We start from the raw sequence: 125,086 nt of genomic DNA, 5'->3' as shown, positions 1-125,086 counted from the left end.
GGCTGCAGATGTTGCACCGCCAATATGCGGTATGAATTTGGGTCGTCGGGAATCGCAGCCACCGCCGTAGCACAACACCGTGTTCCCGGCTGCTAGCTCCACAGGTCAGAGAGCACGTCACGTGACCAGGTACCGCCTCGGACGTACGTTTCGTTGGATGAACGTCTTCAGGGGGCGTGCCTGGTCACTAGAGCATGATGGTATACAGGTCATTCTCAAAAAATTAGCATATTGTGATAAAGTTCATTATTTTCTGTAATGTACTGATAAACATTAGACTTTCATATATTTTAGATTCATTACACACAACTGAAGTAGTTCAAGCCTTTTTATTGTTTTAATATTGATGATTTTGGCATAAAGCTCATGAAAACCCAAAATTCCTATCTCAAAAAATTAGCATATCATGAAAAGGTTCTCTAAACGAGCTCTTAACCTAATCATCTGAATCAACTAATTAACTCTAAACACCTGCAAAAGATTCCTGAGGCTTTTAAAAACTCCCAGCCTGGTTCATTACTCCAAACCGCAATCATGGGTAAGACTGACGACCTGACTGCTGTCCAGAAGGCCATCATTGACACCCTCAAGCAAGAGGGTAAGACACAGAAAGACATTTATGAACGAATAGGCTGTTCCCAGAGTGCTGTATCAAGGCACCTCAGTGGGAAGTCTGTGGGAAGGAAAAAGTGTGGCAGAAAACGCTGCACAACGAGAAGAGGTGACCGGACCCTGAGGAAGATTGTGGAGAAGGACCGATTCCAGACCTTGGGGGACCTGCGGAAGCAGTGGACTGAGTCTGGAGTAGAAACATCCAGAGCCACCGTGTACAGGCGTGTGCAGGAAATGGGCTACAGGTGCCGCATTCCCTAGGTCAAGCCACTTTTGAACCAGAAACAGCGGCAGAAGCGCCTGACCTGGGCTACAGAGAAGCAACACTGGACTGTTGCTCAGTGGTCCAAAGTACTTTTTTCGGATGAAAGCAAATTTTGCATGTCATTGACATAATCAAGGTGCCAGAGTCTGGAGAAAGACTGGGGAGAGGGAAATGCCAAAATGCCTGAAGTCCAGTGTCAAGTACCCACAGTCAGTGATGGTCTGGGGTGCCATGTCAGCTGCTGGTGTTGGTCCACTGTGTTTTATCAAGGGCCGGGTGAAAGCAGCTAGCTATCAGGAGATTTTGGAGCACTTCATGCTTCCATCTGCTGAAAAGCTTTATGGAGATGAAGATTTCATTTTTCAGCACGACCTGGCACCTGCTCACAGTGCCAAAACCACTGGTTTACTGACCATGGTATTACTGTGCTCAATTGGCCTGCCAACTCTCCTGACCTGAACCCCATAGAGAATCTGTGGGATATTGGGAAGAGAAAGTTGAGAGACGCAAGACCCAGCACTCTGGATGAGCTTAAGGCCGCTACCGAAGCATCCTGGGCCTCCATAACACCTCAGCAGTGCCACAGGCTGATTGCCTCCATGCCACGCCGCATTGAAGCAGTCATTTCTGCAAAAGGATTCCCGACCAAGTATTGAGTGCATAACTGAACATAATTATTTGAAGGTTGACTTTTTTTTATTAAAAACACTTTTCTTTTATTGGTCGGATGAAATATGCTAATTTTTTGAGATAGGAATTTTGGGTTTTCATGAGCTGTATGCCAAAATCATCAATATTAAAACAATATAAAGGCTTGAACTACTTCAGTTGTGTGTAATGAATCTAAAATATATGAAAGTCTAATGTTTATCAGTACATTACAGAAAATAATGAACTTTATCACAATATGCTAATTTTTTGAGAATGACCTGTATGTAGTCATCAAAGACTATTCATTGGTCCGTATGGGGAAAACTAATTAAAAAGCAGCCTCAGAGCCGTTTGAGCTTCAAAACTCAACCGCTAATCAGAGCATAGCAGAGAACCACTTAATTAGAAAAAACAATTTAAAAACATATTTAAACATAATCTTTAAAAACCGCTGACAGAGTGCACATGAACACATCAAAGAAACATAATGCTGCCCTTGCGTCCCTCCGGACGTGCATTTATCCCTTGAAGACTGCTGCTGATGCTGAGTGCTAGGCTCCACCTCCATGCTGACACAATCCTCCTCCTCCTCATGCTCTTCCTGTGTGATAGGAAGGCAAGCAGGAACACTGTCTGGATAAAGGGGGCCTTGAGAGGTAAGGAAGTCCTCCTCTTCATCCCTCTGTTCTGCCTCAAGGGCCATGTCCATTATTCCACGCAGCGCGTGCTCCAACAGGTGAATAAGAGGGGCAGTGTCACTGATGCATGCATTGTCACTGCTCACCATCCTCATGGCCTCTTCAAATGGTGAGAGGACAGTGCATGCATCCCTGATCATGGCCCACTGGCGTGGGGAAAAAACGAAGCTCCCCTGACCCTGTCCTGCTTCCTTATTGGCACAAATACTCATTGATGGCCCTCTGCTGCGTGTTCAGCCGCTGCAGCATGGCCAATGTAGAGTTTCACCTGGTGGGCATGTCACAGATTAGGCGGTTCTTGGGCAGGTTGTATTCCTTTTGGAGGTCTGCCAGCCAAGCACTGGCATTATATGACCATCGGAAATGCACACAGAGTTTCCTGGCCTGCTTCAGGACATCCTGTAAGCCTGGGTACCTGCACAAGAACCGCTGCACCACCAAGTTAAGGACATGAGCAAAACAGGGCACATGGGTCAGTTGTCCCTGTCGCAGGGCAGAGAGGAGGTTGGTGCCATTGTCGCTAAACCACCATTCCTGGCTTAAGCTGGCATGGTGTCAACCACCTCTGAGCCTGCCCCTGCAGAGCTGACAGAACCTCTGGCCCAGTGTGGCTCCTGTCCCCCAAGCACACCAGCTCAAGCACTGCATGGCATCTCTTTGCCTGCGTACCTGCGTAGTCCCTTAAACCCCTACAGGGGAACTGCTGGTTCTGAGGACACATCAGCACAGGAAGAGGCCACAGAGGAAGAAGAAGAGGAGGGGGTGGAGGAGAGAGGTGTGTCACAACCAGTAGTAGCATTTTGGAGGCATGGTGGCAGAACCTCCAACAACGTCCCTGTCCATGCCTGCTGGACCATGAGTCAGCGGTAATATGCACCTTACCACTTGTAACGGCTACCCACTGGTGTGAGGGTCTCAGCCGTTGGAGACGTCCTTTTCCCTGGCATGCTGCGATATGCAGGTACCGCCGGTATATCCCATCGAACGCCCTTTCAAGAAACGAGACAGGCTACGTTTGCAGAGTCAAGCAGGACTAACTTTTAATGCCACATTTTTCTTCCTTATATCTGGTTACAAACTGTACAGAAACAAATGACACTCCCCCCCCCCCAGGGGGGACTTCAATACACACACTTTGAAACAATGACACTCCCTTGAGCCAATCAGTCGCTAGCTGTTTTGGCTCCTTAGCTTGATCAGACAATAGAATTCAATTAACCTTTAAAACAATTATCACTCACACATAATCCCCATCAGCCTACACCTCACAGGGGGGCTGTTACCTACATAAGAGAGAGTTCTCATTAGCTATGCGAAGGGTACATTAGCATTCAGCAATGAAAGAGACTTGTCCAATTAACCCTTTGAGCTCAGAATACAATGTGGTACATCCAATTGTGACAAGCCATGCAGTTCCTTGTAGTCCTCCCTGCATGACGATTATAACTGTCCCGGCAGCATGCATATGTCCGTTACACTACTCCCCTTTTGTGGAACACTCTGGCAGACCCGGATTGATCTTTTTCGGATCAACTTGGGGATGTCCGGTCTGCTGTTAGGGTAAAAGTTCCGTTTGCCTGGACAGTCCGTCGGCATTCCCATTGGCTTACCAGGTCGGTAGCTGATGGTGACGGTGAATAATGGAATTCAGTTCTGGAACAGTCACTTGCTTTGCTCTCTCAATGGCTCCCAAAACCTGTTGCTGATGCTCTTGGGACAGATACGGCACCACCTATCCAGGTGGTGCCGTATCTGTCCCAAGAGCATCAGCAACAGGTTTCCTTTCCATTTAATCTTTTGACAATTTCCGCCTGTTTGTGCATTTCAATGTTCAAGCCACGGGACATTTCATAATACATGACATAGTGTCGTTGCATCTCTGATTTCTCACTGGCCAACTTGTCACATTCCCATTTTAGACTGTGATATTGTGCTGAATCTACAGTACATGTCGGGGAAGGTAGTCTTACCCGGTTCTCAGCAGCAAGCGGGTTGATTCCAGCAACGCGGGTGGTCACGGGACAAGCAGCAGCAGGTGTGGGTAAATAAGCCGAAGTCAGAGGGCCAATGTCGTTGCCCAGCACCACCTCGGCAGGTAGGTTGTCCATGATACCAACTGTGGTCTTTCCTGACCCGGCTCCCCAGTCTAAGTGCACCCGGGTGGTGGGTACGCGAAATACAGCACCCCCTGCGACCCGGACGGCAACTGTGCGAGTGGACACGTTCTCTGGCTTTACCAGATGTTTTTGAATCAGAGTGATAGTAGTCCCGGAATCTCTTAGGCCTTGTGCTACTTGTCCATTCACTCGTACCTCCTGACGGTGATGCTGACGGTTATCCGGAGAGGCCGCTTGTATTGGGTCTGCCTCATACCAAATTCCCAGACATTCCTCAGGGCCCCCCTCGGTCTCCAGGCAGTGGGCCGCAGAGGGACGTGATGGAGTGACCTCTGTGTTGGGTGTTGTGCGTCTCCAGTTGTTATTTGTAGCTCTCAAAGGGCAATAACGAGCAATATGTCCCATGTCGCTGCAGTGATGGCACGTCACCCTAGGCGAATCCCGGGGGTAGTTGCTAGGCCCCTGAGGACGTGGTGGGACTGGAGCCCGAAACTCTGGGCGTGGGGTGACGGTTGGAGTACGCGGTTCTACCTTCTGAGCCAGCCGCATAGTACCCTGGCTTACTTTCCTTGTCTCCGCGTACTCATCTGCTAGCCGAGCCGCCTCGTTTAAGTTAGCGGGACGGCGATCTCGTACCCAGTCTTGTATGTCTGCGGCCAGGTCTTGGAAAAAATGTTCCATTAGGAACAGCTGCAATACTTCCTCCCCGGTGTTGGCCTTGCACCCTTGGACCCAAAGGGATGCCACCCTTTGTAACTGGTTGGCCCATTCCATGTGGGAGTCCACAGCCATCTTCTTGGACTCCCGGAAGCGCCGGCGGTAGGCTTCTGGCGTTACGGCATATCGGGTTAGCAGCGCCTTTTTAACTTGCTGATATTGTAAAATATCCTCTGGAGCGAGAGCCCGAAAGGCTTCTGTGATACATTTGCCTATATGTCTCAGTTTACTGCTCCCTGCTTGCCCTGTGTGTTAGAGGTAGAAAGGAATTTCATGTGTGATTCATTCCTCTGACCGGTTATTGACGTGCTAATGTCCCCTCACTATTCTAAAGGTTAATTGATCTATTGTGTTGTGTGAGGAAGATCTGTGTTTACCCTTAAAAGATGAGTATTGTATCATCAGGCTAAATGATTAGAGAAGTAGTATGTTAATTATTCTGATTGCTTCAGTGTATTAATTAACTCCCCTGATGTCTTTATCTAAAGAAACGTGTCTGCATGGTCGGCTCCGACTTGTCTCCTATAATCTGTATGGGAAACCCCACTGTGTGAGGGGGGCGTTCCTAACAGGCTGTAACCACATATAAGCTGAGTTTTTGTGTCAATAAAGTGTCTTGGTTCCAGCATCCAGTCTTGACTCATGTGTGGGGGATCCTGTGATGTTCTTGTATGGAGAGGAGGGAATGCTTGACGGGGATATCATACCGATACCGTCACAAATGGTTGGTAGCGGTGGGATTTTCCCTTCTACTCTCCTTTACACCCGGATTCCAAGCAGACACTGGAAGAACTACTGGAAGTTCGTGGAAGGATTGCTAGCAACAAAACCAAGCGGGTCATCATAGCAGAATCAATGGAGCTAGACCAGGAGGACGGGATTGCAGCAACGCCAGCAGTACAAGAGATGGGGACACCAGTGATTCAGGAGGAGGAATCGCCAGCCAACAAGCTAATGAGAGAGAATCTAGCGTGGTTCGGCCCGAACCCAACGCCGGATGTGGTGCTGAAAGTGATGGACCTGTTAGTAAACGCAGAACTACAGTTAAAACTGGCAGCAGTCCGACCAGCAGCCGCACCTTCTCCAAACAGTGAGTACAGCACAGCAGACGCAAGGAAGATTCCGTTTAGCGCTTTTAAAGCTTTTGATGAAAAGGACTGTGAGATTGATAACTTCCTGGCGGATTTTGAGCGACAATGTAACCTACACCGAATAGCTAGAAGAGAGTGGGTCGCAATATTGTCAGGCAAACTGTCAGGCAAAGCTTCTGATGCTTTCCGGACCGTGCCAGATCAGGATATCCATAGCTACGCCCGGGTTAAAGAAGTGCTCCTGGCTCGTTATGCAGTAACCCCAGAGTCCCACCGACAGAAGTTCAGGGACTCACGCAAAACCACGAAAGACTCTTATGCGGAATGGGCATGCCAGTTGTCCCGGTCGGCCTCTAACTGGGCTAACAGCAGCCAGGCCACCACCGCAGAGGACATTTTGCAACTAATGCTCCTGGAGCAATTTTACAATCACATCCAGACGGACGTCAAGGATTGGGTGAGAGATCGCAGGCCCATGACTCTACCAGAGGCCGCGAAGTTGGCGGATGAATATGCGGATACTCGCAAGACAAACCAGGTCACACCACGGGTACAACCCCCACAACCAACGGCGCCCTCACACCCACCAGCCGCTAGATACCAACCGCCTAACAGACCGATGACATATAGCCCTCGCTACCCACGCCAGGAGGACAACGAACAACGCTGCTTCCGGTGCAAACAGTTGGGTCACTTCAAGCAGAATTGCCCCATGAATGACAACACCAGGTCAAATTGGTCTCAACCTGGGTACCGCCCACCAGCAGCAGCCCATTGTGTAGACTCGGCTTGGGATCCCCAGGAGCTGGGTCAGGAAGAACCATTGGGCACCCCTTACGAAGCCCTCATGGTACAATCTGTTATTACGGACAACAGGGAACACCATTGTCAGCTGGTCATGGGCGACAGCCATGAGCCGGAGGGGCCTTGGAGGGAGCTGGGCAGAAAGAGGCACCGCCAGCTACCCTCCAAGAAGAAGAGGTCCTGGAAGTCATATAACCAGCGGACCTGGGAGGAGAAGAAGCGACTGGAGGAGATGGAATCGCAGCGGGCGCCCCAGATGCGGGCCGAGATGTTCGCCAAGGGCCCACCGGTGGCCCCTTACACCACCACCCAGTTCCTGATGATGAAGGACCACGTGGAAAGCCTGCAGGACATGAGCAAGCAGGATCTGATCCGTGAGTACATAGAGCTGGAGGAGTGCATAAGCCGCATGGAGGAGGAGAACAACCACCTGAGGTCACAGCGGGCTGACCCCCCCAGGCTCCATGAACTGGAGATGGAGCTGGAGAAGCTCAAAGAGGAGAACCGGCGGCTGCGGAGGGAGCAGGGGGTGGCTGACCTTATGGGGCTCTGAGTCCCCTCTCTTCCCCCCCCCCGGACTCTGAGCACCAGTGCTACAGCACTTCAACAAATATAACTTTTTCTTTTTATGAATCTCCTGTGATCGTCACTTCAGAGCCATAACCTGCCCCCTCCCATAGCGGGACACCTAGACGGCGGCGCACAGACCCATTCGCTGTCTTCACACTGACTTCTGGTGACTTTGCAGATCGCACAAAGACTTGGGGACTGACCGGCGTGTGATCTGACGACCCGGTGACATACCTGAGTCTGAAGCAGTTGCCAAGGGAGGTCAGTCATGCCAAACGGAGTTAACCTCGGACTAAAAGCTCTGAACCCGTCAACCCTACTGGACCAGGGAAGGTCCAACCGGATTTGCCGGAGCAGGGAGCAAAAGGGGGGCCATTGTGATACATTTGCCTATATGTCTCAGTTTACTGCTCCCTGCTTGCCCTGTGTGTTAGAGGTAGAAAGGAATTTCATGTGTGATTCATTCCTCTGACCGGTTATTGACGTGCTAATGTCCCCTCACTATTCTAAAGGTTAATTGATCTATTGTGTTGTGTGAGGAAGATCTGTGTTTACCCTTAAAAGATGAGTATTGTATCATCAGGCTAAATGATTAGAGAAGTAGTATGTTAATTATTCTGATTGCTTCAGTGTATTAATTAACTCCCCTGATGTCTTTATCTAAAGAAACGTGTCTGCATGGTCGGCTCTGACTTGTCTCCTATAATCTGTATGGGAAACCCCACTGTGTGAGGGGGGCGTTCCTAACAGGCTGTAACCACATATAAGCTGAGTTTTTGTGTCAATAAAGTGTCTTGGTTCCAGCATCCAGTCTTGACTCATGTGTGGGGGATCCTGTGATGTTCTTGTATGGAGAGGAGGGAATGCTTGACGGGGATATCATACCGATACCGTCACAGCTTCATTGGCTTTGCCCGACAATTTCCCCGACAAAATAGTGACCCATTGGTCTGGTGGTACCTGGTGTAGTGAGCACTGCCTCTCAAAGTCCGCCAAATATCCATCTATTTCCTCCTCACTTTCTACAAAAGCTTTAAATGCAGTGAACGGTATTTTCTGTAGCAGCAGGTGGGGGGGTAGGAACTGCAGGTGTAATGGGCTGTCTCGCTCTTACCAGTTCCAGTTCTTGTCCCCTCCGTTGGAGACGTCCTTTTCCCTGGCAAGCTGCGATATGCAGGTACCGCCGGTATATCCCATCGAACGCCCTTTCAAGAAACGAGACGGGCTACGTTTGCAGAGTCAAGCAGGACTAACTTTTAATGCCACATTTTTCTTCCTTATATCTGGTTACAAACTGTACAGAAACAAATGACCCCCCCCCCCAGGGGGGACTTCAATACACACACTTTGAAACAATGACACTCCCTTGAGCCAATCAGTCGCTAGCCGTTTTGGCTCCTTAGCTTGATCAGACAATAGAATTCAATTAACCTTTAAAACAATTATCACTCACACATAATCCCCATCAGCCTACACCTCACAGGGGGGCTGTTACCTACATAAGAGAGAGTTCTCATTAGCTATGCGAAGGGTACATTAGCATTCAGCAATGAAAGAGACTTGTCCAATTAACCCTTTGAGCTCAGAATACAATGTGGTACATCCAATTGTGACAAGCCATGCAGTTCCTTATAGTCCTCCCTGCATGACGATTATAACTGTCCCGGCAGCATGCATATGTCCGTTACACCACTGACCGCCCTGTCCAGCGAGGCATGGACATTGCCTTCCACATGCCGGTAGAGAGAAAAAGTGGTGTTTGGGAACTTGCCACTGAGGTACTGCACATTCCACAAACTCAGGGAAGGGGGCAGAATCTACCAATGGAAAAGGCAGCAGTTGAAGTGCTAGCAATTTAGCTAAGCTAGCATTCAACCTCTGGGCATGTGCATGGCTGGGAGAGAACTTCTTTCGGTGCTGCAGCAGCTGGGGAAGGGAAATTTGCCTGGTACAATCTGACGTTGGTGTACCGATAGTTGATTGCCCGCAAGTACTTGGCTGTGACACACCTAATTCTACACCTTCAGTCCTATCAGTGCAGGCTTCAGAGAGGACTGAGGGTATAGTGGGGTAGGAGATCCCAGCTGATGAGGATCAAGGAGAGGTCCGCTTTGTGCTTTGGTGTGGGTCTTTGAGGTACGCTTGCCAACAAACTGCATGGTAGGTCAACATATGTCTGGTCAAGCATGTGGTGCCAAAGCGGGGGATGTTTTGGCCACACGAGATACGCTTGCGACATATGTTGCAAATAGCAGTGGTGCGATCTGATACACTCGTCTCAAAAAAAGGCCCACACCAAAGAACTTTTGGAGTAACGCGTTGTGATGCAGTCGGTGTGCTGCCCTTAAGCTGCCCCTGGAGGGCATCCTGCCTCGTTGGAGATGTGCCTCCTCCACCTCTTCCTCTCTCCTATCAGGCACCCACGTGGAATGAGTGACCTCATCATCCCCTCCCTCCTCATCACTGTAGAAAACCTGGCAGTATGCTGCAGCTGGGGGAACATGACTACCGGATTGCTGTCCTTCTTGGGCACCCCCTCTCTCTGGGCTCACGTTACTGCCTTCCTCTAGCTAGGTACCATCATCGGAGCCTTCAAAACGCTGCGCATCCTCCTGAAGCATGTATCCAACACTGTGGGCAAACAGTTCGGGGGACTCCTCAGGAGGACATGGTGGGGCTAGGGAAGGAGTGACTGATGCCATTAAGCAGAGGGAAGAGGCTGCGTTGGCAGCTGCTTTGCCAGACAAAGTACCCTGAGCCTGGGTGAGAGGATGAGGAGGATGAGGATGGCTTGGTCATCCACTCTACCAAGTCTTCGGCATGTTGCGGCTAGACATGTGCACTGCTGAATTTTATTTTTTTTTCGTTTCTTTCATTCGTTTTTTTGCTTTTTTCGTAAATTCAGGAAATTCGGAATTCCAAATTTCCGAATTCCCGAAAAAGCAAAAAACTAATAAAACGAAAACAAAAAAAATCACATTTTTCAAATTTCCTGAATTTCCGAAAAAAGCAAAAAAAAAACGAATGAAACGAAAACAAAAAAAAATAATTTTCGAAAATTCGGAAATTCTAAAAATTCGGAAATTTCCCATTTTCGAATCTCGAATTTTCAAATGTTTTACTCTTCAAATTTTGTTTCGTTCGTTTTTTTGCTTTTTTTGGAAATTCGGGAAATTTTGAATTCCAAATTTCCGATTTCCGAATTTTCGAATTTCCGAAAAAGCAAAAAACGAATAAAACGAAAACAAAAAAAACAAATTTCTCACATTTCCTGAATTTCCGAAAAAAGCAAAAAAAAACGAATAAAAAGAAAACAAAAAAAAATTATTTTAGAAAATTCGGAAATTAAAAAAATTCGGAAATTCCCCATTTTTGAATCTCGAATTTTCAAATTTTTTACTCTTCAAATGTTGTTTCATTCGTTTTTTTGCTTTTTTTCGAAAGTCGGGAAATTCAAAAAAATTGATTTTTCATTGTTTTTCGTTTTTCGTAAATTCAGAAAATTCGAAAAAAATATGTTTCCGTTTTATTCGTATTTTTGCTTTTTTCATAAATTCGGTAAATTCGTAAATTAGAAAATTCGGAATTCCGAATTTTCGAAAAAGCAAAAAAATGAATAAAACAATAAAAAACAAAACGAAACGAAAAATTGCGCACACTCATGGAATGGCGCCAAACTTCGGTACTTAAAAATCTCCAAAGGCAATGCTTTGAACATTTTTACAGGTTACCAGTTTAGATTTACAGAGGAGATCTAGTGCTAGAATTGTTGCTGGCACTCTAATGCACACGGAGATACCTCTAATGCACACGGAGATACCTCACATCACTTACGTGTGCGTTCGCTTCTGCGTGCAAGCTACCGGGGACAGGGGCGTTTTTAATTTTTTTTATTAATTCTTTTATTTTTTACACTTTTATTCCTATTACAAGGAATGTAAACATCCCTTGTAATAGGAAATGCGTGCGACAGGTCCTCTTTATGGAGAGATGCGGGGTCAATAAGACCCCGCATCTTTCCTCCAGGCTGGAAAGCATGAGATCGGTAAAAAAAATTCACTGATCTCATGATTAGTGTTGCTTACTAGCCGCAATCGCGGCTTTGTTTACTTACGGGTACCCGGGCGTGACATCATCACATCGCGCCCGGGCCTCCGACGGTCATAGAGATGACTGGTGACCATCTGGTCACCAGTCATCTCTATGCTTCCTGCCTGCGCCGGACTGGCTTTGGCCAATTATGGCTCTCCGTTTTTTGCATGCTGTGATTGGCAGCAATGCACTGTGATGCCGCAGTGAATTATGGGCCGTGACACACCACTCGAATTTGGCGCGAATGGCCCGTAACATTTCATATTTTGATGAACGGTCGAACATACGATGTTCGAGTCGAACATGAGTACGACTCGAACATGAAGCTCATCCCTAGTGGGGATGTGCCCGATAGGTAGTAGTAAGAAAAGAGTAATATAAGTAATATATCTCCAATTCAATGACCTGGGGGCAGAGAAAGTTTACTGCACCTAGAAATGTGTAAGATAGAAAAGGGTAGATATATATGGGTGGATTGCTATTATGGGTAAATATATGGGTAGATTGCTATCTAACACCATATCCGGATAGTTACCATGCAAAGCGGTATATAGGATGTCATGAATGCCTACCTTAAAAGGAGCGTTACTTGTATAGGAGCTACAAAATATTTTGAAAATGGTATAGCCCTGGAACCTTCAGATGTGGCTTAGAACGTGCTTAACGGTAAATAACTACCATCTATGAAATTTCATAATTTAGTTTTAGCTAATTAAAGGTGAGGGGGGGGTGGGGAATAGGAGAGGAAAGGAAAGGAAGTAAATGTTTTTCACTTAATGTCTAAAATAGGTTGCTGCACCAATACATGCTGAGGATCGACAGATTCCCCTCCCACTATAATTTTTTTAACCACTTGCTGACCGTAATAGGTTTATATACGCTGTGTTTTGCATGTGGTTTACCAGTAATATGGCTATATAAAATATTAGCCATAATCCCGGTATGGTTTTTTTTGCAGGCAGCAGCTGGCTTTCTCATGAAAGATACTCTTTGATTGTCTCTATGGCCTTGGAGGACCAGAGCGACATCCTGACGTCACTTCCAGTCCAGGGTGGAAGTATCATTTTTTTTTTTTAAAGAGGACCTGTCATTCTCATTTCTATTACAAGGCATAATTACATTCCTTGTAATAGGAAGAAATGTGATCAAAGTAATAATAATAAATAAGGAAAAAAATAATAATTAAACGGCCCCATCCCTCCCTGCTCGTGGGTAGAAGCAAACGCATGCGTAAATCGCGCATGCATGTGTAAACGGTGTTTGCACCACATATGTGATGTATCGCCGTGAATCTTAGAGTAAGAGCAATAATTCTAGTGCTAGACCTCCTCTGTAACGCTAAACAGGCAACCTGGTGTTTAAAATGTTGCCTATGGAGATTTTTAAGTACCATAGTTTGTCGCCATTCCACGAGTGTACTCAATTTTAAAATGTGACAGGTTAGGTATCTGCTTACTCGGCGTAAGATCATCTTTAGCAATTCACAAAAGAAAATATTGTGTTTTGTTTTGTTTTTGTTTGTTTTTGTGACAGAAAAAAATTGAAAGAATCGCAATTTTATTCCCTAGGGTCTCTGCTAAAAAAATGTATAATGTTTGGGGGGTTCCAAGTTATTTTCTAACACAAATACTGATTTAAACTTGTAAACAAGAATTGCCAGAAAAAGCCTGGCCGGCAAATTGTTAATCTCACTCTTTTCTTCTTTCTGTATTACTTTCTTGTTATCTAAGATAATGAACATACCTGTCTAATCGTCTATTCTATGTTGATTTCGGTATCTGAACCTACATGTCTAATGTTACGATTGTTCCATCTCATCTATAATTGTATTTTGACATGTAATATATAAACATATGAAAATATGAAAGATCTTTATATTTTACATTATTATTTATTATTTTAATTTATTTTCACAATTATTATTTTTTTATTATTTAAATTATTGTATTTTGTTTTATTTCATTGACATTTTTTGATTCATCTTTTAATTTCACATTTTATATTTAGGGATTTATTAGGTTAGTACATCACATCAAATTAATTATTCCCGTGTATTTACACACATAGTCCATAATCACCAGGCATCATTGGCAATGCATAGTGTCCCAATTAGGAAGAAGGGGTTAATAGATTTAAAAATGAGGGGGAGTGGCCAAGATGGCGCTGTGAGTGAACGTCTGTACGGAGAGCTCCGCCGGTATCCTGTGTTTTTTCCCTCTCCCCCGCTCACGATCGGCCTTTCCTGGTAGACGGAGGGCACCTACATGAGCCGCCACTCAGCCTGGTCATCACGGGGTTGGGGTAAGAAGCTCCACTTTCCCCCTGTGCCTGTTGAGGTGCCGCCGGCCTGTGCTAGCCGCCTGGAGACCCGCATGCACGCCTGTTCTAACATGGCGTCTCAGACAGAGCAGGAGGATCTGCCTCCCCTTTCCAGCCTGGCCTGTCTGTTGTTCTTGCGGCTATTGTGATCTGCCAAGCCTTCATTACCACCCTGACCACCAAGGTTGATGCGGTGCAGATCGACGTGGGTCTAATCAGGCAGGACATGGACAAGATCCGTTCTAGATTGTGCACTGCTGAGCAGCGTTTGGGACACGTGGAGGATACTGTGGAGAACCATGGCGCTGACCTCCGCACCCTCCATACAAAGATCAGATTTAAAAATGAAGACACATTCGGGATGGTGCTTCCTGATTGTCTCTTCTATAGTGTAGCAATTGATTGAAAGGAGAGGAGTGTTACCCGTCCCCGGGAAGTTTATTTAAGAGATTGAATTGCAAGAGGGCTTCCTACTTTTGAAAACGTTGCCCCTTGATGACAAAACGCGTCAAGCTGTCACTCTCGTGCGTCACTTCCGGCCCAGAGAGTGGAATGCATACCAGGAAGTAGGTAGCTTCCATTTCTTCACACAGGCCGTTTTTCCATTTACTTTTTACCTGCATAATAAAGCTCCTAAAGAGCCCCTGGGACCGCAACAGGAAGGAGTTCTGGACCTGAAGTCACGAGAGCATACAAGGGAAAGTGGAATAGATCCCTCTAAATAGGTCCTACAAGCCCAGTTGACTTTTCTTGCTATAAAGCAAGGGATTTACCAACATCTGGTGAGTGTGAAGTGATTATACTATTGCACATGATGGAAACACAAGGAATACACTGGCAACAAGGCAAGAAGCACTTTACTTTGCATAAAAGGACTTTTTGTTTGCACTATGTCACTTTTTTAGTATTGATGGACAGATCTAAATATTGTTTGACATCACCAATATAGTAATGTTTGTAGTTTTCACTACAACATTTTTAGTATAATCAATTAGTTTATGCATAAGAAAGCATTGCCTGATATTTATTCATAATTATCTTATTCGTTTGAGATAATTAATGCAGAGAATGCACTTTAATGGTTCCCTCTGTTTAAAGTGAAATTTTAATCAGAAAATTAAGTCCTGATAGATCACTTCAGGCTGTCTCACCCTGCTCTGTACATACTCAATTGTTCTCTATTCTCAGCACTGTGCCTAAAATCAGAACCTCTAGAGGCTGATCAACTGACAGCTTTAATATTTATTGTTGCTGAAGGGGGAAGAAAGCAACAGGAATGACACAGACAGTGCTGAAGGAACACAAATCAGAGAGAAAAGCAGAGGGAGGGAGATGCCTGGACGAACTCTGCTGCCAGGGAGACGCAAACGAGTAAAGCCTGTACACACGGGCCGGATGTCGGGAATTAAAAAAAATAAATAGAAATCACCAACATTCAGCCCGTTTGTATGTCAGCCAGTCCCTCAACAATGTGGAATGTTAGTTGTTCTGTTGCTAAAGAACATTGATTGTTGTCAAACTGTTATGGGTAAAGTTCCACTTTAATCAATTAATGTATGAAAATAAAATGTTCCTCAGTAGAGTGTAAGTAGAGGGATGCTTTCCACTAATGCCATTAATTTAGTAAGATTGTACCGTGGAACAGGGGCATACTGATTTTAATAACATTGTAGAAATTTTTGTAATATAATTCAGAGATTAGTGACAATTTTTCCTTCTTGTGCCTGTACACATGGGCCTGTACACATGGAGTCACAGGTAAGCAACCAACAATGCCAGTAATTTGCCATTATTATCTCCTTTCTTGAATACACTTTTCACTCATTTTTTAGCAATGTCTTAAAGGCCTAGTCACACACTGGCATGAAACAATGCCATTCTAATATCTGGAGAAATTATGAATTCTCTGTCAAGGCTCCTCCGTGCTGCAAGACATGTCCCTGCAGCCTTTACTTCCCTATTCTGTCAGTCTAAGGTCCTCTGACTTCATCAAGACTGATGCAGGGACCATAGCCCTTCACTGGATTTGAGTATGCCAAGGGACAGTCCAGAGTTGAAGCATGGGGGATCGCTGTCTTCCTGAGGACGAAACGATTGGGTAAGTAAAATTGCTTTTACTGTCCTGTAGGGTAAAGGAAAAGAGTACAGCCTGAATGATAGGTAGAATTTTTTGATTTTCTGGAATTGATGTTTAATTTTTCTTTTGAACTTAGTGTTCCTTTAAATCAGGGTTGCTCAACCTGTGGCCCATGGGCCATGTGTGGCCCTCAGAGTTCACTGATGTGGCCCTTGACCTCAAACCAGGGAAACGCATGCCCATGCTTTGGGATGGTGGGTCAGCTAGCCAAGATCACGATCAAAGGGTTGCCAACATGCATCAGAGTGCAAAGAGCCTGTGCCAGCAGTGGAAAAAGCAGGCGGCGGCCAAGGGACCAGACGGCAAATAAGCCAATGCTTTTTCTGTAGCGCCAGCTCTTGTTCCAGGCAAAGTAATACCAAGTTTACTTAGCCTGAGACCTTTCTAGCAGCCTGGAGAGCGATGCCAGGAGAACCTGGAAGAGGAAAAGGTCAGTGTATTAAATATCAAATACACTGCACTTTTGCAATGGGCATATTAGCGCTCATAAAAAAGGGTTATTAGGCTGCTTTCACACGGCAGTGCAGTGCACCTGCAGCTTTCCTGTGGGTTAGCTGCACTGAGCTTCTAGACTTCTATTATATCCTGCAGATTTGGTGTGCTTTCAGAAAGTGTAACAAGATATAATAAAAGTCTATGACAAATTGCAGCTAACCCATAGGAAGGCCCACAGGTGCACTACGCTGCACCCACAGTGCAGGTAATCTGCAGAGCATAGAGTGAAAGCAACCATATGGGGGGCTCAGGACAGTAAGGACTTGTTTACTTGGGGGCGGTAAAAACCCCATAGTTCATTGTGGCCCGTGACTGGTTACTAAATCACTTAAAGTGTTAAAGTCTTAAAGTTCCAGCCAATATTTATGTTTATTAAAAGTCAGCAGCTACAAAAAGTGTAACTGCTGGCTTTTAATAAACAGACACTTACCTGCTCCAGCGTTCCAGCTCCGCTCCTCTCCCCCCCTCCCCGGCCGGTGTCTCCATTGTCACTGTCGGCACGCGGCCGTGACAGCTTTCGGCTTCACGGCCGGGCACCCACTGCGCATGCGCGAGCGGCACTGCGCATGCGCGCGCGGCGCGGCCCGGCGCTGTGCTGTTTGATTGGACAGGCGATCGCCTAGGACCTGTCACGTGTCCTAGGCGATCGCCTACAGGGAGGGGCTGCCAAAAGGCGATTAAGCTTAATCGCCTTTGCAGCCCCTCGGCGGAAGGAGGAAGTGGGACAGGAAGTCCCCTTCTCCTGAAGCCCCCACTCCCCCCCCCAAAAAAAATTACATGCCAAATGTGGCATGTAAGGGGGTGAGGAGTGGGATAAGCGGAAGTTCCATTTTTGGGTGGAACTCCGCTTTAAATGCTTGCTCTTCAAATGGTTTGAAACCCCTACTTTAAATAGTTTGCAACTCTAAAATACACTTGGTCTTTTCTTTAGACTTTCAAAGACAACAATAGACCAGAATACTAACTTCTACTAACCTGTTTCTTCACAGTTGTTACCGATGACGGACAGTATTTGGCTGTTTTCCCCTAGGAAAATGTGACCATTAATTTTCACTGAGTGGAGAGAAGTTACTTGCTTTTCTTTCCATACAGTACATCTACTTGACCTTGACTGGTGCACTGCTAGAGTCCTAGCTCATTACCCCTTAACTAACACCACCTTACATACTCCTTAATCTAAATTAACAACACAACACCTTCTGGATTAAATGGCCACTAAAGGCCCCTTTATTAATTCCAAAAGGTAACATAAAATAAACTATAAAATAACTTTTTTAATAAATATATATAATCCTTTAAATAAATATATATATATTTAAACATAACAACTTTTTATTAACCCAAATAACTTTTTCCAAATGTTACGTAAGAGGTTCCTGAGAGAAGGTAAACAAGGCTATGTCATGGGCTGACACAATCTCCAAAGTATTCTGGCCTCCAGCCGTGTTCCTACCAGCTCCGAGACTTGATCGATTCCTTCACTGTTCAGCCCGATTGACCACTAGCCCACTTAACCCGATAGGGAAGGTGCACTGCCCAACCCGAGAACAGGCCCCAAACCCTACCAACAATCTTTGATATATACCACCAATATATATCTACCCACCACCAACCAACCCACAGGAACCCCATACCCCTGCCAATACCACCTGAAACGAAAAAAGACACATTAAAAACACATACTCATACCAGACAGACTTCCACTAGGGAGGGAGGGAGGGAGGGAAAAACAATCTGTGTGTTACCCCTTCCTGTCCTTGGCGCCAAATGCTTAGCTCCGCCCCCTTTGCACTTATAGAGAGCTGCCTCCTGTAGCCAGCCCCACCCCCTTAACAAATGCTGACCCACCTCACATCTTCTTCCTGTAGCAACCTCCTCAGCGTTCCCCCAGTCATGCGGCCCCTCTGCCTAGGTTCCCTTTACGCTGGGGCATTCTTTAGCAGTCTGAAGCACAACGTTTTTAAAGGTAATGTGTAGTGATTTAGCCAAGGAAGAAAAGTTAATGTGAGACGTCAAAACATTTTTTATTTTTCTTCATCTTCACAAATCAGCTTCATAGCGTGCAAGGCAATTGACTTGCACGTGTTATTTTTTTACTCACTGAATCAGGCACATACTTATCACCATATGCAATGCGGAAAGGCAGTGAACAGATAAGTCCATCTACCACAGACCATTTGTGTTGATAGGCTACAGGGACCATTTACACTTTTCCGTGTGAATGCATTGGAGTAACATACGCATGCATTGCGCATGCTTACATAAGTTACATATGTTTGCATGTTGCTGCCCCATGGTTTTGAATGGCATTCCAAATAATGCACTAACTCAATGCACATGCATTGCACCACAGCACACAGTAACGCACTACTATGTATCCATGTACATTCATTCATACTGCATATACTGTAACATGCTTACATCAATGAACCACAATAGAGAAGTCTGAGTGGGCCCTAAATCAAAGCTTATATGCAGGAAATCAAGTAGATGTACCAGGTTTAAATAAATTAAAGCCCTTGAGACTGCTGAAATCCAAAAATGTGACCCAAATATAAAAATGATTAATAAAAATTGTGTGGATTGAAGGAGAGTGTCTATGGCAAACAGCCTTGGGAATGAAGACTGCTTTTCTCTATTAATCTTCAACTTATATCATGTTTTTTCTTGGATAAGGATGTGTTTGCAACTTAAAAGGAGGAGCTTAAAGTGGTATTAAACCCAAAAGCAAACAATTATTATATTGCAGCTTACCATTTTTTAGCTGTAATGGCTGTATTAATTTTCTTTTTTAGGCTTTCTTTCTTCTACAACTGTGTTTTCATCTGGCAATCCAGCCAGTAAGTCTGTTGTTTTTACAGCAGAATGTATCAGTTACATACATGAAGCAAACCATTTAACACTAGCAGAACAGTGTTCTGCCATTTTTCTGCATAGGCTAAGTGACTATGCACGAAAACATAGGAACTGGGGTGCAGAAAAATGTCAGCAGGTGCTCTGGACTGATGTGTCCAAATTTTTAAATAATTGGCTGTAGTAAATGAGGGTTTGTTTTTTTCAAAGTGCTGGAGGTACAATAATGAGTGCCTGCAAGAAACAGTGTAGCAGGGTGGCGGTTGCTTGCAAGTTTGTGGATAAATTTCTGCAAATGCAGTTGAAGACTTGGTCAGGAATGCTGTGCTCAATGCTAAAGAATACAGGCAGGACAACAACCCCAATCATTCAGCCATGACATTCAGCCAATTAGGAACTATCTTCAGTGTAAAGAAAAACAAGGAGTCCTGGAAGGTGATGGTTTGGCTCCCTCAGAGTCCTGATCCCAACATCATTAGAAATGTCTGGGTCTACATAAAGAGACAGAGAAGGATCTGAGGCAGCCTACGTTCATAGAAGATCTGTGGTTAGTTCTCCAAGATGTTTGGAACAACCCACTTACTGAGTTCCTTCAAAAACTGTGTGCAAGTGTACCTTGAAAGATTGATGCTATTTTGAAGACAAAGGGTGATTTTGATTTGATTTGGAAATTTCTTCTCTTCATTTACTTTTCATTTTGTTAATCGATTAAAATAAACTATTACCACTTCTATAATTTACAGCATTTTTTCACACCTGCCTAGGAATTTTGAACAGGTGTGTGTGTGTTGTCCTGCCCCTTGGTTGGTTACTCCTGCCTATTTCTTGAAAAAGTTTTTAGAGAATAGTGTAGGAGGGTCAATCAACATTTATTTACTCTCAGCCAATCCATGGAAGGGACACCCAGAAGGTAGCTGAGAGAAAAAATAAATGTTTGAGAGACTTGCTCAGAGTGTTTTTGGATGAAGACTGTTAGGTAGATTCACAAAGAGTTAGGCCGGCTTATCTCCAGATAGGCGGCGTAGGTGTAGATATGCGCCGGCGCGCTTTTGCTCCGTACCCACAGAACAAGATAAGCCTGAAAATAGGCTTTTTCCGACCGATGCAACTTTTCTAAGCCGGGCGCATATTTAGGCGCGACGCATCTTCCGCTTGCATTGATTTCCTATTTAAATATGCAAATTACGTAGATACGGCGATTCGCGAATGAAAGTGCGCCAGACTTAGGCTAAGCCCGGTGCAATCAAGTGTTACATCAGGCCTAAAGTTATTCCACCAAAAAGGTGGAATAACTTTGCACCAGGACACAGGTCAGCTGGAGAGCAGCTACAGCAGCAGCGTTACGGACTAGCTGAGCAAGCCGAGCACCCACACTTGCAGGACAATACAGATCTGTGTGCCAACATGCCAGGGGCAGGCGTGCTCCTAGCACTACTAATGGGTCCACGGACTCGTAGGAGGGAAGGGGAGCGGATCAACCGAACGCGCATGAACGTCTTTGCCATGGGGGAAGCAGAGGTGTATCGCATCTACAGATTCAGCCGTGAAGCCATCCTGGATTTAACCAGAACCCTGCAGGATGACCTCACCAGCCCAACACACCGCAGTGCAGCCACTGATCAAGGTATTAGCAACACTGCATTTCCTGGCCAGTGGATCTTTTCAGCGAACAAGTGAAAATTTGGCTGGGATGTCACAAACCAGCAGGAGCAGATGTGTGCACCAGGTTGTCCCCGCAATCCTCAGATGCATGTCCCACCACATTGTCAGACCCACCCAGCAGCATCTGCAGCAGAAGGCAATGGAGGATTTCTATAGAATTGACAGATTCCCACGCACCGTGGGGGCCATTGATTGCACACATGTGGCACTACGGCCCCCCCGTGAGACAGAGCACATATACCGCAATAGGAAGCATTGGCATTCAATCAATGTACAGGTGATAGCAGATGCCAAATGCCTCATATGGCACGTCCGTGCCAAACACCCAGGATCCAGCCATGACAGCTTCATATACCGTCAAAGCGACATCCCAACAGATTTTGAACAGAACATGTATGGGGACAACTGGCTGGTTGGTGAGTGACATGGGTGTCAGGTATGACTGACCCCCCCCATGATGCAGACATCATGAGGGGCACATGCACGACTAACATCCTCCTGTCTTTTCCCTTCCAGGTGACTCTGCATATGCACTTGGACCCCATCTCCTGACTCCATACCGGACTCCCCAAACCCCAGGAGAGCAAAGATACAATGAAGCACATGCACGTACCCGTGGAGTGGTGGAACGCACCTTTGGCCTCCTGAAGTCCCGTTTCCGATGCCAGGGGTACCCTGTTGTATGCCCCAAACTTTATGTGCCAGATCATCGGTGCATGTTGCATGCTGCACAACTACCAAGTGAGAAAGGGCCCGGAGATTGACATACGTGATGACCTGACCCCCCAACCAGACGTTCCCCCCCTAACCGAGGGTACCCCGTCTGCTGTGGGAGCCGCAATCAGAAGACGCCTCACAGAAGACATATTTACACGTTAAAAACACACATTAATCATGTCACAATGAGAATGCACGCATGCACACCACTGTGGTCCCTAGCACAGACACATCTCATCCTCATCTAATTGGATTAGACCCAAGGGCACCGGACGGGACTTGGGAGCAGCAACGCCATGCCAAGGCTCCAATTATGTCACTGTACATTCATACACCTTTCACACGGCAGAGGGTGACACCCCTTTGCCAGCAGGAGTGACACCCCCCCCCCCCATTCACACACCAGTCACACTGAAGCAGCACTCCTCACCGTGTGCTGGAAGAAATAACTCAAAAAACTCATCACCTGAGTAAAACAAAAAAACACTCATCACCTGAGCAAAGAACAAAAATAATAAACTCATCACCTGAGTAAAAAAAAAAAAACACTCATCACCTAAACAAAGAAAACTAAAAAACACTCATCACCTGAGCAAAGGGAAACCAAAAAAAAAAGGCTTTAATTTAGCCTTTCTTTGGCTGCGCCTTGTGGCAGATGATTGGCTCCTCAGCTGCCTGGGCGGAGCCTGGGGTGGTGGGGGGGTGGGAGATCGGGCGGTGGCACATCTGCAGGTGACGGCTGCCTGGCTTCCAAGGCAGCGGCGATCCTGGTGAGGACCAGGTTGGTCTGGGCCTGCATCCTCAATTGCCTTGTGAGGTTGGCCCTCTCACTCCGCTGCCTCCGTCTCCCCTCCTCCTGTATGGCAGAGGTATTTTGATTTACTGCCTCACAAAGGCAATCCACCTTGGTGGCCAGGTCGACCATACAGGTGGCTACAGCAGAGCTGTTACAGCTCAATTCCTGCACAGCCTCCCTCAAATGTCCAGAATCCTGTGAGATCTTCCTCATATGCCCAGCAATATCCCCCATATGCTGGATGTTGGGGGACCCACACACTTGTCACATGTTCCCTTCCCCCACCCACACATGTTACACACCAGATAGGAAATATAAAACACACTTACCTGTCCTCAAGACATCTTCCCGGGAATCAAACCCCTCAATGCCCTCCACCTGCTCCCTGTGCAGACACCGGGCGATCCTCTCCTCCTCTGGGGTCAGCTCGACAGCACAGGGTGGGCCAGTGCCAGTCCGGTGCTTCCGAATTTTGGCAACCTTCTCCCGCACCCGAAGCCGCATGTCATTGACTTTTTTTTAAATATGTTTTCCAAGGCGGGGGACATTGCCAAGGGCATTGACCCTGGTGGCAATGGTGTCATATATCTCCTGCCTCCTGGCACGGGTGGTATTCCGGCTGGAAGGGCCATGGAGGGACTCATGAAACTCCTCCATCGCATCAATAATAAAAGCCCTCTCCCGGGGAGAATTTTTTTTTCCTGTGGGTGACAGGAGCAGCCACGGGACCAGCCACGGAAGCAGCCACGGGATCAGACATCGTTACTGTAAAAGCCAGGGGCAAAATTACCAAGCTCAGGGGGGGGAAGCAGGATGTAATTTTGCATCGACCGGATGCATGTCTGGCCGTACTTGTACACTCGAGCCTAGCCAATAGGCCTGCCTACAACAGGAAGTTCGGCCGACCTAGATGCGCGCATGCGCACAAGAAAGCGCTCTGGCTAAAACATCACTGCGCATGCAGTTTGGCCGGGCGTAAGCCACTGCACCACGCTCAGACAATCATTTACATAAGTTGACACCCACTTCCACTTGCACCGGCTTAAGCCTCCAACTTTAGGTTTGGCCGGCGCACATTGGCGCGCAAATGCTTGGTGAATCATCAACTTTGCTCTACAGATTAGGCCGGTGTAGTGTAAACTCACTAGGCTACGCCGACCTAAATTTAAGCCAATCTACGTGAATCTACCTATGTGTATCTGAAAGCTGTGTTGAGCCTCAGTCTGTGCTTGGCTGAGGGCCTGTGGAAATCTGGATTAAATAATACTTCCTGGAGGGTATCACCCCTGAAGGGTGACTAGGGTGACCACATTTCCAAACTGCCATTCAGGGACCCCCCCTCCTGGTCACATCTTCAGCTCTGAGGGGTTCATGGTGGGACCTGTAGTCCTTCACTTTTAGGGGTCACTTAATATCTAAAGCTGTGACCCCCCCCCAAATTTGAAGGACTACAACACCCAGCATGAACCCCTGAGATCTAAGGGTGTGATCCCATAGATTTCACAGTTTTATGCTAACACCTGTAGTTCTTCACTATTTGGGTGGCGGGGGGGTCTCACATCTTCAGCTTTGGGGGGGGGGGGTCATGCTGGGACCTGTAGTCCTTACTTTTGGGGAGGTCACACCCCACAAAGTAAAGGACTACCTGTCCCAGCATGAACCCCTGTGATCTAAGAGTGAGACCCCTCAAATTTGAAACTCCCAGCATGAACCTGTGAAATCTAGAGTGTGATCCTATAGATTTCACAGATCTATGCTGGCACCTGTAGATCTTCACTATTTGGGGGCGGGGGTTCACATCTTCAGCTCTGAGGGGTTCATGCTGGGTCCTGTAGTTCGTCACTAGTTGGGGGGGGGTCACGTCTTAAGGAGTGAAAGTCAATTCATAAAAAAAATTTGCATGTGGTAAATACATAGTGGTGCCGGCATGCTGAAAAGTGAAAAGTGTGGTGTGCATTTGCATTCAGCCCCCTTTACTCTAATATAAATAAAAATGAAGCTGCGCTGCGCGAACAGTGAATCAAATATGGTGATCAGTATGCCAACATAGATTATATTACATAAAATGCTGGTAAATGCGTGACAACCATACAAATAGTGATGATCAAAAGTTCATATGAAAGAAAACTTGAGTAAAGTGACATGTGCATGCATGAACCTCAGTGCAAAAACACATGTAATAAATCCCCCCAAAAAAGTTCATAAAATGTCCAATCTCTGTGCAAATTCAAATGCAAGTCACAGGAAAGTGCTGAAAATATCCCAGGAAACTGTGTCTGTATAACAGAATAGATGAAAGCCTCCACCTCCTATCTCTAATCTGCTTACCAAATTGAGTGGATCCCTAGTGAAAGAGATCATGTGCACATTTGGCTCATCAGCCCTGTTGATTCTCAGTCAATCCAGCAAAAAGATCTCCACCTCAGTATTCACAATGTAACTCTCCAACAGGTCACCACACGGATAATGATCCAGAAAGGGAAAAAAAACAACATAGAGCAGTATTGCAGATAAAAGGTGATTTAATAAAACGTCAGTTGCACTCACATTTTAGCAAAAAACAATGGGCGTTTGTTGTTATAATATTTAGCCGGCCGGCTCTCTCGTACCGCTCGTCCTTCCGGATGGCAGTGAAGGTACACAAATGGTGACGTCAGCACGCCGCTCCTCCCTTTGGTCCCTTTTGGGGATTTATTACATGTGTTTTTGCACTGAGGTTCATGCATGCACATGTCACTTTACTCAAGTTTTCTTTCATATGAACTTTTGATCATCACTATTTGTATGGTTGTCACGCATTTACCAGCATTATATGTAATATAATCTATGTTGGCATACTGATCACCATATTTGATTCACTGTTCGCGCAGCGCAGCTTAATTTTTATTTATATTCTGTTGATGTTTTATCTGCCATTTTTTTTGCTGCAGCAGCACTTATCATATATTCTGATTCTAATACTTTGTGGCATTGTTTCAACATCTACATCAATATCAATTCCACACCTTTATAGACCAGCGCAGTATCACCCCATTACCCTTTACTCTAATACCCCTAACTAAAATCTAGTAGAACCAATTGCCTTCGGAAGTCACCTAATTAATAAATAGAGTTCATCTGTGTGTAATTTAATCTCAGTATAAATACAGCTGTTCTGTGAAGCCCTCTGAGGTTTGTTAGAGAACCTTAGTGAACAAACAGCACCACGAAGGCCAAGGAACACGCCAGACAGGTCAGGGATAAGAAGAGAAGTTTAAAGCAGGGTTAGGTTATAAAAAAAAAAATCCCAACTTTGAACATCTCACAAAGCACTGTTCAATAGTATGGCACAACTACAAAACTACCAAGACACCTCCACCTAAACTGACAGGCCGGGCAAGGAGAGCATTGATCAGAGAAGCAGCCAATAGGCCCAAGATAACTCTGGAGGAGCTGCAGAGATCCACAGCTCAGGTGGGAGAATCTGTCCACATGAAAATGCTTAGCTGTGCACTCCACAAATCTGGCCTTTATGGAAGAGTGGCAAAAAGAAAGCCAATGTTGAAAGAAATCCATAACAGGTCCTGTTCGCAGTTTGTGAGAAGTCATATGAGGGACACAGCAAACATGTGGAAGAAGGTGCTCTGGTCAGATGAGACCAAAATTTAACTTTTTAGCCTAAAAGCAAAAAGCTATGTGTGGGGTAAAACTAACACTGCATACGGTATCACCCTGAACACACCACCCCCACCGTAAAATTCAACTATACGCTACACGTTATCCATGTCACTTTCAACCTTTTGGTATAATGGTATAATGCATCTTAGTACGACCCTGTTTTTTCTGTATCTTCCCAAGTAAACAGACATTGTCACTGTCCTCACATCCTTAGGTCCACAGCCATGGGCGTAGGAACCGGGGGGGACGGATCCCCCCCAGATAATAATGCGGGGGGGACAGGTATGGTAAAATCCCCCCCACCCGCCGAGCCTCGTCCAGTCAGTGTCCAACAAGCTGGCAGCATGAGCGGGCTGCGCTGTAGGGGAGGTGGAGGCGGAGCGGCCAGGCCGACAGTTGCTGAACCTGCCAGGCCGACAGTTGCTGAACCTGCCAGGAGCCGACTGAGGGGGGTAAGGGAGGCTAAGGATACCGCTTGTTCCGCACTGCTGAAGACAGCCTTGCCGGCCGCCGGTACACTGTCTGCAGCAGAGCGGTGCGAGTGTGCTGTGAGTGAATCACGGACCATTCACTTCCCTGTCAGGCTGCCTGACTCAGGCAGAGTGTTCTCCGCCCGACAGGAGCTTCCTAGTCCCGCCCGGCGTGATGTCATTCACAGACCGGGAGGCGGGAAGAAAGAGCCGAGGAGAGTGCTGCTGTGAGGAGCCAGTGAAGCCCCTGCAAAAGTGCAGGTAAGTTTTCTAAGCTAAAAACGTAACCTAAATCACTGTTGTCACAGTGGCTTAGCTGTGTCAACCTGCCTGAAGTGTTTAACTCTTTGGGGGGGGGTTTACATTGGTATTTGAAATATGCAGCATGGAGGGGGTTATTGCATTTGTGACCAGTTAATTAACCCCCTTGTGCTGCATTTATGGTGCAGCATCAAAGGGTTCATAAACTCTGATACCAGTGCCACTAATGCAGCACAAAGGGGTTAAATAACTGGCACTGGTCACTAATGCATCAGTGGTGTATTCGATACTACCCACCCCTCTCTTGTACATACTACCCACCCCTCTCTTGTACATACTACCCACCCCTCTCTTGTACATACTACCCACCCCTCTCTTGTACATACTACCCACCCCTCTCTTGTACATACTACCCACCCCTCTCTTGTACATACTACCCACCAATACCCACTCCTCTCATGTACATACTACCCACCTATACCCACCCCTCTCATGTACATACTACCCACCCCTCTCGTGTACATACTACCCACCCCTCTCATGTACATACTACCCACCTATACGCACCCCTCTCATGTACATACTACCCACCTATACCCACCCCTACCATGTACATACTGCCCACCTATACCCACCCCTCTTGTGTACATACTACCCACCCCTCTCATGTACATACTACCCACCAATACCCACCCCTCTAATGTACATACTACCCACCTATACCCACCCCTCTCGTGTACATACTACCCACCCCTCTTGTGTACATACTACCCACCCCTCTCATGTACATACTACCCACCAATACCCACCCCTCTCGTGTACATACTACCCACCTATACCCACCCCTCTTGTGGACATACTACCCACCCCTCTCATGTACATACTACCCACCAATACCCACCCCTCTCATGTACATACTACCCACCCCTCTCATGTACATACTACCCACCTATACCCACCCCTCTCATGTACATACTACCCACCTATACCGTATAGGTGGGTAGTATGTACATGAGAGGGGTGGGTAGTATGTACATGAGAGGGGTGGGTATTGGCGAGTAAAAATGCTGTCTTCCCCAGATTTGTAAGGGTTCCTACACCCATGTCCACAGCTCAACCAACTGACCTGCTGATCATCAGAGCAATATGAATATATAACAATAAATCTTGGTGGCTTCACAAATCAGCCAATCAAGCACAGGCAAGCAGGAAGAGTTATACAACAACCAAAGAACAATGACTAGGGGAGTCTTATGGGCGTGTCTGGGCAAGGGAAGTGTGTATGATTTCCCGCCCCCTGTACCTGTATGCCATCATCTTCAGTTAGACAAAGAAAGCTGCATGGTTGGCCTTGAAATCATGGACGCTCTCTGCAACCTCAGGAAGCTTTCCACTACCAGACGGGACTCAACCAGCATCAGTCTGCCCCAGTCTGCTCATTAGAGTTGGCTGCAGGAGAACTAACACTCGGAGACACAGTGACAATACATATTAAATACATCTTAATAAAATTTACACAACAGTCTCTCCTCTTTTGTCATATGCTTACACCTAGAAATGGATCAGTCACTACAGTCCATATGAGTCCTTAACCACTTAAGCCCCGGACCATTTGGCTGCCAAAAGACCAGAGGACTTTTTGCGATTCAGCACAAATAGAGCTTTCTTTTGGCGGTATTTGATCACCTCTGCGGTTTTAATTTTTTTGCACTATAAATAAATATTGAAAAAAATGCAATATTTTTTACTATAATAAATATCCCCAAAAGACAATAAAAAACAAAATTTTTCCACAGTTTAGGCCAATACGTATTCTTCTACATATTTTTGGTAAAAAAAAAATGCAATAAGCGTATATTGATTGGCTTGCAGAAAAGTTATAGCATCTACATCTTTGTCACATTTTTGGGACCATTGTCATTTTTACAGCGATCCGTGCTATAAAAATGCACTGATTACTGTGAAAATGACACTGGCAGTGAAGGGGTTAACCACTAGGTGGCGCTGAAGGGGTTAAGTGTGTCCTAGGGAATGATTCTAACTGTAAGGGGGCGTGGCTACGAGTGACACGTCACTGAGCGCTGTTTCTGATGAGAGGGAGCAGACGATCAGTGACAGTGTCACTAGGCAGAACGGGGAGAGGCTTGTTTACACTTGCCTCTCCTCATTCTGCAGCTCTGTGACCGAAGGGTCCCACGGGCATGGTCACGGAGCTTACGGCAGGAGCGTGCACGTGCCGCCGGCGGCACATGCACGCCCGCGCGGCGGGAATTTTAAAGTGACAGAAATATACGTCACTTTGCCCAGCCATGCCATTCTGCTGACGTATATGTGCAGGAGCCGGTCGTTAACCGGATAAAAAGGAAAACATGGCTTTACTTGTAGACTTTGTTCTTCAGTTCTTTTGTTGTCTTAAAGGGATCTAACCTAATTCATATGTCACTAGTATTCCCGATCCAGGTTCAACTATCTTTATCTATGAATTCACAGAAACCCCCCCTGGATGCCAACAGACAGGGCTCAAGTCCTGCGGGAATGCGTGGGAACGGCGTCCCTGCACTTTTTTCTCAGCAGGAACGCCGTTCCCTTTGCAGGATTAGAGCAGCCAAGCAGAATCGCCACATAGTAAAGGACTCGACTCAAGTAACTGTCAGGCACCAAAACAATGGCCGCCGGCTGTCGCTGAGGCTATACGAGTGTCCGCCCGCTGAATGACTCACCATCACTATTCAGTCTGTCAGGTGATGTCACGTGACGGGCCCGGGCCGCCACTGTTGTTTATGGGAGTTGTAGTCTGCAGCTCAAGCTCCCTGCTCCGTTGGTGGAGTCAGTCTGAGGAGAGCAGCACAGCCAGTCTACGTGCGGTGCTACAATTCCCATCGTCTGATATTTTGCCTGCCTCTGCCTGGCTGGACACTGTGTAAAAACACCACGTGATGTGGCTGGCCTGGGTGCACCGCTGCTGGCTGGTGGTGGCTGCAGACAGTACAGTAACAGTACTGTGGAGCAAGATCATCACCCACCCCTCAGGACTGGAGGAAGAAAGCCGTGGAGAAGGGGGAAGATAGGACCTGTCCGGCTGCTGCTGAGCACTGAGGTGAGAGATTTGCCCCCCATACACCTCATTTACCTTGCCCATGGCCTGTGATTCCTGCTGAGAGCTGCCCATGGCCTACAGGCCAGCAGGACCCACATGCCATGGTCGGCTCCCAGCAGGACCCACATGCCATGACCAGCAGGACCCATAGACTATTGTCCGCTCCCAGCAGGACCCACAGGTCAGTGGCCAGCAGGACCCACAAGTCAGTGGCCAGCTCCCAGCAGGACCCACAGGCCAGCTCCCAGCAGGACCCACAGGTCCGCAGCCAGCTCCCACCAGGACCCACAGGTCCACAGCCAGCTCCCAGCGGGACCCAGAGGTCAGTGGCCAGCAGGACCCAGAGGTCCGAAGCTTGTGGGTCCTGCTGGGATCTGGCCACTGACCTGTGTATCCTGCTGGCCACTGACCTGTGGGTCCTGCTGGCCACTGACATGTGGGTCCTGCTACTCATGGCCTGTGATTCCTCCTGGGAGCTGCCCATGGCCTATAGGCCAGCAGGACCCATATGCCATGGTTGACTCCCAGCAGGACCCACATGCCATGGTCGGCTCCCAGCCAGACCCACATGCCATGGTTGGTTCCCAGCAGGACCCACATGCCATGGCTATATATAATACACTCTTCAAATGTGCTTTAAAATACATGGTTTTCCCTTCATGAACAAGAAAATTACTGTTGGGCTGGTATAAAAATGCTATGGGCTTTTTTTCCCAGGGCTGGTTCTTAGTCCCAGTCCGGCCCTGCTTTTAGGGGCAGGCGAACTGAGCCGAGCAGACTCGGAGCTCCTCCTCCAGGCTCCGACCTCGCCTGCCACCTGTCCTTCAGTACGCAGCCAGTTGCGTGTGACATCACGCGGAGGCAGAGTCACATAGCAACACTAGGGTGAGCCCACGTCTCCTCTCCTCACACAGTCACACGCACTCTGCCCTGACACTGTGTGTTCAAAAGCCCTTTTTGTACCCTGCTATAATATATATATATATATATATATATATATATATATATATATTGACCAGCCAGCCAGCACCCTGAGCCCAGCACAGCACTGATCGTTGAGTCAAGGATGAGCCAAGTCTTCTACTTAAGTTGAGCAAGTCTTCAGAACTGTAAGTAAAGATCATCATCACCCATTGTGGTGATTATTCTGTTAGTTTGACAAGTTAACTTATTTTATTTTTTTAAACTGGCACTTTACAAAAAATGTTGCACTGTATCTTCTGTGAAATATATATGCATATGAGCGTATCTTTTTTTTTTGGTGGGGGAGTGGATCTTGGGTGGGAGTTCCCACACTTTTTCCCCCAGGACTTGACCCCTGACAACAGATAATCATGGGCCATCTTTTAATAGAAGGGTCTTGATCTGTTGTTGTTCCTGTGGGATCTTCCTTTAAGCTTCAACAGTTACATTGAACATCCCATCCACACTGGATGAGAAATTGCTCAATCGTTTCATAAGCTCAAGCATCCACCCTGTACAAGCAGGAAACCATGCCCAGACCTGGTCGGAGCTGGCGAACAATTCCCTTCTAGCTGTTCCTGCCATTCTTACCTTCTCTCGCGCCATCAGATACTCACGATCGGCTGCAACATAAGATGCTGGGACGAGTTTCACCAGGATTCATGAATCTCTTGCATTAGGGGGAATTACTTTATAAGCAGTAGTCCCACATAAAAACCAAACTAAAGTTGAAGCACACTCGTGGGTTATCTAGTTGTCCCGATACCCAAACTGGCAAGAACCAGAGCTATTGTTAAAACTATAACACATTTTTACCCTCTAGAAATGTATTGTTAATATCTATTGACAAGTGTCTGTTTGGAGTTTTCAAAACTCCACATACCAATATGAACATCATATATAGCATGTACCGCTGTCATCGATGGAATACTAAAGCTTGTGGAGATTCAGAGTAGACCCAGCAATTGGTCCTGTTCGCTTTCTTAGCTAGTTGGAAAATACACCAAACTAAAAATATAAATAAACAAAAATACACCTCATGCTTTGGTGTAGCTGAGCAGCTTCTCGCAGTGGCTGGTGTGAATCCAGTTGTCTCTTCCCTTAAGCTTCTTTACAACGACCCAGTCACCTGGTTGGAAAGAATGTAAACCTGTTATTGTGTCAGGGTCCAGGAGGGACTGATGAACCTTGTGGTGGAACGTTTGAAGTTCATATTACAGTGACTGCACCTACCTCATCAGCTGAGAATGTAGGTGACAGTTACTGAGGAAAGTACAACCCTGTTTTTGGTTGACCCCCAAACAAACCTTATATGGTGATAACCCAGACATGTGGGAACTCAATGACTGTTGTCACTGCATAACCCGTGCGTGGCTTACCATCTTGGGTGTAATAACTGGAACCATTGACAAAAAGGTTCTTAGCATCTGGGATGGGAGCCTCTCTCACCGGATTGCTGCTTGCTGATTCAAATTTCATCAAAGAAAGACAGTCGTGGAACATTCCATCCCACTAGGTCACAAACTTAGAACTAGAGAGGTAAGTATTGTTGGTTTAAAAATTGTCATTCTCACCATTATCTCCCTATTTTCTTTCTCATTACAAACTGGAGGAAGAGATGCAGAGTTTAGAATGGTGCAGAAAAAAGAAACAATGAAACAGCTTATGATACTTTTACCTTCTTTTGGACGTGTGTATTTATGCATGTGTACAGCTATCTACATACACCTGCTTTCTCTGTACATACATTTTCAGAAACTCCTTGGCCCTGAAAAGATACTTATAAACAAAAGTTATTACTCTATCTTCACCTTCAACCTGCAAAGAATGGAAAACAATACAACATTTGTGTACATTGGTAAACTGTCACTGACCTTCCATAAGACAGACAACAACTAAACCCTTTGTAACTCTTTCACGTTCCTACAAAAATACAACAGCCGCAACGCATAGGAGGGCCGCTGCGGTGGGTTCTAACATATTCATGTTACTACATGCAAACAATTAGAAGACTAAAACATGAGACAAACATTTAGATACAAATGTGAGGGAGATATTTCATAGTTTTCAAAACAAAATAAAAAAAAACAACCAGATGGAATACTGCCTTCACTCTTTTAGCAATAGAAAAAAAATACAATGGGAAAAACACAAGAGCAGCTCCAAACCTCGCATGCACGGGCCAGCCACACAAAGTTCAAAAACAAGCATGAGAATTTTAACCACACAAACATGTTTGTCTTCTCCCTCAGCTAATGTGACACCCAATGCTGATGTAGAGGGGCAGGGGAGGGTCAAAACAAGGATGCCATGCAGGCGACTGATATCCTATTTATCAACTGATGATGCTATTGGCCATTAGGACGCTAGAAGGTTGCAATGGTGCACAACGAAAACCTGTGACTTAGTGTAACTAAAAAGCAGCCTTCATCCACACGCTGGCTTGTATATAATTTTTGGGCACTTTTTAGACATTTTGCCAAGGCACCCCTAATGAAACCTCAAGGCACACTAGGGTGCCTGGGCACCCTGGTTGAAAATGGCTGTCCTAAAGTATCTCAATTGAAAAATGGCCTCTTATATCTGAATTATTTGTTCCTCTTTTTGGTAATATAATCAATTCAAAACAAGGTGCGCATGCCCACACACCAAAAGACCTGAGGACGACGTCTAAAAATGATTAGGACTTTGTTAGATTGATTTGTTGTGTGTGTGTGTTTTCACTTTAAAGGGAATGGTATGTTAAACACATTCCTCTCAGTCTGGTTACCTCTATCTGCACTGCAGCAATTAGTATATTGGGGTGGTCTCAGAATTACCTGCTATTAAATCCTAAAGTAGATTAGTTTGACAAATATGTTAATTTGTAAATCAATGCTAGCTTCTGATATTCTGGGTGATACCATTGTATGCGGACTGTTATCAACCCTCACAGATCATTTCCAATATAGAAGTGAAATGTACAGACCTGTAGTTACTAGGTGAAGACCTTGATCCCTCTTTAAATAATACAAAGTCTGACAATAAGTAGAGTCTCATCCTGATTAACCCCCTTCACATTTTACATTAACCCCATTAACTACTTGCTGAGTAAGAAGATGCCACCTCTTGAGGTTGGCAATTGCCTCAGTGTTGCAATTCATCACACCTATAAATCCACTACACATGTTCACTATCTTTGTGACTTTGATATCATTAGATCTCCTTGACTTTGTATTTAATTTCACTTGCCTACTACTATTCCATAGATGAATATTATTTTTGGCTGCACTTCATGGTAAATTTTAGACAGATCTTATCAACTTTGATTAAACAATAGTCATAGGTAATAATAGAAAAAATAAATAATTCATTCCCCTCTACCCCCTGACAAGAAACATGGACTGAGAACATATTATGCTCATTATGTGGTCTGTCTATTTATATCTCATGTAGTCACTTCAAAAATAGGTATCAAGATTTGCTACACTGATAAGGTCAACAGCTAGGTGCCAACCCGTAGGCCAAAACATATTTGTTAAGTAATAGGTAGGTTTTTCAATATTTCCTTTGCATGACTTCAGCATGCCATGTATGAAGTATAAAAAGGCAACCAACCTTTGTTTGAGTGCAAAAATGGCCAGGCTCGTACTCCTTGCCGGTAAGTGTTAACTGGTGTCATGCAGTCACTCAGTAGTGTGGACTTAATACGATAGGAAATTATAGGAAAACTGGACAAAAGTAATAGTTTTAGTACTATTTAAATAACATTTTCAATAGAATAACAATTTGAGTGCAATCACTTGCTCTAAGTTAAAGAAAGAGAACAGATTCCGAAAAATATATTTTATTTAATAAGGCATAGTGTAGTAACCTAAAGCAAAGCAATCATCAGTTATCTTTCTTTACCTTAACTTTTCTAAGCTAATCAAAGATAAAGCCTGAACTAAATTATGTTAGTGACCATCACTACTTTTTAAAGCAGAACTGTCGTTATTCTTGCTTCCCAAAGCTCTTGCCTTAATGTGCAAGTATGCACAGAACACTTTAAAATGTGGGCACACTTATGTTCCTTCTAAAAAAAAATGCTCTCCTTTAGAGATGCAATGTCTGTGCACCCCCTTGTCACCACTGCTGACATCTTCTCCCATTCTTCTTCTTGGTCTGGCATCTTTTGTCTTCCTTACTGTCCAGCTACATAATTAGAAAGAAAGGCAAATCCACTTTGCACAACAAGTGCAAACTACAAGTGCAAAGTGCACTTGAAATTGCACTGAGAGTGCACTTGGAAGTGCAGTCGCTGTAGATCCGAGGGGGGACATGCAAGGAAAAAAAATGCATTTTAGCTTGCACATGATTGGATAATAAAATCAGCAGAGCTTACCCTTATTTCAGATCTACCCCTCAGATTTACAGCGATTGCACTTCCAAGTGCACTTTCAGTGCAATTTCAAGTGTACTTTGCACTTGTACTTTGCACTTGTAGTTTGCACTTGTAGTGCAAAGTGGATTTTCCTTTCGTAAATAACCCCCAATGTTAGCAGTTAGGAAAAGAGGTGTCATGGCAGAAGAGAGACATGCAGGGGTTGATTTACTAAAGATAAATAGACTGTGGACTTTGCAAGTGCAATGGCTCCAGAGCTTAAATGACGTAAAGCTTCACTTCACATGCAAGGAAAATGAAACAAACAAAAAAAAAAAACAGCATTTTTGCCTGCGTATGATTGGATGATAGAAGTCAGCAGAGTTTCCCCTCATTTACTAAGCTCTGGAACAACTGCACTTGTAGTGTATAGAGGCTAGTTGCCTTTAGTTAATCAGCCCCACAGAGTCTCTTCTGTCATAAAGCCTACCAATTTGAAATTTTTGATAATGTGACTTTAGTGACTGTAACAAATAAGCCTAATAGCCTGAAGTTACTGAAAATAAATTAGCACATATACTTTATAATATATATATAATATTGTATAAACAATTTTTCTTTTCTTTTTTCTTTAGGGTTTGCATTGATGCTTAGCGTGCAGCTAGGTAAGTTTCAAATTAAACTTAGTTTATGGTCAGTTATATATATATACACACACACACGTATATGACCTGTATTTTTAAGTAAATATTTAATATAAGTTGTAAACTAGGGCCCGGATTCACAAAGCACTTATGCCGACGTATCTCGATATACGCCGCATAAGTGTAACAATGCGCCGTCGTATCTGTGCGCCGTGCCCACAGAACTAGATACGCCTGAAAATAGGCTTCATCTGACCGACGTAACTTTCCTACGCCGGCGTACCGTGGGTGCATATTTACGCTGGCCGCCTCATTGCAAATATGCAAATGAGGGAGATACGTCGATTCACGAACGTAGTTGCGCCCGGCACATAATATACGCGGTTTGCGTAAGGCTTGCGTCCGACGTATAGTTATTCCCCATCTATGAGGCGCAACTCAAGCAAAGGTATGGACCAGGGAACAGCCGTCGTATTTTGCGTCGTTTACATAGTAGTACGTGAATAGGGCTGAGCGTAGGTTACGTTCACGTCGTAGGCAGTGATCCGTCGTAACTTAGGGAGTAGTTTCGACGTGATTCTGAGCATGCGCACTGGGATACGTCCACGGGACGGCGCATGCGCCGTTCGTTTTAAGTAATTCTATGACGCTTGGCCCATCATTGCATGGGGTCACGCCTCATTAGCATGGCTCACGCCCACTACCACCTACGCTGGCTTACGCCGAGGAAACCCAGCATATCTTTAACAGCGAGTGGGAGCGAGTGTTTTGTGAATACTGTGCTTGGCGCTCTGCACTGCACCGGCATAGCCTAAAAAAGATACGCTACGCCGGCATAAATATGCGCCAATGTATGTGAATCCAGGCCATGGTGTTTAGTTGCAGATGGTATTAGCCTTTCTGGTGAGAAAGCCCAGCACTGACTGCAATGTTTCTGGCAGCCTCTGGTAATTTACTAATTTATAGTAGATGCAAACTCAGTCATCAAAATCACATCTACAGTAAGCTTTAAAATTATAATGTGCAACTTCGACTGAATTAATAAAGTTGTTTTTTCCATGTAGATGCTTGTTTAAGCACTTTCTGGGGTGATATCGGGTGCTAATGGTCTTCCAACACTATATACTATGTGCTCCTCCATTGTCATCCTGTCACATGCACCCCTAGTGGTGATTACAAGTAGCCATGCATGCATGACCCAAGTGAAGCCAGTCTGGGTAATGATGCGCAGGCAAAGATATAGACAGAAAGAAAGTAAGCATCTTACTGCTGCTGATTCCTTGCACCATCTTTGCAGTCATGTATTGTCTATATGCATACACAATAGCAATGGCTATATGACATTTATCATGGTGTGTTTACTGTACTGTTTGTGTCAGCAGTGAACCATTGTGTAAGGGCTTACCTTGGTTGGAGTCCATAATGCAAAGTTGTATGCTCACCCTTGCAAATACACACAGCTCACTGTAACAAGGTAAGAAGCTACCTGGGCTGTGAGTCTGTGCACAGGGACTTGACAGGGATTTGCCAAAGGATAGTCGAAGTAAAGCTTAGATGGAAAGCAGGCAGAATATCAAACTGAGGAGTGGCTCAGATGCAAAGAACTGAAGCAGCAACAGAGAGGTCCCAGGTTCAATACCGCCTGGCCGCCTGCACGGCACGGTAGGAACCGTGACACATTGTCTGCATAATATGTATTAAAACACCCTCTGATTTTTATAAAACATGGTCCAATCTGCTCCAACAGGTAAAAATAAATTCCCTCCTGATCCCCCAGAAGGCAATGGAATAGTCCCTAAACCAAACTTTCAGGTGCTATTCCTTATACATATTACTATCCAGTTATATTTTTTGCATTAACCGCTTAACGACAGCCGCATGTATATGTACATCCAGGGCCGATCCTAGGGTCACAGGCGCCTGGGTGCAGAAATATTTCTGGTGCCCCCACATGGGCGTTGTTTTTTACTAACCCCTCCCCTTTACAAATGTTTCTATAGCAATGACTCAACCACAGAGATGATCCCCCCTGGGATCCTTACATTATCTCTTAACAATAAACAAAACACAGGAAGAGAAGCAGAGTACTTTATTGGAACCTGGAGGGGGGCCTCTCTGATGGACACAGAGAGGGCTTCTAGTCTGTTAGAAAGACCCCCAGACACACTACAGACATGATACAGGAGATGGTCAGAGACAGACATAGTACAGGAGATGGTCAGAGACTGCAGACATTCTACAGGAGACGGTCAGAGACTGCAGACTTAATACAGGAGACGGTCGGAGACTACAGACATAATACAGGAGACGGTCAGAGACTGCAGACACGGTACAGGAGATGGTGAGAGACTGCAGACACAGTACAGGAGATGATCAGAGACTGCAGACACAGTACAGGAGATGATCAGAGACTGCAGACATAGTACAGGAGATGGTCGGAGACTACAGACATAGTACAGGAGATGGTCAGAGACACATCAGTTCTGGATGGACACACACCTATGCCCAGAACACTAGTTCTGGACAGACACAAACAAGGAGAGAAGGAGGGAGGGGAGAACTCTGCCACTTCGGCGCCCCATCTCTGCAGGCGCCTGGGTGCAAAGCACCCTGTGAACCCTGCCTAGGATCGGCCCTGTGTACGTCCACAGAATGGCACGTACAGGCATATGGGCGTAGATGTACGTCCCTGCCTTTCCGCGGGTCGGGGGTCCGATCGGAACCCCCCCGCCACATGCGGCGGTCGGAAATCGTCGGGGAGCGATCCAGGACGAGGGCGCGGCTATTCGTTTCTAGCCGCCCCCTCGCGATCGCTCCCCGGAGCTGAAGAACGGGGAGAGCCGTATGTAAACACGGCTTCACCGTGTTTTACTGTGGCGGCTGCATCGGTCGTGTCATCCCCTTTATAGGGGAGACACAATCGATGACGTCAGACCTACAGCCACACCCCCCTACAGTTGTAAACACACACTAGGGGAAGCATAACTCCTTCAGCGCCCCCTGTGGTTAACTCCCAAACGGCAACTGTCATTTTCACAATAAACAATGCAATTTAAATGCATTTTTTCCTGTGAAAATGACAATGGTCCCAAAAATGTGTCAAAATTGTCCGAAGTGTCCGCCATAATGTCGCAGTCACGAAAAAAATCGCTGATCGCTGCCATTAGTAGTAAAAAAAAAAAAAGAATAAAACTATCCCCTATTTTGTAAAAGCTATAAATTTTGCGCAAACCAATCGATAAACGCTTATTGCGATTTTTTTTACCAAAAATAGGTAGAAGAATACGTATCGGCCTAAACTGAGGGAAAAAAAATTGTTATATATGTTTTTGGGGGATATTTATTATAGCAAAAAGTAAAAAATATTGCATTTTTTTCAAAAAAAGAAAGCTCTATTTGTGGGGAAAAAAGGACGTCAATTTTGTTTGGGAGCCATGTCGCACGACCGCGCAATTGTCTGTTAAAGCGACGCAGTGCCGAATCGCAAAACCTGGCCTGGGCATTTAGCTGCCTAAAGGTCCGGGGCTTAAGTGGTTAAGGAATGCATTTAGCTCTTTTTCTAAAATAATCTACTGAGCTGGTCAGAATTAGTTCCTGAAGCAGTCTACTCAACATTTTTCACAACTCTCACTACAAAGAAGCCTTTCCATATGTGGAAGTTAAACCTCTTTTCCTCCACAAGGAAAGAGTGCCCACTTGTCCTTAACCTTGACCTTAAAGTAAATAACTCTTTTCACTATATGGACCACTTTTGTGTTTATACATGGTGATGTATGGTGTTCTAAAACTGAACCCAATAACTTATTTGGGCTTTAGAAGTTTTCCCTTAAATTCTTGTTAACATTTCATATTTTTCAGACATCTGGGGTAGGGGGAGCATAGGCTAACCATAAACGTACTTTCTCTTTTTTAAAACATAGGTTCTGCGTATGAGTTAATATGTTACTTCAGCAGCTCAGCACAGTACAGACCCGGACTTGGAAGTTTTAAGTCTGAAAATATTGACCCATGCCTCTGTACTCATCTTATCTATGCCTTTGCTGGAATGTCTAAAAATGAAATCACCACTTTGGAGTGGAATGACATGGATAAATATGAAGCTTTACAAAACCTAAAGAAGCAGTAAGTGTGTGGAAGAGTCATTTTTTCTCTTAAGGAAACATGTAGAGCACGTGTATCCATTGATTTGTACTGAGCTGCTCATTGTAGCTACTCATCTGACTGGTTGCTAGCAGCAGAGGTTTCTCTTCTCCTTTTCTTTAGTTCAGCAATCTGCTACAAATGGAAAAATATTACAAATTACGTAATATAAATATATTACATTTTGGCAAACTTGTAGAATTAACTTAAAGTTCAATGTGATATTCCAACTCCAACAAAAAATATATATTTTTTTGGATAGAGCCATGGCCAAAGTAAAAACAGTATTATGTACTGATGTACTAGTTGTGTCCGCACAGTATTGTACTGACACAACCAGAAACCCTTTAGCAAAGGCAAAACCAATAATTTACTGACGCAACCAGCAACATGTCTGCAGACACAATCAGTACCATACTGACACAACCAGACATAGACATTCAGTATAACTCCAATGTTAATAGTCAACCAAATGCTATGTTAACATGCCAACGTGCCCTTCAAGTAAACAGATTATCTTTGTTTTGGATTGCATTAAAATGGTTTCTTGTTCTACTGATTCATTATATCATTTTAGTTACACTCTTTATGTAATTGCATAATTGAAAATGTAAATGCTGCATTCAAATATCACACCAATGCAGGTTTAGCACCTAAACAATCATCATCTTATTTTCTTAGGAACAAGGATTTGAAAACTTTAATATCTATTGGTGGATGGAACTTTGGAACTGCACCGTAAGTACAGATTAAACAGGTAATCGCCGTACCTGTACGTCGGTACTTTGATGTTAAATAATGTTGTTATGGCAGCAGGTAGCAGGAACGGCGTTTGTTTCTCTTTGAGATAAAATTGGTCTCTGCTGCAGATTTGCCGCAAGATCACTTTTATTGGTGGCGGGAAAGGGCCCCACTCCGGTCGTCTCTGTCGATTACCAGAGCCGCCGGTATCGACGGAGCCGATCCGTTCCTCTCCCCTCACTGCCTAAATGCCGAATGAGGGAAAGATGGCCTCCGCTCAGCTCCATAGCATTGGTGGGTGAAATGCTCTTAAAGGGGATTTTTTTTTAATGATATTACATTTTTTATTGCATTTTAGTATTAATTTGAGATCTGAAGTCTTTTTGACCCCAGATCTCACATTTAAGAGCTCCTGTCATCCTTTTTTTTTCTATTACAAGGGATGCTTACATTCCTTGTAATAGGAATAAAAGTGACCCATTTTTTGTTTTTTAAATGACAGTGTAAAAATTAAAAATAAAAGGTACAATAAATAAGAAAAAATAAATACATTTAAAGCGCCCCCTCCTGCCGAGCTTGCACCGAGAAGCGAGCGCATATGTAAGTCGCGCCTGCATATAAAAACGGTGCTCAAACCACACGTGAGGTATCGCCCCGATCGTTAGAGCGAGAGCAACAATTCTATCACTAGACCTCCTCTGTAACTCAAAACTGGTAACCTGTATAAATGTCCCCAATGGAGATTTTTAAGTGCCAAAGTCATCGACATTCCACATGTTGGGTATCAATTTACACAGCGTAACATTATCTTTCACAATATAGAAACAACTTGGTTTTACTGTTGCCTTATTTTTTTAATAAAAAAAGTGCATTTTTTCCCAAAACATTTTGCTTGTAAGACCGCTACGCAAATACGGTGTGACAATGTATTGCAATGGCCGCCATTTTATTCTCTAGGATGCCTGAATAAAATATATATGTAAATTTCTAGCACAAGAAACTGGTTTTAATTTGTAAACAACGGGCCAGATTCACGTAGCTCAGCGGATCTATAGATCCGCTCGATCTACGTGAATTAAGATCCGCTCCCGCAAGTTTAGGAGGCAAGTGGCTAATTCACAAACCACTTACCTCCAAACTTGTGACGGCGGATCCTAAATCCCCCAGCGGAATTCAAATTCCGCGGCTAGGGGAGTGTCATATTTAAATCAGGCGCGTTCCCGCGCCGATTTAAATGCGCAGGCACCGTCCGGGGAATTTCCCGGCGTGCATTGCTCCCACTGACGTCACTAGGACGTCAGTGGTTGCGATGTGAGCGGGACTTGCGACGCGCGTGTTCGTGAATCAGCGTACGCAAACGACGTAGGAAAATTCAAATTCGACGCGGGAACGTCGGCTATACTTAACATTGGCTGCGCCTGATAAAAGAAAGGGTAAGTATACGACGGAAAACCGCTACGGAAACGACGTAAGAACACTGCGACGGGTCCGCGTACGTTCGTGAATTTGCGTATCTCGCTGATTTACATATTATTTATCGTAAATCAGCGGGAACGCCCTCGGCGCCATTTTTAAATTGAAAAAAAGATCCGACAGTGTAACACATTGTAACACTGTCGGATCTAGCCCTATCTATGCGTATCTGATTCTATGAATCAGGCGCATAGATAGGACCAGTTTACGTCAGAGATACGATGGTGTATCTGTAGATACACCGTCGTATGTCTTTGTGAATCTGGCCCAACAAGTCTAAAAAAGAGGCTCTGTCCTTAAGTGGTTAATAAAGGGCCAGTGAACCTTATTATTTCTCCGAAAAAATCCTGGTACTCTTCCTACAGATGTGGAAGTTTTGGTTGTTTCACTTACCATGGGGTACTGCCAATATTTCTGATGCATTTACTATAATTGTAAAATATATTCCACATCAAGAGAGAGACCTTCCTACCCATGATAAATACTGCAGTAGATGTGCAGAACTCAAGCACTGAAGTTTTCCCTCTGGAGTGCAGCAGAAATAAATAAAACTGTTAGGCCCCGTACACACGACCGAGGAACTCGACGTGCCAAACACATCGAGTTCCTCGTCGAGTTCAGTGTGGAAGCCGCCGAGGAACTCGGCGGGCCGACTTTTTCCATTGACTAACGAGAAAATAGAGAACATGTTCTCTTTTCGGCCCGACGAGTTCCTCGACGGGTTCCTCGCTGAAAAGTGTACACACGACCGAGTTTCTCGGCAGAATCCAGCTCCGACCGAGTTTCTGGCTGAATTCTGCCGAGAAACTCGGTCGTGTGTACGGGGCCTCAGATGGTTTAATTCTACAACATCTACCAAAACCTGGGCCATTTTTGTCAGACTTTCCCTTTTAAATAACAATAATGCAAAATAAACATTCACACTGATTGTAATATACATTAGTATTACAAGATTTGCTGTCTTTTCTCACTGCATAGTTTTACTACCATGGTCTCAACATTCAAGAACCGTGAAATGTTTATTAAATCTGTGATTGAGTTCCTACGAAAGTATGACTTTGATGGTCTGGATATAGATTGGGAATACCCTGGGGCCCGTGGTAGCCCCCCACAGGACAGACACCTCTTTACTGTTCTGGTCCAGGTAAGCTGGTAAAAGTCAGGAGCCTAAAATGTATCACATGTACTGTATATACACATGTAATAATTATACAGTGCACATTATCGAATATTAATTGTTGAAAACATAAATTTTTTAAAGTACATAGTTACATAGTTAGTCAGGTTGAAAAAAGACACAAGTCCATCCAGTTCAACCACAAAAAAAATAAACAAACAAAATAAAAAACACAATACAATCCCATACACCCAACTCTATACCCACAGTTGATCCAGAGGAAGGCAAAAAACCCCAGCAGAGCATGATCCAATTTGCTACAGCAGGGGAAAAAATTCCCTCCTGATCCCCCAAGAGGCAATCGGATTTACCCTGGATCAACTTTACCTACAAATCTTAGTACTCAGTTATTTTATGTACATTTAGGAACGAATCCAGGCCTTTCTTAAAGCAATCTACTGAGCTGGCCAGAACCACCTCTGGAGGGAGTCTGTTCCACATTTTCACAGCTCTTACTGTGAAAAAACCTTTCCGTATTTGGAGGTGAAATCTCTTTTCCTCTAGACGTAAAGAGTGCCCCCTTGTCCTCAGTGTTGACCGTAAAGTGAATAACTCAACACCAAGTACACTGTATGGACCTCTTATATATTTGTACATGTTGATCATATCCCCCCTAATTCTCCTCTTCTCAAGAGTGAATAAATTCAGTTCCTCTAATCTTTCCTCATAGCTGAGCTCCTCCATGCCTCTTATCAGTTTGGTTGCCCTTCTCTGCACTTTCTCCAGTTCTCCGATAACTGCAGATTAAAAAAATAAAAGATTTCACATAAATATTTTGTTCTTATGCAATCTTGGTATGCCAGCTGTCAACTGCTACCAAATACAATAACTTACCATACATGTTTTATAACACATCACTGATCTTTCTAAGAGGGCAGAAATAAATGATACATTCCATTCTAATATGTTTATTATTATTTCTGTAGGAAATTAAAGCAGCTTTTGAATTAGAAGCCTTAAAAGCCAAGAAACCGAGACTGATGATAACTGCAGCTGTGGCCTCTGGTATAGGCAACATTCAGTCAAGTTATGAGATACCTCAAATCTCTGAGTAAGAAGATTTTGTTACTGCGTACATTGTTTAAATTATATATCTATATATATCTATCTATATATCTCTCTCTCTATATATATATATATATATATATATATATATATATATATATACATATACATACACATATATGTATATATAAAACATGCAGTTGAAAATAGTGTTATTTTATGTCAGTAAACTGATGGTATTTTTCCAAATTACACAGAGCTTTGGATTACATCCATGTTATGACCTATGACCTGCATGGTTCTTGGGAAGGCTATACTGGAGAGAACAGCCCACTGTTTGGACCACATAGCTTGAATGTTGTAAGTAGAATGAATTTAAAAGTAAGGAACATGTTGGCTTGTTCAGTCTGTTGACTGAATATCTATCTATCTATCTATTTATATATCTACAGGGCCGGATTCCAGACAAGGCCACCGAGGCCAGGCCTCGGGCGGCAGTGGGTGCAGGGGTGGCGCCGGCGCCGCGGCAAAAGGGGGCAGGGATGGACTGGCCATCGGGACTACCGGGAGTTTCCCGGTGGGCCGATTACAGCGGCCGCCTAATCTGCATCCGAGGTCCGCGGCGATCTAACCGTCAATCGCCAACAGCTGGCGATGTGAAGCGTGTATAATAAGTTCTCTCTTATGTCACTCTGCTCCCCAGCAGCCCCTCCTCTCTTCTCGTCCATCCCCATTTGCTTGTGACATCATCTGGGATGGACGAGAAGATAGGAGAGGCCGCCGGGGAGCAGAGTGACATGAGAGAGAACTTATTACACACGCTTCCTGCGCTACTCTGCATGCTGGCTGGTAAACAATGTGCCCCATAATGTGCAATGTGCCCTGATGTGCCATGTACCCTGATGTGCCATGTGCCCTGTACCCTGATGTGCACTGTACCCTGTACCCTGATGTGCACTGTACCCTGTTGTGCACTGTACCCTAATGTGCACTGTACCGTGATGTGTTGTTCCCTGGGCCGGTCTGGATGAAGGGAACTAACGTCCATAAATCTACTTATTTATCTCTTACTGGCTCATTCATTCACTCACCCTTCCTATGTATCAATTATTTATACATGAATGTTTCTCTTCAAGGATTACATTTTGTACTACTGGAAGAAGCATGGTGCACCAGCTTCCAAACTCATTGCTGGCTTCCCAACCTTTGGGCGCACTTTCCATCTGAAAAACCCATTTGACACTGCCATTGGTGCTCCTACCTTGGGACCAGGACCAGCTGGCATCTATACAAGGCAGCCTGGAATATGGTCTTACTATGAGGTTTGTGGTTCTTCACAGTAATATCTAAAACAAAAAAAACACAGTAGTTCATTAAGTATATAACGCATATAATCTTTACTAAAGTGCAAACGGATGCATCATTCTTTTACTTATAAAATTATTATTATTAATATTATTATTATACTGTGCACATAATTAAACCCATGTCTTAAACACACAACATTAAGCTCAATTTATTAACCTATAAGGATGTTTTCAACAGTGAGAGCTGGAAATAGCAGTTGGATGGTCAAATATTATAATGGCAAAGAACATTTCTTTTATAACTTAGTGAACTAAGCCTATTATTTCATAACATAACAGTTTCCCCCTGTGAAACAAACTAACATTTACTTCTCATTTAACATTTAGTCAATGAACAGTTGTAAATATTATCGGGGCATCCTATTCATACCAATATATCATACTGCATATGCCTTATTTAAAGTTGATAATTTTTTTTTTCAAGAATAACATTAATCCTTGCCATTCATATATTGTAACACTAACCATTAAGGCTGAGTTCACACCATTGCGAATTGGATGCAGGATCATCGCATTCAATTTGCAATAGAAGGGGAATTTGACCGTCTCTCTATGAAGCCGGTTGACATATCTCAGCAGCGGGTCCGGTGCATTTTTTGGTCCTTTTCAGGTCTGAATTCAGCTCAAAATTCAGGCTGAAATTGGGCCTGAAATGGTGAACCAGGACGCACTGGACTCCTGCTGTGAGCCACATGCAGCTCATATTTAAACCGAGCATAAATGAAGGTTACCTATCAATTCATCCTGCAATTGACCAATGCCTCTAATTAGTTATGCATTCCTATAAGCATTTTCAAACAATTTAAAGTAAATAATGGGCTTATAAACATAAAATGTGACCCTGTATACTAGTTTTAGCCATTTAAATATGAATTTAAAAAGGTCCCCCTTTCTAGCCATTTAAATATGAAGCAGATTTTCTTTAGATCATTCAAGATAGAGAAGTAGTGTAAATGGCAAAAAAAAGCACCATAAACTATACCATATTTCCAATTAATTCATAATAATTTTATATATGAATTGTTAAAGCCCAATTCCAGGCAATATTGTTTTGGTCTTGGAAAGCATAAGGAAGGGTTAGACTCTTTGTCAGGTTTGTGTCCAAATTTCACTTTACTTCTGGCCCTGGTGACATCTTGACATTAAAGGTGTCATCAAGATAGAAAGTGTGTTATGCTTTAGCTAAGAAATAGGTTAACCAAAAGAACATTGGGCCAAATTCTCAAAAAGCTGTGTAAATTTAGTATTACCTAACTTATGTCATTTAAGTTACGGCGCCCTAAGTTGGTGTCGTAAGTGCCGTATCCACAGCGCATTTGCGCACAAAATTGCGCCATCCTTAACCTAAATTCCGAGGCGTAAGGTGTGGTTATGGCAAGTGGGAAGGAAGTGGGCGTGCTTCATTGTAATGAGCCGTGACCCCATGCAAATGAAGGGCCGGCCTTACTGCGCATGCGCGCACGAATCTGGACCTCACTGGGCATGTGCAGAACTTTGCTCATCGCAATCAGTGAGATAGGTAAAAGGCCAAGCGTACTTAGTTTGAGGATCGCCCTGTGTCTAAATAGCCCCAGTCAAACACACTTCCCTTGCAAAAGTATTTCCCTGTGTTCCCTTCCTAAAGCAAGTTGCTTCTGCTTTGAACGTTTGTCAGTGTTTGTTGGTAAGATTTGTTTGTGAGAAAAGTTGTTGAGGAGTTGTAGAGTATAGTTGGTGTTTGTTTTTGATAATTTGTTATTTGTTTTGATTGTTTGCCTGTTTGTTTTTGATAAGTGTTTCTTTTTTGGTGTGTGATTGTTTTTTGTTTCCCTTTTTTGCCTGTTTGTTTTTGAATTTATAGTAGCTGTCTGTTTGTGTTTTTTTATTTTTTTTGCTGTGTTTTTTTTCTTTGTTGTGTGCGTATTGTTGATTGTTTTTTGGGTGAGTTTCCTGTTGCTGGGTGGTGTCTGTGATGGCCACCAAGCGCAGGAAGCTAAATTTTACAGTGGCAGAGAAGCATATTCTTGCTCAGGGCATCATAAAATATGGGCGCTTTCTCCATGGCCCTGAGAGCCACAACACCACCCCGGCCAGGAGGAAGGAGATCCTTAAAAAGATCACCGATCGGATCAATGCGGCGGGGGGGGGGGGGGAGACCAGGACCATCGCTGGAATAAAAAAAAAAATAAACTATTTGAAGAGCGTGTCCCGGAACAAGCTGGCAACACTGCATGCCCATACCAGGGGCACTGGAGGAGGGGGACCCTGCCCAGTCAGGATGAGTGAGGAGGAATGGGCAGTGGCCCAGTGTTTCCACCCACAGCAGGTGGTGGGCCTGCCTGGCTTTGACTCTGATGCTCCTGTGAGGACAGGTAAGTTTTTTTTTTCTATCTGGTGATTAGCATGTGTGGGTGGGGGAAGGGAAGATGTGCCAAGTGTGTGGATCCACCAACCTGTGATTGTTTTGTGTCCTCCCCAGGTGGCCAGGAGGTGGCAGCCCCATCAGCCCAGGAGGTTGCTGGGTCATCAGCCCAGGAGGTGGCAGCCCCATCAGCCCAGGAGGTGGCAGCCCCATCAGCCCAGGAGGTTGCTGGGTCATCAGCCCAGGAGGTGGCAGCCCCATCAGCCCAGGAGGTTGCTGGGTCATCAGCCCAGGAGGTGGCAGCCCCATCAGGGCAGGAGGTTGCTGCCCCATCAGGGCAGGAGGTTGCTGGCCCATCAGGGCAGGCTGCTGCACCACCCCCAAGACAGGCTGATGCTGAGTCCCAAGAAGGGCAGGATTCGCCATGGGAGGGGAGTGCCCACAACTCCCCTAATTTGGATGTTGAGTGGGAGGAGGATGAGGGGGAGGAAGATGAGAATATTGTAATTGGCCAGCAAATCCTGATGGGCCAAGATAGGACCTTTGAGTCATCCCCTGAGGGTACCCTAGAGGCTCCCAGCAGTCAGGCCACCATCAGGGGTGGCCCCTCCCAACCCTCCTCCAACATGCAGCAGCCCCCATGGGTCACTCCAACCCAAGGCCACAAGCCTCAGGGGCAAGTAGGAGGCCGACCCCAGAAACCAGGGGGGGTTTGAGCGTCTGCCGGTCAGTCTGCTGAGGGACAATGCCCAGCAGACCCGCAGTCTGGGTGAAATTAAAAAAACAATGACCAAGGTGGAGCACAGCCTGGGTTTAATGAGGGATTCACTGGGTGACGTGGCCACCAACTCAGTGGGGGTCATCACCTGTTTGTGGGACCTGAGGAACGCAACAACAGGCGTGGCCCAGGAGGTGACTGCCCTGACCCAGGCTGTCCAGGCCAATACCCGGGCTGTGCAGGCCAATACCCGGGCTGGCCAGGCTAATACGGCTGACATCACTGCCTGTCTGACAAGGATAGCCGTGGCCTTGGAGGGCAGGCCAGCAGGAGGACAGACACCAGGGGAGGCTCCTTCTTCCCCTGCACAGACCCCCCCTGTGAAGATACTCCCTCCCCTGCACAGACCCCCCCCCGTGAAGATCCCCCAGTTGGCCGTGGCCGTGCCCGTGGTCAGCCCAGAAGGAGCACTCGGCAACATCAGTAAGTTGCAGGGGTACTTTTGTTTTTTTTTATTTTGTTTTTTTTAATTATACTGTACTTATGATTTGGTTTATGTGTGTGAATGATGTGTGAATGTGGGGGGGGGGGGGTGGCATTCCTGATAACATAAGGGTGTCACCCTCAGTTTTGGTGGAGTAGGGATCCCGAGGACCAGGGAGAAGTCATCCCAGGTTCCTGAATGGTGTATGAATGCACAGTGACATAATTGGAGCCGTGGCGGGGCGTTACTTGGATCTAATCCAATTCGATGTGCATGTGATGTGTCTGTGCTAGGGACCACAGTGGCGTGCATTCATGCATTCTCATTGTGAGATAATTAATGTGCGTTTTGTGAAAAAAAAGACATTCTCATTGTCATATAAGTAATGTGCATTTTATGTGCAAAGTAAATGTTTAAAGGTCACATAATCTCTGTGAGTTTTTGTTGTCAAACCAAAAAAAAAAAGATAATTAAGGTCCATTTACTGGGCAAAGATGCCTTCAGCCAGTTGTCTCCTTATTGCCTGGCCCTCAGCAGACCGGGTAGAGGTGGTTGGGGGGGGGGATTGCCTGGGTGGGGGGTCAGGTCAGGACATAACTCAACATGCAGGCCCCTTCTCAGAGCAAAATTATGGAGGATGCAACATGCCTCAATAATTTGACAGACAAAGTCTGGGGAATACAAGAGTGTACCCCCAGTCTTGTCAAGGCATCTGAATCTGGACTTGAGAAGGCCCAATGTCCGCTCTACTATTGACCGGGTGTGGATGTGCACCTCGTTGAATTTGCGTTCTCCGGGTGTTTGGGGGTTGGGGGAAGCCAGCGATGCTGTAAAAGTCAGTCATGGCTTGCAGACGCTGCTCCTCCTGGGTGGGCTTGACAAATTGGTTGGTCATGCGCCGCAGTATGGCAGGGACCACCTGATGGACACATTGGCTCATTGTCGACTGCACCATCCCAGCCAGACCTCCAGATGCACGCTGGAATGAGCCTGTAGATAAAAAATGGAGGGTTGCCATAACTTTATGTAGAGGTGTCAGGGCATGGGAGCGTCTGGTTGGGGTGATAAGATCCTCCATAAGTAGTTGGGTGAGCTCCAGGATGGCTTCCCTATCAAACCTGAAGTTGCCATACACTTCATAATCTGGCATTTGAAACAGATCACGCCGTGGCCGATAAACTCTCTCCTGAGCCCTCATCCTCCTCCTCTGTGCCCTCCTCCTCCTTTGTGCCTGTAAGGTGGCAAGTGCCGTCAGAATCATTGATGCCCCAGGCATTTTTCCAGACAGATCCTTCACAACTATAGCTCTAGTCACTACCTTCAGCAAACCCTTCCACGGTATGTGTAAAATTAGGGCTGCTTTTATAATGTGGAAATTTACACAGGGAAACTAACAGGTGCGCACAGGGCGGAAAATACGCCGCACACACTTAATTTTGAGGATCGCCCTAACTCCCTCATTTGCATCTTTGCCTATCAAAAACAGCGGCGAGACTATCGTAATTTGCGCCCGGGGATGCGCAGGTGTAACTATTTTAGGTAGGACGGAAAATCCGGAAATCTAGGCTTAACTCGTTTTGAAGATCGGGCGCAAAGATACGCGCCGTGTAAATTTAGAAAACTTTAGTTAAGTCCGCGTATCTCTTTTGAGAATTTGGCCCAATGTACTGTAACTATACAGCACAGCATAATATATATTTTAATATGATTTAAATTGATACCAGTTAAGTACACATTTATTACAAGCTATTGTTTCTTGTCTCATGTTTTTAGATCTGCCATTTTCTTAAAACTGGGGCCAGGAGTGAATGGTCTTTTTCAGAAGATGTTCCTTATGCCTTCCAGGGAAGTTACTGGGTGGGGTATGATAATACCATCAGTTTCCAGCTGAAGGTACTTTTAAATACCTTCATAACATTTACAGTATGATATAATTAATGTAGAACTATGCTAAAACTTTTTTTATGATCGCCTTCTCAGCTAATCATTTTTGTGACTACAAATTAATACGCTTTGACGTGTTAGTTATTCTTTTTCATCTTCAAAGAGCTTGGTATTTATACTTAAGAATGACCATGAACAGAGACAGTTGGTATACAGTTTGTACTATTGCTAACAGCAAAATGTTCAAACAGTATACTATTATTTTTTTAAATAACCTGCATTCCCTGAGAATCTAAGTGGGCATCTGTTTTTATTACTGTCTGAGACCCCATTGAGTAGATTCACCCTTTTTATTTGTACTAGTGACCATTGTCACATAAACAGAAAGAGAGAAGAAATCCAAAATGTTAGGCCCCGTACACACGGGAGGATTTATCCGCGGATACGGTCCAGCGGACCGTTTCCACGGATAAATCCTCTCGAGGATTTGCGCGGATTTTGATGCGATGGAGTGTACTCACCATCGAATCGAAATCCGCGCCGAAATCCTCTGGCGATGACGTGTCGCGCCGTCGCCGCGATGATGGCGCGGCGACGTGCGCGACGCAGTCATATAAGGAATTCCACGCATGCGTTGAATCATTACGACGCATGCGGGGGATCCCTTTGGACGGATTGATCCGGTGAGTCTGTACAGACCAGCGGATCAATCTGTTGGGATGGATTCCAGCGGATAGATTTGAAGACATGTCTTCAAATATTTATCTGCTGGAAATCCATCGCATGGGAGAAAAATCCGCGGAAACAGATCCGCTGGATTGTACACACCATAGAATCTATCCGCTGAAACCGATCCGCTGAGATTTTTCAGCGGATGGATTCTATGGTGTGTACGGGGCCTTAGAGTTGTGACCTGAACAAAAGGTGAGGGGAAATCCTCTAATGAGGACACTTGTCCAGGAGACAACTGTCAAAGAGGGAAATTTGGAAGATTTCCACTAACTTCCTACCTTATCCAAAACTAAAAAATGTTTTGGCTACATATACATTTAAAGTGAATCTGACATACAAGGGGCCAGATCCACGTAGCTCGGCGTATCTTTACATGGGCATAGCGTATCGTAGTAACCAGGGGTCAAGTCCTGGGGAAAAAAGTGTGGGAACTCCCACCCAAGATCCACTTCCCCACCAAAAAAAAAATGGCACGCTCATATGTAGAGGTCGACCGATATATCGGCCGGCCAATATATCGGGCCGATATTCAGTCATTTTGGAGAAATCGGCATCGGCCGATTATTATCCAAATGTGGCCGATATTTAGCAAATCTGCATCAGCAGAGTGTGGAGAAGGAAGGAGGAACATGGGGTTCCCCCTCCCTTCTCCACACTGTCTGCAGAGCAGTGCCGTGTGTGTGAAACACTAAGGAGAATGGAGCTGTCGGACTGATGTAGGGGTGGGCGGGACCCGGGGTGGGCGGGACTCAGCTGTCCAACACCAGCCAATGGGATGAGATCATTGGCTGGATAGCTGCTGAGTCCCGCCCACCCCGGGTCCCGCCCACCTCCAACATCACGATGAATCTGAGCTCCTCTCTCTCTCTGCTCTCACAGTTTCACAGCACATAATGTAGCTGATAATGTGTGAAACTCTCTCTTCATACAGGTTCACATGGTGCTGCAGAGCGAGAGGAGCTCAGATTCATCGTGATGTTGAAGGTGGGCGGGACCCGGGGTGGGCGGGACTCAGCAGCTATCCAGCCAATGATCTCATCCCATTGGCTGGTGGACAGCTGAGCCCCGCCCAACCCTGGTCCCGCCCACCTTCAACATCACAATGAATCTGAGCTCCTCTTTCTGCTCTCTGCAGCACCATGTGAAACTGTATAGAGAGTTTCACACATTATCCGCTACATTATGTGCTGTGAAACCTGCCAGTGCCATCTGCTAATGCCAACCAGCCAGTGCCATCCAGTGCCACCTGCCAATGCCATCCAGTGCCACCTGCCAATGCCATGCCAACTAGTGCCACCTGCCAATGCCAACTAGTGTCATCTGTTAATGCCATCCAGTGCCACCTGTCAATGCCATCCAGTGCCACCTGCCAGTGGCAATGCCATCCAGTGCCACCTGCCAATACCATCCAGTGCCACCTGCCAATGCCATCCAGTGCCACCTGCCAATGCCATCCAGTGCCAACTAGTGCCATCTGCCAGTGCCATCCAGTGCCACCTGCCAGTGCCAACTAGTGCCACCTGCCAAGGCCATCCAGTGCCACCTGCCAATTAGTGCCACCTGCCAGTGCCAACCAGTGCCATCTGCCAGTGCTGACTATTGCCAATTAGTGCCACCTGCCAGTACCATCCAGTGCCACATGCCAGAGAGTTTCACACATTATCCGCTACATTATGTGCTGTGAAACCTGCCAGTGCCATCTGCTAATGCCAACCAGCCAGTGCCATCCAGTGCCACCTGCCAATGCCATCCAGTGCCACCTGCCAATGCCATGCCAACTAGTGCCACCTGCCAATGCCAACTAGTGTCATCTGTTAATGCCATCCAGTGCCACCTGTCAATGCCATCCAGTGCCACCTGCCAGTGGCAATGCCATCCAGTGCCACCTGCCAATACCATCCAGTGCCACCTGCCAATGCCATCCAGTGCCACCTGCCAATGCCATCCAGTGCCAACTAGTGCCATCTGCCAGTGCCATCCAGTGCCACCTGCCAGTGCCAACTAGTGCCACCTGCCAAGGCCATCCAGTGCCACCTGCCAATTAGTGCCACCTGCCAGTGCCAACCAGTGCCATCTGCCAGTGCTGACTATTGCCAATTAGTGCCACCTGCCAGTACCATCCAGTGCCACATGCCAATTAGTGCCACCTGCCAGTGCCAATTAGTGCCACCTGCCAGTGCCATCTTAGTGCCACGTGCCAACCAGTGCCACCTGCCAGTGCCATTCAGTGCCACCTGCCAGTGCCACCTGCCAATCAGTGCCATCTGCTATTGCCAATTGGTTCCATCCAGTGCAACCTGCCAGTGCCAATTAGCGCCACCTGCCAAAAAATAAAAATCGGCCTAAAATATCGGCCGCAAAAATCGGCATCATATATCGGCCATCGGCCGCCCCAAATTCTAAATATCGGCATCGGTATCGGCCAGAGAAAAACCCATATCGGTCGACCTCTACTCATATGCATAATTACTAAACCGTATGTTTTAGTTTTTTTTGAAAAAAGAAGCAAGTTCTTTCTAAATAACTCGTGGCAGACCTCCGCAATGTCTCCTGGGAACAATGACAAAAGCTCCCAGGAGACATTGCGGCATCAAGGAAGTGACGGAATACCCGCACACTACCCAAAGGAATCCATATACAGGAAGCGGCCTGTAACATAAAGGATTACTAAGGTTCGCCTGCCCCTGACAGTGACTCGAGCTGGGCATCGCCGCTTAGCGAAGGATTGGCTCGGGCGGCTCGGCTGCTCTAGTCCTGCAAAGGGAACTGAGTTCCTGCTGTGAAAAAAGTGCAGGAACTCCGTTCCCACGCGTTCCCGCAGGACTTGAGCCCTGGTAGTAACGCTATGCCGCCGCAACTTTGAGAGGCAAGTGCTGTATTCACAAAGCACTTGCCTCTAAAATTACGGCGGTGTAGCATAAATCTGCTGGCGTAAGCGCGCCTAAATCAAATGAGGGACAGGGGGGCGTGTTTTATGTAAAATAAGCTTGACCCCACGTAAATTACGCTTTTTTCGTACTGCGCATGCACGCGCATGCTCAGTATCACATAGATTTTCAAATTAAATTACTCCTGCTCAATGCCTAGACGACGTGAACGTAATTTATGCAAAGCCCTATTTGCGAACGTTTTACGCAAACGATGTAAACGACGGAAAATTCGACGCTTGCCCGATGTCCATACTTAACATTGCGTACGCCTCATAGAGCAGGGGTAACGTTACCCCGAAAAAAGCATTACGTAAACAACGTAAAAAAATGCGCCGGGCGAACGTACGTTTGTGGATTGGCGTATCTAGCTAATTTGCATACTCAACGCGGAAATCAACGCGGAAATCAACAGAAGCGCCACCTAGCGGCCAGCGTAAATATGCACCTTAGATCCGACGGCGTACTAAGACGTACGTCAGTCGGATCTAGCCCCCATTCAGTCGTATCTTGTTTTGTGGATACAAAACAAAGATACGACGGGGCATCGCTGAAATTACTCGGCGTATCAATAGATACGCCGGCGTAATTCCTTTGTGGATCTGGGCCAATGTGTATAATGCGATACATTAATTATAGCAAATTTAAAAACGACTATATCGCTTGTATTTATTATATGTAATAGGTCTTCTTATGATATATAGCTCTTTAGAGCATTAAGATGCCTCTATATGTTCCATGTCGACATGTCAGTTTTGCTACTCTTCTTAACCTCCCTGGCGGTATGATTCTTTCAGAAAAAACATGCTGAAAGCGGTACCATTATTTGCAAGGAAATTTGGCGTTTTATATTGTAGGTCTGTCATTTTTAGAAATAACTCACTTAAATCTGACCAAACAAGCTTCTAATAGGCATCCCGGGTATGACATTTTTTTAAAAACAAAATTATAAATTATAATATAATAAATAATTATAAATAATTATAACAAATAATAATATAATTATAATAAAAATTATTCAATAATGTAATCAAATCAAAATCACTGAAATTTGCTCAGTTGCAGAATTGTTGCTGTCATTATTTTTTATTTTTTATGACGAATTTCCCCACAAATCGCTATCGCACAATTCTGCAAGTGATTATAATTTATTATCGCTGTTTTTTAGCTGATCTAAAACTATTTTTGACATAAAGGGACACTTTTGGTTGCTATGGACAATCTACAGTTTGCAGGGAGAAAGAAACGTTTTTATTATATAAAATGACATGCATGACACAGGACAGACCACTAGGGACAAAGGGGGTGTGTTTTTTTTACATACAGTACTGTAATCTATAAGATTACAGTATACTGTATGTATAGTGTTTGTTTACTTTTTTGAATTTGGCGCCGTTCTCCGTCCCCGTGCGTCGTAACGTCGCAGGGAACGGAGATCGGCGTCACACGGAGGCACTGTGTGAATCGAGCGAGGTCCCGCTCGCTCACACAGCGCGGTGGCATCGCTGGATCCAGGGACAAGGTAAGTAAAACTCCCTGTACATCCAGCGAGGCGAGCCCGAGTCTGACTCGGGGTTACCGATCCTAGCCCAAAAATCTCACCCCGAGTCAGACTCGGGAACACCGCCCAGGAGGTTAAAAGACTGTTAGAATAATACTGGTATGTATACAAGTATGCAGGGCTTTTTTTCAGGGGGAACTTGGGGGAACTCAGTTCCACCAATTCTGGCTCAGACCCTTTGGTGCCTGCTTACCACAATCACTTGTAAACACAGAAGTCTGGTTTCTGTGTTTACAAATGACAGCTCTGCACTCTGTGTGTAACCCCCTGAACTCTACACTCTGTATGTAATGCTATCCTGGTATTTAATTCCCCTTTAAGACCCTTCTACTGTTTGTGAAATTTGAATGGGGTCGTGGTGCCTGCACCTATTTTTTGAGGAAAAAAAGCTCTGCAAGTACCGTATGTATCATAATAACTTACTGATAATATTGTGTTTCTTAACTGTAGGCTGATTGGTTGATGCAAAATAACTTCGGAGGAGCAATGATTTGGTCACTTGACATGGATGATTTTACTGGTACATTTTGCAACCAGGGCAAATTCCCTCTTGTCTCTGCATTAAAGGAAACCCTTGGAATTGAGTCTACCGGTAAGTTCTTTTCCATAAATACAATACAAAGAAAAACACAAACATTTTGATAATGTTGATGATTTTTTTTTCAGCTTGTACCTCTCCATCTTCACCCAAAACTCCTCCAGCTGGTCACAAGCACAATAACCCTAATTCTAGACAACCTGAGGGCACTGACTCTCCAAAGAGCAGTGAGTCTGAAAACCACCCAAGCACTGGAAGCCACCAAAAGAGCAATGAATCTAATAACCATCCAAAGATCCCAAACAATCCAAAGGGAAGTGGTACTGATAAACATTCAACGAGTAGTCATAGTAATTCTAAACATGATCATTCTGGCAATAGTCCTAGTTCAACTGGCACTGGATTCTGTGTGGGAAAAGCTACTGGTTTATACCCAGTAGCAGGAAAAAGAAATGCCTTCTGGAACTGTTGGAAAGGGCTTACCTATAAGCAAGATTGCCCTGCAGGTCTGATTTTTACTGAGGACTGTCAATGCTGTAAGTAATCAAAGGGGGAATGAAATGCAATTGTGAAATGCAAGATGTTGATTGTATGCATCGGAACATTCTTATTTATTTTGTATCCAGTTTTAGTTCCTGTAAAAAAAATTGAAATATTTTTATTTGAATTTCACTGAAGAACAATGGGGGTAATCCACAAAGAAGCGGCGCAACATAATTTTTCCTATTTAAGTTACACCGCCGCAAAATTTCTACCTAAGTGCCCGATCCACAAAGCACTTACCTAGAAATTTTGAGCGGTGTAACTTAAATCCGGCCAGCGCAAGGCGTTCCTCTTCTCCAGGGGGCGATTCCCATTTAAATGAGGCGCGCTCCCGCGCCGGCCGTACTGCGCATGCTCGTGACGTCATTTTCCCGACGTGCATAGCGCGAAATTATGTTACGTCGGGCTTTGGGGATTGCGACGGGACAATAAAGTTGCGTCGGGTAAAAAAAAAGATACGGCGCCAAAAAAAAATGTAAAATTACAAAAAAATCGCGTCGCTAGCAAGAAAGGTCTGTTTTTACAAGGTGTAAACAGTTTACACCTTGTAAAAGCAGCCCTAATTTTGCGTTTGCAAAATAAAACTTACGGAGAAAAAACGAAGCTGAAAAGCTTTGTGGATCTCCGTAAGTCCTAATTTGCATACCCGAGGCGGCATTTCGACGCGAAATGCCCCCAGCGGCGGACGCGGTACTGCATTCTAAGATCCGACAGTGTAATTCAATTACACATGTCGGATCTTCGTCCTAACTATGGGAAACTGATTCTGTGGATCAGTTCCATAGTTAGGACCAGGGATACGACGGAGTAACAGCAGTTACTCCGTCGTATCTCTTTTGAGGATTAGGCCCAATATTCATATCTAATAATGACAGTAGAAAAGTAACCTATTTAAAGCAGGTCATAGATGGTTAGAATTTTGGTCGCTTCTGCAGGGACCAACTGAGATTTGATCTGTCTATATGTAGGCTGATTGTACCCAAGTCAATCCATCGATTGACTTGGGTACAACCAGCTTGTCGGATTTCTAGCATGCAATTATTGCCAGCAGCTATAGCTGCTAGCAATAATCATTTTGTTCTGCTTTCAGGGAAGGCTCCCCGTGACCCCCAGCTGGAAGAACACAATAGCTTTGCGGGTGGGGTTCCCCCATCAACACTGCAATGATTTTCTGTCCTGTAACCCGTGGTTGCAGGAAAGAAAATTGCATAAACTATGGCCTGCCTAACTCAGCACATGCAACACAGGTTAAGACAAGCAACAAACGTATTAACAATATAATATTATGTAGCAATGTTTTAGATGAGGGCCAGCAGGGCTATTGAAATAAAACTCTAAGGCCCCATACACACGATAGAATCCATCCGCTGAAAAATCCCAGCGAATGGGTTTCAGCGGATAGATCCTATGGTGTGTACACTCCAGCGGATCTGTTTCCGCGGATATTTATCCCCTGGGATGGATTTCCAGTGGATAAATATTTGATGACATGCTATCAAATCTATCCGCTGGAATCCATCCCAACGGATGGATCCGCTGGTCTGTACAGACTCACCGGATCCATCCGTCCGAAGGGATCCCCCGCATGCGTCGTAATGATTCGACGCATGCGTGGAATTCCTTATATGACAGCGTCGCGCACGTCGCCGCGTAATAATCGCGGCGACACGTCATCGCCAGAGGATTTCGGCGCGGATTTCGATTCGATGGTGAGTACACTCCATCGGATGGAAATCCGCGGAAATCCTTGAGAGGATTTATCCGTGGAAACGGTCCGCTGGACCGTATCCGCGGATGAATCCTCCCGTGTGTATGGGGCCTAACACCCTAAAATAAGGCTTTCATTGCTTCCTCTTAGTTCCTCTTACTTCCCTGCTTTTGCAAGGGTGGCTTTAGTGTACCTTTACGGAAAGGTTTCTTCACAGTAAGAGCTGTGAAAAAACAGACTCCCTCCAGAGGTGGTTCTGGCCAGCTCAGTAGATTGCTCTTAAGAAAGGTCTGGATACTTTCCTAAATGTACGGAATATAACTGAGTACTAAGATTTGTAGGTAAAGTTGATCCAGGGTAAATCCGATTGCCTCTCGGGGGATCAGGAAGGATTTTTTCCCCTGCTGTAGCAAATTGGATCATGCTCTCCTGGGGTTTTTTGCCTTCCTCTGGATCAACTGTGGGTATGGAATTGGGTGTATGGGATTGTACTGTGTTTTTTATTTTGCTTGTTTATTTTTTTGTGGTTGGACTGGATTGACTTGTGTCTTTTTTCAACCTGACTAACTATGTAACCATTACTAAAATATACCATTATAATTAGAAGTCATCTAAAATATCAAGTCCTATGCTCTGTTTAATGTACCCGTAATCATTGTAACCACTTGTGGATTTTCTACAGTATATAAACTTCTTGAACACCCTTCTATGAATGACAATCATCTTCATATGAAGAGGATCATAATGCCCTGTACACACGATCGGTTCACCTGATGAAAACGGACTGATGGATTTTTTCATCAGATATCCGATAAAGCCGACTTTCATCAGTCGTGCCTACACACCATTGGTTAAAAAAACGATCGTGTCAGAACGCGGTGATGTAAAACACAACGACGTGCTGAGAAAAATTAAGTTCAATGCTTCCAAGCATGCGTCGACTTGATTCTGAGCATGCGTGGATTTTTAACCGATGGACGTGCCCACAGACGATGTTTTTTTTCTATCGGTTTTTTAACCATCAGATAGTTTTAAAACAAGTTCCTAGTTTTTTAACCAATGGATAAAAAAACGATGGGGCCCACACACGATCAGTTTGTCTGATGAAAACGGTCCATCAGACCGTTTTCATCAGACAAACCGATCGTGTGTACGCGGCATAAGATGTCACATGACTGGACTAAAGACTTCTCCAAAAGCATATAGAAAAAAAGGAATGCAAGGGAAGGTTCCAGCTCTTAAGCTGGTAATATAGGTATAAAGCATGCAAGTAGTATGTTGTAAACATATTTTGGTTAAATGGGAAATCCTGGCAACATAATCTCAGACATTATAGGAATTCCTGTGAGCTTCAGCCACCATGCAAACAAAAATAAACAAAAACATTTGACATGGGATTGTAGGCTGCACATTTACAAAATGTAATCCATTGTAAATATATAAACAGATATACAAAATTTTTGGGAATAAATGTGCGAGGCACCTTTATTGTTATGAAAGTAATTAAGTTAATTAAAATCAGAAATAATTAAATACTAAAAAAAAACTTTAAAACATAGAACGCAAGCGAAATAACATCATTCCTTCAGCAAAGTCCCCACTCTGATACAAGGGTTACAAAACCACATAAAATGGCAGCAACAGAAAGTAAAACTTGACATCTTGGCCTATAAAGATATAAACAAACCCTCTGTATCTTCACAGCTATATTTGGACTCTTTAAAAGCCTATATGAGAGGTTTGTTTATCTCTCAAATTCTAAAGATAAAAAAAAGATATTTAGGTAGATTCAGTAAGAGTTAGGCCGGCTTATCAGTAGGTAAGCCTACCTAACTCAGAATCTACGCCGACTTATGTTTAAGTGTATTCTCAATCAGAGATACGCTTAAACATATCTAAGATACAACGGCTTGCGCCCTCCTATCTTAGGTTGCAATATTGAGGCTGGCCGCTAGGTGGCGCTTCCATTGCGGTCGCCGCAGTACATTTACGCCGTTACCGTAAGGCATTATCAGGCCTAAAGTTATTCCATCTATTAAATGGAATAGTAATGTTAAAGTATGGCGGCCGTTCCCGCTTTGAGATTCAAATTTTTTACGTTGTTTGCGTAAGTCGTCCGCGAATAGCAATTTACGTAGTTTACGTCCAAGTCGAAATCAATAGGGCCGTGCGGCGTACTTAGCCGCAATGCACACTGGGAAATATAGGCGCCCAGCGCATGCGCAGTAACAAAAAAAAACGTCAAAAACTTAAGGTCAAGCCCCATTAACATAAAACACGCCCCCTTACACACATTTGAATTAGGCGCCCTTACGCCAGCCCGCTTTAGGCTACGCCACCATAACTTAGCAGGTAAGTACATTGTGAATCAAGCCTAAACACGCTAAGCTACGCCGCCGCAAGTTTAGGCAAATGTACCTGAATCTACCTATTAGTGCCTGAGAATGTTTAGTGACCAAAGATGTTTTAAAGGCAGAACTTCTTCATATAGAAAATCCTACTATAGAAACACAACAGAAGTGAATAGAAAAAAAAAAAACGATTTTCAGCAACCTTATTTTGAGGATGGAGAAAATACGGGTTATCTTTTGGCAACAATAGTGAAAGCTCAGAAACCAATGACCCAGGTAGTAGAATTACAAATCTCTTCAACTGAAACTGCACAAACTACCTTGGAGATTTCATCAGTATTTGTTGATTTCTTTAAGAAATTGTATAGTAGTAAAGTATCCTATAAGGAAGTTGAACTGCATCTCTTTTTTACATCTATTAAATTAACAGAAATATCAGTAGATGAAAGGGAGATGTTGGATCAACCTCTGACATTAGAGGAACTTCAAACTGCTTCAGATAGCTTGGCTAATAATAAAGCCCCAGGGGCAGATGGGTTACCGGGGGAAGTCTACAAAGTTTATAGAAGTGATTTATTGCCAGAATTACTAGAGGTATTTAACATAGCATTGGAAAGTGGTCAAAGCGTTAGCTATCAGATTGACTAAAGTAATATCTAAGATAGTGTATATAGATCAATCTGGTTTTATCCCAAATAGATCTACTGCAGTGAATATAAGATGCTTATTCCTTAATATGCATGTCCCCTGGGTAATAGAGCTATATTATCGCTAGATATGGCAAAAGCTTTTGACAGTAAAGTATGGAATTTTTTATGGCATTGCTTAGAAAAATTTGGTACGGGTACAGGTAAATGAACATGTTTCTGAGCTTTTTTCACTGCAACGTGGAACAAGACAGGGTTGTCCACTATCACCTTTACTTTTTGCTTTAGCCCTTGAACCTTTGGCTGCTTCTGTCTGTCATCAAATTTTATCAGATTTTGTAGATGTCTGGGAGAGGACAAAATTGCTTTATATGTTGACGATACACTTTTATTTTTGGGAGACACATCGTCATCTTTAACCACTTCATTACTGGGCACTTAAACCCCCTTCGTGCCCAGAACAATTTTCAGCGCTGACGCATTTTGAATGACAATTGCGCGGTCATACAACACTGTACCCAAATTATATTTTTATAATTTTTTCCCACAAATAGAGCTTTCTTTTGGTGTTATTTGATCATCTCTGCGATTTTTATTTTTTGCGCTATAAACAAAAAAAAGACAGAAAATTTAGAAAAAAAACAATATTTTTTAATTTTTGTTATAATAATATCCAATTTAAAAAAAAAAAAAAAAATTTCCCTCGGTTTAGGCCGATACGTATTCTTCTACATATTTATGTTAAAAAAAATCGCAATAAGCGTATATTGATTGGTTTGCGCAAAAGTTATAGCACCTACAAAATAGGGGATAGATTTATGTTTTTTTTTTTTTTACTAGTAATGGCGGCGATCTGCAATTTTTTTGTCAGGCCTGCGATATTGCGGCGGACGTATAGGACACTTTTGACACAATTTTGGGACCATTCACATTTATACAGCGACCAGTGCTATAAAAATGCACTAATTACTGTATAAATGTGACTGGCAGTGAAGGGGTTAACACTAGGGAGTGAGGAAGGGGTTAAATGTGTATCCTGGATGTGTTCTAATTGTGTGGGGGGAGGTTACTGACTGGGGGAGGTGACCGATGCTGTGTCCCTATGTACAAGGGACACAGATCGGTCTCCTCTATCCCTGACAGGACGTGGAGCTCTGTGTTTACACACAGAGCTCCACGTCCCTGCTGTCAACGCCGATTGCGGGTACCTGGCGGACATCACGCCCGCTAGGCACACGCATCGGCTTCACAACAATTCGCCGGGCACGTTGTTTTCCCGCGCACGGGGAATGTCAACAACAGGACGTCCAGGGACGTCCACCCGGCACTTGAGAGCCGCGCTGTGGACGTCTTTCGTCTATAGCGCGGATCTCAAGTGGTTAAAATAATTAATGTCTTTAACCACTTGCAGATCGCTGCACGACTATTTACGTCAGCAGAATGGCACGGCTGCGCATATGGACGTACCTGTATGTCCCCTTTAAATCGTGGCATTGCGGGCTCCGAGCTCTGTGAGTGTGACGGCGGGTCGGCGGACTCTATGTCTGCCGGGTGCCCGCAATTGTGTCACCGAGCTGCAGAACAGGGAGATGTAAACAAGCATTTCCCTGTTCTGCCTAGTGACAGGACAGTGATCTACTGCTCCCTGTCATCGGGAGCAGTGATCACTGTCGTGTCACTCGTAGCCCAGCCTCCCCACAGTTAGAATCACTCCCTAGGACACACTTGACCCCTTCCTCGCCCCTAGTGGTAATCAGTGCATTTTTATAGCCCAAAATAGCGTCAAAAGTATCCAATGTGTGCTCCATAATGTCGCAGTCATGATAAAAATCACAGATTGCTGCCATTACTAATAAAAAAAATATTTAAAAAATGCCATAAATCTATCCCCTTTTTTGTAGATGTTATAACTTTTGCGCAAACCAATCAATATACTCTCATTGCGATATTTTTTACTAAAAATATGTAGAAGAATACGTATTGGCCTAAAATGAGGGAAAACATTTTTTTTTTTATATATATATTTTTGGGGGATATTTGTTATAGCAAAAAGTAAAAAATATAGCTTTTTTCAAAATTGTTGCTCTTTTTTTGTTTATAGCGCAAAAAATAAAAACTGCAGAGGTGATATACCACCAAAAGAAAGTTCTATTTGTGGGAAAAAAAGGACGTCAATTTTGTTTGGGTGCCACGTCGCATGACCGTGCAATTGTCAGTTAAAGTAACTCAGTGCCGAATTGCAAAAAGTGCTCTGGTCAGGAAGGGGGTAAATACTTCCGGGGCCAAAGTGGTTAACCAATACATATGGTTCTTTCTCAGGTTTTACAATAAACTGGTATGAATCGGTTCTTTTACCAGTGGACCCCCCGATGACCAACCTGACAATTTCTGCCTCTCAAAAAGCGGTAGTTTCTACATTTAAATATTTGGGTGTAAAAGTTACATCCCAAGTAAGTGCATATGTGGAGAGAAATTTAGACCCATTGCTTAAAGGGGTTGTAAAGGTTTGTCTTTTTTTTCTAAATTGGTTCCTTTAAGCTAGTGCATTGTTGGTTCACTTACCTTTAACTTTGATTTCCCTTCTAAATGTTTTTTTCTTTGTTTGAATTTCTCACTTCCTGTTTCTCCTCAGTAAGCTTTCCACCATCATCCGAGCGGTGTAAAGTCATTTAAAACAGCTTACTGAACACCTTACTGAAGAGGAACAGCAAGTGAGAAATTTCAGGCAAAGAAAACAAAGAAAAAAAACATTTAGAAGGGAAATTTAAGGAAAAGGTTAGTGAACCAATAATGCACTAGCTTAAAGTAACCAATTTAGAAAATAAAAAAGGAGCTTAAACAAAAGGGGAAAATTTGGAGTAAGTTGCCTTTAACGATAATAGGTAGAGCTAATTTGATAAAGATGATATGGATGCTACAATTATTATTTGTTGACTTTGTCCACATAATTGTCCTGTGTAGCTTACTCGGAAATTCTTTAGACAGATAGATACCTTGTTTAGAAATCTTATCTGGCTGTTCCTAATGACAGATTGTATTATCTGGCATCTCAACTTCAGCAATGGTATGGTTGAATGTGAGGACCCCATACAACAAATTGTATTTTCTAAATTACTGATACCGCTACTAATACGGTACAGTTATTAGTAGCCCATCACTCTTATAGTAAACGTAACTATCCCACATTTTATTTAATTCATAAAATCTGCACTACTATTCAACGAGATACTCATTATGAGGGATACACTCAATATATGTCCATATGGAATAATCCATATAGGCATATATTGAGTGTATCCCTCATAATAAACTGTCTGAGGTAGCAAAACTTAAACATTTTGATTTATGGAAAAGACTTGGTATTCTGCTTCTTTGTCAACTTTTTGATAATGAGGTCTTGCAACCATTTGACAAACTGGCAGAGAAATATAATTTGCCTAATAGGAAATTTTTTCAATATTTACAGCTGTGACATGCTCTGCAGAGTCAAGAAAATAGTTTTTTCTTAAAATATAACCCTTCATCAATTCTATCTATGGCAGTAACTCTAAGGCCGGGTACACACGAACAAACATGTATGGTGAAAGCGGTCCGTCGGACCGTTTTCACCATACATGTCTGCCAGAGGGCTTCTGTACGATGGTTGTACACACCATCGTACAGAAGTCCGCGCGTAAACAATACGCGGGGCGTGTCCGCGTCGTCGCCGCGACGATGACGCGGTGATGACGCGGAGACGTGGGCAGGCCTGCCATTTAAAGGCTTCCACGCATGCGTCGAAGTCATTCGACGCATGCGAGGGACGGCGGGCGCCTGGACATGTACGGTAGGTCTGTACTGACGACCGTACATGTCTGAGCGGGCAGGATTCCAGCGGACGGTTTTAAAACACGTCCAGGAATATTTGCCCGCTGGGAAAAGGCCCGGCGGGCAAATGTTTGCTGGAGTTCGGCCTGCTCGCGCCTACACACGACCAAACATGTATGCTGAAACTGGCCCGCGGACCAGTTTCAGCATACATGTTTGGTCGTGTGTACGGGGCCTTAGGCCGGGTACACACGAACAAACATGTACAGTGAAAGGGGTCCGTCGGACCGTTTTCACCGTACATGTCTGCCAGAGGGCTTCTGTACGATGGTTGTACACACCATCGTACAGAAGTCCGCGCGTAAACAATACGCGGGGCGTGTCCGCGTCGTCGCCGCGACGATGACGCGGCGATGACGCGGAGACGTGGGCGGGCCTGCCATTTAAAGGCTTCCACGCATGCGTCGAAGTCATTCGACGCATGTGAGGGACGGCGGGCGCCTGGACATGTACGGTAGGTCTGTACTGACGACCGTACATGTCCGAGCGGGCAGGATTCCAGCGGACGGTTTTAAAACACGTCCAGGAATATTTGTCTGCTGGGAAAAGGCCCGGCGGGCAAATGTTTGCTGGAATTCGGCCCGCTCGCGCCCACACACGACCGAACATGTATGCTGAAACTGGCCCGCGGACCAGTTTCAGCATACATGTTTGGTCGTGTGTACGGGGCCTAGGATGATCTAAACAGGGACAGGAGTGGGGACAGTTCCTCCTGTGTAAACTGGCACTTACAGAACAGTGTTTTCAGTGTCACAAAAAATTATGATACAACAACGGTATGGTTTTTACATTGTAACCCCTTGGCTTGATTGTTAGATTGTGAACTCTTGTTCACTCACATCAGATCAAACTGTTGATCTTTGATGTGCTAATTAACACCTAACCAACCCTAAATACCTTTCCTTCCCTTTTCCCCTTGAGTAATATTTTGCTGCTGATTTTATTTGTATTTCTCTTTTTTAGCAGAAGTGTTTTCTTTTTCATTTCACAGGATTCCATTGTCACTATTAAATATATTTAAATAATCATCCATCTTTAAGTTTATATCTGTTTAAATATATTATTTTGTTGCATTTTTGTCTATAGATTGCATAGAACATTAAATCATTTTAGCAAGACCATATTACTAGGAGAAAGCCTTGTTTGTGGCAAAAAAATACTTTTTTTTAACAATGACAACGTTAAAACCATATCAACAGGCCTTTAGATGAAGTGTAACAATTGCTTTGGTCCTTACAGGGTACATACGTATGAGAGTTAAGGCCCAGATTCACAAAGCACTTACGCCGACGTATCTAGAGATGCGAGGCGTAATTAAAAAATGCGCCGCGCGTATCTTTGCGCCGTATCCTCAAAACGAAATACGCCTGAAAACCAGATTTTTCCATCCGACGTAAAACGATTACACCGGCGCATCTTGAAGCGCAAAATACGCTAGACACACCATTGATTTTCTATGCTAATATGCAAATGAGGGATATACGGCGATCCACAAAAGTACGCTTGTGCGGCGTAGGCTACGCCCTGTGCGCATCTGCTAGTTTCACGGTGTAAAGTTACACCTTATAAAAGCTGCCCTAACTTTGCACCAGCCGTGTAAATGTCAGCTAAAGCAATACCGTTAGGGAAGAGCTAAGCACACACACTTGCAGGACAACAATCTGTATGCCAACATGCCAGGGGCATCCATGCTCATATCTATACTAGTGACTTTAGTAACCGAGGGTACCCCCTCTTCTGAGGGAACAGCAGCCAGGAGACGCCTTGCAGAATGCATCTTTGCACAGTAAACACACACATTAATCATGGCACAATGAGAATGCACGCATGCACACCCACTGTGGTCCCTAGCACAGACACATCACATCCTCATCTAATTGGATTAGACCAAAGTACCCCCACGGTACTAGGGAGCAGCAACGCCACGCCACGGCTCCAATTATGTTACTGTGCATTCATACACCATTCACATGGACCTGGGATCATTTCTCCCTGGTCCTGGGGATCCCTAATCCACCAAAACTGAGGGTGACACCCTTTTTCATCAGGAATGTCACCCCCACATTCATACATCATTCACACACATAAAACAAATCATAATCACAGTAGAATAAAAAAAAATCAAAAAAAAATCAAAAGTACAACCAAAATTAACGGCGGCGGCGTGAGCTACGCCTGGGCCGGCCACGGGCACGGCCACGGCCAACCAGGGGAGACTCATGGGGGGGGGAGCAGGGGAAGGAGGAGCCTCCCCTGGTGACTGTCCTCCTGCTGGCCTGCCCTCCAAGGCCACGGCTATCCTGGTCAGACCCACAGTGAGGGCAGCCGTATTGGCCTGGACAGCCTGGGTGTTTGCGTGGACAGCCTGGCTCAGGGCACTCACCTCCATGGCCACGCCTGCTGTGGCGGTCTGCAGGTCACAAATGCATGTTATGACCGCCAAGGAGTTTGTGCCCACATCACTGACCGAGTCCTTAATTGAGCCCAGACTGTCTTGCATCTGGGCCAAAGTCTGGGTGACCTGACCCAGATGTTGGGTCTGCCGGGCCTGGTCCCTCCGCAGATTGGCCGGCAGGAACTCGGCCACCCCCTGGTCTTCTGGGTAGCCTTCCTGCCTGCAGCTGAGGCTTGTGGCCTGGGAGGAGGGGAGAGAGAGACCCTTGTGGGGGAGCCCTGTTGAGGGAGGAGTGGGAGGGGCTACCCCTGATGGAGGCGTGACTGCTGCCAGCCTCAGGGGGAACCACATCCAAAGTCAAAAGGATTTCCCTGGCAAGGTCCATCCGATCATCCCCATCCTCCCCCCCTCATCCTCCTCCCCCTCAACCTCCTCATGATGTGAGGTGTGGCCACTCCCCTCCCCTAAGGACTCCTGCCCTTCTTGGGGCTCTTCTGCAGTCTGTTGTCCGGGGGTTGGTGCAGACTGGCCTGATGGCCCAGCAATCTCCTGGCCATCTGTGGATGACACAAAACATACACAGGTTGGAGGATCCACACACTTAGCACATATTCCCTTCCCCCACCCACACATGCTACTCACCAGATAGAAAAACAAAAAAAAACGTACCTGTCCTCACGCCCTCCTCGGAGTCAAAGCCAGGCAGGCCCACCACTTGTTGGCTGTGGAAGCACCGGGCCACTGCCCACTCCTCCTCAGTCAGCCTGACGGAGCAGGGTGGTCCTCCGCCAGAGCCCGTGGCATGGGCATTTATCTTGGCCATCTTGTCACGGACCAGGCTCCTGAGATTATTGATCTTAGCTATCCCACTGGTGGTCCTCGTCTCCCCCCCCTCATTGATCTTGTCAGTAATTTGTAAGAAGGATCGCCTTCTTTCTGGCCGGGGGGTGTCCCGGCTTTCAGGGCCATGTAAATAACGCCCAAATCGGGTGATGGCCCTGGCAAGTATTTGCTTTTCTCTCACTGAAAAATTCAACTTTCGTCTCTTTGGTGCTATCTCACCCAACACTCAGCACCAAACAGACAAAAAAAACAAACACAACAAACAAACACAAATACACACAGAACAAACACACACAAAAAGTCACAGAACAAACACACACAAAAATCAAACAGCAATATCAAACAACACAAGCAGACAGCTAATACAAAATCAAAAACAAACACAGAAAAAACAAACAGAAAAAACACTCAGAAAAAACAAACAGAAAAAACACACAGCAACTACAACCTCCTACTACAATAAATCTTTAATCTAACAATACTACACTCACCAACAAACACCAACAAACAACAGAGCAAAAGCAACTTGCTTTAGGAAGGGGAACACAGGGATGTACTTTTGCAATGGAAGGGCGTTTGTGTGGGGCTATTTATACACAGGGCGTATCTCACTAAGTCTGCTTGGCCTTTTTCCTATCTCACTGATTGCGCCTAGCCAAGTTCTAAGCATGCCCAGTGAGGTGCAGATTTGTGCGCGCATGCGCAGTACAGCCGGCCCTTCATTTGCATGGGGTCACGGCTCATTTCAATGGAGAACGCCCACTTCCTTCCCACTTTCAATTACCCCGCCTTACGCCTCGGAATTTACGTTACGCTGGTGCACATTTGGGCACAAATACTCTGTGGATACGGCACTAAAACCACAAAATTCACGTAACTTAAATGACATGCTTTACACCGATCTAAAAATGCGCCGCTCTACGTGAATCTGGGCCTAAGTGCTTAAACTCTCACGACCCTGTAGTTAATTTCCTGATGTAGCTTACACTTAGTTTGCTTGGCCTTAGAGCTACACTATACGACATGTATTTTTTAACTGAAATGGCAAGAACCTGCTTAAAGCGGGAGTTCACCCATTTAAAAAAAAAAAAAAAATCTCCCCTTAGCTTCCTGCTCGTTCGGTCTAGGGGAATCGGCTATTTATATTAAAATATGAGCAGTACTTACCCGTTTTCGAGCTGCATCTTCTTCCGTCGCTTCCGGGTATGGGTCTTCGGGAGCGGGCGTTCCTTCTTGATTGACATTCTTCCGAGAGGCTTCCGACGGTCGCATCCATCGCGTCACTCGTAGCCGAAAGAAGCCGAACGTCGGTGCGGCTCTATACTGCGCCTGCGCACCGACGTTCGGCTTCTTTCGGAAAATCGTGACGCGATGGATGCGACCGTCGGAAGCCTCTCGGAAACCTGTCAATCAAGAAGGAACGCCCATTCCCGAAGCCCATACCCGGAAGCGACGGAGAGGATGCGTCTCGTAAACGGGTAAGTACTGCACATATTTTAAAATAAATAGCCGATTCCCCTAGTAATAACGAGCAGGAATCTAAGGGGGAAAAGTGCCCTCTAAGGGTGAACCCCCGCTTTAAGGATATGTGTCGTAAATTACGCTGTATACATATTGTTGTGCAGTTATTTGAAGTCAAAGAAATATAACATTTATAAATTAAACAAAAACTGCTATGAAAATAAAAGTTATGTTTTATTTTATAGGTGTTTATAACTCTTCTCCAGCAAAAAGCAGTGATAATGTGAGTGGCAAAGGATTCTGCGTTGGAAGATTAACTGGTCTTTACCCAGTACAAGGGAATAAAAATGCCTTCTGGAACTGCTGGAAAGGGCTAACTTATCAACAAGACTGCCCTGTTGGTCTGATTTTTGATCAGAGCTGTCAGTGTTGTAAGTACCTAAAACAGGGGTCTCAAACTCAAATTACCTGAGGGCCACAAGACAAGTTTTCATATGCCATGGGGGGCCGCATGCAAACTTTCAAACTTCAAAAACAACAGCACTGGTGTCAGCGAACACATTATTAACCCCCAGCACTGGTGTCAGCGAGCGCATTATTACCACCAGCACAGGGTTTGACAAATTTGCTTGGAATCTAGGAGCCAGCTTAAAAAGTTAGGAGCCAGAAAACGCACCCCGTCCCGACGAGCTTGCGCGCAGAAGCGAATAAATACGCGAGCAGCGCCCGCATATGTAAACGGTGTTCAAACCACACATGTGAGGTATTGCCGCGATTGGTAGAGCGAGAGCAATAATTTTAGCACTAGACCTTCTCTGTAACTTAAAACATGCAACCTGTAGATTTTTTTAAACGTCGCCTATGAAGATTTTAATGGGTGAAAAAGTTTGTCGGCATTCCACAAGCGGACGCAATTTTGAAGCGTGACATGTTGTGTATGAATTTACTCGGCGTAACATTATCTTTCATAATATTAAAAAAAATGGGGATAACTTTGAGACCACTGATCTAAAACATTCAGAACCTATTTAGCTTTTAATAATATGATGTTATGCACTACAGCTGTGGTTAGAATGCATTTGTCTGGGCACCAGCTTATAACATTGGGGATCAGTCAAGGGATTCAGTAAAATAAAAAATATATGCTAAGTGCAAGCTGGATCTTTAACTGTTACATGACAATTTATGTTTTCTACAGGTTCCAAGTCTGCTCCATCATCTAATCAACCTATTCAGCATCCCAAGGGTAGTGAACCTATTCAGCATCCCAAGGGCAGTGAACCTATCCACAAGAGTAGTGAACCCAAGGAACATCCTAAGAGCACAGAGCCTAAAGAGCACCCTAAGAGCAATGAACCCAAAGAACATCCAAAAAGCAGTGAGCCTATTCAGCATCCCAAGGGCACTGAGCCTATTCAACATCCCAAGGACACTGACCCTATTCAACATCATAAGAGCACTGAGCCTATTCAGCATCCCGAAGGCACTGAGCCTATTCAACATCCCAAGGGCACTGAGCCTATTCAGCATTCCAAGGGCAGTGAACCTATTCAACATCCCAAAAGTAGTGAACCCAAGGAACATCCTAAGAGCACAGAGCCCAAAGAGCATCCTAAGAGCAACGAACCCAAAGAACATCCAAAAACCACTGAACCTAAAGAGCGTCCCAAGAGCAATGAGCCTATTCAACATACCAAGGGAAGTGAGCCTATTCAGCATCCTAAAGATAGTGAGCCTATTCAGCATCCCAAAGGCAGTGAGCCTATTCAGCATCCCAAGGGCAGTGAGCCTATTCAACATCCCAAGGGCACTGAGCCTCTTCAACATCCTAAGAGCACTGAGCCTATTCAGCATCCCAAGGGCACTAAGCCTATTCAGCATCCCAAGGGCACTGAGCCTATTCAGCATCCCAAGGGCACTGAGCCTATTCAGCATCCCAAGGGAAATGAACCTATTCAACATACCAAGAGTAGTGAACCCACGGAACATCCTAAGAGCACAGAGCCTAAAGAGCATCCTAAGAGCAATGAACCAAAAGATCATCAAAAAAGTAATGAACCGATTCAGCATCCCAAGGGCAGTGAACCTATTCAGCATCCCAAGGGCAGTGAACCAGTTCAGCATCCCAAGGACACTGAACCTATTCAGCATCCTAAGGGCAGTGAACCTATTCAGCATCCCAAAAGTAGTGAACCCAAGGAACATCCTAAGAGCACAGAGCCTAAAGAGCATCCTAAGAGCAACGAACCCAAAGAACATCCGAAAACCACTGAACCTAAAGAGCATCCCAAGAGCAATGAGCCTATTCAACATCCCAAGGACAGTGAGCCTATTCAGCATCCCAAAGGCAGTGAGCCTACTCATCATCCCAAGGGCACTGAGCCTATTCAGCATTCCAAGGGCAGTGAACCTATTCAACATCCCAAAAGTAGTGAACCCAAGGAACATCCTAAGAGCACAGAGCCCAAAGAGCATCCTAAGAGCAACGAACCCAAAGAACATCCAAAAACCACTGAACCTAAAGAGCGTCCCAAGAGCAATGAGCCTATTCAACATCCCAAGGGCAGTGAGCCTATTCAGCATCCCAAAGGTAGTGAGCCTACTCATCATCCCAAGGGCACTGAGCCTATTCAACATACCAAGGGCAGTGAGCCTATTCAGCATCCTAAAGATAGTGAGCCTATTCAGCATCCCAAAGGCAGTGAGCCTATTCAGCATCCCAAGGGCAGTGAGCCTATTCAACATCCCAAGGGCACTGAGCCTCTTCAACATCCTAAGAGCACTGAGCCTATTCAGCATCCCAAGGGCACTACGCCTATTCAGCATCCCAAGGGCAGTAAGCCTATTCAGCATCCCAAGGGCACTGAGCCTATTCAGCATCCCAAGGGCAATGAACCTATTCAACATACCAAGAGTAGTGAACCCACGGAACATCCTAAGAGCACAGAGCCTAAAGAGCATCCTAAGAGCAATGAACCAAAAGATCATCAAAAAAGTAATGAACCGATTCAGCATCCCAAGGGCAGTGAGCCTATTCAACATACCAAGGGCAGTGAGCCTATTCAGCATCCTAAAGATAGTGAGCCTATTCAGCATCCCAAAGGCAGTGAGCCTATTCAGCATCCCAAGGGCAGTGAGCCTATTCAACATCCCAAGGGCACTGAGCCTCTTCAACATCCTAAGAGCACTGAGCCTATTCAGCATCCCAAGGGCACTAAGCCAATTCAGCATCCCAAGGGCAGTGAGCCTATTCAGAATCCCAAGGGCAGTGAACCAGTTCAGCATCCCAAGCACACTGAACCTATTCAGCATCCTAAGGACAGTGAACCTATTCAGCATTCCACGGGTAGTGAACCCAAGGAACACCCTAAGAGCAATGGACCCAAAGAACATCCAAAAATTCATGAGCCTGTTCAGCATCCTAAAGGCAGTGAGCATATTCAGCATCCCAAAGACACTGAGCCTATTCAGCATCCAAAGGGTACTGAGCCTATTCAACATCCCAAGGGCACTGAGCCTATTCAGCATTCCAAGGGCACTGGACCTATTCAACACCCCAAGAGTAGTGAACCAAAGGAACATCCTAAGAGCACAGAGCCTAAAGAGCATCCTAAGAGTAATGAACCCAAAGAACATCCAAAAACCACTGAACCTAAAGAGCATCCCAAGGGTAGTGAGCCTATTCAACATCCCAAGGACAGTGAGCCTATTCAGCATCCCAAGGGCACTGAGCCTATTCAACATACCAAGGGCAGTGAGCCTATTCAGCATCCTAAAGGTAGTGAGCCTACTCAGAATCCCAAAGGCAGTGAGCCTACTCAGCATCCCAAGGGCAGTGAGCCTATTCAGCATCCCAAGAGCAGTGAGCCTATTCAACATCCTAAGAGCACTGAGCCTATTCAGCATCCCAAGGGCACTGAGCCTATTCAACATCCCAAGGGCACTGAGCCTATTCAGCATCCCAAGAGCAGTGAACCTAGTCAACATCCCAAGAGTAGTGAACCCACGGAACATCCTAAGAGCACAGAGCCTAAAGAGCATCCTAAAAGCAATGAACCAAAAGATCATCCAAAAAGTAGTGAACCGATTCAGCGTCCCAAGGGCAATGAACCTATTCAGCATCCCAAGGCCAGTGAACCAGTTCAGCATCCCAAGGGCACTGAGCCTATTCAGCATCCCAAGGGCAGTAAACCAGTTCAGCATCCCAAGGGCACTGAGCCTATTCAGCATCCCAAGGCTAGTGAACATCCCAAGGGCAGTGAACCTAAGGAGCACCCCAAGGGCATTGAACCTGATCAGCATCCCAAGGGCAATAAGCCTATTCAGCATCCCAAGGGCAGTGAGCCTATTCAGCATTCCAAGAACAGTGAACCCATTCAGCATCCCAAGGGTAGTGAGCCCAAGGAACAACCAAAGAGTACAGAACCTAAAGAGCACCCTAAGAGTAATGAACCAAAAGAACATTCAAAAAGTAGTGAACCTAAAGAGCATCCTAAGGGCAATGAACCAATTCAGCATCCCAAGGGCAGTGAGCCTATTCAGCATCCCAAGGGCAGTGAGCATATTCAGCATCCCAAGGGCAGTGAGCCTATTCAGCATCCCAAGGGCAGTGAGCCTATTCAGCATCCTAAGGGTATTGAACCTACTCAGCATCCCAAGAACAATGAACATATGGAACACCCAAAAAGCAGTGAACCAAAAGAGAAACCTAAAAGTAGTAAACCTAAAGAGCAACCCAAAGACAATGAACCTAAGGAACATCCAAAAGAAAATCAGCATAAAGAGCATTCCAAGAGCAGTGAACCTAAGGAAAAACAAAAGAACAGTGAACCAAAAGATCACCCTAAGGGCAATGAACCAAAGGAGCATCCCAAAAACACTACATCTAGAGGAAGCTCTGGATTTTGTTCTGACAAAGTTAGTGGCTTTTATCCCGTCAAAGGAGACAAGAATGCTTTCTGGCATTGTGACAACGGCATTACCTATCGTCAAAACTGCCCTGCTGGTCTCGTTTTTGAGCTCAGCTGCCACTGCTGTGAGTAATCATGTTTTTGACATTAATCTCATTGAATGTAATGTGTTTTCTACTTCAAAGTGACAAACAAAATGCCCTTATTCCTTTTGCCACCCCTCTCTCCACTGAACTAAACTACCCCAGATGCATTTGTTTACAAGATGTGTTTGTTTATATCCTTCTCACAAAGGCGACATAAACTGGTGTTGCCCGCACACAGCTCCCCATGGAATTCTATGTAGCCATGTCTCATTGAAATCTATGGGATGTTAATGTACACATGAAGCCACTGTAGAACAGCATTGTGTAAAGAATATACACATACAGAGGCTGAGGATGCCATTGTGAGACAAGATTATAATGGGTAACAATAGTGTCGTTTAGCTCAGTGGTAGTGATGTGAGAAAGGATAAGTACACTTTGTTTAAAGGTACACTTATCCCCCCCAAAAAATTGGGGCAATATTGAAAATTCTAAATACCTTTTTAAATGACATTGACATTTTAAAGCTGACCTTAAACTAAAAAAAAAATAGCCCACTGTTTATTGAGGACCCTTATGCTGAAATGCTGCAGAAAAAATGAAGAAATTGTGGAGTTTGGTAAATACAGTGCGTTTCAACAAAAAAAACCTGACTTCAAATAGTTATATTTAAAATTGAAAGTGCGGGTCAGAGGGTAACAGTGGAACATAAACATGTTTTATATATCCCCACAAGATAAAAGTCACAGAGTGTAATGTCTTGAGATCTTGGGGGCCAGGAGTGTAGTGCCAAGTATTGGTGTCCCAGTCGACCTATCCAATGTTGAGGAAAATTGTTATTTAGAAATCGACAATGTTTATTGTGCTAATGCGCCATCTTGCTGAAAAATGTAATCTTCAGAGTCTTCATTAAGTTGTGGGAAAAGCCAATCCTTCAGCATTGCAAGATAGGAATGTCCCGTAACAGTGTTTCCCTCAAAAAAGAAAGGGCCATAAATCTTTGTAAATTAAACTGCACAAAACACATTTTTTTTGGTGAAAGTTGCTAATGCTGTATAAGTTCATGTGGCTTCTCGAGTCCCCACATGCGAACATTGCGACACGAAACGTTACCACTTAGATGAAAGGTTGCTTCATCACTAAAATCAACTGTGGTAAGAATCTGTCATCCTCCATGTCATCTAAGCCCATATGACAGAAATCTAAACATTTCACTTACATGAAGAGCTTGTACCAGTTGCAATCAGTATGGCCTCAGAAGCAAATGTCTTCTTGACACATTCCAAACATTCGTATGAGGGATCACAAGGGCTCGACTAGCACGACGAGCGAACTGGTGGGGGCTTCGCTAAAAAGCCTCTTGAATTCGTTGCACATATTCCTCTTAAGTGTGTGACCACCCTGGGCTCTTTCCCTGATATAAACACCCCAATTCTTCAAATTGTTTATACCAATGACTAATGTTCTTGGCCACTGGTGGGTCAATTCCAAAACGCTGCTGAAATGCTCACTGCACCATTATTTCGGACTCAGTCTTGCTAGATTGGAGAACACAAAACATCTTCTGTTGCATAGATGCCATCTTGTTAACGACTGAGGTTAGGATTTCTTTGGGAGTTAGTAGTGATATCTAGCGGCTGTCAATTGCAATCCTTGGCCATGCCCGTTCAAGTAGTACATGTTTAATTTACTAGCACTGAGTAGGTGGAAACACCTGAGGTAGTCAATATTCTCAGGGATCTTGCAAGAATGATAAAGTCATCCACTGTATGGAAGTTTGTTTTTTGCTACAGCTTTGGGGGAGGTGTGAATAAATACATAGGCCCGGATTCACATACATCGGCGCATAGTTATGCCGGCGTAGTGTATCAAATATACGCTACGCCGACGTATCGCAGAGCGGCGAGCACAGTATTCACAAAGCACTTGCTCCCAAATCTACGCTGGGTTCCCTCAGCGTAACTCGTCGTAAGTGGCAGTGGGCGTGAGCCATGCTAATGAGGCGTGACCCCATGTATTTGATGGGCCGAGCGCCATCAAGATACGAATAACGAACGGTGCATGAGTCGGCTCATGGACGTATCCCAGTGCGCATGCTCAGAATCACGTCGGAATGAACGCCTAAGATACGTCGAATCACTGCCCAGCCCTATTCACGTACTGTGTAAACGACGTAAAAAACGACGGCTGTGTTCCCTGGTGCAGCCATTTGCATTGATGCTGCTGACTTACACCTGCTTTATGAGGCTTAAATTTACGCCGGACGTACGACTTAAGTAAACCACGTAATAATGCGCCGGGCGCAAGTACGTTCGTGAATTGGCGTATCTCACTCATTTGCATATTCGAATCGTAAATCGATGGGAGCGCCCCTTGCGGCCAGCGTAAATATGCGCCACGATACGACGGCGTAGGAAACTTACGTCGGTCGGATGAAGCCTATTTACAGGCGTATCTTGCTTTCAGAGTCAGGCGCATATATATGACGGCGCATATGTGCACTTACGCGGCGTATCTCGAGATACGTTGGCGTAAGTGCTACGTGAATCCGGGCCATAGACTTTGTTATGTAACGTAAGGTCTGCTTTAAAGTTTATATTTAATTTTAGTTATTGAGTTTGGACGAATTTTAGTCTGTTAAATAATAGTTCAAATATAACATTTTGCATTGATCTGCATGCACATAATAGTCATACTCCTTGTAAACTATTGATTACTTTTAATTCATAATACATATATTTTAAGATAATGTTCCTGTTCCACCAACAAAGTGACAAAGTGCTACTGGATCTAAGAAGATTGTATTCTGTGTGGGAAAAGCCAGTGTTTTTTTTTTCTGTGGCTGGTGACAAACATGTCTTTTGGCATTGTTCCAATGGAATAGCCTATATACAAAACTGTCCTGCTGGCTTAACTACTTCAGCTCTGGAAGGATTTGCCCCCTTCCTGACCAGGCCATTTTTTGAGATATGGCAGTCGCTTCAACTGACAATTGTGCGGTCGTGCGACGTTATACCCAAACAACATGTAAGTCCTTTTCCCCCACAATTAGTTTTCTTTTGGTGGTATTTGATCACCTCTGCGGTTTTTATTTTTGTACTATAAACAACAAAAGAGTGTCACTTTTGGTAAAAAACACAATGGGCTAGATTCAGATAGCCCGCCGTAACTTTGTGCGGGTGTAGCGTATCTCAGATACGCTACGCAGCCGTAACTTAGTGAGGCAGGGGCTGGATTCACAAAGAACCTGCGCCCTAAGTTACGGCAGCGTAGTGTAAATCTGCCGGCGTAAGCGCGCCGAATTTAAATTTTGAAGAGGTGGGCGTGTTTTATGCTAATAAAACATGACCCCACGTAAATGACGTCTCTAACAAACGGCGCAGGCGCCGTCCGTGAATGTATCCCAGTGCGCATGCTCCTAATCACATCGCAAATAGTCAATGCTTTAGACGTGAACGTAAAAATCCGATCGTGTCCAAAACGGTGACGTAAAACACAACGACGTGCTGAGAAAAATGAAGTTCAATGCTTCCGAGCATGCGTCGACTTGATTCTGAGCATGCGTGGATTTATGACTGATGGATTTCCCCACAGACGATCGTTTTTTTCTATTGGTTTTTTAACCATAAGAAAAATTTAAACAGGTTCAATTTTTTTTCACCAATGGCAAAAAAACTATGGGGCCCACACACCATCGGTCCGTTTTCATCAGACGAACCGATCGCGTGTACAGGGCTTTAGAGTAATGGCACCCCAAAAGCAGCACTATTCTGCTGCAATTACTTGGCAATTGTGGCAAAACATGTGTTCCAAAATCACGCTAATCTTATCGTCCAAAAAGGAAATGAACGTTAAATGGAAAATCCATCACAGTGTTTTTTAGCAGAAAAATTGTATTAAAAAAAGTAGCAATCAAATTTTATAAAAAATATGTTTATTTGTATCAAAACATGTATTAATAGGTACATAAGAGTTGTAAAAAACAATTCTAGCAGAAAAAGCATGATCCATCAACAACAGAAAAAATACAGCTCATGTTATATAAACCCATTGTGTTGCATAGAGTTTCACATGATATCCCTACGCGTTTCGACCTTTTAATTATTGGTCTTCTTCAAGGGAGTTTTTTCTATGTGAAAAAGAGGTGTAGATTATATTTTAAATAAACCATAATTTTGTGTATTAGGTATATTCCATTATAAATTGAGCAATGTATATCTACCATTTTCGATGAGAGAGTTATGTTCTACAACCAGAAAAATTGCTGTTCCTGTAAAAGCACGTCAAGCCCTGATGATTCCAAGAGTCCACACACTATTCTACTGCACTCCAGGGAGGAACCCTCCCTCCTCAAAACTTGCAAGAAGTCACCCTTCTGTTGGACTGAGGAATGGGTTGGGGGAGGGCGAGAGAGCACCTGCAATTTTTTTAAATTTCAAAATTAACTGATTAGGACCCATCAAGGTAAAGTGCCAGAGACAGACAATTCTTTGGCTTGCTAGTGCCTATATACTTTTAGCAATTGGAATAAATTGTATTATGCTAGCTTTCCCATACTGCTATATTATTAATTTTAGGAAATTAATAGACTGTCCTATGCACGACACCCAGACTTGCACTTTCAGCTTGTTCCCGCAATGCGATATCTAAACGGGGCTCTTTTTATGTGTGTTTGTGTGTGTCAAAACTCACTGAGATGTATCCAAAGGTTGAAAATGAACCATCTTTAATTAACTTTTTTGGAGTTGTAGTTAAAAACAAATAGCATTTTTTTTCTTTTATTCACAGGTATGGCTTTTAATTTTAGGCCGCAGTGAAAAAAAATTTTTCTCTCAGTGTTGGTAATGAAATGATGAACATTAATGTCTGGGTCAATCGGTCTTCCAGTCAGTTAAATTAACAGAAATTGATGACATACATTTTTTACAAAATTCTAACACAGAAAAAGTCTTGTAGCTAGATTCACAGACGCCGCCGCAACTTTAAGGCGGCGTAGCGTATCGTATTTACACTATGCCGCCTTAAGTCAGAGAGGCAAGTACTGTATTCACAAAGTACTTTGGCGGCGTAGCGTACATAGGGCAGGCGTAAGCACGCCTAATTCAAATTAGGATGAGGGGGCGTGTTTTATGTTAATGTGGTGTGACCTGACGTGATTGACGTTTTTTACGAATGGCGCATGCGTCGTCCGTGTACATATCCCAGTGTGCATTGCTCCAAAGTACGCCGCAAGGACGTATTGGTTTCGACGTGACGTAAAATTTTCAAATTTCGACGCGGGAACGACGGCCATACTTAACATTGACTAGTCCAGCTATTTGATGGAATAACTTTACGCCTGAAAACGCCTTACGTAAACGGCGTATCTTTACTGCAATGTGCGTACGTACGTTCGTGAATAGGCGTATCTAGTCATTTACATATTCTACGCCAAACTCAACGGAAGCGCCACCTAGCGGCCAGCCTAAATATTGCACCCTAAGATACGACGGCGCAGGCTGTCGTATCTTAGCTAGGTTTAAGTGTATCTCAGTTTGAGAATACACTTAAACTTAGGACGGCGCAGATTCCGAGTTAGGTCGGCGTATGTACTGATACGCCGGCCTAACTCTCTCTGAATCTAGCTATTGGAAATATTTCATCTATCAGTTAGCAATGAATCTTTGTTATTGTTGGCATCCCTGAGCAGTTGGCTCAAGATGCTATAACTGGAAGTCTGATGCTGAGCTGTGGTGCTTATGCATCAAAAAAAATGCTGTATTTTAGACATCTTTATATTCATTGTCAGACTAAATGCCAGGGCTTTAAAGGGGTTGTAAAGGTAAAAAAAAAAAAAAAAAAAAAATAGCTTCCTTTACCTTAGTGCAGTCTTCCTTCACTTACCTCATCCTTTAATTTTGCATTTAAATGTCCTTATTTCTTCTGAGAAATCCTCACTTCCTGTTCTTCTGTCTGTAACTCCACACAGTAATGCAAGGCTTTCTCCCTGGTGTGGAGTGTCGTGCTTGACCCCTCCCCTGGAAAACAGGAGAGTCAGGACGCTCTCTACGTTGCAGATAGAGAAAGGAGCTGTGTGTTTGTGGGCGTCCTGACTCTCCTGTAGTCCAAGGAAGGGGGCGAGCACGACACTCCACACCAGGGAGAAAGCCTTGCATTACTGTGTGGAGTTACAGACAGAAGAGCAGGAAGTGAGGATTTCTCAGAAGAAATAAGGACATTTAAAAGCGAAATCGAAGGATGAGGTAAAGGAAGCTATTTAGGAAAAAAATGTTTTACCTTTACAACCTCTTTAAGGCTGATGTGCTCGATGCCCTCACCAAAAACCTTGCCCCTTTATAACCCTGTTAACAGCTCAGATAGGAAAAACAAAAGGCTGCTTCTGGTGGAGCAGATTTTAACAAGTTTACATATCTATAAACTTATGTGCATTTTGCTTTTTTTAGGCAACTATCCACCACCTCCCACAAAGACAAAAGAATTCTGTTCTGGGAAAGCCAGTGGCATATACCCTGTAGCTGGGGAAAATAATGCTTTCTGGAACTGTGCAAATGGAATAACCTACAAAGAATACTGCTCTACTGGCCTTGTATTTGATGTGAGCTGTGATTGCTGTAAGTAACTGAAATATTATTATATAAAACATTAAAGCATTTGTAAAGGTAATTGTTTTATTAAAATTAGTGCTGTCAGTTAAACACGTTATTAACGGCGTTAACACAAACCCATTTTAACGCCGTCAATTTTTTTATCGCGCGATTAACGAGGTTCACCCTTTAAAACATTTTTTTTTTGTCAGCACGTACCTCTTAACCCTTTCACGCCGACGGGACGCATATATGCGTCCTCGGCGTTCGGGGGTTATACCGGGATGATGCCTGCAGCCGCAGGCATCATCCCGGTACCGTTGTTTAGAGCGGGCGATCGGCTATCCAAACATAACAACCGATGCAGCTAAAAGCCGCTCGGTTGTTATGCCGGAGGAGCGGGAGGGGACATCCCCCCCCTCCCGCCGCCTTTCGCCGCTCTGACCGGGCCTCCCGTCCCACCGGGAGACCCGATCCTCCATCCGCCGCGTTCTGTGTTCAGGCGGAGACTGACACTAAGCCGTAAATGGCTTTGATTCAGTCTCCGCATTGAAACCACGGAAGCGGCGTCATGACGTCACTTCCGGGTTTCTCGGCTGCCAATGGCGCCGGATTTAAAAAAGTACACAGTATTCAGAATCGCCGTTTTAAGCGATCTGAATACTTTGAAGTGCAAAGGAGGGCTCGGAGGTCTTTTAGACCCCGATCCCTCCATAAAGAGTACCTGTCACCACCTATTGCTGTCACAAGGGATGTTTACATTCCTTGTGACAGCAATAAAAGTGATCAAAATGTAAAAAAATAAAAAAACACAATTTAATATTATAAAAAAAAAAAAAAAAAATAAGAAAACAAAAAAAAAATGTTTTAAAGGGTGAACCTCCTTAATCGCGCGATTAATCGTGAGTTAACTATGACATTAATGCGATTAATCGCGATAAGAAATTTGAATCGCTTGACAGCACTAATTAAAATAACAAACATGTTACACTTACCTGCTCTGTGCAATAATTTTGCACAGAGCAGCCCAGAACCTCCTCTTTCGGTGTCCCCTGCCATCGCCTCATCTTCTTTGTGTGCCTCCATAGCAAGCAGCTTGCTATTGAGGCACACCTTCAGGCTCGATCCCTAGCCTGGCTGTTTGCATCTATTGACACACACAGCGCGACTCAGCCCTGCCCCCTGCTTTCTGCTCACAGAATTTGATTGACAGCAGCAGCCAACGGCTGCTGCCTTTGTGAGCAGAGAGAAAAGACGAGCCACTGCAGATGGGCACACAGATAGATTGACTTAGGTAAGTACAAAGGGGAGTGAGGGAGCGATACAAATACTGGGATGTTTTTTACCTTAAAGTAGAGTTTCCATCTCAAATTTTTTTTTTCATTATTGTGCTCATTAGACCTAAAAAAGGTAAAAAAAAAAAACATTTTTTTTACTCATCTGGAAATGCCTGTTGCTATGCGGTCCCACGAAATCTGCCTTTGAAAGCACCTAGGATTCTGACATCATCTCCCTCTAATGCTCCTGGGAAATGTGTGTCATCATTTCCCAGGATGCAGTGCGCTGTCCAATTATCACTCCCCATCCAAGACTTCCAGGAAGTAAGGGCCAGATTCACAGCTGAGATACTCCGTCGTATCTCTCAGAGTATCTATGCGACTGATTCATAGAATCAGTTACGCATAGATATCCCTAAGATCCGACAGGTGTAATTGTTTTACACTGTCGGATCTTAGGATGCAGTACCGCGGCCGCCGCTGGAGGGAGTTTGCAGCGTAAACCAGCGTCGGGTATGCAAATTAGGAGTTACGGGGATCCACGACGGATTTTTGCGTTCGCCGCTAGTCTAGTTTTCCGTCGCAAAGTTAGTCGTCGTTTTGGGTGCCCTAACTTTAGTCAGCGTGGGCCAAATTCCCAAAAGAGATACGCAGACTTAACTGCTGTTCAGCCTGCGTATCCCTGTGCCTAACTTTGGAAACGATTCTCAAAAGGCTTTTTCCAAAGTTAGGCAGAAAATCTGACATGTGTAAGACACTTACACGGTCAGATTTTAGGATGCAGTACCGCATCCGCCACTGGGGGCATTTCTCATTGAAATGCAGCTTTGCGTATGCAAATGAGGACTTAAGCAGATTTTCAAAGCATTTCAGCACTTTGATTTCTGCGTAAGTTCCGAATTTGCCGGCGCAAAACTAGGGCTGGTTTTATAATGTGGAAAGTTAGCCAAACCTTGTAAAGGCCCATTCCAGCGACGGCATTTGTTATGCATTCCTGAGGGAGAACTCCACGGCAATTTTTAAATTCAAAACCGGCATGGGTTCCCCCCCAGGAGCATACCAGGCCCTTAGGTCTGGTATGGGTTGTAAGGAGACCCCCCCACGCCGAAAAATTGACGTAGGGGGTCCCCCTACAATCCATACCAGACCCGTATCCAAAGCACGCTACCCGGCCGGTCAGGAATGGGAGTGGGGACGAGCGAGCGTCCCCCCCCCTCCTGAGCCGTGCCAGGCCGCATGCCCTCAACATGGGGGGGTTGGGTGCTCTGGGGCAGGGGGGCGCACTGCGGGCCCCCCCACCCCAGAGCACCCTGTCCCCATGTCGATGAGGACAGGACCTCTTCCCGACAACCCTTGCCATTGGTTGTCGGGGTCTGCGGGCGGGGGCTTATCGGAATCTGGGAGTCCCCTTTAATAAGGGGGCCCCCAGATACCGGCCCCCCACCCTAAGTGAATGGATATGGGGTACATCGTACCCCTATCCATTCACCTGGAGGCAAAAAGTAAAATTTAGTAAACACACAACACAAGGCTTTTTAAATTAATTTATTATTCTGCTCCGGATGCCCCCCCTGTCTTCGTTATTAGCTCAATTACCAGGGGGGGCTTCTTCTTCCACTCTCCGGGGGTCTTCTCCGCTCTCCGGGGGGGGTTTCTTCTTCCGCTCTCCGGGGGGGGCTTCTCCGGACTCCGGGGGGCTTCTTCCATCTTCTCCCCTCTTCCGCTGTTGACTCGGCGAACCCCGGTTCTTCTGCAGCTCTCCGGTGCCTTCTTCTTCAGCGCTGGCTGCCTGCTATGTTTGTGTGTTAGCTCAATTTCAAACAGGCAGCCGGCGCGGTTTTCTGTGACGTCAGGGTCTTCTGGTCTTCTCCCCTCTTCCGATGTTGACTCGTCGCCTGTTGTCGCTGTAATGATGGAAGCGCGCCTTGCATCACATTTATATAGGCATCACCGTCCCATCATGCTCCGGTAGGTACCCACGTGGTGGGTGCCTACCCACGTGCACCCACCACGTGGGTACCTGCCGGAGCAAGATGGGACGGTGATGCCTATATAAATGTGATGCAAGGCGCGCTTCCATCATTACAGCGACAACAGGCGACGAGTCAACATCGGAAGAGGGGAGAAGACCAGAAGACCCTGACGTCACAGAAGACCGCGCCGGCTGCCTGTTTGAAATTGAGCTAACACACAAACATAGCAGGCAGCCAGCGCTGAAGAAGAAGGCACCGGAGAGCTGCAGAAGAACCGGGGTTCGCCGAGTCAACAGCGGAAGAGGGGAGAAGATGGAAGAAGCCCCCCGGAGTCTGGAGAAGCCCCCCCCGGAGAGCGGAAGAAGAAACCCCCCCCGGAGAGCGGAGAAGACCCCCGGAGAGCGGAAGAAGACCCCCGGAGAGTGGAAGACCCCCGGAGAGTGGAAGAAGAAGCCTCCCCTGGTAATTGAGCTAATAACGAAGACAGGGGGGGCATCCGGAGCAGAATAATAAATTATTTTAAAAAGCCTTGTGTTGTGTGTTTACTAAATTTTACTTTTTGCCTCCAGGTGAATGGATAGGGGTACGATGTACCCCATATCCATTCACTTAGGGTGGGGGGCCGGTATCTGGGGGCCCCCTTATTAAAGGGGACTCCCAGATTCCGATAAGCCCCCGCCCGCAGACCCCGACAACCAATGGCAAGGGTTGTCGGGAAGAGGTCCTGTCCTCATCGACATGGGGACAGGGTGCTCTGGGGTGGGGGGGCCCGCAGTGCGCCCCCCTGCCCCCGAGCACCCAACCCCCCCATGTTGAGGGCATGCGGCCTGGCACGGCTCAGGAGGGGGGGGACGCTCGCTCGTCCCCACTCCCATTCCTGACCGGCCGGGTAGCGTGCTTTGGATACGGGTCTGGTATGGATTGTAGGGGGACCCCCTACGTCAATTTTTCGGCGTGGGGGGGGTCTCCTTACAACCCATACCAGACCTAAGGGCCTGGTATGCTCCTGGGGGGGGAACCCATGCCGTTTTTTTCTTTGAAAATTGGCATGGAGTTCTCCCTCTCAGGAATGCATGCTGAGCGACGCTGACATTTTTTTTTATAATTATTTGTTTTCCCGGCGCGTCTTTTTTTTTCACCCGTCGCAACTTTAGTGTCCCGTCGAAATTCTCAAAGCCGACCGGCGTTAATTACGTTCGCGCGCTGCACGTCGGGAAAATTACGTCACACGCATGCGCAGTACGGCCGGCGCGGGAGCGCGCCTCATTTAAATTTTAAACGCCCCCAGGAGAGGAGGACCGCCTTACGACGGAGGCACTTAAGTTACACAGCGTGTAATTTCTACCTAAGTGCTTTGACGATCAGGCACTTAGGTAGAAATTTTAAGTCAGTGTAACTTAACTGCTGAAATTTAAGTTACGCAGACTTTTTGAGAATTTGGCCCCAAATGTATTGCTGTCTAAAGTATGGCCGTCGTTCCCGCGTCGGAATTTAAAAATTAACTTTATTTGCTAAGCCGTCCGGGAATACGGAATTACGCTACGCGCGTCGCCGTTCGAAAAAATTACGTCACTGCGCGCAAAGCACTGTAGGAATTCCTAAACGGAAGCTGTGATCAGGAAGCTGTGATCACTGTCGTGTCACACATAGCCCATCCCCCCTACAGTTAGAACACATCCCTAGGCACACTTAACCGCTTCAGCGCCACCTGTTGGTTAACCCCTTCACTGCCAGTGTAATTTTCACAGTAATCAGTGCATTTTTATAGCACTGATCGCTTTAAAAATTACAATGGTCCCAAAAATGTGTCAAAAGTGTCCGATGTGTCTGCCATAAAGTCGCAGTCACGATAAAAATCGCAGATCACCACCATTACTAGTAAAAAAAAATGCCATAATTCTATCCCCTATTTTGTAGACGCTATAACTTTTGCGCAAACCAATCAATATACGCTTATTCCGGGTTTTTTTACCAAAAATATTTAGAAGATTGAAACTGAGGAAAAAAAAGTTTTTTTATATATTTTTTGGGGATATTTATTATAGCAAAAAGTAAAAGATATTGCATTATTTTCAAAATTGTTGCTCTATTTTTGTTTGTTAAAAACCGCAGAGGTGATCAAATACCACCAAAAGAAAGCTCAATTTGTGGGAAAACAGGACTTCAATTTTGTTTGGGAGCCACGTCGCAAGACGCAGTGCCGAATCGCAAAAAGTGTCCTGGTCTTTGACCAGCAAAATGGTCCAGGGCTAAGTGGTTAAGAAGCACCCAATTCCATTATTTACATTTTTTAAACAAAAGCTGTTGATGCAAATAATAAACCATTAAGACCTAACTTTCATATAATATAATAACCTTTATTTTACAATTTTAGGCAACTATGCTCCCACTCCTCCAGCCAAGACTCAGAAAGAATTCTGTGCTGGAAAAGCCAGTGGTCTTTATCCTGTAGCTGGTGACAAGAATGCTTTCTGGAACTGTGCAAATGGAATTACGTACAAACAATACTGCTCTACTGGCCTTGTGTTTGATGAAAGTTGTGAATGCTGTAAGTTACTTTATGTTTGGACAAAAAATTTAAGTTGCTAAAACTAAGAGAGTTTTTTTTAAAGCTGAATTCTAGGGGGGGGGGGGGACACTCTTGCAATGAGGCTAGTAAACTTTAAATGCTATTTTTTACCTAGGGTACAAGGAAAAGGTAACTTTACTTATCTAATCATTGCATGACACCAGGTTCCCCCAAAGTCGCCTCTCTAAGGTTCTTATGTACAAGTAAACCTGTACATTATATAATGTTTAACAAAACCTGAGTTGCAGTTACATTGTTAGTGTCACAATAATTCTTCATGATACTAAACTTCTAGATAAGCCAACCAAACAACCATTGCATACAGTTATTGGCTAGTAGGATTGCATTATACTTTATTCACAGTTTACACATTGAAAAAAGAGATTGTATATTTTGCATATATATTTTTTTTCTCAACAGCTTTGAGTGTAAAAGGCATTTGAAATCACAGCACTTGCTTATTTTCACAGGTAATTATCCTTAGGCGAGTGACAGTGGCAGTAACGAAGGTGATCTTGTTCTGCAAACTGGCAAAAAAAAGAAACTTTGGAAGCAGAAAGTTGGATTAAGCTGCAGGCATAGAATAATTGATTCTGGTCAACAAATTGTTTACAGTGATGACTGAGTTACCCTCACTGCAGCATCTTTTGCCAGTTCCAACAGAAATAAATGAATCACTACTCAAACAAGTTTGTTGTTTTTTCTTTCATATATGACTATTTATATATTGGCATTTTTGTAAATCTGAAGCCATATTCGAAAATTGAATTTTTCAGAAAGTGAAGTAAACACTTGGAATTTACCACCAGCAAGTGTGGGGGGAAATACCAAAATTTAAACATGTCTGTGACAAAACAAAATACATTTAGCCCAGGTTCACACTGGGTTCGATTTGGTTCGATTTGAGATGCGATTTCACATGTGAAATCGCATCTCAAATCGGCGGCATTTGCCGGCAATTGTTGGCAATGACACTGTCCTAATCGGTGAGACGCTGCGGCGCTTTCAAAAAGTAGTTCCTGTACTACTTTTTGCGATTTCGGGCTGCGATTTACATTGACATCTGTGCAGAAACCTGCACAGATGTCTCTTAAATCGCGGCCGAAATCGGGACTGCCAGCGGGAGTGAAGCCGTGCGAGTTCAGCTGAACTCGCACGGCTTCACTCTCGCAGCCCAGTGTGAACCAGGGCTTAAAGTGGAAGTAAACCCCCCTATCATTTTCAGCCAAGGAAGCTGCCATATTTGCCTCTGTTTAACTGCCATGATGCTGCACATGTGATCAGTTATGACACTAGCCATTGGATGGCTTGACAGTTTGGTTGAGAGCAAAACCAATTGTAGTGTTACATTTCCGGCATGTGCCAGAATTGAAACTGTTTTATGAATGGGTTTACTTCCGCTTTAAGTGTGTATGTCTTGAAACAAATGCATCCTGGCAAAACGTATTTGTCCCGCTCCTGTGAGTGTCAAATGCTGGCTTCCCACACTGGGGGAGTGTGCCAGATGCTTGGGACCTTTCTGAATGAGGTCAACAAAATTGGTGGCAAGGAGAATAGAATAAATAGTAACTGGGTAACATAAAGAGACCAAAATTTTACTAAAAATGTATTTGTCTTGTTAAAGTTTAGCAGAGTTATAGGTACAATGGTGCAGACATGACGTGCAGCAAAATTGAGCTTCCATTAAACAAAAATATTTATCACAAGGGCTTCCACTAGGGCTGTGGAAATTAACTATTAATTCATCGATTAATCTTAAATTTTTTTGATCGATCAAAATTTTTTTGATCGATCAAAATTCTTTTGATTGGTACTCACCTCTCCGCTGACTTCCGGGCCTTCAGGGAGTTCCATCGGAGATCCGGTGATGTCACGGACACCGGCGGGGCTTGCCGTGTCCATCTGAAGGGCTCCTTTGCTGTGCCTTCATATCTGCATGCCGGCGGGACCTTACTATCTGCCACACGCAAGGGCTGTTACACTTCCCTCTATTACTTCCCTCTATCAACCTGGGATTCTACAACCATCCACTGGGAGTTGTGATAGTTTCCTTCACGGGACATTTACATGCCGACGGACTGATGTTAACCTCTCCTCATCTGGATTCAGCAGTGGCATCGTTGTACCTATTTTTATACCAGTATCATACTTAGCTACATGTTTTTATGATTGCTTTTTCTACCGTTTGGTATTACTCGCACCATTTTTACAGTTTATGTAGCTACATCGATTTTATCTCCAGTGCAATATTTATTTTGTTACCTACTTGAAGACTATAAAAGTTTTAATTCTATTCCCATTGAGAGCTGCCTTTGTGTGTTTTTTGTATCCTGCTATTCATTTTTCCAGTGGTTGGTAGCTGCACTGGGAATCAGCCTGCAAGGAGATCAGCTAAAAGTAGTTGGATCTGTATGTGCGTTATAATGAATCGAAATTAGTAGATTAATCAATACAAAAAAAAACACAACATTTTTAATCAGTAACAGCCCTAGCTTCCACACATTATGCATGTGCTTAGAGCTAGTTCTATAATTCCAGACTCGTAGTGCCATCACCTTCCTACCATGGTTGACTGGATAGCATTATACTAAGTGTATCAGCAGGACTGAACCAAAGGGTAGGCAGAATGGGTGGCCACCTTTGATGTGTAACCTATGCTGCTAAAGTAGTGTACAACTGGTGGAGGTGGGTGCACCTTGGCCTTCTTGCCTGAAGCACCAAAGGAACTTGCCCCAGTACTGAAGATGAGACACCAAGACCACTCAAGGCACTCTAGGGTTGGTGGCTAAAAGACACACACACACACACACACACACACACACACACACACATATATATATAAAATCAGAAAGGCCCTCATGCTATTAACTGTAGATGCTAATAAATGTAAAGAAAGTTGCATAATCCGATTGCCACATGTACAGTATGGCCACATTATAGAGATGGCCATACATGTGCCACATAGACTGAACAATCAGATTGTAATATTTGTGGCCCGTTCAATGTTAAACAATCTCTTTTAACCAATTTTCTTATATATTTTTTTGCAAATCAAGAAGAATAAATGGCAATTATAACAAACATGGCAACATTCAAACATTACAAACTGATCTTTCCAAGCCTATAGACTTAACCTTACACATTAGCCGTGTGTGGGGAACTGGGTCAAATCCTTTTGAAAATCCATGTATACCACGTCTACAGACACCCCTCTGTCTAAAATTGTACTCACCTCCTGATAAAAGGAAATCAGCTTCATTTGACAACTTCTGTCTTTCATGAATCCATGAATTTCATGAATCCATCATGTTGCTTAAACTATTTTTTTCAGCAAGAACTCCTCTATGTGATCTTTTGATAAACTCTCCAGTATCTTCCCGACTATAGAAGTTAAACTAACAGATCTATAGTTACTTGGTAAAGACTTTGATTATTTTTAAATATGGGCACCACATTAGCCCTATGCCAATCCAGTGGTACCATGCCAGTCATTAATGAGTCCCTAAAAATGAGAAACAATGGCTTTGAAATGACAGAGCTCAATTCTTTTAGGATCCTTGGGTGGATGCCATCTGGTCCAGGTGCTTTATCCACCTTTATTCTGTCTAAATATTTCCGGACCATATCACTTTCGAGCCATTGTGGATCATTTGGAGCTGTGTTAATATTATCCCCATTATGTACAATGAGCTCCGAGTCCCCCATGCTCCTTTGTATACACAGAGCTAAAGGAAGTGTTAATAAATTTGCCTTCTCTTTGTCCCCAGTCACCCACTCTAGATTATTTTGGAAAGGGCCAACATACTCAGACCTGAACTTTTTACTATTAATATATTTGAAGAATTTTTGGGGGTTTGTCCTACTATCTTTTGCAATCTGTGGTTTGTTTTGAATGTGTGCGTCCTTCAATTCCTTTTTACATATCTTATTATACTCTTTGTAACATTTAAACGATGATAGTTTTCCTTCATTTTTATATTTTTTAAAAGCTATTTTCTTATTATTTATAGTTTTTTTAACTTTGGCCGTGAGCCACATAGGTTTTTGTCAAGACCTGCAGTGGTTATGGTACTGCGGCCTTCTTTCCATCCCTCAATCGCCGAGCTTAAGTGATTATCGCTACCATAGGAGGTAGAGGGATAGTGGAGATGAATGCAGTTTCCAGGATGATTTTTCCCAATGATTAGAATATTCCCCCAAACATTAGCCAAGACTTCATGAAGGGTGTGCCAGGCATAGAATAACTTTATTGAGAAGGCAGGCTCTTATATTCACCAAAAAGAATACTTGCAGTAATCGGATGGACAATGACCATCTCCACCCACAACATCATACAATGGGTACTAACGAGCCTCCAATTCACATATTTTAGGAGACAGACATTCTGTCTCTGAGATAATCTACATGAGTTAATTACTAATCATTTAGGTGACAAAAGATAAGCTCTTCTCACCTGCTACACAATACACATTTATCATCAATCGAAATTCACACAATACAGTATCAATTAGCATCACACCATGAAAGGTTCCTAAGAGCCAGACTAAGGTTCATTTCCATGACAGTAGCAGACAACATTACCACAGCAAGCTTTTATAGTACACCCGCCCTCTCTCGGCCTGGGAGATATTGAGATCAGTTAAGGAAAAAAACGATTATCTCCAGGCAGAGAGCACACAATTTTCCCAAAAGTTGGAACACCCTTTTCTACACAAGGTATCCCTACCATTACATATCCCCTGATAGCCCTGATCTGGGGGACCAACATATCCAAATTTCACCCAGATCGGTCCAAAAACAAACCGAACCTATGAGAAAATACTGAATAAAGTCTTTTTTCTTCACAGTTTTATTTTTAGTCTTATTGACCATGGGAATGTACTTTGCAGTAAGGTAGCATACAGTCTTTTTTAAGAATTGCCATTTCTGTTCTGTGTTCATCTATGCCAATATTCCCTCCCAGTCTAAAGCCCCATACACACCATCAGATTATCTGCAGATTTTTTTCTGCAGATTTACCAAAACCATCTAATAGGAGGTCAAACCTTAAGAGTTTCAATTTGTATGCAATCAGGCAGGCCCTTGTACTACATGGTTTTGGTAAATCTGAAGACAAAAATCTGCAGATAATCTGATGGTGTGTATGGGGCTTTAGTCTTTGAGAGCAGCCCTCATCCTTAAAAAATGTGCTCTCTTAAAATTAAGTGTTTTTATCTTTTCTGTATGTGTTTGTTGCTTACAGCTAACATTAAATTAAATCATGTGATGGTGACTGCTACCCAAATGTTCTTTTATATGAATATTGGTAATAAGCTCTGAATTGTTTGAGATTACCAGTTCCAGCAGAGCATCATTCATAGTCGGGACCTCAATAAACTGCACCATAAAATTGTCTTGTAAAAATAGGCTTATACATTTTTGCCCTTTAACTGTCCCAGAAGTGCTATTACTCAAGTCAACTTTTGGATAGTTAAAATCCACCATTGTTATCACTGTCCCAGCCCTTGAAGCCCTTTTCATTTGTGCAAGGAGCTCAGTCTCCACCTCCTCATTAACACTGGGAGGTCTATAACATACTCCAATGATAACCTTTGTAGGACGCAAGCCCATGCACAGTTCCACCCATAATGCTTCAGACTCATCACACTCATCACACTCTCCATCAACTAGGTCCTCTTTCACACTCGCTTTGAGATCACTTTTCACATAGAGACAGACACCACCACCCCTACAGTTTACCCTGCCTTTCCAAAAGAGAGCATAGCCAGGAATACTAATAGCCCAGTAATGTGAAGAATGAAGCCAAGATTCAGCAATACCAATTAAATCATAGTTCTCCCTGTGCACCAGAGCTTCCAAGTCACATATGTTGCTTGGCAGACTTCTGGCATTGGTGAACAAACACTTTTAGGTAGATTCAGGTAGAGTTAGGCCGACTTATCAGTAGATAAGTTGACTTAACTCAGAATCTACGCCGACGTATGTTTAAGCGTATGCTCAAACAGAGATACGCTTAAACATATCTAAGATACGATGGCTTGCGTGGTCCTATCTTAGATTGCAATATTTTGGATGGCCGCTAGGTGGCGCTTCCATTGCGGTCGGCGTAGAATATGTAAATGAGTTGTTACGCAGATTCATGAACGTACGCCTGGCCGCCGCAGTCGATTTACGCCGTTTCCGTAAGGCATTAGCAGGCCTAAAGTTATTCCATCTATTAGGTGGAATAACAATGTTAAAGTATGGCCGCTGTTCCCGCCGCAAGTTTTTTCGAATTTTTTACGTCGTCTGCGTAAGTCATCCGCGAATCGGGGTTTACATCGTTTACGTCCACGTCGAAATCAATAGGCGCGTGCGGCGTACTTAACCGCAATGCACACTGGGAAATGTAGTCGCCCGGCGCATGCGCAGTAAAAAAAAAACGTCAAAAACGTGAGGTCAAGCCTCATTACCATTAAACACGCCCCCCTCCAAGACATTTGAATTCGGCGCCCTTACGCCCACCCGCTTTAGGCTATGCTGCCGTATATTAGCAGGCAAGTACATTGAGAATCATGTACTTGCCTAGCTAACTTACGGCGGCGTAGCCTAAACACGCTAAGCTACGCCACCGTAACTTTGCACTATTCTACCTGTTTAATTAGTTAGTAAAGCATAGAACGCAGATTTCGGGAGCAAGTAATATGGAGAGAGCTAAGGTAATATCAAGAGTAAGTAACCAAAGCAGAGCAGAGATCAGGAGTAAGCAACACAGAGTGCAGAGGACGGAAGTGAATAATGCACAGCGTGCAGAGGTCAGGAGTAAGTTACACATTAAGAGCAGAGGACAGGAGAAAATAACCCAGAAATTGCAGAGGTTAGAAGTGTCACAAGAAGTGCAGATTTTAGGAGCATGTAATGCACAGAGTGCACAGGTCAGCTTGCAACAAGTTGGATTGGATAGTTTTAGTCGTATTTAGTCGACTAAATCTCCAGTACATTTCAGTAGATTTAAACTCATTTTAGTTGTAATTAAATTGTAATGCATTAGTTAACATTCTCTACAATATCCAAACTCATTATATACTGCTGGAGTGAAAAACCTAATATGTTATCCTATCCAATCCAATCCAATCCAACAAGTAACACACAAATTGCAGGGTAATAAGTGCAGTTGGAATATATTTAAAATACATTGTACCTCATCCTTTGGCCTGGTTGCTCACTGGTTTCCCCCACATGAAAATCCATTTGTCTGTCTATCACCTTTCCTCTCTATTGTGTGCACCTGTGAAGCCTGACAGATTAGCGTAAACCTTGCAGTGTACATGCAGGTTTGAATCTTGTGGAAGAACATCAGCAATAGAAAAAGCGGAGTGCTGCAGAGGTGGTTGTTCTTCTGGAAGGTTCTCCTCTCTCCACAGAGAAATGCTGGAGCTCTGTCAGAGTGACCATCAAGTTCTTGGTCACCTCCCTGACTTAGGCCCTCCTCCCCCGGTCGCTTAGTTTGCCCGGGTGTCCAGTTCTGGGAAGAGTCCTGGTGATTCCAAACTTCCTCCAATTATGGATGTTGGAGGCCACTGTGCTCAATGAAACTTTCAATGCTGCAGACATTTTTCTGTACTCTTCCCCAGATCTGTGCTTTGATATAATCCTGTCTTGGAGGTCTACAGACAATTCCTTGGACTTCATGGCTTGGTTTGTTCTCTGACATGCACTGTTAACTTTGGAACCTTATATAGACAGGTGTGTGCCTTTCCAAATCATGACCAAACTAATGAATTTACCACAGGTGGACTCCAATGAAGTTGTAGAAACATCTCAAGGATGATCAGTGGAAACCAGTGTTAATTTTGTAGACTAAAATGACTAAAACATTCTAGTCGACGAAATGAATACTATTTTAGTTGACTAAAATACGACTAAAAGTAAAACAATTGAGATGACTAAAATACGACTAAAACTAAAATTGCATTTTAGTCAAAAGACTAAAATGGGACTAAAACTAAAATGCCATTTAGTCAAAAGACTAAAGCCCCATACACACTATCAGTTTTCCTGCAGGTTTCTCTCTTCAGGTTTACCAAAACCATGTAATGCAAGGGCCTGCCTGATTGCATACGAATTGAAACTCTTAAGGTTTGACCTCATATTAGATGGCTTTGGTAAACCTGAAGAGAAAAACCTGCAGGAAAACTGATAGGTCCAGATTCAGGTACCACTTACGCTGACGTATCTTGAGATACGCCGCGTAAGTGCACAGATGCGCCGTCGTATCTATGCGCCTGATTCTTAATGCAAGATACGCCTGAAATGTGGCTTCGTCTGACCGACGTAAGTTCCCTACGCCGTCGTATCTTGGGCGAATATTTACGCTGGCCGCAAGGGGCGCTTCCATTGATTTACGCGTCGAATATGTAAATGACCGAGATATGCCGATTCACGAACGTACTTGCACCTGTCGCAGTAAGCTACGCCATTTACGTAAGGCGTACATCCGGCGTAAAGTTATTCCACATATAGGAGGCGCATCCCATGCAAAGGTATGGACGACGGAACACCCGTCGTATTGTATGTTGTTTACGTAGTAGTACATGAATGGGGCTGGGCGTAGGTTACGTTCACGTCGTAGGCATTGAGCCATCGTATCTTAGGGAGTATGTTCGACGTGATTCTGAGCTTGCGCGCGCATGCGCCGTTCGTTCGGACCATCATTTGCATTGGGTCACGTTGCATTTAAATGGATCACGCCCACCGTCCACCTACTTTGAATTAGGCGAGCTTATGCCAAATTATTTACGTTACGCTGGCGCAACGTAGGGAGCGAGTGCTTTGTGAATACTCTGCTTGCCTCTCTGGGATACGTCGGCGTAGCGCATATGAGATGCGCTACGCCGGCACAAAGATGCGCCGATCTACCTGAATCTGGCCCAAAGTGTGTACAGGGCTTTAGTGGTTTGCATATTATTTTTAATCTGCTTTGCCTTAATGCTGTTCTTCATCTTTTCTTCAACAAGAAGCAGAACTCTCTGAAGGATTAGATTCTGAGCAGCCCTAATAGAGATCAGCCAAAATAGGTGGAAAACTGAAAATTGTATACTCACCTTTCCATAATTTTCCTTTCCTGGTGCATCTTCATGGCATCTTCATGTGTTGCAATTTTACTTTCTTTAAAAATTGTTTTGTACCTACTGATCTCGGAAGCAGGCGGGTTCCATTTAAGCTGTGGTCAGCCGAAGCAATCCTGCCTTCAATTCTGGGATTTCCTCCCGACTTCGAGAATGCGCAGTAATGCCGCTGCATGGCTCTCCGTCTTTCTGACAGGTTGCCATAGCAATGTCGGCATTGGCATTAAGGTGTTCACAATGTGAGCTCAGATTGTGAACACCTTAATGTTATTTATATTGTAAGTTTTCACTATCATAGTCTATGATATTAAAATATATATCTTTGACTTTTATAACAATGAAATTATTTATTTTTTCTTTATGTTTGTTTCCCTTTTTAACAAACACTTAACCCATCTGTGCGTTTTTCTTTTGATTTTAGATAGATTACATCTAATTGTCACAGCGCCCCATCTTTCTATTACCATTTCACTAGTTCCTTAGGAATGTTTTTTGAGGTTCTCTGCTAAACATGATGTTTTGATAATAAGCAATGGGCTTTACTCTCCCTTAGGGGCTTTTTACATCTAAAATAATTTTAATTTTGGTCCCTTTTATTGCCCTCTACAGCCACGCTTTGGGCTCTGTGGATCTGACTTCACCCTTTATGGGGTCTACATTTCCCTGACTGATTCCTGCAGGGGTATGGGGTAGGTTTGAATTTTATTTCATCTGAATTTGGGCCGTAGTGCATTTAATGCACTACGTGGGTTTTGTTTGGGGAGGTATACTTTTGGGATCTATTTGAGCCATTGGCTTTTTAGTTCTGCCACCTATCCTAGCCATACTATATGTATTGTTTAAATGTTAATTATTGTCTAATAGTATTCTTTGTTTCTTCAGAGCTATTTACTGATTTGGTCACATCATAACCCCCTGATGAAGCCAAGGGTTTGGCGAAACTAGTCGGGAGGACTTGACCGTTTGTACACAAGATACTTTGCTCCCTTGTCTACATTTTACTGTTCATGTATTGAATAGATTTTTTATCAACTTTTTGTTAATTAATAAAAATATTTTTTTGTAAAAAATTGTATTGAGTGAGTGAGAGACTTGTAAAGCGCAACAAATGTGAACTGAATCGCCTCTGGGCGCTGTATCCATTTCATGGGTAAGGAACCCCTTGACCTCAGAAGAGATGGGTTTTAATCTTTCTCCTGAAGGCCAAGTGGTCCGACTCCAGTCGGATGGTGGTTGGTAGTGCATTCCACAAGCGTGGTCCCTGGACTGCAAATCTTCGGTCTCCTTTGGACTTGTATCTGGCTTTGGGTATCTGGAGTAGGTTTTGATTGGTGGATCGCAGAATGCGATTGGGGTTATGGGCTTTTATTTTTTCGCATAGATATTGGGGGGCGTTGCCTTGAATACACTTATGTATTAGACAGAGTGCCTTGAAAGTGATTCTGTCTTTTACTGGCAACCAATGAAGGGATCTCAGTGAAGGTGAGATTGATTCCTATAGTTTTTTTCCAGTCACTAGTCGAGCGGCCGTATTTTGAACGACTTGCAGGCGAGTGATTTGGTATTCGGGGAGTCCTAGATAGAGGGCATTTGCGTAGTCGAGTCTGGAATTGATGATTGTTCCCACCACGACTGCAATGTCCTCTTTCGGGATAAAGGGCGTGAGTCTGCGTAGTAGGCGCAGCAGATGGTGGGATCCGCTGACTACTGACCCTATTTGTGCATCCATTGTCATGTAGGTATCGAAAATGACTCAGAGACTTTTGACTTTGGTGCTAGGGGTGCTAGTTTTACCCAGAATGGGCGGGGGAGTCCATGTTGACGCGGGGTGATTTTTCCGGTTAGCGTGAAACAGGAGAAGTTCTGTTTTCGAACCGTTGAGTTTAAGATAACTGTTTGTCATCCAGTTATCTATTAGAGTAAGGCATTTCTCTAGTCCAAGAGAATGATCCTTTTTGTTGCAGATGCGGAAAAACAGTTGTGTGTCGTCTGCATAGGAGTGGTAAAGTAACTTCTGGTTACTGATGATTTCAAAGAGAGGGCGAAGATAGATATTAAACAATACAGGCGATAAGGGAGATCCCTGAGGGACTCCGCATGATACCGTACGTTTTTCAGAAGTGAAAGACCCCAGTTTCACTATTTGTGATCGGTTTTCCAAGAAGGAGGAGAACCAGGGTAAAACACCTTTAGCGACTTTGGCTACTTCAGCTAGCCTAGCCAGTAGAAGTCCGTGGTCTGCAGTGTCAAAAGCCACGCTTAGGTCCAGCAGTATCAGGAGACAAGATTCTCCCTCGTCTGCGGCCTCTAGAGCATCATCCCATATTTTGAGCAGCGCCGTTTCTGTTCCGTGACCTGGACGGAAGCCTGATTGAAACGGGTCGAGTAATTTATGGGTGTCTAAATGCAGTTGCAGCTGTTGTACAACTACTTTCTCCATTACCTTGGAGAAAACATTTAGACTTGTTATGGGCCTCCGGTTGTTTGGGTCTTTGGGGTCGAGGGTAGGTTTTTTTAGAATTGGTTTTATTGTACCTTGTTTCAGCAAGGTGGGCACCATGCCCTCCTTGAATTATTGGTTTATGAGCTGCGTGATAGCTGGTGCCAGTATATCGGCACATTCTTTCAGCAGTTTAGTGGGGATGATATCATTGGGTGCTTTGCTATTACGCAGAGTCTCGATGATATTTTTAGTGGCATCGATGGAAATGGGTTTTAGAGTGAATTTTGGTGATTGCGGCTGATTTATGTGGGTATTAGGTTTGTGATTTGGGGAGGAGTTGGTGACGGTTCCATTTTGCTGAATACTTTCACTGATTTTTTTCAATTTTAATAATGAAATAATCTGATAATTCGTTGCAAAATTCTTGTGAATCAGAATTAGGGGCCTCTAAACAAGCAGGATTCATAGTCTGAGTGACCAGCTTGAACACTTCTTGGGGGCGGTTAAGGGCATTTGCGACGATGTTGGAGAAATTATTTTTTTTGGCCGTGAAGATTTCTTTGTGATATTTCTTTGTTATTATCTTGTAAATGGTGTGGTTTTTATCTGAAGAGCACCTTTTGCACGCAGCTTCTGCTCTTCTACGCTCTTGCTTTAGCAACGTCAGCTGGTCATTAAATCAGCTGGAGTTGTTTTTCCGGATGCAAGTTTTGCGTTTTGGTGCTACTAAGTCAGCTGACTGTAGTAGCACCTTGTTGATGGCGTCAAGTGTTTCTGTGGCTGCTTGTTTTTGTTGGGTAATAATAATTGTTTTCTTTATGTGGCACCGTGATAATGCCAATTCCCTTCCCCCTCTATTTTTTAACTTATGAAGAGTAGGCTCTTTTAAATTTCTTAATAATCAAGGAGGTGACTGAACATGTTGATGCTGACTGACCTTGCCCTAAGCCAGTGTTTCTCAATTCCAGTCCTCAGTCCCCCCCAACAGGTCAGGTTTTCAGGATTTCCCTCAGATGAAAAGGCTGTGGTGATTACTAAGGCAGTGAAACTGATCAAATCACCTGTGCAAAATAATGGAAATCCTGAAAACCTGACCTGTTGGGGGGGCCTGAGGACTGGAATTGAGAAACACTGCCCTAAGCCACGCTGAAACCAAGTACAGATTTCAGCTTTCCTGAACAAAAATGTAGCTGCCAAGCAGGTAATCAAAGTTACATCAACATCCAAGGGATGTGGTTCTCTCACTCAACCAAGAAAGATGGTAAATTTACTTCCTGGTTAAAGTGGAAGGAGAAAGCCACCCCATGAATAAAAGCAGTCTGGAGTTTTAGGACTATATTGCTCAGGTAGAACATTAGATGAGGCTCCTTGCGTACAAAGCCTGCAGCTCAGACACTCTTTACTAGGGATGAGCCGAACACCCCCCTGTTCGGTTTGCACCAGAACCTTCGAACGGACCGAACGTTTGCGCGAACATTTAGAACCCCATTGACGTCTATGGGACTCGAACGTTCGAATTTAAAAGTGCTAATTTTAAAGCCTAATATGCAAGTTATTGTCTGAAAACGGGTTTGAGAACCCGGGTCTAGCCCCAGGGAACATGTATCAATGCAAAAAATTTTTTTAAAACGGTCGTTTTTTTTTGGAGCAGTGATTTTAATGATGCTTAAAGTGAAAAAAAAGAGAAAAATTCCTTTAAATATAGTACCTGCTGGGTGTCTATAGTATGTCTGTGAAGTGGCACGTGTTTAGAACTGTCCGTGCACAAAATTAGATTACTATAAGAAAAAAGTAATTTAAAACTGCTTGCGGTTTAAATGTAATGTCTGGTCCCTGCAATATGGATGAAAATCATTGAGAAAAATAGCATGGGTTTCCCCCAACTCCCCCCAGGTCATTACAAGCCCCTTTGACCCTATATACTTTGAACAGCAGTATATAGGCGGTGCAAACAAGACAGGGACTGTAGGTTTGTTGTTAAGTAGAATCTGTTTGTAATTGTGAACTGGTACTTTTTTAAAGTGTAGCTCCAGCCATAAAATCTATTTTTAAGCTTTTCTGAAAACATAGAGAAGGGTTATCACCCCCTGTAACATTTGTTTTGCTGTCTGTGTGCATTTGTTCAGAAGATTGCAATTCACTTTCTGTCCCAATGACAAAGTTTTTTTGAAATTTTTTTTTTTTTTGTGAAACAAGGATTGGTGACAAAACATCAGTGGACAGGAGACACCTCTTATAGAAGAGAATTTCCCTTCTTAGGGGTAGATTTCCTCTCACTTCCTGTTGTCTCCTTCCGTTTGCAAGTAGGTGTCATTTGTAAGTTGAAAGTTTGAAAGTAGGGGCCTGCCGTATATACGCAGCAAAAATTTGGGCCCTAGGTGTTGGTGTTGCCACAACACTGTAAGCCCTCACAGTTAGTCTTGGTGGGTGCTGGAACGCCCTGCTGTGTGAAATATTATATCAAGAACTGTAATTACCGTACATGCCATTTTTGAACAGTGGTAGAAAAATTGGGCCTTTGGTGCTAGCGCTGGTGCCACAACACTGTAAGTCCTCACAGTTACTCTTGGTGGGCGCAGGAATGGGCCCTGCTGTGAAATATTAGATCAAGAATTGTAATTACATGCCCTTGTTGTACAGGGGCAAAAAAATTGGGCCTTTGTTGGTGGTGGTGGTGGTGGTGGTGCTGGTGCCACAACACTGCAACCCCTCACAGATACTCTAGTTGGAGCACATGAATGAGCCCACTGCAAAGTATTGCATCAAAAATTGTAATTACACGCCCCTGTTAAACAGGGGCAGAAAAATTGGGTCTTAGGCACTGGTGCTGGTGCCACAACACTGCAACCCCTCACAGATACTCTAGTTGGAGCGCAGGAATGAGCCAGCTGCAAAGTATTGCATCAAAAATTGTAATTACATGCCTACAGGGGCAGATAAATTGGGCCTTGGGCACTGATGCTGGTGCCACAACACTGCAACCCCTCACAGATACTCTAGTTGGAGCGCAGGAATGAGCCTGCTGCAAAGTATTGCATCAAAAATTGTAATTGCACGCCCCTGTTAACAGGGGCAGAAAAATTGGGCCTTAGGCACTGGTGCTGGTGCCCAGAACCAAAAATTTTCTTACAAGCTATCAGCATGGTCATTAAAGAGGAAAAGGATAGTCACTCAGCATAACAGGATAGTCACTCAGCATCAGCATAGGCAGTCTTGAAGAGATCTGACATTTCAAAAAAAATTATTCAGTTACATCAGCATCAGGTGCTTGGTAGCTGGTGGTGATCCGTGCCTGATTAATTTTTATGAAGGTCAGTCGATTGACCGAGTCGGTGGAGAGGCGCACCCTGTGATCTGTTACAAAGCCTCCAGCAGCACTGAATGTGCGTTCTGAAAGAACGCTGGATGCAGGACAAGCCAGTAGCCCAATTGTGTACTGTGCAAGCTCTGGCCAGTGATCCATCCTCAGGACCCAGTAAGCCAGAGGATTTTCGGTGGGAAAGATGTCCAGGTCTGATCTTGCCCCTAGGTATTCCCACACCATATAAAACAGAAGTTGGCGATGGTTGCTGGAACCGGTCATACCTTGGGGCTGCGGACTAAAAAAGTGTCTGAACGCATCGCTCAGACTGCCACCTTCTCCACCGCTCCTTCTGTGACTGACCGAAGCCTCAGCAACACATTGTCCAGGACCAGGATTTTGTAACCTCCCAGTATCTGGGAACGTGTTGCACAGACCTTTCTGCAAGGCCTTCCGAAGATGTTTCATCTTCTGCTCCCTCTGTGCCGGCAAGATAAGGTCTGCAACCTTACTCTTGTAACGTGGATCAAGGAGGGTTGCCAGCCAGTAATGATCCCTCTCCTTGATAGCACGAATACGAGGATCCTTCCGCAGGCTTTGCAGGATCAGGGAGGCCATACAACGTAGGTTTGCTGAGGCATTCGGTGCAGAGTCCTCTGGGTCACTGAGGACAACATGGTCCGCAGCCACCTCGTCCCAGCCACGTACAAGTCCATGGGTTCCTTGGGACTGTAATTGATCCCGTGAAGACTGCTGCTGATGCTGAGTGCTAGGCTCCACCTCCATGCTGACACAATCCTCCTCCTCCTCATCCTCTTCCTGTGTGATAGGCGGGCAAGCAGGAACACTGTCTGGATAAAGGGGGCCTTGAGAGGTAAGAAAGTCCTCCTCTTCCTCCCTCTGTTCTGCCTCAAGGGACCTGTCCATTATTCCACGCAGCGTGTGCTACAAAAGGTGAATAAGAGGGACAGTCTCACTGATGCATGCACTGTCACTGCTCACCATCCTCGTGGCCTCCTCAAATGGTGACAGGACAGTGCATGCATCCCTGATCATGGCCCACTGGAGTGGGGGAAAAAAACAAGCTCCCCTGACCCTGTCCTGCTGCCATATTGGCACAGATATTGATTGATGGCCCTCTGCTGTGTGTGCAGCCGCTGCAGCATGGCCAACATAGAGTTACACCTGGTGGGCATGTCACAGATTAGGCGGGTTTAGTTCTTGGGCAGGTTGTATTCCTTTTGGAGGTCTGCCAGAAGAGCACTGGCATTATATGACCATCGGAAATGCACACAGACTTTCCTGGCCTGCTTCAGGACATCCTGTAAGCCTGGGTACCTGCCCAAGAACCGTTGCACCACCAAGTTAAGGACATGAGCAAAACAGGGCATATGGGTCAGTTGTCCCTGTCGCAGGGCAGAGAGGAGGTTGATGCTATTATCGCAAACCACCATTCCTGGCTTAAGCTGGCGAGGGGTCAACCACCTCTGAGCCTGCCCCTGCAGAGCTGACAGAACCTCTGGCCCAGTGTGGCTCCTTTCCCCCAAGCACACCAGCTCAAGCACCGCATGGCATCTCTTTGCCTGCATTACTGCATAGCCCCTTGAATGCCTACGGAGCACCGCTGGTTCCGAGGACACATCAGCACAGGAGGAGGCCACAGAGAAAGAAGAAGAGGAGGGGGTGGAGGAGAGAGGTGTGTCACAACCAGTAGTAGCATTTTGGAGGCGTGGTGGCGGAACAACCTCCAACACTACTGTACCTTGTCCTACGTCCTTCCCAGCTGCCAGCAGAGTCACCCAATGTGCCGTGAAAGATAGGTAATGTCCCTGTCCATGCCTGCTGGACCATGAGTCGGCGGTAATATGCACCTTACCACTGACCGCCCTGTCCAGCGAGGCATGGACATTACCTTCCACATGCCGGTAGAGAGCCGGAATCGCCTTCCGTGAGAAAAAGTGGCGTTTGGGAACTTGCCGCTGAGGTACCGCACATTCAACAAACTCACGGAAGGGGGCAAAATCTACCAACTGAAAAGGCAGCAGTTGAAGTGCTAGCAATTTAGCTAAGCTAGCATTCAACCGCTGGGCATGTGGATGGCTGGGAGAGAACTTCTTTTGGCGCTGCAGCAGCTGGGGCAGGGAAATTTGCCTGGTACCATCTGCCATCGGTGAACCGATAGTAGATTGCCCGCAAGTACTTGGCTGTGACACACCTAATTCTACACCTTCAGTCCTATCAGTGCAGGCTTCAGAGAGGACTGAGGGTATAGTGGGGTTGGAGATCCCAGCTGATGAGGAGCAAGGGGAGGTCCGCTTTGTTCTTTGGTGTGGGTCTTTGAGGTACGCTTGCCAACGAACTGCATGGCTGGCTGCATGTCTGGTCAAGCATGTGGTGCTCAAGCGGGTGATGTTTTGGCCACGCGAGATACGCTTAAGACATATGTTGCAAATAGCAGCGGTGCGATCTGATGCACTTGTCTCAAAAAAGGCCCACACCGAAGAACTTTTGGAATAACGCTGAGAGACAGCAGCGCCCTGCACATGCGTTGTGATGCAGTCGGTGTGCTGCCCTTAAGCTGGCCCCTGGAGAGCATCCTGCCTCTTTGGAGATGTGCCTGTGCCTTCTCCTCCTCTCTCCAATCAGGCACCCACGTAGAGTCAGTGACCTCATCATTCCCTCCCTCCTCATCACTGTAGAAAACCTGGCAGTATGCTGCAGCTGGGGGAACATGACTGCCAGATTGCTGTCCCTCTTGGGCACCCCCTCTCTCTGGGCTTACGTTACTGCCTTCCGCTATCTGTGTACCATCATCGGAGCCTTCAAAACGCTGCGCATCCTCATGCAGCATGTACCCAACACTCTGGTCAAACAGTTCGGGGGACTCCTCAGGAGGACATGGTGGGGGTAGGGAAGGAGTAACTTATGCCATTTAGCAAAGGGAAGAGGCCGCCTTGGCAGCTGCTTTGTCAGACAAAGTAGCCTGAGCCTGGGTGAGAGAGGATGAGGAGGATGAGGACGGCCTGGTCATCCACTCTACCAAGTCTTCGGCATGTTGCGGCTCAACACGGCCAGCTGACCAAAAAAAGGACGAGCGTGTACCACGGCCACGTGCTGATGAAGATGCACCGTGTCCACGACCAGCACTGTTGCCTCTAGACGCAGAGCCTGCTTGCCCTCTTTTATTGGCTCGTGACTCTCTGCTTCTCCTTGTTGTCCTTTCAGACATACTAATGGCCTGCACACTGCAGAGGACCATGTAACTTTAGGTGCACACTGCAGAGGACACAGGCAGTACACACACCACATAGCTTTAGGTGCAAACTGCAGAGGACACAGGCAGTACACACCACGTAGCTTTAGGTGCAAACTGCAGAGGACATGGGCAGTACACACCACGTAGCTTTAGGTGCACACTGCAGCAGACACAGGCAGTACACACCACGTAGCTTTAGGTGCAAACTGCAGAGGACACGGGCAGTACACACCACGTAGCTTTAGGTGCAAACTGCAGAGGACACAGGCAGTACACACCACGTAGCTTTAGGTGCAAACTGCAGAGGACACAGGCAGTACACACCACGTAGCTTTAGGTGCAAACTGCAGAGGACACAGGCAGTACACACCACGTAGCTTTAGGTGCAAACTGCAGAGGACACGGGCAGTACACACCACATAGCTTTAGGTGCACACTGCAGTGGACACAGGCAGTACACACCACGTAGCCTTAGGTGCAAACTGCAGAGGACACAGGCAGTACACACCACATAGCTTTGGGTGCAAACTGCAGAGGACACGAGCAGTACACACCACGTAGCTTTAGGTTCAAACTGCAGAGGACACAGGCAGTACACACCACGTAGCTTTAGGTGCAAACTGCAGAGGACACAGGCAGTACACACTACGTAGCTTTAGGTGCAAACTGCAGAGGACACGGGCAGTACACACCACGTAGCTTTAGGTGCAAACTGCAGAGGACACGGGCAGTACACACCACGTAGCTTTAGGTGCACACTGCAGCAGACACAGGCAGTACACATCACGTAGCTTTAGGTGCAAACTGCAGAGGACACGGGCAGTACACACCATGTAGATTTAGGTGCAAACTGCAGAGGACACAGGCAGTACACACCACATAGCTTTGGGTGCAAACTGCAGAGGACATGAGCAGTACACACCACGTAGCTTTAGGTTCAAACTGCAGAGGACACGGGCAGTACACACCATGTAGCTTTAGGTGCAAACTGCAGAGGACACAGGTAATACAAACCACGTAGCTTTAGGTGCAAACTGCGGAGGACACAGGCAGTACACACCACGTAGCTTTAGGTGCAAACTGCAGAGGACACAGGCAGTACACACCACGTAACTTTAGGTGCACACTGCAGCGGACACAGGCAGTACACACCACGTAGCTTTAGGTGCAAACTGCAGAGGACATGGGCAGTACACACCACGTAGCTTCAGGTGCAAACGGCAGAGGACACAGGCAGTACACACCACGTAGCTTTAGGTGCAAACTGCAGAGGACACAGGCAGTACACACCACGTAGCTTTAGGTGCAAACTGCAGAGGACACGAGCAGTACACACCATGTAGATTTAGGTGCAAACTGCAGAGGACACAGGCAGTACACACCACGTAGCTTTAGGTTCAAACTGCAGAGGACACTGGCAGTACACACCACGTAGCTTTAGGTGCAAACTGCAGAGGACACAGGTAATACACACCACGTAGCTTTAGGTGCAAACTGCGGAGGACACAGGCAGTACACACCACGTAGCTTTAGATGCAAACTGCAGAGGACATGGGCAGTACACACCACGTAACTTTAAGTGCACACTGCAGCGGACACAGGCAGTACACACTACATAGCTTTAGGTGCAAACTGCAGAGGACACGGGCAGTACACACCACGTAGATTTAGGTGCAAACTGCAGAGGACACAGGCAGTACACACCACGTAGCTTTAGGTGCAAACTGCAGAGGACACAGGCAGTACACACCATGTAGCTTTAGGTGCAAACTGCAGAGGACACAGGCAGTACACACCACGTAGCTTTAGGTGCAAACTGCAGAGGACACGGGCAGTACACACCACATAGCTTTAGGTGCACACTGCAGTGGACACAGGCAGTACACACCACGTAGCTTTAGGTGCAAACTGCAGAGGACACGGGCAGTACACACCATGTAGATTTAGGTGCAAACTGCAGAGGACACAGGCAGTACACACCACGTAGCCTTAGGTGCAAACTGCAGAGGACCCAGGCAGTACACACCACATAGCTTTGGGTGCAAACTGCAGAGGACACGAGCAGTACACACCACGTAGCTTTAGGTTCAAACTGCAGAGGACACGGGCAGTACACACCATGTAGCTTTAGGTGCAAACTGCAGAGGACACAGGTAATACACACCACGTAGCTTTAGGTGCAAACTGCAGAGGACAAAGGCAGTACACACCACGTAGCTTTAGGTGCACACTGCAGCGGACACAGGCAGTACACCACGTGAGAATACTGCAGCTAGCACAATCACCTGCCTGCCAGTAACTTAGGAAGAGCGTATCTAGCTATACTATACAGTGTATAAATATATATACAACACCTGGGATGCATATATATCCTCAACACACTGTAACTTTAACTGACTAGCCTGCCTGCTCTATATACCTAGAAAAATGACACTCTCCCTCTCTCTTAACCTCCGCAACACACTACACAAGGCCGACCTGCAGGCGGCCTTTTATAGTGTGGGGCGTGTACTAAACCCCCATAGCCATAATTGGCCAAAGCCACCCTGGCTTTGGCCAATTATGGCTCTCCGTTTTTTGCGCGCTGTAATTGGCCAAGCATGCGGGTCATAGTGCATGCTTGGCCAATCATCAGCCAGCAATGCACTGCGATGCCGCAGTGAATTATGGGCCGTGACACGCCACTCAAATTTGGCGCGAACGCCCCATAACGTTTGTTATTCGACGAACGATCGAACATACGATGACTCGAACACGAAGCTCATCCCTACTTTTTACACAGAGGTTGTAGCAACCAGAAATACGGTCTTCAGGGTTAGTTTGCAGAGTGTAGCCAATTCTGTTGGATAGGAATGAGGCCTTAATAGAGATGAGGACCATAAGCAAGTCCCACATGGGGAACAATGGTTTCCTGGCAGGTCTATAACTTCATGCAAGCCTTTTAAGAGTTGCATCACTAAAGGGTTAAGGACTCGTAAGTACAGACAAGATTTAACTTTGAACTTTAAACATGTTTGAAGCTAGGCCCCCCGGCAGCCATCAGAAATTTCGGGGCCCCTTACACAGCTTCAGGCTGGGCCCCCCGGAGCCTGACCACCAACATTCCCCAGGGCCCGCCCATTGGCCGGTCCCAGGGCTGGAAGGGACAAAAATTTGACCCTGGACTTCATCCAGACCGGCCCACTTTAATTCAATAAAATGCTAACCCCCACCCCCCCCCCCCGAAAAATCACGCCCACCAAAAGGCCCCTACATCCATTATTGTATATCACGAGAGGGTGAGAAAGAGGAAGGGTTGAGGGAAAGGGGGGTGAGAGGGGGGGTGAGTGTAAGAAAAAGAGAGTGAGTGTAAAAGAGAGGGGGTGAGTGTAGGACCCCTTTTTACACTGAGGCATTTTTTAGGCACTTTTGGGCTAAAAATAGCGCCTGTAAAGCGACTGAAAAACATTTCCGCTGCAGTCCCAGTGTGAAAGCCTGAGTGCTTTCACACTGGGGCGCTGCCAGGGCGTTAAAAAAGTCCTCCAAGCAGCATCTCTCTTTTAAAAAACGGCCCACTGAGCCATCCGCCCACCGGGAAACTCCCTGTGGTCCCTATGGCCAGTCCATCCCTGGCCGGCCCACCGAATACTTCCACTGGCCATCCCACTAAGTCCTTATGTGCACCCACTTTTATTTTAACACTCTCTATAATGTATCTCCACTTCCGCCCAGCATCATCCATCCTTCTCCACAATGTATCCCCATCCACGCCCAGCATCACCCATCCCTCTCCAGGATGCAGAGTGTGGGTGGGGATACATTGTGGAGACTGGAGGGAGGGATGGTGCTGGGCGTGAGTGGTGATACATTGTGGAGACTGGAGGGATGGATGGTGCAGGGCGTGGTGAAGCATTGTGGAGACTGAAGGGATGGATGGTGCCAGGTGGGGATGAAGATGATTGAGTTGCATTGTGAAAATGGATGAGGGTGATGACTCTAGGTGGGGATGAGAGTTACATAGTAAAGAGGCTCTCCAAAACGTCTCATCTGCACCCAGAGTCATCCTGATCCATTTTCACTATGCAACTCCATCATGCCAGCTTGTCTGCCTTAGGGTGTCCCATCCAGGGCTTTTTTTACGCAGAAAATAGGTGCAGGAACTCACCTATCGCAGCCAACTCTCCTCCCCCAATCCTGTCGTTCCACTGGGAGAGAAGTAAAACAGCGCCAAATCCACGTAGGCCCAAAAGGCACAGAGTGCGGCGCATAACACACAGGGCTCAGGAAAAGTTAACTCTGCAGTGATTAGGTGTGTGTATCACACAGGTCACAGAATAAAAAATCAGCAGGCAGTACTTGCATATCTCCCCCAATGTAACTATCTATTTCTCACATCTGTGTCCCCCATTCAAGCCTCACCTCTGCAAACCTTGTCCACAGATGACCTATGCCCCCCTTTCACAGCTCACCTCTTCTTCCCCCAGTCTGCAGCTCACTTCTTATTCCCCCATCCACAGCTCAACTCTTCTTCCCTCCTGTCCACAGCTCACCTCTTTCCCCTGTCCACAGCTCACCTCTTTTTTACCCTGTCCACAGCTCACCTCTTTTTACCCTGTCCACAGCTTAATTCTTCTTCCCCCCCGTAGCTTCCTCCCTCCTGTCCACTGCTCATCTCTTCTTCCCTGCTATCCACTGCTCATCTCTTCTTCCCTCCTGTCCACGGATCATCTCTTCTTCCCTCCTGTCCACGGCTCACCTCTTCTTCCCTCCTGTCCACTGCTCACCTCTTCTTCCCTCCTGTCCACTGCTCATCTCTTCTTCCCTCCTGTCCACTGCTCATCTCTTCTTCCCTCCTGTCCACGGCTCATCTCTTCTTCCCTCCTGTCCACGGCTCATCTCTTCTTCCCTCCTGTCCACTGCTCATCTCTTCTTCCCTCCTGTCCACGGCTCATCTCTTCTTCCCTCCTGTCCATGGCTCATATCTTGTCAGGGAGTTAGTAGACCAGACTGTGTGACTGCACAGAGGAGTGCATGTAAGTGAAAGAAAAATGTGTTTATTTAGAATAGGTGACAAGTAAGTGAATATACACAGTGCACAACCAACCACAAACCCACAACAACAAATAGTCATACACAGGGAGATCAGCAGATAGGTAAGGATGGCAAACCAATAGGACAGGCAGAGGATGGATGGATGGGCTGGAAGGCAGGGATCCAAGGTAAACAGGTAACCGAAGAGGCAGGTCCAGGATGGCTCGGGATAGGGATAGGGATCAGATCGGAATAGGTCAGCTCAAACAGATGCAGACTCAAGGTCAGGATTGCAGGCTCAAGGTCAGGGAGAGAGATACCAAGGCAAGCATGTGAGGGCTTGCCAGGTATTTATAAGACTGCAGTAATTGTCCTCAGGTAACACCTGAGCGCAAGAGGTGCTGCCTGTCCCACACTGCCAGAATACACCCGCTGGTGGACACCGGTACTACGGTCCATGGATCCGAGACTGCCGCCAGCAGGTGAGTTCCTCTAACACAGATCCAGGCTGCAAGAAGACACCTGCTGGCGGACACGGGTACTGCAATCCACGGGACCACCAGCTCCACCAACGGGAGAACCCTTTCCTGACAGTACCCCCAAAAGGAGCAGCCTCCGGACGCTCCAACTAGTTTTAATTGTCCATAGTCTATGGCATTGAGCAGAACACTGGATGAGGGTACTTCAGGCTGGTCATCAGGCACATCCGGGCAGACAGCGGGCACACAGCGGGCACATCCAGGAAGACAGCGGGCACATCCGGGCAGACAGCGAGCACATCCGAGCAGACAGCAGGCTCTGGGTCATCAAGCTGGGCAACAGTCTCCCTACTGGCAAACTTGGTAACAGGCACCGGCTTGGCAAGCAGAGTAACAGGCCCCAAATCAGCGAGCCAGACCACGTGCGCTGGTCCATAAAGCCAAGTAACGGACACCGGGACTTCAAACTGAGACACCGGACTGGAAAGCAGGCTGGAAAGCGGGCACATCAGGCTGTTAAGTGGGCACATCAGACTAGAAGGCGGGCACATCAGACTGGAAGGTGGGCACATCAGATTGGAAGGCAGGCACCAGGACATCAGACTGGAAGGCAGGCACCAAGACACCAGACTGGAATGAAGGCACCAGGACACTAGACTGGAAGGAAGGCACCAGGACACCAGACTGGAAGGCAGGAAAATCAGACTGAAAGGCAGGCACATCAGACTGGGAAGCGGGGACACCAGACTGGAAGGAAGGCACCAGGACACCAGACTGGAAGGAAGGCACCAGGACATCAGACTGGAAGGCAGGAAAATCAGACTGGAAGCCAGGAACATCAGACTGGGAAGCGGGGACACCAGACTGGGAAGTGGGGACACCAGGACACCAGACTGGAAGGAAGGCACCAGGACATCAGACTGGAAGGCAGGCACATCAGACTGGAAGGCAGGCACATCAGACTGGAAAGCGGGGACATCAGACTGGAAAGCAGGCACATCAGACTGGAAGGCAGGCATTCGGGACATCAGGCTGGAACACTGGCAGCAAAACTTCAGGCGGGAACATGGACACAAGGTCATCAAACCGGTCAGCAGGTACTGAAACATCAGTCTGGGTAGCAGGCAGTGGGGCATCAGGCCGGGTGGCAGGCACTAGGACGTCAGGCTGGGTGACAGGCACTGGGACGTCAGGCTGGGTGGCAGGCACTGGGACGTCAGGCTGGGTGGCAGGCACTGGGACGTCAGGCTGGGTGGCAGGCACTGGGACGTCAGTCTGGGTAGCAGGCACTGGGACGTCAGGCTGGGTAGCAGGCACTGGGACGTCAGGCTGGGTAGCAGGTACTGGGCTGGTATGTCTAGGTTGGTAGAGACATGGAAACAGTGGCTGGAGGAGATTTTTGTGGAATTATTACAGGTGGAAGGGAAGAGATAGGTGGATTGAAGGCAGGATAGGTGCAGCTAGTAGAGACTGGGTAATACTACTTGGTGGGAAGCTGTATAGCTGAGATTGCCATGGGCGACGGGGAGATAGACTCTTGGGAAGGCAGGTGATTAATGGCAGGGCTGGTTTGTTGTAGCTTGGCTAAATACAAGAGATCTGACCATGCCTGTAGTACAGGTTGAGCAAAAGTTGGTTCACATGCAGCCTGACTAATCAGAGATTGTACTGAACAAATGCAATCAGATACCACCTGCTGGGAACAAGAGGAATAATGTTCATTGAAAAAAGCCGGATCATCCTCTAACAACCATACCAGGAATTCAACTTTGTCACATTTGAAGGGAGGAGAGAAATCATCACTTCCTTCAGGAATGCTGAACATCCTCAAATAAGATATACCCCTGATCCACTAGTGAATGAGCTGATCGGATCATTTCTAGAAGTTGGTCAGTGGTCCAATCTTTCAAGGTTTGGCGGCAATATTCACCATCCTCTGCTGCCAGCAGAGAATAATAGAGAATTTAGTTAAAATCCATCTGTCTAGCGAGCCCACCGATCCAGGATGGTTCCTTGGTGCAGCCACGTCTGGTCAGGGATGGCCTTGGTATACTATCAGGGAGTTAGTATACCAGACTGTGTGACTGCACAGAAAGGGTGTTTATTTAAAATAGGTGACAAGTAAGTGAAAATACACAGTGCACAACCAACCACAAACCCACAACAACAAATAGTATATACAAATAATGGGAGATACCGGAATTGTAAACCAAAGCCAGATGGCTTTTGTTTGTATTTGTATTTTTGGCAGATATATAGATGATATCATTATCATATGGAATGGCACACAAGGGGATTGCGAAGATTTTGTTAAATATTGCAATGCCAATGAGTATAGTTTAAACTTTACTTATGTCACAGACCCTGAAACATTGGCATTTTTAGATCTGGAACTATATCACCTGGACAACACCATCCACGCAAAAAACTACTCTAAACCCACTGCTGGCAACTCACTTTTACATTTCAAAAGCTGTCACTATCTGAAATGGAAAAATAACATACCAAGGGGCCAATTTTGCCGGTTACGGCGAAATTGTACCACTACAATAGACTATGTCGAACAAAGCGAGACACTTACTAAAAAATTACAGGAAAAGGGGTACCCCGAATCATTAATTAGAGAGGCATATACTCAATATGCACAGGACCCCCTTAAAGAAGTAAAAAAAAACTTGAGTTCTGATCATTCCGTTCGCTTTACTACTAGGTTCCACCGTGATCATAAAAAGATGGAATTCAGTCTCAAAAAACATTGGCCCATCCTTTTGGAAGATGTTCATTTAAAATCCGTATTGCCAAAATTGCCCAAAGTCACATATAGGAGAGCGCCTAATATTAAAAATAAAATAGCCCCAATTAAGTTAAAATCTATCTCCACAAACAAATCGCATAAGTCTTGCCTAATACCCCTGTTATGCATGTTCCAGTGTAAAAAAGCCTTATGTAAAATGTGCAGTTTTGGGAAACACGGCCAAAAGAATTTAATTGAAAAAGGAAAAACCTATACCTTTAATGAATTCTACAATTGTTCTTCCGATCATGTCGTCTAGTGCCTTCGCTGCCCTTGTCGATTGCTCTATGTAGGCCGTACTATTCGCCCTCTTAGACAAAGGTTTTGGCAGCACCGCAGAAAGATAAAAGGCGGCATAGACAAACACAGCGTCCCTCAACATTTTACTAAATTCCATAAGGGCTGCACCGACAACCTCGAAGTATGGATAGTAGAGCAGATCCCAAAAAATCTTACTGAGGCCGAAACATTTTTTCAAACTATGTGAACGTGAAACATATTGGATCTATATAAATAGAGTTTGGTAAGGGGGGGGGGGCGTTTGGGCCATTATTGGACTATTACGGTACTAGTAAAATAGGTATACAGTGTACAAGGAAACAGGTAAGTAATAAAAGACATTTTTATTGGGTACAGTATCAATAAAGACATCAATAAAGGCTGGCTCCTTGCTGAGATCTGGTGTGGAATTTCTGAACAGAAGTGGAATTTTTGAATACAAGTGGAAGAGTTAATAACCAGGAGTTTAAAACAAGTTAAGAGTTAAGACAGGAGTCTTCTAAAACTGTAATGCCGCGTACACACCATCGCTTTCTGCGATGGAAAAAAACGTCATTTTCAAAAACGTCAATTTAATTGACCGTGTGTGGGCAAAAACGTCGTTTTATGTCTTCTAAAAAACGACAGAAAAAAATTGAAGCATGCTTCAATTTTATGTGTCGTTTTTGGCCGACGTCGTTTTCTGTGTTCTAAACATTGACCGTGTGTACGTAAAAACGTCGATTTAAGCCCGCGCATGCTCAGAAGCAAGTTAGGAGACGGCAGCGCTCATTCATGTAAAACGACTGTTCAGAATGGAATCAGCACATTCGTTAAGGTGTTTTTCAGCTTATAGACAAGAAAATAAAGCGCTTCTTTAACCCCTGCTTTTAACTGCTACCCAGAAATGGACGTTTGTTGCGGCTGATCTTGTTGCATAGTTATGACAAGCTTTTAATTAGTTTCTTTCTTGTTTGATAATGTTTATGTTTGTGTTCTGTTATTTAGTTGTATCTTCCATCTTAAACATTTTAAATATATATATTGGTCCACCTTTTTTTTTTTTTTTTTTTTTTTGTCACCAATTTGATTAGTAATCTCTATTTTGTTTTTATTTAGGAGTGTGTGAAGTGTCTGCAACAACCTAATTTTTTAGTTAACTCACCCACAAGCATGTTTTTTTACCTTGTTAATGTTTGCATTATTTATTTTGTAATGGGTCTGCCCACTCAATACTGATCTCTCAAATCTACAATAAAGAAACATGTTGAATTTTGGCTGAAAAATTAATTTTTATTTTAGTCTTCATAAAAATTTCAAAAAAAAAAAGTGGCAACCCAAAAACACAACATAATAAAAACAAAGATGCCAAGGTAGGCAGCACTTTAGAGCATGCTTGTTTTTTTCTGAAAACAAGGGTCCCCAAAGCCACAAATACAGCCTGTGAGTCCACATTAAAATTCCATCAGGGGCACCGTATTATTTCTTCGCCCTTTTCTTCCCAGCAGCCTTCCCTGCAGTCTTCCCTGCAGCCTTCCCGGTAGCCCGAGTCCTTGGGGGCTGGGTTCCTGGAGGAGATGAGGTGGCAGGAGCCAGAGCAGCCTCATGAGGTGGAGGAGCAGGAGCAGGTGCAGGAGCAGGAGCAGGAGCAGGAGCAGGAGCAGGCGGAGCAGCAAGGACAGGAGGAGCAATCCGCACAATGTGGGTGTCGTCATCGAGCTGCCCCAGGGATGCCATGGTTATGGCTTGGAAGATGAGGAGTTCGCAGCGCACACGCTGGCTCTGCTCCAGATTGTACATCTTGGCTGCAATGAGCGCTGCGAACCCCTCAACTTCACTGGGTGGCTCTCGGATGGCTGCAGTAGCTTGGCGAAGCAGGCCCTGGGTCTCCTCCTCCATTTGTTGCATACTCCTGAGCCGTTTATTGGGATTGCGGAATGGAGGGATCCGGGAGATGGTATCCCGCCAGCGTGCCTCCTGGGTCCCACTGGGGCCTGCCACCTCCTGGCTCCCAGTGGGCTCTGCCACCTCCTGCCTTGCAGTTGGCCCTGGCTCCTCCTGGCTCCCTGTGGGCCCTGTCTCTTCCTGGCTCCCTGTGGGCCCTGGCTCTTCCTGGCTCCCTGTGGGCCCTGGCTCTTCCTGGCTTGGGTCTGCCTGTGTATCAAAAAAAGGAACATATGTTATTTGTGTTTGTCATTAATCACACACATTTTTACAATCATGAGTGATGCAAATTGAATGTCAATATATATTACACACAGGGTCGCCATCCTTAATTATGTGGCCCCTTAAACACCTTCAGACATGGTCCCCCTGGAATTATGTGGGTTGTTGCATGCCTAATTTAGTAAATAAGTGGCCTTTTCCCCAAAAATTAATTTATTCAATTTAGTGTCAACTAGATAGTACTCAAAAAGGGTGTCTTCCATCTGGGACCCCTTGCAGGTGTATTGCGTTACTCCCCCCTACTGGCCTATCTGAAAATGCCACCCACTCCTTCATAAACATTATTAATTTGCCCATTTTGACCCCATCATGTTTTCCCACTACTGACTATTGATCCTATCCCTAAACTTACGAGATTCACATAGAATTTAGAACAATAGTAACATACATTTACCATTATTACTATACTTGTCATATACTAACTAAATTCAAACAAAAAACACATACCATTCTCCATGGCTCACAATTGGGGTCCTCCAGGAACTCTTCCTCTTCCTCCGAGCTTGCCTGCTCTTGTCTGCAGGGAACACTGGAGGATTGGCTGCTGGGAAGCTGGGAGCTACCTCTTGGGGGAAGGGTAGACATGGATGTCCTGGTCTCAATGTGGTCGTCCAGGAACTGCAGCTGACTATAGTACCACAGGGTTGGTTTGTATATGGAGTCAGCTGCAGCCCCAGACCTCATTGAGGCCAGGACTTGGACCCGTTGGGCCCTGTAGGTGCCCCTGATGGAATTGATTTTACTTTTCACAGTGGCTGTTGTGGCGTTGGGGACCCTTGTTTTCACAAAAACAAGCATGCTCTGTCTAGCTTTCTCCCTGGCATCTTTGTTTTTATTTATTGTGCTTTTGGTTTGCCACAGAACTGGATGTTCCTTCCATTTTTGGATGAATTCTGTCAGGAAGTCCGCATCCTTGAAGGCATCCATTCTTTCTGCACATGAAACAGAAGCCAAAACATAATGTAATTAAAGGCACTAGCTTACTTCCCCTAACTAGCCCACAAACTCATTCCCTATTCACTATAATAAAGTCGGAATAAAAAACTTACGTCTCGTCGTTAGGAAAGATCGGGATTTACGCCTTCTTCCACAGACTATGCACGCCGTTTACAAACACGTCCCATCCCTTTTACACTACGCACGCGTGACGCTCCGCACGACACCCCGCCCCTGACGTTCGGTATCGTCCTTTCCACGCCCCTTCTCTGTCGTTTGGTGAGTGAGAAAAGATGGACAACATGGAGGTGTATTCTAGCTCTAGCCAGGAGGCAGGCCAGGCCCAACCACGCCGCAGATTCCGCTGCAGAGCCTCCAACATGAGCTTTAATGAAATGGTGGAGATGGTCACCATATTGAGGAGGGAGGACTATGATGCCAAGCATGGCCCCTACATGCATCCCAATAAAGTAAAAGCCCAAATTATGGAGAAGGTCATCCGTAGGCTCCAGCGGAAGTTTGGGAAAACCAGGAGCAGAGAGCACCTGCGCAAAAGGTGGTCGGATTTAAAAAAAAGGGAACCCCACCAACTTTACAGAATTAATAGGGTGATTCGAAGAAGAAGTAAGTTTTTTCCATGTGTATTTAATTATTTTGGTGTTTTTTGGGCCAGGTTGACCATAAAATGAATATTATGAATGTGGACGCATGATGCAGTCGTCGTAGTCGTCGTTCATTCGGTGACTTTCAATAATCCAAGACCATATTAATGAGAAATGGCATCATGCCTAGTTTGCATGTGCAAAGGGGAGTTGAAGCACTGTATCTGAACAAAAATCGTAAATTTATGAATTGTGGGCGAATGAACGACGACTCCTATGACCAATTAGTCGACACAAATATGAAAGTTGTGACATTTTTGGGGCTTAAAAAAAAGGTGTATTCAATTCTGGAATAGATGGAAATGTGTTTCAGCTTATTTTAGAAGAAACGTAAATACCTTGAGATTCACAAAAAGGAGCGTTTGCTACTCCTTTTTTTATTGAACATGTGTACTCAGTAGCACAATTGTTTGTCACAATCACAACCTATGTTGGGTCACACACAGGGGTGAGCAGATCCAGGGGAGACTTGTTTAGCTTACATATCTAAAATTAAAAATTGGGTTAACTGATTTGACATTACTTTGTGAATGGATTAAATATTGGTCTATTTTATTGATAATTGTTTAAAAATCAACAATAGTGACCTTTTGTTTATCATTTCTTATTTTTTGGGTGTCATTTCATGCCGCTCGTAATGGTTGAACCTCATGTTTTCCCTTTCTTCAATCTTGTAGGGCACAATGAAGCAGAAAGGCAGGAGGCACAAGCCAATCAAGCCACACCCCCGAGGGATGTAGAGGAAGAGGAACCTGCCTCAACATCCGGTAAAGTAACATCTACCACATTTTCTGTGAATATAGATATAGGCATACAATCTTTTAACACATGTTTTGGTTCCACATTTCAGGAGGAAATCGGGCTGGTCAGGGACTGGACACGTATAGTGCCCAGCTCCTCATCGGCGAGGTTCTCACCTGCAGGGCCCAAGTCGAGGACATACGTCTGGCCTGCCGTGAAATACGCCACAAAGCAAAGACGCTGGAACGGCAGCTTAAAAATTGTATTAATGTTTTGGGGAGGGTTTAATTTTTGGTGTATTTTCTTTTTTCCTTGAATTTGAACAAAAAAAAAAAAAAAAAAATTATATTTTGTACTAATCAAAAAAGACCAAAAAAACAAAAAAATTATATTATATTTTGTACTAATCAAAAAAGACCAAAAAAACAAAAAAATTATATTATATTTTGTACTAATCAAAAAAGACCAAAAAAACAAAAAAATTATATTATATTTTGTACTAATCAAAAAAGACCAAAAAAAACAAAAAAATTATATTATATTTTGTACTAATCAAAAAAGACCAAAAAAACTAAAAAATTATATTATATTTTGTACTAATCAAAAAAGACCAAAAAAACAAAAAAAATGATTTGTTGTACTAATCAAAAATAAAAAAATAACAAATAAATAACATTTTGGACTCCAAACAATTTGTGTGTAGTTATTGGTATCAATGCAGACTCATTCAATTACTCAGGCATATTTGTAGAGTTATTAAGATTTAACACTCATGTGAATTTATGACATCCCAAACACGTGGCTGGATGAGAACCTAGGAAAAAGAAACATTACCCCCCAAAACTTACAAATAACTAAAATCAAACAAATAAACACTGTTTCATCAAACAAAAAGTAAATTTAATTATTTAATCAAGATCAGGCATTGCAATGGCCCCCCTCCCCATAAAATAGTCCACATAGGATTGACGCACTGCACGTGCGGTTTGGGGGGCCAAGCCTCTATGGCTAGCCTGATGTCCCGGCTCCGGAGCCACAAGATCAGCCTCATCAGGCAATACCGTCAGGTAAGTTTGAGAATTTCGTTTCAAAAAATTGTGCAAAATGCAACAAGATAGGATGATGTAATTCCACTTGTATTCCGCCAGGTTTATTGCTGTTAAAAACAATCTGAATCGGCTGGCCATGATTCCAAAGGCATTCTCTACCACACGTCTTGCTCTGGCCAGCCGATAATTAAAAACCCTCCTCTCATGGGTGAGGGTGCGTACGGGAAATGGCCTCATGAGGTGGGGACCCAAACCAAAAGCCTCATCTGCTACAAACACGAAGGGCAGACCCTCTTCGTTCTCCTCCGCAGGTGGCAATCCTAGGTCCTCCAACCGAAGCCGTTGGGCGAACTCCGTCTCCGCAAACACACCGCCGTCCGACATCCGGCCATTTTTCCCAACATCCACGTACAAGAACTCGTAATTTGCAGAGACCACCGCCATCAAAACAACGCTGTGGAACCCCTTGTAATTGAAGAAATGGGATCCACTATGGGGTGGGGGCACAATGCGGATGTGCTTGCCATCAATGGCTCCTCCGCAGTTCGGAAAGTTCCAACGCTGGGAGAAGTCCGCTGCCACAGTCTGCCATTCCTGTGGCGTGGTGGGGAACTAGATAGAAAGAAAAAATAAAAAACATTATAACAAAGATTTTGAACAGAATATAGCTAAAATTACAAGGGATCCCACCAACAATTCCACAAAAAAGGTTAGTATTAAAAAATAACATGTGAACAATTAAGCATATTAATCACCCCCCTCTGATGTTGAAAAAATATATTTAGGGGGAGTGGGGCTCAAGATGAGTTTCTCACATGAGAAACAACCCCCCAAAAAATATCTAACTAAGAAAAATAATTATTAGTATGTAGTTCAAAAATCTAGGGGGGGGGGGGTTTGGACAATGGAGGCCACAAATAAACGGGGATATAGGGACACAAAATGCAGCACTACAATGGAGGCCACAAATAAACGGGGATATAGGGACACACAAAATGCAGCACTACAATGGAGGCCACAAATAAACGGGGATATAGGGACACACAAAATGCAGCACTACAATGGAGGCCACAAATAAACGGGGATATAGGGACACACAAAATGCAGCACTACAATGGAGGCCACAAATAAACGGGGATATAGGGACACACAAAATGCAGCACTACAATGGAGGCCACAAATAAACGGGGATATAGGGACTATGCTAGGTGGGTTTGGACACAACATAGAATGATGGACAGGTTGGCTAAATTAAATAAACATGTAGGGCTTTACTAATTGTGTAGAACAGCATACATAGAGACAAAGTGAGCATTCTGAGCATATTAGAACATTTTTTTTTTTTTTGGGACATAGTTTGACCATTGAAAGAACACCACTTACCTTAACATAGTCCTCCTGAAGAACCTGAATGATGGCCGAACAGGTCTCAGGGATTATGAGGCCCAGAGCCTGGAGGGAGATGCCCGTCGAGAACTTCAAGTCCTGCAGACTTCTCCCTGTTGCAAGGTAGCGCAACGTAGCAACTAGCCTCTGCTCAGCAGTGATGGCTTCCCGCATAACGGTGTCCTGCCTGGTGATATATGGCGACACCAAAGCCAAAAGCTGCTGAAATACGGGGTCAGACATCCTAAGAAAATTCCTGAAATCATCAGGGTTATTTTCTCGGATCTCCCGCAGCAGAGGCATATGAGAGAACTGGTCCCTGCATAGCAACCAGTTCTTGGTCCACAACCTCCTCCTCACCCTGTTCATGGACCGTCGCTGGGATGCAGCACACATCCTAACAACAAGCACAGCACGATCTCGGCGACGAGTTCGTACCCGCAACATGGCTAGAAAACGGTCGTCAAATCAGATCAGACTAAAAATTACGCCCTGAAGTAAAGAATGGCCTTTGAAGAATGACCTGCTAAACAGCACCGTGCACACAAAACGTAATGCCTAAACAAATACGTCCTTAGTACAAGCACTGTATCACAGATCCGACAACAAATAGACAAACTGTACGACAGAAAACGAAATTTAAAGCACAGTCACTGAAAATCACGAATCGTATCTCACCAAACTTTTACTAACACGCAGCAACACGATATCAGCAAAAGAGGCCGTCTTCCGCATGGAAACGACCCTTTATAGTGACGTCGTGCGTGATTGACGGAACTGCGCTGTGCTAGAGCGTTGTGAAAAAGCGATGGTGTGTATGCTACGTCGTTGTTCAAATTGAAGTTTGAAAAATGACGTTTTTTAAAGCACATAAAGCGTCGCATTTTTCCATCGCAGAAAGCGATGGTGTGTACGCGGCATAAGTATTATCTTAATCTTCATACAAGTAATTATATTGTAACTGGGAAATGAGTGCTAGCAGGGTTGAAGGTTTTGCTCAGTGCACAGTGTGTCACATGTATGCAAAATTGGTGCAACAGCTCCAAGATGGATACCGCTGTGACAGATGTGAGCAGGTTGCCCTTCTGGAAGCTCGTATTAGAGATCTGGAGGAGCAAGTTGCAACACTGGGTAGAAATGAAAACCTTGAAAGGGGTCCTCTGCTCGCTGAGCAAGTGGTCAGTAAGGTTGATGTGGAGGGTGGAGGGGAAAGTCAGGATTATCAGATAGGGAGATGGGTTAATGCAGTTAGAGGGAGTGGAAGGGGCGTGAAGAAAGGGAAGGCCAGTCCTGTATTTGTGCATCAAAACAAATTTGCCAAGTTGGGTGATGATGTGGAGGTGGCAAACACAGAGGTGGCAGCCCTAGATGTTACTGCTACCCCTAACAGCCGGGAGAGCAACCCATCTAGTAGAGGTGGGGAGGGGAGTGCAGGTAGACCTAGACAGTTGGTAGTAATAGGGGATTCTATAATCAGAAGGACTGATAGAATAATTTGTCGCCAGGATCGCTTCAACCGAATGGTTTGCTTTCTCCCTGGTGCCAGGGTTCGGCATGTGGTGGAGAAATTACTGGGAGGGGCTGGGCATGACCCAGCTGTCTTGGTCCACGTTGGAACCAATGACAGTATACATGGAAGGTGGAGGCTCCTTAAGAATCAATTTAAAGAACTAGGCTGCAAGATGAAGGGAAGGACCTCCAAGGTGATATTCTCTGAAATATTGCCTGTGCCATGCGCAACACAGGAAAGGCAGGGGGAGATTAGAGAGCTGAATGCATGGCTAAAGACCCGGTGTAGGAAGGAGGGATTTGGGTTTCTAGAGCACTGGGCTGACTTTTCATTGGGGTGCAACCTATATGCTAAAGACGGTTTGCACTTGAATGGAAGGGGGTCTGCTGTGCTGGGGGAGAGGTTTATGGGAATGCTGGAGGAGTATTTAAACTAGGATTGAGGGGGGAGGGTGAATTAGAATTACATCGAGCAGACAGGTCAGTTAGTGGTCAGACATTAATGGAGAGTGGAATGGGGATAGATGGGGGGAGGGTTATGGCAGGTGACAAGAAAGTTCCCATGTTGCAAACAGCCATTGGAAATAATAGTGCCATTTGTACTACTATAAATTATATGAAAAACACCAGAGAAAAATGTAACAATACATTTAAGTGTTTGTTCACCAATGCCAGAAGTCTGCCAAGCAAAACAGGTGAGCTGGAAGCTCTGGTGCATGAGGAGAGCTATGATGTAATCGGTATTGCTGAAACTTGGCTTCAATCCTCACATGACTGGGCTATTAATATTCCTGGCTATGCTCTCTTTCGGAAAGACAGGGTAAAAAGGAAAGGTGGAGGGGTCTGTCTCTATGTGAGAAGTGACCTCAAAGCAAGCGTGAAAGAGAACCTGGTTGATGGAGAGTGTGATGAGGCTGAAGCATTATGGGTGGAACTGCATACAGATGTGCGTAGTTCAAAATTAATCATTGGAGTTTGTTATAAACCACCCAATGTTAATGAGGAGGTGGAGACTCAGCTCCTTGCACAGATGGAAAGGGCTGCAAGGTCTGGGACGGTGATAATAATGGGGGATTTTAACTACCCAGAAATTGACTGGATTAATGGCACTTCTGGGACAGTTAAAGGACAAAAATTTAAAAACCTATTGCAGGACAATTTTATGGTGCAGTTTATTGAGGCCCCAACTAGGAATGATGCCCTGTTGGACCTGATAATCTCAAACCATGCAGAGCTTATTACTAATGTTCAGATAAAGGAACACCTGGGTAGCAGTGATCATAACATGATTTCATTTAATGTTAACTATAAGCAAGAAATACATACAGGAAATATTAAAACACTAAATTTTAAGACAGCAAATTTTCCAAGGATGAGGGCTGCTCTCCAGGACTTGGACTGGGAGGGACTATTGGCACAGATGAACACAGAACAGAAATGGGAATTCTTCAAAAAGACTGTGTGGAACCTCACTGCAAAGTATGTTCCCATGGGCAATAAGTTTAAAAGGCTAAAAATAAAACCTATGTGGCTCACGGTCAAAGTTAAAAAAGCTATAAACAATAAGAAAGTAGCTTTTAAAAAATATAAAAATGAA

The 125,086-nt window shown here is 45.0% G+C and overlaps 1 protein-coding gene across 1 annotated transcript; it reads left to right on the top strand.

Moving 5' to 3' along the window:
- The first annotated feature begins 34,623 nt into the window (after positions 1-34,623).
- Positions 34,624-89,021, top strand: LOC120927195 (nascent polypeptide-associated complex subunit alpha, muscle-specific form-like). Its single transcript, XM_040337706.1, has 16 exons — positions 34,624-34,684; positions 36,022-36,051; positions 39,951-40,152; positions 40,852-40,908; positions 43,363-43,528; positions 44,488-44,612; positions 44,824-44,926; positions 45,703-45,888; positions 51,250-51,369; positions 57,031-57,172; positions 57,247-57,654; positions 71,179-71,364; positions 72,132-75,968; positions 82,373-82,540; positions 88,138-88,311; positions 88,803-89,021. Exons 1-16 carry the CDS (start codon positions 34,660-34,662, stop codon positions 88,814-88,816), a joined length of 5,943 nt encoding a protein of 1,980 aa, XP_040193640.1. The 5' UTR covers positions 34,624-34,659; the 3' UTR covers positions 88,817-89,021.
- Positions 89,022-125,086: the final 36,065 nt, after the last annotated feature.

The sequence above is a fragment of the Rana temporaria genome, chromosome 2, assembly GCF_905171775.1.
Source record: "Rana temporaria chromosome 2, aRanTem1.1, whole genome shotgun sequence".
NCBI classification, from domain to species: Eukaryota; Metazoa; Chordata; class Amphibia; order Anura; family Ranidae; genus Rana; species Rana temporaria.
Note: the sequence above shows the minus strand (reverse complement) of the source record. Positions and strands in the feature narration are given on the sequence as shown.

Bases quoted from the DNA above. Each gene is read 5' to 3' on its own strand.
- LOC120927195 (XM_040337706.1), top strand. From the start codon at position 34,660: ATGGCCAGGCTCGTACTCCTTGCCG. The intron at 71,365-72,131 runs GTAAGTACCTAA...TGTTTTCTACAG, and splicing joins TGATCAGAGCTGTCAGTGTT to GTTCCAAGTCTGCTCCATCA. The intron at 82,541-88,137 runs GTAAGTAACTGA...TTACAATTTTAG, and splicing joins TGATGTGAGCTGTGATTGCT to GCAACTATGCTCCCACTCCT.